General features: G+C 43.5%; 4 protein-coding genes across 7 annotated transcripts; 2 read left to right on the forward strand and 2 right to left on the reverse strand.

Moving 5' to 3' along the window:
- The first annotated feature begins 1,793 nt into the window (after window positions 1-1,793).
- LOC139408842 (tyrosine-protein kinase CSK-like) lies at window positions 1,794-25,353 on the forward strand. Its single transcript, XM_071153219.1, has 12 exons — window positions 1,794-2,328; window positions 12,381-12,464; window positions 12,607-12,723; window positions 16,905-17,017; window positions 18,464-18,683; window positions 19,470-19,629; window positions 19,815-19,914; window positions 21,941-22,031; window positions 22,145-22,218; window positions 22,380-22,575; window positions 23,154-23,240; window positions 24,024-25,353. Exons 2-12 carry the CDS (start codon window positions 12,450-12,452, stop codon window positions 24,204-24,206), a joined length of 1,356 nt encoding a protein of 451 aa, XP_071009320.1. The 5' UTR covers window positions 1,794-2,328; window positions 12,381-12,449; the 3' UTR covers window positions 24,207-25,353.
- A 963-nt stretch (window positions 25,354-26,316) lies between these two features.
- On the forward strand, window positions 26,317-43,725 carry LOC139408988 (N6-Methyl-AMP deaminase). Of its 3 annotated transcripts, none has more exons than XM_071153582.1 (10): window positions 26,317-26,516; window positions 29,625-29,755; window positions 40,925-40,985; window positions 41,133-41,220; window positions 41,299-41,380; window positions 41,730-41,856; window positions 41,993-42,073; window positions 42,161-42,299; window positions 42,533-42,633; window positions 42,731-43,725. In XM_071153582.1, exons 1-10 carry the CDS (start codon window positions 26,475-26,477, stop codon window positions 42,920-42,922), a joined length of 1,044 nt encoding a protein of 347 aa, XP_071009683.1. In that variant the 5' UTR covers window positions 26,317-26,474; the 3' UTR covers window positions 42,923-43,725. The 3 variants fall into 3 exon arrangements, with proteins under 3 accessions (XP_071009683.1, XP_071009672.1, XP_071009692.1); XM_071153571.1 differs by lacking the exon at window positions 26,317-26,516 and adding an exon at window positions 29,181-29,250; XM_071153591.1 differs by lacking the exon at window positions 26,317-26,516 and adding an exon at window positions 29,184-29,226.
- Window positions 43,072-79,928, reverse strand: LOC139408980 (N-acetyltransferase 10). Its single transcript, XM_071153532.1, has 27 exons — window positions 79,771-79,928; window positions 79,421-79,542; window positions 79,231-79,322; window positions 73,937-74,108; window positions 73,699-73,821; window positions 67,454-67,515; window positions 64,398-64,512; window positions 64,123-64,230; window positions 63,738-63,871; window positions 63,437-63,530; window positions 63,092-63,327; window positions 62,876-63,000; window positions 62,492-62,642; window positions 62,215-62,311; window positions 56,584-56,700; window positions 50,753-50,854; window positions 50,583-50,657; window positions 47,466-47,582; window positions 47,097-47,230; window positions 46,912-46,960; window positions 46,681-46,777; window positions 46,455-46,568; window positions 46,076-46,248; window positions 45,824-45,943; window positions 45,478-45,576; window positions 45,199-45,353; window positions 43,072-44,888 (listed from the first exon to the last, which is right to left on the reverse strand). Exons 2-27 carry the CDS (start codon window positions 79,532-79,534, stop codon window positions 44,753-44,755), a joined length of 3,111 nt encoding a protein of 1,036 aa, XP_071009633.1. The 5' UTR covers window positions 79,535-79,542; window positions 79,771-79,928; the 3' UTR covers window positions 43,072-44,752.
- A 1,699-nt stretch (window positions 79,929-81,627) lies between these two features.
- On the reverse strand, window positions 81,628-119,459 carry LOC139408982 (cell cycle associated protein 1b). Of its 2 annotated transcripts, none has more exons than XM_071153547.1 (17): window positions 119,316-119,459; window positions 113,820-113,993; window positions 111,850-111,912; window positions 110,497-110,583; window positions 109,894-110,141; window positions 104,775-104,857; window positions 93,820-93,975; window positions 93,441-93,493; window positions 93,129-93,212; window positions 85,795-85,956; window positions 85,249-85,422; window positions 84,911-85,021; window positions 84,544-84,660; window positions 83,738-83,897; window positions 83,221-83,508; window positions 82,792-82,904; window positions 81,628-82,365 (listed from the first exon to the last, which is right to left on the reverse strand). In XM_071153547.1, the coding sequence occupies exons 2-17, from the start codon at window positions 113,991-113,993 to the stop codon at window positions 82,276-82,278; spliced, it is 2,163 nt and encodes a 720-aa protein (XP_071009648.1). In that variant the 5' UTR covers window positions 119,316-119,459; the 3' UTR covers window positions 81,628-82,275. The 2 variants fall into 2 exon arrangements, with proteins under 2 accessions (XP_071009648.1, XP_071009659.1); XM_071153558.1 differs by having other exon boundaries at window positions 113,844-113,993; window positions 119,316-119,445.
- Between the last annotated feature and the right edge of the window lie 24,720 nt (window positions 119,460-144,179).

The raw sequence follows: 144,179 nt of genomic DNA on the forward strand, positions 1-144,179 counted from the left end.
ACTACTCACTGGACTCCTATGACCACTCGGCTATGCATGCCTCTCCCTAATGTCAATATGCATTGTCCATTGCTGTTCTGGTTAACCGCCATCGATAAGAGACATTACTGTGCAGCTGTATTCATCGACCTGGCCAAGGCTTTCGACTCTGTCAATCACCACATTCTTGCCACAGGGTTCAATTCTCGGGCCGACTCTCTTCTCTGTATACATCAATGATGTCGCTCTTGCTGCTGGTGATTCTCTGATCCACCTTTACGCAGACGACACCATTCTGTATATTTCTGGCCCTTCTTTGGACACTGTGTTAACTAACCTCCAGATAAGCTTCAATGCCATACAACTCTCCTTCCGTGGCCTCCAACTGCTCTTAAATGCAAGTAAAACTAAATGCATATATATTACTTCACCACCATGGCATATTTATTGCCTTACCTCCCTTACCTTACCTCATTTGCACACACTGTATATAGACTTTTTTCCTACTGTATTATGCTTGTTTATTCCATGTGTAATTCTGTGTTGTTGTATGTGTCGAACTGCTTTGCTTTATCTTGACCAGGTCGCAGTTGTAAATGAGAACTTGTTCTCAACTAGCCTACCTGGTTAAATAAAGGTGAAATAAAAATAAAATTGTTAACATATGAAGAGAGAGTGCAAACTCAGCATATGCTTTTCAAAACAGTCCCGTCTCCAATGAGCCTTTGACCCAGGACGAAATTGGCAAGGATGTTGCATTATTTTCAAAGTGGTGGTTTTTATATATTTTAATACCAGTGACATGAAATTGAGGGACAGCTATTGTTAGTTAGATTACTTGTTGGTTATTACTGCATTGTCGGAACTAGAAGCACAAGCATTTCGCTACACTCGCATTAACATCTGCTAACCATGTGTATGTGTCAAATAAAATTTGATTTGATTTGACTTTATTAATTATTTGTAATGTTTATTTGATATTTTAGTTTTTTTTAAAGTAGTCCACTAAATAACTATAATACTTTCCTTTGTATTATGACATTTAAAGAGGGAGAAAAATGTCACTAAACCATGACTCATGACCAGAGGGACAAGCCAATTTCATGGTACTGAACGTGCTCTACAATATATATATATATATATATATATATACATACAAATTGCAATATAACTGTCTTATATATGTTTTGTTAATAATAAAACACTTCAATCAAAGCAAAAAAACAAACAAAAAAGTATGAGTCATTATCTCACAATTTTTAGTGTTTTTCCTCGTGAATAAAGGCCGGGACAGGAAAGACACAATTTTCATAGAATGACCCTTAAGCAAAGTCAACATTAGAATGCAGTTTAAACCACCTACGAGCGAATTTCTCTAATGCGCCCAAGATCGTTTTCCAGTGCTTTGTTTCCATTATTTATTGATGTGCATATTAATATATTTGACGGAGAAAGGGTTGGAAACAAGTGTCTCCATTATGACGATCTACATTGACTACCTTCAACCGTAAAAAGTTATCAAAACGTGCGCGCATGCTGCTCCGTTTACGTGACTCAACAGCCAATAGCTGTTGTGCTCTCTACACTCACCCCTCCACACCACTCACTCAGCAAAAGCCTGCCTCACTGCCTGATAGTCAGCAGCAGGTCATAGTGAAATACATATATTTTTTAAATATAAATACCATGGCGGCCGCGGTGCACCTTAGAAATAGCACAAAAAAACGCGACATCGTTTTCAAAGTAGCCCAATTTGTACGAAAACTGCCAACATACCAACACTGCCTGGAGCGCTTGAAGAATATGCGCATGCGTACTGCAAGGGATAAAGGTAGGGGCAGTACTATAACGTATATGGGCGGAACGTGCAGAACGTTGCAGATAGAAATGTAACATCTAGAACAGTTACAGGCAACATGTTCCAATAATAAACGCGATACATTTCTATATTCAGCGGTCTGAATTTTGTGCACCACTGCTCCTCTTGGCTGACTATATGTATGTCATATTACAACAAGGCCGACCAGAGCAGAGGATAACCATTGAAGCTTGCGGATTATTTGTCTACTTTTCACATTCTGGAGAATTTAGATTAAATCTGTGTGTTGATATCACTAGTTTGTGACCGAGTTGAGTTAATTCAGCGGTTTATATTTCGATCTACGGTTGAGACGCCGTCGTGTTGTTTTCATCAAGATCAAGAACACTGACTGCATCATCATGTTGAAATCGTTTTAACTGACGCGAATGTAGATTACAGCTGTCTGGCATCTATTCCATCCACGCTCTGGCTGCCTCTGCGTTCTATCAATAGGGATGCATCTATTGATACTTACTTCCATTTGATAGGTAAGCTGTTGCACTACTGTTGTTTCCCTATGTTATTGACTGCTCTTAAAACAAACAAATTGACAGATCCAGAATCACGAGGGGATCTCGAATTTTAGTAATCTAGCTGCTTGCATCGTGTGTTCTAACACACTCGGCATCTTCCAAAATCACAGGTATTATGGCTGCTTCTTCTCATAGTTGTAGAGGGATGGGATGGTCAGACTATTTTGAGTTTTAGGACCAACAGGGATTCTGCTCAGAAGTAGTGCACTATGTAGGAAATGGGATGCCATTCGGGAAGCATCCACTGTCTTGTACAGTAGCTTGCCTAATGAGAGTCACATAAACTGACTGAGCTTCAGTTCCTTGAACTTTGTCAACAGTTAGGCTATTTCCTTCTTGTCATCTTGATCTATTTGCATGGTGTGACGTATTGGTGTGATTGCAATGCATAGGTGCACCCTTTGATTAGGCAAGCAGTGTTTGAAACCGTAGAGATTCAGTATCTGATTACGACCACTTGTTCTGACTGTAGCCAGCCAATTGGTGAGCATCATGCCATAACCACCAGGATAGCACACACACTCAGTATTGTTGCTCTGAGATTGTGCGCTTAGGAATGTAATGATGGAAAGAGTCGTGATCTCTATCTGCCTCTCTCTCTCTCTCTCTCTCTCTCTCTCTCTCTCTCTCTCTCTCTCTCTCTCTGCCACTTCCTCTGGCACTCTGGGTGCAGCTGTGTCAGAACCACCAAACAGCCTCCTCTGTCCTCCTCTCCTCTCCCTGGGCTCACAGAAAGGCAGCATTATGCCTGGTAGTTCAGGCGGGTACAAGGGGCAAAAATGGAGTGGCAGAGGGTATCGCTGAGCCCCCAGATGGTGACCTGGCTGCTTCTCAAGAGGGTGTTACTGAGCCTTTAGCATCGCCAAGCCAAAAACATGTTATATATGCTGGGATGGATGGATGGATGGGCAGCTTTGGAAGACTTGGCTGAAATAGGGCTTTGACTGCTTACATGTCTGTGTGGATGATGTGGTACTGCTCTTTGGCAACCTTAACATTTCAAGTTAATTATGCTGTAATAAATACATGCAAAATGTTACTCACTAGAGCTTGCATTAAAAAACAACACTCACAGGAATCTAATTCAAGTTCAGAGAATCCCCTTGGGCCAAGGCAGAAATTCTGTGGGTGAATGCGTGTATGTGTGTACATCTGTCAGAGAGACAGAATGCCCCCCTTGGGCCAGAGCAGTAGTTCTCTCAGCTCAGTAAGGCCACTGACCTCTGTCACTGACCCTCTCTATGGACAATAGCCAGCATGCATAGTCACAATTCTCACACACAGAGAGCTCCACTGTAGCCGGATGGAGCTCCACAACTCAGAGAACAGAGAATGGCAAACCGGGGAAATAAATAATAGAGCTGGATGAAACTGAGTAAAACTGTTACTCCGACTTGCTGGCTGGGCATGGCTGTGACGCAGCGCCTAGCTTCGTCAAGTGGTGTTAACCAAAAGTTATTAGCACTTTGGAGGTAGCAAGAATAGGCTTTCTCACACTGCCTATAGTGGCTAGCTTAGAAGCCAAACTGATAAGCTCCATTTCACCTTTGTTTCACTTCACAATATCAATGGGAGCATATCGGTTTGGGCTCCAGGCTATGTAGTGACTGTGATGGGAATGCCCAATGCTGCCCATGCTGATAGTGATAATGCTGCCTGTAGTGTAATGCCCTCCCTGCCAGTGGAATGTTTCTGGTGATTATGCAGTGTAATTATATCCACCTCTCAGCCAGGTCAAATAGTGAACTGTCCTAATGTGACTCACTTTGCTTTACCATTACATAGCCTAGGGCCCTAAGGGCCCTATTGTCCATTGGCACAGCTGTGTCTTCCCTACATCATCAGGCAGGCATATCCAGGTCAGATGGTGAACTTTCGTAATGACTTTGTTTTAGAACAGAGTAGTAATACTTCTAACACCCCATAGGGAAATTTGCTTTGCAACAGTACATGACATACAGATGACATATATATACTGTGGGGTCTGAAATTATTGACACCCTTGATAAAAATGACTATAAAATGAATAATTAAAACACTGAGCTATATTGTATGCTCTACAAAATTAGGAAATTATATTATTTTATACTAATACAATTGCTCAGAGTAATATATATTTTTTCGAAAAGGTAGGGGTCAAAATGATTGACACCCCTGTTTTAAATACCTTTCAATAGCCTTTTTCTAAAATGTTTTATGAGTTGGAGAACACATTGGGAGGGATCTTAGACCATTCCTCCATACAGAAACCTTCCAGATCATTGATATCCCTAGTCTGCGCTTATGGACTGCCCTCTTCAATTCAAACCACAGACTAGGCATTCTCATTTCTACTCCAACCCCACCACTAGTGTGCATGGCCAAAGAGTTCTATTTTCATGTCATCTGACCAAAGCACTGGTTCCACTTCAATTGCCAATGCCATTTCGCAAACTCCAGGCGTTTACATTTGTTGGATGAGGATGACATGAAAATACAGCTCTTTGACCACGTACACCAGTGGTGGGTTTGGCGTCGAAATGAGAACACATGAGCACAAAATAACCCTATACCTACTGTAAAAATATGATTGATGTTATCAATGATTTTTATGGGGCTATTTTGCTTTCACTGGTCCTGGGGCCATTATTAAAGTCAATGGCATCATGAACTTTACCCAGTACCTACCAGGACATTTTAACCAAAAAACTTGGTTCCTCTGCCAGGAGGCTGGAACTTGGCCGCAAGTGGATCTTCGAGCAAGACAATAACCCCAAGCAGTACACATCAAAATCCTGAAAGAGATTGTTAATTGTCAATTTTTTTTGAGCATACAAAATAGCTCAGTATTTTAAGGATTTATTTTATACAGTTATTTTTGCTCATCTTTAAGACAGACATGCATAAATACACACTATTACTACAGCTGTTTTTCCCCTTTATCATCTTCTACTGTAGGAAAATGACCATTTGATTTGTTTTACCAGCAAACTACACTATTTCCAGAAAGGTCCATTCTGTAATTCTCATTTTAAACAAATGTTCCTACTGTACCTCACAGCTACAGATTTAAAACTAGCCTCTTTTATGATGGTCTTCTCAAACTGAGAGATGTTCAATGCTTTAGAACAATATGTCGATCCGCTGGTTGTAGCCAGTGGGGTTAACAGGCTTTTGTCAACAATATCTTCTCCTGTGGTTGTGTTCATTGGGCACCAAACGGGACTGAAACAGGGAGGAACCAACTGAACTTTTTGTTTTCTGTTGAGAAATGTTTTCTGTTGTGCACTAAGTAGTGCGATCGTGTGGTTTGGCTGAGGTTAGGCCTAGCCGACTTGGCAGATTCAAAGCTGACTGAAACGGGTCGGGTCTAGTCTGGATGCAAAACCTTGTCATTTGCAGTGGGATTTTCCCCTGCTGCTCTGAAGGATGTACACACAGCTCTGAAATGATAGCCATGTTTCCCTTCCTGTTGATCTAAAAGGGAGACTGTTTGACTCCTCATCAACTTTACTTTTACGAGCCTCTCAAAACTTTATTGTAAAAACCAACAACAACATGCTTTTGTTGCTTGTGTATACTCATTTGTATGCTCATCTGAATTCATCCAACCAAAACTGTAAAACCGACAATAAAACCACTATTTCTGGGTGGTGTTCATTAGGCGCTAAACGGTAGAAAACGGGGAGGACCTGAAACTAGTGGTGTTGCTGACTGTAGCCGGATCTAGCTGTTGTCCCTGAGGCGGATGAGGTGGTGTCTATGTTGTTGACTTCCTGCTCTGTGGCTCTACATTAACATCTGCAGCCTGCCAGCCTGTCTGTCTGTCAGACCCAGCTGGATGGCCCTGTGGCACACTCTCACAACTATCTCCCTTACTGTAACAGGCACTGCTGCTTCCCTGCACCAGGCTAGCTGCTGCATGGGGGCATAGCTCTCACACTTAACACTATCTTCCTTACTCTTCCAGGCTATGGCTGCCTGGTTTCCCTCCCTCCATCTCTTACTCCTTGGCTCTGGCTTCTCCCCTGCTGCTGCTGTAAAGGCCTGATAGCAGGGCAGCAGCAGCTAACAGCAGCATCAAAGTATCGGGCTGTAATCAAACAGAGCATCCTCAACCAAACGGAGCCCCGGAAGGACAGAAACAGGAGGAGGGATACTGAGACCCTACATGGCTGAACACACACACACACACACACACACACACACACACACACACACACACACACACACACACACACACACAGACAGTATGAGGATGGCTACTGAGACCTACACAGCTGGAGGACGGAGGAAGGGAGAGAGAGATTGGGGCACACAGGGATAATTACTGAGGCATGGTCTGCGTTTCAAATGGCACCCTATTCCCTACATAGTGCATTACTTTTGGCATCTCAAATGGCACCCTATTCCCTACATAGTGCACTACTTTTGACTGGAGCCTTATGGGCCCTGGTCAAAAGTAGCACACTATTTATGGAATAGGATGCCATTTGGGATGCAAGCCATGGGGCAGGGCTGGTAGTGGGAGCATGGTGGTTATGGGGTATTATGCTTGTGCACATCTCTAGGTCTAGTGTGAGAGCTTGTAAGGTCCACAGTTAGCCATTATGTAGTCTTTCTGTTGCAGGGCTATTTTAGTGATTGATGCAATTAGGCCTAGATACTGTATGTAGGCTAATGATTGAGAATTCAGTATAATTTTACATGTGATACTAAATAAATAATCTGGACAGATCACTTCTCACTCACCCTGCCTAATATCATTATATAACTATAGTTGTTAATGCATTGTTGTTTTTTGTCTGTGAGTTCTGCAGTGTTTTCATGTAGCTTAGTGAGTTCAGTGAGGGTAGTGCACTCACTGCAACAAGGGTGTGGCAGACACGTTCCATGGTCCGAGGAAGGAATTCTCCATACCTTCATACCTGTCTACCTGTCTCGTCTTGCTGCTAGGTCTACTGGCTGCTGTTGAAGACAGCCTAGAACCAATTGTTCCTCTACATGCATACATTAGTTTAGACTAGAGTAGACACACCACTCGTCTTGCATAAGACATTTAGCAACTTGACGGAAAATGATGAAAAACCTGTTTGCTTTGAACCCAATTGGATGAGAATGTATAGCAGAAGGGATGGGTGTTTCCAAGGCTATTCTCCACTTGTTTACGTTTTTCAGTTGATAAAATAAGATCATGACTTTATTATCCCTCATGGGGTCATTTAAGGACAGTACCAGGCAAGATAAATACAATTAATAAGGAAAAAGAAACAGTGCAGTTGATGTGCGATGGTGTGGACTACATTTCCCCTCAGTGTCTCTGTGTCAGTATGCTTCATGGTGTATTTAGCTATGGCTCTAGTCTGTACCAGTATCACAGGGCACAGTATCTCTCCATGCTTAGGCTCCCAACTGGTTTGTGTTAACCACTGGTTTGTGATTTGGAGTGCATGGCCCTTTCTGTCTCTGGTTTATGTACAGTAGTGTTTGTTAGCTGTGCCTTTGTAGTCTGTAACAGTAGTATCACAGAGCACATCATGTATCCATGCTGAGACAGGTTCTCATTGAAGCTAACTTCCTGGTTCCTGATGTAGCCTCAGGCACATGTCACACACGGCTGGCCTTGTACTCTACTACCCTTCTGTACGGCTTGCACTGCAGCATGTAGGCTATAGACCAACACACTGTGTGAAACCTCATTGTGTGCTGGACTCTGGTGGTGTCTTTCAGCAAGGACATAACCTGGGTTCACTTCGCTGAATTGTCAGTCAGGAACCCAGGCTAGCAGAGATGTAGCCTGCAACAATCAGAGAATACCTTACATTACAGACCTCTGGAACTAAAGTGTGTCTTACCCACAGACTGTATCAGATCAGGGCTGATTGACTACAGTACTCAGAAAGACGGGTCACAGTAGAAACTGAACTGGAATAGCTCACAAAGACTGTGTTGTCTGCTTCCTGAAAATGGAAAGGCTGTGGTTCGATGAAGAGGGAGCCTTCTGGAAACGGCTATAGTCCTTATCTGTTAAATGTGACACCAAGACATGCTGAATTATGTTCCATTCACTCACACACGCTGGGCTGGTAGCCTGCTGCTATTTTGATGTTGGCCTATTCAAGGACTTTTATACACTTCACTGAGCTGTTGCTTAAAATAAAGGTTACATTTAAAAAAAAAATAAAAAAAAATAAAGGGGGAAATCAAAAGTGTCATCCCAGGCAGGCGTGGTCCTTGTTGTTGACCCATTCCATAGTTGGTGATGTCACTGTTCCACTGGGGTCTTTAACCAGACCCATCCTGTGGCTATCTATCAGTTAAAAAACCCAGTTCTATTATCATACAGATAAATCTAAATGTAAACATAGATAAATCAAATTTATATTTCTGTGTTTATCGACTTCAAAGCATCAGTTGATTGATGGGTTTCTTCTTATTGTAGTTCTGCACTGCAAAAGTCTGGTGATTGATGTTTCATCGTCATGAGATGTATTATCACAAACTTAAGCAGTTGTTTAGATCTTCTGCTCTGACAGTCTGTCTCTTACATCTACTTCTTTGCCATGTATGTAGAAATTGTGTGCAAGCGCCTCAAACGTTTTCCGCAGAATGTGGAACTGAACAGCTTGAGCCCATGTGTCATGTTAGTTCAGAGATCATAAGACTGGGAGGATCCCTTCAGATATGTTGCTTCTTCTGCTGCTCCAAAGATATTTATTGACCTTTTATTTTTAACTAGGCAAGCCAGTTAAGAACAAATTCTACAATGACGACCTACCCCGGCCAAACCCTAACCCGGACGACGCTGGGCCAATTGTGCGCCGCCCAATCACGGCCGGTTGTGATACAGCATGGAATCGAACCAGGGTCTGTAGTGACGCCTCTAGCACTGAGATGCAGTACCTTAGACAGCTGCGCCACTCGGGAGCCCTGTGCACGTTTGTTTTATTGTCTGTGTGGGGACCAAACAATTGATTCCCATTCAGAATTCCCATTCCCATTAAATTATCCCTAAACCTGACCCTTAAACTCTAAAATAGCATTTTTCCATGTGGGGACCGCCGAAATGTCCCCACTTGTCCGCATTTTCTTTATTTTACTATCCTTGTGATTCCCTCGAGAATAGTAAAACCAAAAACACATACTAACTGCCTTGACCTGATTTACGTCATTCTGTTAAAAATGTGTCTGTCTGTAACGTAGTAACAATGGTGGGAGCATGTGTGTTTTCAAAGGGAAGTGTGTTAGACCTTACTTTCTCTCTTACTATCAGTTGCTGTGGCCTAGCTGTAATACTAATGCCGTGCAGTCATTGTCTGTGCTCTCTTACTCTTTCTCTCTGTTTCTCTCTCGCTCTCTGTTTCTCTCTTGCTCTCTTTCTCAGCGACCCCACCCTACTGTAGGATTAATCACAGTCTGGGCTCTGTCAGGCAGGAAGTTCACCATCCACAGTCCGCTCAGCTCTGTAATGGGTTTTTTTCTGTGACATGTCCGTGGGAGGAAGTGACCTCATGTTGTGGCACAAGACGCTAGTTACTCAGTCATGTTCATTTGTGTGCGCAATGTAAAGCGTTTTAAAAACGCTTCACAACGGGAAATGAAAATTAGTGTTTCTTATTGGACCAGGACCCTGTTTGAGTGTTTTCTTTTGTTTGGTTCCCTAAGGAACATGGCCCAGAACTCATCCATGGGAACTGACCCTTGCTGAAAGGAAGTGGTTTGTCCTGGGATGATGGCATCACCCATGGGCTGTGCATTCACCACTCGTGCATAGAAATAGATTAACAAGAACAGGAAAAAGTCCCTCAGACTACCCGTTCTAGTGATTCTATTTCAATGGGTTCGGGGACGATGACACCATCCATGAGCCATGCATTCACCATTCATGTCATGTGGCTCTGCTACTTTTCATTTGTTAGGCCACATGGAAATACTTGCTGTATGTCAATACAACCATATGTCACTGACTGCATCAACTATAATGAAAGAAGTTGTAACTGACTGACCGCAGTAAATATAAATTAAATACTTTTTAATGTAAATGCTTCCCTTCTTATGGTCAATGTCTTCTAATCTAGAAGAGAAAATAAAGATTGAGGAGAATCCTGTAATGATCCTACCACTAGTTTACATTCTCAGTGTTTAGGAGAACTATATTAAGCTCTACAGTATACTCATTAGGACGGAAAGATTCAATTTGAGACTTTTTCAAATATACTCCATATACTGAGTGTACAAAACATTAAGAAACCTTTCATAATATTGAGTTGCACAATGAGGGTGGGCAATGAGCAGCCCAACCTATTGCTGCTGTGATGACATAATGGAAACTTGCTTCTCCACAGTTTTGAAAGTGAGATGGGAAAAAAATATATACAAAAACGGTTACTTCTGCTTTCTGGCACTGGCTGTAACCAAGTGTTATTTATATTCTCTCTCTCTCTCTCTCTGGACCTTGTCAAACCCATTCTTGTAATGATTCAATATTTGTACTCCATCTATAAATATATATAGATGAATAAATATATCTGATAAATACAGTGGGGCAAAAACGTATTTTGTCAGCCACCAATTGTGCAAGTTCTCCCACTTAAAAACATGAGAGAGGCCTGTAATTTTCATCATAGGTACACTTCAACTATGACAGACAAAATGAGAAAACAAAATCCAGAAAATCACATTGTAGGATTTTTAATGAATTTATTTGCAAATTATGGTGGAAAATAAGTATTTGGTCACCTACAAACAAGCAAGATTTCTGGCTCTCACAGACCTGTAAACTTCTTCTTTAAGAGGCTCCTCTGTCCTCCACCAGTTACCTGTATTAATGGCACCTGTTTGAACTTGTTATCAGTATAAAAGACACCTGTCCACAACCTCAAACAGTCACACTCCAAACTCCACTATGGCCAAGACCAAAGAGCTGTCAAAGGACACCAGAAACAAAATTGTAGACTTGCACCAGGCTGGGAAGACTGAATCTTCAATAGGTAAGCAGCTTGGTTTGAAGAAATCAACTGTGGGAGCAATTATTAGGAAATGGAAGACATACAAGACCACTGATAATCTCCCTCGATCTGGGGCTCCACGCAAGATCTCACCCCGTGGGGTCAAAATGATCACAAGAACGGTGAGCAAAAATCCCAGAACCACACGGGGGGACCTAGTGAATGAGCTGGGACCAAAGTAACAAAGCCTACCATCAGTAACACCCTACGCCGCTAGGGACTCAAATCCTGCAGTGCCAGACGTGTCCCCCTGCTTAAGCCAGTACATGTCCAGGCCCGTCTGAAGTTTGCTAGAGAGCATTTGGATGATCCAGAAGAAGATTGGGAGAATGTCATATGGTCAGATGAAACCAAAATATAACTTTTTGGTAAAAACTCAACTCGTCGTGTTTGGAGGACAAAGAATGCTGAGTTGCATCCAAAGAACACCATACCTACTGTGAAGCATGGGGGTGGAAACATCATGCTTTGGGGCTGTTTTTCTGCAAAGGGACCAGGACGACTGATCCGTGTAAAGGAAAGAATGAATGGGGCCATGTATCGTGAGATTTTGAGTGAAAACCTCCTTCCATCAGCAAGGGCATTGAAGATGAAATATGGCTGGGTCTCTCAGCATGACAATGATCCCAAACACACCGCCCAGGCAATGAAGGAGTGGCTTCATAAGAAGCAGTTCAAGGTCCTGGAGTATCCAGATCTCAACCCCATAGAAAATCTTTGGAGGGAGTTGAACGTCTGTGTTGCCCAGCAACAGCCCCAAAGCATCACTGCTCTAGAGGAGATCTGCATGGAGGAATGGGCCAAAATATCAGCAACAGTGTGTGAAAACCTTGTGAAGACTTACAGAAAACCTTTGACCTCTGTCATTGCCAACAAAGGGTATATAACAAAGTATTGAGATACTTTTGTTATTGACCAAATACTTATTTTCCACCATAATTTGCAAATACATTTTTAAATTCATTAAAAATAGGTTGTCTATTGTATTGCCTGTTATGGTCTCTTCCTCTCTCTCCACAGGTGTGTGTGATGGTAGTGTTCGGTGTGTGAGGCCTGTGAGAGGAGACCCACTGCCTCCTCCCCTTCAGGATGTCTGAACCCCAGGTGAGACCAGGATATGATAAACAGATATGGCTGCTTCATGTCGAATATAGAGATACACTATACCACCTATCATTAAGCTGGTTTATTGCTGAGCACCTATTCCTCATTGCTTTTCATCCTGATAACCACTCCTGTCCCTCAGACACCAACATGGCCACAGGGCACAGAGTGTGTGGCCAAATACAACTTTAAGGGCACCACAGAGCAGGACCTGCCCTTCAACAAAGGAGATGTCTTAACCATAATCGTGGTGACTAAGGTAAGGTACCTAACTCTCTCTCTGGCGAGGGAGACGAGAAAACAGGTCAAACGCTCCAATGATTTACAGTTTGTGTTTGGTGTAAAAAATAAAATATTTATAATTTCTGTCATATTTCTTGACATTTCTACACTTACATATAAAAAGAACATACAGTACCAGTCAAAAGTTTGGACACATCTACTCATTCAAGGGTTTTTCTTTATTTTGACTATTTTCTACATTGTAGAAAAATAGTGAAGACATCAAAACTATGAAATGACACATTAAATCATGTAGTAACCAAAGAATGTGTTAAACAAATCAAAATATATTTTAGATTCAAAGTAGCCACCCTTTGCCTTGATGACAGCTTTGCACACTCTTGGCATTCTCTCAACCAGCTTCACCTGGAATGCTTTTCCAACAGTTTTGAAGGAGTTCCCACATATGCTGAGCACTTGTTCAACCAGCTTCACCTGGAATGCTTTTCCAACAGTCTTGAAGGAGTTCCCACATATGCTGAGCACTTGTTGGCTGCTTTTGCTTCACTCTGTGGTCCAACTCATCCCAGACCATTTGGGTTGAGGTCAGGTGATTGTGGAGGCCAGGTCATCTGATGCAGCACTCCATCCCTCTCCTTCTTGGTCAAATAGCCCTTGCACAGCCTGGAGGTGTGTTGGGTCATTGTCCAGTTGAAAAACAAATGATAGTCCCACTAAAGGCAAACCAGATGGGATGGTATATTGCTGCAGAAGTTTGTGGTAGCCGTGCTGGTTAATTGTGCATTGAATTCTAAATAAATCACAGACAGTGTCACCAGCAAAGCACCCCCACCTCCATGCTTAACGGTGGGAACCACACATGTGGAGATCATCTGTTCACCTACTCTGCGTCTCAAAGACACGGCGGTTGGACTTATCAGACCAAAGGACAGATTTCCACCGGTTTAATGTCTATTGCTCGTGTTTCTTGGCCCAAGCAAGTCTCTTCTCATTATTGGTGTCCTTTAGTAGTGGTTTCTTTGCAGCAATTTGACCATGGCCTGATTCACGCAGTCTCCTCTGAACAGTTGATGTTGAGATGTGTCAGTTACTTGAACTCTGAAGTATTTATTTGGGCTGCAATTTCTGAGGTTGGTAACTCCAATGAACTTATCCTCTGCAGCAGAGGTAACTCTGGGTCTACCTTTCCTGTAGCGGACCTTCATGTCTTAAAGTGATGATGGACTGTCGTTTCTCTTATTATTATTTGAGCTGTTCTAGCCATAATATGGACTTGGTCTTTTAGCAAATAGGGCTATTTTCTGTGTACCACATCTTGTCACAACACAACTGATTGGCTCAAATGCATTAAGAAGGAAATAAATTCCACAAATTAACTTAACAAGGCCAACCTGTCAATTGAAATGTATTCCAGATGACTACCTCATGAAGCTGGTTGAGAGAATGCCAAAAGTTTGCAAAGCTGTCATCCAGGCAAAGGGTGGCCACTTAGAAGAATCTCAAATATAATATATTTTTTGAATTGTGTAACACTTTTTTTGGTTACTACATGATTCCATGTGTTATTTCATAGGTTTGATGTCTTCACTATTATTCTACAATGTATAAAATAGTCAAAGTAAAGAAAAACCCTTGAATGAGTATGTCACAATCGTCGTAGTGAGGAGACCAAAGCGCAGCATGATTAGAATACATACTTTTTAATGAATGACGAAGAACACTTAACAAACTATATAAAACAAACCGAACGTGAAGTTATATAATACTAGTGCAGACACAGGCAACTAGACAGACAATAACCCACGAAATACCCAAAGAAGATGGCTGCCTAAATATGGTTCCCAATCAGAGACAACGATAAACAGCTACCTCTAATTGAGAACCAATCTAGGCAACCATAGACATACATAAACACCTAGATGATGACCAACCCCATAAACCTACAAAACCCCTAGACAGTACAAAAACACATACATCACCCATGTCACACCCTGACCTAACCAAAATATATAAAGAAAACAAAGAATACTCCGGTCAGGATGTGACAGTACTCCCCCCCCCCCCCCCCCACAAAGGTGCGGACTCCGGCCGCAAAAACCTAATCAAAAGGAGAGGGTCCGGGTGGCCTTTTTCACGGCAGCGGCTCGGGTGCGGGACGTAGACCCCGCTCTACCTCAGTCTTGGCCCACTTAGGTGGCGCCTCTGGAGCGGGGACCCTCGCAGCGGGCCCCGGACTGAAGATCATCGTAAAGGGCGCCACTGGACGGAAAGGAGCCTCTGGACTGAGGAGCGGCTCTGGCAGCTCTGGACAGGAGGGAGATTCCAGCATCGCCGGCTGACTGGCGGCTCCTGGCTGACTGGTGGCTCCTGGCGGATCCGGACTGGAGGGAGACTCTGGCGGATCCGGACTGGAGGGAGACTCTGGCGGATTCGGACTGGAGGGAGACTCTGGCGGATCCGGACTGGAGGGAGACTCTGGCGGATCCGGACTGGAGGGAGACTCTGGCGGATCCGGACTGGAGGGAGACTCTGGCGGATCCGGACTGGAGGGAGACTCTGGCGGATCCGGACTGGAGGGAGACTCTGGCGGATCCGGACTGGTAGGTTCCGGACTGCGGCCCGTCGTGGGAGGTTCCGGTCTGTGGACAGTTGCCGGACGATCTGGACTGGGTACCGTTGCCGGACGCTCTGGACTGGGTACCGTAGCCGGACGCTCTGGACTGGGTACCGTAGCCGGACGCTCTGGACTGGGTACCGTAGCCGGATGCTCTGGACTGGCGAGGCGCACTGTAGGCCTTGTGCGTGGTGCCGGCACTGGTGGTACTGGGCCGAGGACACGCACCTCAGTGCGAGGAGGAGGAACAGGGCGTACTGGACTGCCGAGGCGCACTATAGGCCTGGTGCGTGGTGCCGGCACTGGTGGTACTGGGCTGGGGACACGCACCTCAGGGCAAGTGCGAGGAGCAGGAACAGGGAGTACTGGACCCTGGAGGCGCACTGGTAGCCTGGTGCGTGGTGCCGGCACTGGTGGTACCGGGCTGGAGACACACACCTCAGGGTGAGTGCGGGGAGGAGGAACAAGACACACCGGGTTGTGAAGGTGTACTGGAGACCTGGTGTGTATAGCCGGCATCAAATCTTCCGTAACTTTAACACAAGTTTCAGGCTGAGTACGAAGAACTGACACAGGTGGCATCGGACAGCTAACACGCTCCTCAGTTCGAATTCCGTGCATACTACGCCAAACCAACCATCTCCCTCTTCACTCTCCTCCAATTTCGTCAACTCCTCGAATGTCTCAGTCTCCCCTCTGTTCACTCTCCTCCAATCTGTCCAATAACTCCTCGACAATCTCACTCACCCCTCAACTTCGCCGACTGCGCCAAGTGACCCCCCCCAATACATTTTTGGGGCTGCCTCTCGGGCTTCCAGCAGTGCTGCCTCCTCATACCGGCGCCTCTCTGCTTTCGCTGCCTCCAGCTCTGCCTTGGAGTGGCGATATTCCCTTGGTTGTGCCCAGGGTCCTCCGCCGTCCAGAATTTCCTCCCAAGTCCATGAGTCCTGCGATCACTGCTGCTGCCTTTTACCATGCTGCTTGGTCCTTTTATGGTGGGTTATTCCCTCACGATCGTCGTAGTGAGGAGACCAAAGCGCAGCGTGATTAGAATACATACTTTTTAATTAATGATGAAGAACACTTAAACTATATAAAACAACAAACCGAACATGAAGCTATATAATACTAGTGCAGACACAGGCAACTAGACATAGACAATAACCCACAAAATACCCAAAGAAGATGGCTGCCTAAATATGGTTCCCAATCAGAGACAACGATAAACAGCTGCCTCTAATTGAGAACCAATCTAGGCAACCATAGACATACATAAACACCTAGATGATAAACAACCCTGATTAACCTACAAAACCCCTAGACAGTACAAAAACACATACATCACCCATGTCACACCCTGACCTAACCAAAATATATAAAGAAAACAAAGAATACTCAGGTCAGGGCGTGACAGAGTAGGTGTGTCCAAACTTTTGACTAGTACAGTAGTTCAAAAAATAGTTGCGTTTTTAAAGGATGAACTTTTGGGTTGTTGTTTCAGTAATTTGTTCTACCTCTGTACAGTATTTACTCAGTCAATCCTGATCTGATACACAGAGTTATCATGACATTTTCTGTTCCAGGACCCGAACTGGTACAAAGCCAAGAACACAGCAGGTCAAGAAGGCACCATCCCAGCTAACTATGTCCAGAAGAGGGAAGGGGTGAAGCAAGGGGGCAAGCTGAGTCTAATGCCGTCAGTACAGTACAGTCATCGTAGCCTGGTTAAAGCAGACTGAATCCTTCAAAACATTGCTCATCACTCCATGTTGTACTGAAATTACTTCCCATAAATGCACTGTCTGTGTTGTTACATTACTTACCAGTAGTGTAGTAACAAAATAAAGATATGGGAGTCAGGAGTACCTTTTTAGGTTTAATAGTCAGTTAACAGTGGGTTAACTGCCTTGTTCAGGAGCAGAACGACAGATTTTTACCTCGTCAGCTCAGGGATTCGATCTAGCAACCTTTCGGTTACTGGCCCAACGCTCTAACCAATAGGCTACCTGCCGCCCCGAAGTTACTAGGGTATAGTTCAGGGCTCGCCAACCTTGTTCCTGGAGAGCTATCCACCTGTAGGTTGCTCCAACCCCAGTAACTAACCTGATTCCGCTTATCAACCCGATAATTATTCGAATCAGGTGTGCTAGATTAGGGTTGAATAGCTTTCGAGGAACAGGGTTGGAGAGCCCTGGCTCTAGTTCAAGTTTATTATGCCATTTCTAGGTATTGAAATACACACATAGGAATGTGTTTTTGTAAGAGCTCTCAACAATTAAAGCATAAAAACAGTCTGAAGTACCTGTATAACATAAAGATGAAAGCACTCTATGAAACAAATAAGAAAGTGCTCAGGTTAGGTGACAGCATGAGTTGCAGTTTACAGTTCAGAGTATAGTGACTGTGATACTAAATCTGGATGAAAGTGTTTGTTTTTCAGGATGTTTCTGTGTGGTTGTAGAGTACAGATAGGCTATTTGTCGTGGCAGTGAAGCCACTGTTATGTGAATATAAACCACAGTTGGGCTGAGTCCTGGCTCTGTCTGACTGCAGCCCTGTAATTGTAGCTAGTGCTCTTCTGTGTCTGTTTCCAGCTCTCATGTGTGTGCACTGCCGGGGGGGGGGGGGGGGGTCAGTCGGGTTCTCAACTTCCTGTTAGTTAGGATAGTAGAATACACAAGGTGAAATTTCAAAATTGAAATTGAATAGCACTTTGAAAATGGCACAAGTCATGGCAAAAATACAGGAAATTGGCTTTAAATTTAGCTTAGAGCCCTCAAAAAGCTAGAAATGTGTGTGTGTTCAGTTCTGCAGTGCTGTGTGTGCACGGTTTCCTGCTGGATCTTGAAATCTCCCACATTCAGCCACATGCCTAAGTTCTAAGAAAGTGTGTGTTTGTGTGTCTGCACACGTATGTTTTTTTCACTAATTGGTATTTTTACCAATCAGATCAGCTGTTTTGCCAAGACTCTTTTTAGACTTATTATTAGTGTTAGTGATAGACGTATTATCTTTTTAGACATATTAGTGTTAGTGATTGCGGTGTGTGTGTGTGCTGTAAAAGCACTTAGTGACAACTGTTGATATAAAATCAAATATAAACAAATGTGATTGATTAATTAATCCCCATTCACCCCTCCAGATGGTTCCATGGTAAGATAACTAGGGAGCAGGCTGAGTGTCTCCTGATCCCCCCAGAGGTGGGTCTGTACCTTGTGAGGGAGAGCACCAACTACCCTGGGGACTATACTCTGTGTGTGAGTTGCGACGGCAAGGTGGAGCACTACCGCATTGTCTACAAGGAGGGAAAGCTCAGCATCGACGAGGAGGCGTTCTTCGAGAACCTCATGCAGCTTGTTGAGGTGTGGGGGGGGGGGGAGAAATAAAATGAAATAGTTATCTTCGGGCCAGTTTCCCAGTCACAGATTAAGTCTATTGCTGGGCTTCATTAAAGATTCTCTATTGCGCATGCTTTTTTAGTCAAGCAGTTCATTAATCTGGATCTGGGATTTGTCCCTTCTTGGTCAAATAAAGCTGTCTATTATTTTACAACCAGTGTGTGAGCCATACAAATGGTGTGACCAAGTGTATACAGAGTTGATTTTAGCTACTGTACGTGCTCTGGCCTCTGCAACTGTTCCCTCATCAGAGCCACACACACAGTTCCTGGAACAAATATACTGTACAGGAAGTGACAAAGAGGAAGTGATAGCGGCAGGCTCCAGATCATTTCACCTGAAGACACCCGGTAGTTGGGTTTTTACTTTCAAAACCATCCTCTCTCTTCCTTCATCCATCTGGCGGCACACTATACATTAACTCAGTTTTGGAGTCATTTTGTTGGTCTCAAAAAAGCATGTCAGTTATTATTTGAAAGCCTACGAGGTGTTGTTGACATGCATTTTTTTAAACTTGACCTCTGATTATATTTTTAACCATGCTGCCCTCTGTTGGTTACGGCTAGTATGCTGAATGAGTCCATTAAAAATATAATGTATCAATTGTACCTTTGAAACGAAGACCCATATGCATTTTGTTCCATTTTCATGTATTCAGTTATCCCAAATGTTGATGATGTCATCAATATTGGCAATCTTTCCCTTTCTTGGCCTATGTTATTGACCCACGTTCTCTCTCCCTGTCCTCAGCACTATACCAAAGATGCAGACGGTCTCTGCACCAAACTGATCAAGCCGAAGCTGGAGGAGGGTACTGTGGCAGCCCAGGATGAGTTCTCCAGGAGCGGCTGGGCTCTCAACAGGAAGGAAATCAATATCCACCAGTCCATTGGGAAAGGAGAGTTTGGAGGCAAGTGGCTTTGTGAAAACGAGTGACTGTAGCTGTGTATAAATAGGTTTTATCGATGACGACTCTGTAACCAGTTCTAGGCAGTCTTCTCCAGCTTAATCCAACTCATTCCGGTTCTCTTGGAGTGTGTGAATATGGCTTAGTAAATTCTCTCATTCTCACTCGCATGTTTCTCTTTCCATCAGATGTAAAGGTGGGAGACTACAGAGGGACCAAAGTAGCGGTGAAGTGTATCAAACACGATGCTACAGCACAGGCCTTCATCGCTGAAGCTTCAGTCATGACGTAAGTCAGAGCCCGAACCAAACTTCTGTTACATGTTCCCTTTCAGTACAACACACTATGGGTAGTCGCACCCTCGCGACTTCAATTGAAGAATGAAAATCACGCCTGACAAGGCTAATGAAATCTGCACCTCTTGGAAGCCCCGCCTTCCACAGGTGATAAGCGTGAGGCTCGAATGCTTTCAATTATTCCGCTTTTTACCTCGATGTAAGCAGGAATGATTCACACTACTAAAACTAACAATTGGAACAAGAGACTGTCTTACGTTGCGCCGACTAAACTGCCCCTTCATGGTAGAGCATGCTCACCTCCTGGAAATTGTGTGCTGAAGTTTGTATGGTTCTCATAGTTTCCTAATCACAAACAATTAGTTATTCTCCGGCTTGCTCGGCCTGGCTATAGCAATACGTTAGATGGCTAAGGAAACGATGAAGGCTAACAAGCCTTATTTGGGTTCGTGACAATGCCCAAATGAATAAAAAAGATACTCACTTTTGTTGTCTTGTATGTCTCGGCTCGGTGCATACTCTGGCTGCCCTCACACGATTCAGTTTGTGTGCGGGACTAGGGGACGGCTGAGACATACAAGTGCCCGTACATCGGCTGAGTCTGAGTTGCGGGACGCAGAGATGGATTGAGGCGTTGGTCAGGTCAAATGTCTCCCTGCTCCTGTGAACTCTGTCGCCGGTTATGGGAGGCGACTCGAAGAGAGAGGGCAGGCAGGTTCTGTGGGTATCCTCCCACCGCCTGTGTCTCCCATGGTTAAGCACTGTTTGCCTCTCTTCCCAGACTTATTGCTGAAGGATCTGGTCCTACGTAGACTTTCGAGACCAGGCTAGCTAACAAGCGATGCATAGCGTGCTAGCCAGGTTAACTAACTTGCAGAGTTAACTGTGGAGTTGCTGGGGTAGCTCTCTTGTTTAATATATGTAGCGTTAAGTCGCTTGGTTATTCTAAACGGACTGTGCTGCGGTCAAAGAGGCTAGCTAGCCTAGCTTAGATTAAAAAAAGCCTCATCATGGCTAATTAAGTTTACTAGCAACCCCTGTCCTATTTTAAATTCCTGGAGTTGGATGGAGTGGAGAAAGCAGGTTTGGCAAGCAACGCCAAAGATTTGGTTTCTGAGAGGGCCAATCTAATGGCTAGAGGGTTACCTCCGGACATTACTGCTACTGTTCAGTCCGCTAGGGCTCCCGCCACAAGGGGTCTGTATGCGTATAAGTGGCAAGCATTTGAGATCTGGTTCCAAGATCAAGGGCTGGTTCCTTTTCAGTGCTGTGTGAGGGACATTCCTTATGTTCCTACAGGAGCTTTTCGAGCAGGGGCGGGCATTCTCCATTTTAAAAGTGTACATAGCTGCTATTTCAGCGTGTTGTGGGAATTGACAACACCACCCCGGGGGACCAGCCTTTGGTCTTACAGTTCCTGAAAGGTGTGCGCCATCTCAGACCGGTCTCTAAACCTATTGCGCCCACATGGGACTTGGCTTTGGTTTTGGAGGCGCGGTGTGTGGCTCCTTTTGAGCCTCTTGAGTCGGTGGATCTGAAGATCCTCTCCTACAAGATCTAAACGTGTTGGGGACCTCCAAGCATTATCTGTACACCCTTTCGATACTCAGTTCGTCCCATCTAAATGCAGCTTTCACCCCCCCCCCCCCCAAAAAGCTGCATTTAAAGGTCTTTATTTTTTGCGCTATTTACCTTTTTTCGCCTCCTCCTCTTGCTTCTGAATAGCAACAGAGGTTACATGCCCTGTGTCCAGTACGAACTTACGCACATACATTGAGTGGACACGGAATATCCAGTTATGTGACCAGCTTTTTGCCTGTTTTGCTAATCCAGCTCGCTGCGGGGGGCTCACTCTCTCTAACAATAGATAGATATCTCTCTCTAAGCAGTGTCTCTCCCACTGGCGTACTGGACACCCCTGCAGCCCCCGCATTTGGGGGGCCCACGAGCCCTGTCCTCGATATCTATTTTTTTCAATTTGTTTGTCATTGTTTAATTGTTTTCCTTATTTACTGCAGGCAACTGAGACACAATAATCTGGTCCAGTTGCTAGGTGTCATCGTTGAGGAGAAGGGAAGCCTGTTTATCGTCACTGAGTACATGGCCAAGGTAGGTGGCTCCTATGATTAAGTTAAATAAAGGTAATGCATTAATAGATAGATATATAAATAAAGAACCAAAGAGCTTTGAAGACCTGCTTCTCTATTTTCCCTTCTCCTCAGGGCAGTCTAGTGGACTACCTACGCTCCAGAGGTCGGACAGTGCTGGGTGGGGATTCCCTACTCAAGTTCTCAGTGTGAGCATGATAATGATTTATCCCTACATCTTGAATAATGTTATCAGAAGTTTGCTGACAGGGGCTTATAGCGGCCAGTTGGAAATGTAACATTGTCCATTTTAATCAACATTGTCAATGCCTCTTTAAATATCAACCGTTCCCCTCCCTCTCCTCTGTAGTGACGTGTGTGAGGCCATGGAGTATCTGGAGGCCAATAACTTTGTCCACAGAGACCTGGCAGCCCGTAATGTTCTGGTGTCAGATGATAACATCGCCAAGGTCAGCGACTTCGGCCTGACCAAGGAGGCCTCCTCTAATCAGGACACAGCCAAACTGCCCATCAAGTGGACCTCACCAGAGGCCCTAAGGGAAAAGGTAGGCTAGTGTAACGGAGATAAAGTAAGCTCACTCCACAGCTAGCTTGAAATGTCGCCTTTGGTGCTACTGAGTTGGATCCTTTTCTATAGGTCAACTGGTTTGTACGTTGTCAAGGAGGGTGGTTATGTGTGTTAAAACCCCCAGGTTTGAGCTGTGGTAAAGACCGTTTACCCTGAGTTTTACTCAGAGAGGGATGAAGCTATACTGCTGAACTAGCACACTGACATCGGTTTCACGAGTCACTTTCCTTATTGTCTTTAGGAGCATACCCTGAATCTGAAATCAAACCTTAAGGAACTTGTTTAAATCGGAGAGGATTGGATAGTTGTAAGCAATATGGTAGCAATTCCACCTAGCCTATCAGATGGCAAGATGGAGCTACCACCATATTACATACACCTGTCCAATCCTCTGAGATCTACAGGGAGTAGGGGTTAGGGGTCGATTTGTGATTCAAGGTATAGAAATATTATTGTACTGCTGATTTCCACCATATCTATAATATACTGTATGTTTGACACATTGAAATAAGCTTTACGGAAAGGCTGTCTTTCCCGCTGTCTGTTGATAAACAGAAATTCTCCACCAAGTCAGATGTGTGGAGCTATGGGATCTTGCTGTGGGAGATCTACTCCTTTGGACGAGTGCCTTACCCCAGAATTGTAAGTATATTTTAAACTTTAGAAAGTAAGTCACTCGACTAACTGTTAGTTATAATACACAACGTGCAATTTTGACAGTTGGTAGTGCATCAGCGCTTTTCCTCTTATATGTCAGTCACCGACAGTCACTCAATTAGCTCATGTCAGCTAACATTTTATAGGTTGCTAGGTAAGTTAGTCTAGCCAGCTATCTAAGCCTTGTAGTAATCATGGTCAAATTACTGACCGGGCACGCAAGGCACATGCCCAGGGGCCCTGACATCTAGGGGGCCCCCATTGATTTTTGTTTGTCATTCTCACTCAGATATCATATGAACATGGCATAAGTCATGGTAAAATGTGTAGAACTGCAGGAAATTAGCTGTAAAATGGCAACATCTCCTCACCATCCCTTGGGAAAATATGTAGAACTGCAGTAAAATTTGCATTAAAACTACATTTTTCTCTCCGCCCCATGATGAAATGAGTAGAATCGCAAAAAGCTAGAAACGGCCAAGTGAATAAAACTGATTGGGCAGGTGTGTTAGAAACTGGGACAGCTGTAGAGTATATGAATTTGGCAGTTAAGAGTCAATGTAGTACATTTGAAATGTGGACAGTGCTATTATGGTCCAGTATAATACTATTCCTTTCAATGTTGTCAACATTCTGTAGTGATCATGACACCATATAAATGTAATGCAAAATAGATATAAAGTAATTCCTAATCAAAATCTATTATATTTCTGCAAATGATACTCCCCTGTCTCATCTTCTCTTCATCCCCCCCTTCTCCTGCCCCAGCCTCTAAAGGACGTGGTACCACGCGTGGAGAAGGGCTACAAGATGGATGCCCCAGACGGTTGTCCTGAGGTGGTGTATGAAGTCATGAAGCAGTGCTGGACCCTGGATCCCCTGGTGCGGCCATGCTTTAGAGTCCTCAGGGAGAAACTGCAGCATATCCTAGCCAAGGAGCTCTACCTGTGATGGAATAGGAAGAGGAGGTGAAAGGGGAAGTGGACAAGGATGGCTCTCCTTTCATTGAGGGAGAAATAGGACGGTCAAGGATTGCTCTTCTTTCATGATGGGACCGAAAGCCTGACATTATCAAGACCTCAGAGATCCTCCTTCCTCTCTTATAAAAAAGTTTTTGATTGACATTAGATTGTGTTAAAGTTGACTTGTTTTATAATTTCTCATTCTGTTGAAATGTTGTTGCCACGTGTTGGCATTTCCACTTTTTTTTACACCCCCCCCCCCCCCCCCCCGACACACCTCAGGGTTGCCTGTATGTCTGTTCTACAGTACATTAGTGGTTGTATCGGTCTGGCCGACTACAGTGTGTACTCCAGTGTCAAACAAACCCACCCGGGACTGTTGTGAGGTACTATACCCCTTTCACAAAATCGTACCGACCATAACCATACCGTGCTGGCTCTGATATTTTCTTTTCACATGGTCCTTTCCAGCACAGTTACAGGAAAGATGACGGATACGTAGCCTGGCCGGTGCAGTTCGGCTTGGCTCGGCTAGTGTGAATCAACCCCTAGTCAGGCAATACACTTCCCGTGTCCCTGCTCTCTACCCATACAGTGTAAGATTGTTACCCCAGTTAAATACGATCTGTGCCAAATGCCTCCAGAACACAGGGCTATCCCCACAGATACTTCACTCCTCCTCTACACGCTTGCCTTTTTATTTTTTATTTTTTTTGTTTCTTTTCTGTTTTATGCATTTGTTTGTTTTTGTTACACATCCTCCTCTATTATTGCCACAAGTGTTCATCTCACATTTATCAAACTGGAAAGCAGAATAAATCCTCCACTAAAAAGTTACTGAATTCAACATTTCAGGATGACGTGTAACATGACAGAGAGATTGAGATTGCATGGATACAGAGGGAAAAGAAGAAGCCATTCTGGAGAGAGAAACTAAGGGCAAGTGTAACAGATAAACTAAGGGCAAGTGTATAGAAATAATTAAAATGTAACATGTACATGTGAAAACAGTTCAGAAATGAAAGCTGAAGGGAACCATGCATGTGGAACGAGAAGCCTTTTTTGTACCTTTTAAAGTTGTTTTTACTTTGCTGCCGTTATGATTAAATCATTCCACTTGAAAAAGTTTTGAAAAAGTTGACTGCCTCAATGATTTTATTTATTTTGACTACTGACTATTTTGACTAATTCAATATGGTTGTGGAACTAATATTTACTTTTCAATGGAATGGGGGAATTGTTTCTGAACTTGTGTATGTGTATATGTCGAAGACTAACAAACTTGTCGATAGTAGCTGCGACCAGTGGGTGGAGGACGCTCAACCTGTCAGAATTATAGTATGCTCAGATTCTCTGTCTATATTTGAAGAGTTTATCATCTGGCAAATCTAATAGGAGTGACCTATATGAGGCATTAATGTTATTATGGAGAATCGAAAGACTGGGTGTAGTAGTGAGATTCTGCTGGGTCCCAGCCTACTCGGGAGTGAAATAGTAGACCAGGTAGCCAAAAGGGCTTTAAAACGAGATATAATTGATATTCGTACTCCATTGGGTAGAGGTGAGGCCAAATGTACGATTAAAGCCATTATGATAGATGTGTGGCAGAAGAGGTGGACTGCGAGCCCAAGGGCTGGCATTTATTTGCCCTCCAAATAAATGTTGGTAGACCAAGATGCAAGGTTCAGATTAGGAAGGAAGATGGGTGTTTGCTTGGTTGCATTATAGGACATTGTTAATTGAACTCGTGGTTGGCAAGCATGAAAATGTTTTTTTTTGCATGGATTGCATGTTGATGGAACAGTGAAGCATGTGTATTGTTGTAAGTACCGATATGTGGAAGAGATGGAAAGATTGTGTAGGGTTACAGAGGTTGGAAGGGATTGTTAAAGTTAGTAGGACTCTTTAAAATTAGTATTACAGGATTCGATAGTAGTACAGGATTCGATAGGTTTTAGTTTCTCTTAAATGTTTCTTTCTTTATTAATTTCGTCTGTGCACTGTGATTGACTACACACTCCAGTACAGTAGGTGGCGGCATGCACCCTTAACGTTTGTTTGCGGACCGCCATAATATTATACAAGAGGAAGAAGAATAGGAACGAGAAGGAAAAAGAGGGGATTGTTTCACTGTTGCAACTTAGTGGTGCGACGATTAAATAAGCACTGAAAACAAAGGAAGCAACCAGAAAGAAAGTGAGGATCGCACAGGTTCATAGATCATTGAGTAAATATATTTCTGAATAAAACAATTAGAATGGAGGAGGCTGATTTATTCTACCGACAGCTGCCAAAAGTGGTAAGTAACCGTGTACAATATTGTAACGACCTTTGGTTTATAAGCGCGGACTCTGCCGCACGAGCTTGCTTTTGCGACAGTCATTAGCGCGCCGGACCTCGGGCTCGAAGGTTCGAGACATGCTCCCTGCAGTTTCATTACAATATATTCGATTTTTTTTACCTGAAGACAATTAAGTTGATTTTTTTAGAAGTTTAAACGGTCATGTTAGCTAGCTGACGCTAGCCGGCTTGGAGAAGCTGAGTTAAACGTTCAGCCTCCTATCGGTGGATTCATTGCTAAATATACAAATAAACACATTTTTTCCCAGTCTCTAAAAGACTACCATTTGTGTTTTGGGCGGTGCTTCGTCAAAGAGTTTTATAACTAACCCGAGACTAGAGCCTGTCTTCCAATAGGAGCAAATCATAGTAGGCAGAGCAAGCAAGGTGGGCAGAGCCAAGCATGAGCTGGTGAGATCCTATCATGCATTCTAGCATTTATTTGCATATTTCCGTTAAGGAACGCCTACTTTGATGTGCGGGTGTGCAGTAACTCAAATCGCCTTTGCACTCTTTCTAAACAATTTAAAAAAAACTTTTATTCAAAGGGTAAAGTCTACAAAACACAGTCCACTTTTTTTGTTACAGATTCTAGTTTTAGAAACAGGAAACTGTATGAAGATGTTCCGTACAATGAGAAAATTTGCAGAATGTCGGCCAAAATCAATCTAATTTAATCTTCTCCCACTGCCAGGCTTCCCTCCATCACCATATTTGATAGTGAGTGAAGCGCCAACCGGATGCTTCACATTCATATTTGGCTCATTGTTCTGTCTGTGGCTTCTTACTCTGGCCACTGTCCCTTTTTTGAAAAGGAGGCGGACACTAACAACAATCCTTTGGGCAAAACTGAAAAAAATAATCAAATGTATTGGTCACATACACATGTTTAGCAGATGTTATTGCGGGTGTAGTGAAATGCTTGTGCTTCTAGCTCCGACAGTGCAGTAATATCTAACAGTTTCACAACATGTATCCAAAATACACGGAAATCTATGTAAGGAATGGATTAAGAATATATATACATATGTCAGAGCAGCATTGGACTAAAATACAGTGGCATAGTATAGAATACAGTATATACATATGAGATGGGTGATGCAATATTTACACACAATTAAAGTGACTAAGATACCTTAGAATAGTATAGAGTACAGTTTATACATATGAGTGAGATGAGTAATGCAAGATACGGAGACATTATTAAAGTGGCTAGTGTTTAATTTCCTTAAAATGGCCAGTGATTCCTAATCTATGTATATAGGCAGCAGCCTCTGATGTGCTGGAGATGGCTGTTTAACAGTCAGTAGAGTAGTATAGAATACAATACAGTATATACATATGAAATGGGTGATGCAATATGTAAAAGTGACTAAGATATCGTAGAATAGTGTGGAGTGCAGTTTATACATAGAGTTGAAGTCAGATGTTTACATACACGTTAGCCAAATACATTTAAACTCAGTTTTTCACAATTCCTGACACTTAATCCTAGTAAAAAGGTCCTGTCTTAGGCCAGTAAGGATCACCACTTTCTTTTAAGAATGTGAAATGTCAGAATAATAGTAGAGAGAATGATTTATTTCAGCTTTTATTTCTTTCATCACATTCCCAGTGGGTCAGAAGTTTACATACACTCAATTAGTATTTGGTAGCATTGCCTTTACATTGTTTAACTTGGGTCAAACGTTTCTGGTAGCCTTCCACAAGCTTCCCACAATACGTTGGGTGAATTTTGGCCCATTCCTCCTGACAGAGCTGGTATTACGGAGTCAGGTTTGTAGGCCTTCTTGCTCGCACATGCTTTTTCAGTTCTGCCCACAAATTTTCCATAGGATTGAGGTCAGGGCTTTGTGATGGCCACTCCAATACATTAACTTTGTTGTCCTTAAGCCATTTTGCCACAACTGTGGATGTCTGCTTGGGGTCATTGTCCATTTCGAAGACCCATTTGCAACCAAGCTTTAACTTTAAGACTGATGTCTTGAGATGTTACTTCAATATATTCACATAATTTTCTTGCCTCATGATGCCATCTATTTTGTGAAGTGCACCAGTCCCTCCTGCAGCAAAGCACCCCCACAACATGATGCTGCCACTCCTGTGCTTCATGGTTAGGATGGTGTTCTTCAGCTTGCAAGCTTCCCCCTTTTTCCTCCAAACATAACGATGGTCATTATGGCCAAACGGTTCTATTTTTGATTCATCAGACCAGAGGACGGGTCTCCAAAAAGTACAATCTTTGTCCCCATGTGCAGTTGCAAACCGTAGTCTGGCTTTTTCATGGCGGTTTTTGAGCAGTGGCTTCTTCCTTGCTGAGTGGCCTTTCAGGTTATGTCGATATAGGACTTGTTTTACTGTGGATATAGATACTTTTGTACCTGTTTCCTCCAGCATCTTCACATGGTCCTTTGCTGTGTTTCTGGGATTGATTTGCACTTTTCGCACCAAAGTACGTTCATCTCTAGGAGACAGAACACCTCTCCTTCCTGGTGGTCCCATGGTGTTTATACTTGCATACTATTGTTTTTGTACAAATGAACGTGGTACCTTCAGGCGTTTGGAAATTGCTCCCAAGGATGGACCAGACTTGTGCAGGTCTACAATTTAATTATACGATTTCTTTTGATTTTCCCATGATGTCAAGCAAAGAGGCACTGAGTTTGATGGTAGGCCTTGAAATACATCCACAGGTACACCTACAATTGACTCAAATTATGTCAATTAGCCTATCAGAAGCTTCTAAAGCCATGACATAATTTTCTGAAATTTTCCAAGCCGCACAGTCAACTTAGTGTATGTAAACTTCTGACCCACTGGAATTGTGATACAGTGAAATAATCTGTCTGTAAACAATTGTTGGAAAAATTACTTGTCATGCACAAAGTAGATGTCCTAACCGACTTGCCAAAATTATAGTTCGTTAACAACAAATTTGTGGAGTGGTTGAAAAACAAGTTTTAATGTCTCTAACCTAAGTGTATGTAAACTTCCGACTTCAACTGTATTTCAGTCCAACAGGTTTGTACTCTAACTTCTTGCGTGTCATCCTCTCTTCTCTACCCAGGAGCTTCATGCCCATCTCAATGGCTCTGTCAGCTTTTCAACCATCGAGAAACTCGTGGCTCGAAAGCCACATCTCAACATCGAACACGGCATGACTGCTATTCGCAGTGGTCAGCGGAGGACACTGGATGAGTACGTATGACAGAATGGATTGTTTGTTTCTTTTTCTGGGTCCATAGTGCATTGTATGGAACTTGTCATACAATATAATGTATGGCACTTGTCCAACTCATTCCACAGAGGGCAGAGTGTCTGCGGGTTTTCGCTCCTCCCTTGTACTTGATTTGAATTAAGGTTACTGATTAGTAAGGAACTCTGCTAACCTGGTTGTCTAGGTCTTAATTGAAAGGACAAAACAAAAACCAGTCTACACTAGCCCCAACATGAAATGAGTTTGACACCCCTGATGTATGTGCTCATGTGATCTCTCGGTCCCGTACCCCAGCACATGAATGACTAGTGGATGGATAGTTAATTTATTACCAAGCTACAATGATGGGACACAGTATAGATGAATGTTCAATCATTAAAGGGATATTAACAGCACTCCTAAAGATGTTGTAAAGAGGAAGCTTTGCTGGCATAAAACCCACATGGAAATGAGATTCTTAGATTTGGTCATTTAAAATGTATTTACATTTTTAAAATTATATATATTATGAATTTAAATGGATTTATGTCAAATATGCAGCTATCGAAAATATATGGGAATGTCTGCTCAATCCAATTGACCAAATCAAATTTTTATTGGTCACAAACACATGGTTAACAGATGTTATTGTACCTGTATACAAGATGGCCGCCGTTTTACGGTCTCCTAACCAATTGTGTTATTATGTGTTTCTTTTTGCGATATTTGTAAATCATTTTGTACATAATGTTTCTGCAACCGTATCTTACGTCAGAAAGGAGCTTCTGGATATAGGACAGCGATCACTCACCTCGGATTAGACAAAGCTTTTTTCAACAACAAGCAGGACTCACACGATATTCTCCAAACACCCCACAGGGCCAAAGGAAGCGACGCAGAGGACGAAGAGCCGGATGCCTCGTCCGGACCCGCAGAAGGCGAGTAGGAAAGCTGCCGTTACCGTCAATATTACTCGCGAACGTGCTATCATTGGAAAATAAACTAGACGAGGTACGATCACAAATATCCTACCAACGGGACATCATAAACTGTAATATCCTATGTTTCACGGAATCGTGGCTGAATGACGACATGGATATTCAGCTAGCGGGATATACACTGCACCGGCAGGATAGAACAACACACTCCGTAAGGGGGGGGGGGGGTTCTGTGCATATTTGTAAACAACAGCTGGTGCACGAAATCTAAGGAAGTCTCTAGAGTTCGTGGCTGTCCTATTTACCACCATAAACAGATGCTGGCACTAAGAATCAGTCACTGGCTTTATCAATAAGTGCATTGAGGACGTCATCCTCACAGTGACTACACGTACATACCCCAACCAGAAGCCATGGATTACAGGCAACATTCGCTTTGAACATTGGTCCCTTTGTTGGAGTGGATATGCTTTGGAAATCTAGGTATGTAGAAGAAGTCCTTCCACGGGTGACGATCAACTTGCTTTGCAGTCTGGTTCTTGCATGGGCCATTTTTGAGAAGTGGTTGGTTACAACTAAAGTGTCTATAGACTTGTTGTCACTGTTTTGTGGTCCTGAAATTCAATGCAAACTAATTCCACTGGTTCTGAAGTGTGGATGTTTTCAAGTGGCGCACGAGCATGGGGCTCAGGAGTCTTTCCAACAATGCATCGATGGCAGTTCTTCACATGATTCACAATGTCACGCTCCATCCCAGTCCAAAATAATTGTTGTCTTGCTAGGGATATTGTTTGAGAGTGCCCTTGGTGACCAGCTGTATCATGGAGGCCATTGAGAACTTGCTACTTCCGAGAATTAGGTATTGGAAGAGCATTTTGTTAATTTGATGGTCTCTGTTCTCCTTGTGCAGTATGCCGTCACGAATGCTGAGCTTGTTCAAGTGCTTCCGTAGTTTAATTCACGCTGCGGGGCTCAGATACACGCTCATGTCTGGTGGGTCTCTGATGTTTCTTAACGTAGTATTCGGTCTTGCTCTTGCAGGCTTAAAAGCTTACTCTGAGGTAGAACAGTGGTGTGGTCTTCCTGCTGTAGCTGAGGGATGGATGCCCCTGTTCCCAGTGCTTGACTCAGGCAATCAGTGCAGTGTGCATCCAAGACAGCAGAGAGTTCTTGACAGGTAAGGAAACCATGTGATGAAGGTGAGGTGCCCTCAACAGGGTCCTTTTGAATTGAGTCTTCATCTGGTGGGCTCAACACGGCTTGGCAGTTGTTGCTGACTCTGAAGGTGTCTTGTACAGTTCTATTTACTACTCCGTTGACTTGATCTAGGAGAGACCGAAGGCTCTGCCACAAGGCGATGGCTGATACATGAGTGGACGAAATGCTCTCTGCTCAATGGGTTGGATATTACATTCTTAGTATTAGGAACATACTTCATGTCAAAGCTTGGCCATCCAACGTTGTTCACATGCATAGAGTCTTTCATGACACCAGGCGAGACCCAGATGCAGACACCGGAGGCAGATGGTTGGAGTCTTACAATGTTTATTAATCCAAAAGGAGTAGGCAAGAGAATGGTCGTGGACAGGCGAAAGGACGAACTGGCACAGAGAGACAGGAGACACAGGGATAAATACACTGGGAAAAATAAGTGACACCTGGAGGGGGTGGAGACAATCACAGGGACAGGTGAAACAGATCAAGGCATGACACCCCCCCCCCCCCCCCCCGGACAGCAGTGGAACTCAGGACTTTGGAGATGGGAAAAGGATGGATGAACCGGGGAGACAGTTTACGGGACTCTACCCGCAGAGGCAAGTCCTGAGTGGAAAGCCATACCCTCTGCCCAATGCGGTAGCGGGGAGCTGGGGTTCGGCGACGGTCTGCTTGTCGAAGATACCTGGAGTTGGTCTTGAGGATAGCCGCCCTGACTCTTCTCCAGGTACGTTGACAGCAGCGGACAAACATCTGGGCCGAGGGTACGCTGACCTGCTCTTGTTCCAGGAAGAGTGGAGGCTGATACTCCATGGAGCACTCGAAAGGGGAGAGTCCCGTGGCAGAACAGGGAAGGGTGTGCATACTCCACCCAGACCAGTTGACAGCTCCAGGTAGTGGGGTTGGTTGAGACCAGGCATCTCAAAGTGGTTTCCAGGTCTTGGTTGGCTCGCTCCGACTGACCGTTGGTTTGGGGATGGAATCTGGATGACAGGCTAGCCGACGACCCAATAAGGGTGCAAAATGCCTTCCAGAACTGAGTACCCGATCGGAGACCGTGTCTACCGGGAGTCCATGGATCCGGAAGACATGCTGCACCATAAGCTGGGCCGTCTCCTTGGCAGAAGGTAGTTGGGGTTGGGCAGAGGGATGAAATGGGCGGCCTTGGAGAACCGATCGACTACCGTCAGAATGACAGTGTTGCTATCAGACGGAGGGAGCCCAGAGACCAGGGACGATGAGGAACTGGTAGTAGCTGAAGGAGGCCAGAAGGACCTTGCCATGTAGTCTTGTTCTGAGCACACACAGTGCATGCGGCGACGAAGGCAGAGACGTCAGGAACCATTGTAGGCCACCATAAACGTTGTCGGAGGAAGGCTAGTGTACAATGGGACCCTGGATGACAGGTCAGCCTGAAGGAATGAGCTCATTCCAGGACCCGGGACCAGACTGGGTTAGGGACAAACAGCCTGTTAGCTGGACCTCCTTCAGGTCCAAGCTGGGAGCGTTGCGCCTTGCAAACCAGGTTCTCAATACCTCAATCCACAGTGGCAGCGAGGCATGACGTAGGAAGAATGTTTTGGAGGTTGAGGGTGTGGCAGAGGAACTGTATAGGCGGGAGAGAGTGTCAGACTTCACTTTTTTTTTTTACCCTGGACGGTAGGAAATGGTGACGTTGAATCTATAAACAATACGGCCCACCTGGCGTTGAGGTACTTGGCTGTATTGGGATATTCCAAGTTTTTATGGTCGGTCCAGGCCAAGAATGGCTGTTCTGCTCCTTCCAGCCAGTGCCTCCACTCTTCCAATGCCATCTTAACCACCAGGAGTTCTGGGTTGCCTACATCGTAGTTCCTCACTGCAGGATTGAGACGATGAGACAGGACGGCATAGGGATGAAGCTTTTGGTCCTGGGCAGGTCGCTGGGACAGGATGGCCCCTCTCCAACATCCGAAGCATCAACTTCCATCACAAATTGACACGAGGGGTCCGGATGGATGAGGAACCGATGTGAACCGATGCTTCAGGTCCACAAAGACTTTGTCGACAGCTGGAGAACATTTGAACGGTACCTTGGGAGAGGTGCGTGCCGAGAGGCGGTCCGCCAGGATGCTGTAATCCCGAATGAAACGACGGTAGAAGTTAGCAAAACCAAGAAACCATTGCAACTGCACCTTGGACATTGGTTGAGGTCAATTCACCACTGCTTTCTTTCACCATTCCAGGATCCATCTGAACATTGCCCTCAGCAATGACATATCCCAGAAAGGTGATAGTAGAGCGGTGGAACTCACACTTCTCTGCTTTCACAAACAATTGGTTTTCCAGGAGGCACTGAATAACCTTTCTGACATGAAGTACATGTTCTTGGGCAGATCGGGAAAAAAACAGGATGTTGTCAAGATAAAAGAACACAAAACGGTTTAGCATGTCCCGGAGCACATTGTTGACCAAAGCCTGGAAAACAGCGCTGGCGTTTGTGAGTCCAAATGGCATGACCTGGTACTCATAATGTCCACTGGCTGTGTTGAAGGCTGTCTTCCACTCATCCGCCCCACGTATCAAAACCAGGTGGTAGACATTCCGAAGGTCTAACTTTGAAAACATGGTAGCCCCCTGGAGAGTTTCAAACGCCTAGGAGAGGAGAGGTGTAGGGGGTAACGATGTTTAACCATAATGTCGTTAAGTCTAGTGTAGTCAATGCACAGACGCAGGGTCTTGTCCTTCTTCTCCACAAAGAAAAACCCTGCGCCGGCAGGAGATGCAGATGGACGGACGGCCCCAGTGGCCAGAGACTCCTCTGTGTTCCTCCATAGCTTTGGTCTCTGGTCCGGACAGAGAATTACAACCGACCCTAAGGTCATGAAGTAACCAAAAAAGTGATAGAATCTCAAATATATTTTGATTTTCAAGTAGCCACACTTTGCCTTGATGACAACTATGCACACTCTTGGCGTACTTTCAACCAGCTTCATGAGGTTGTCACATGGAATGCATTTCAATTAACAGGTGTGCCTTGTTTAAAGTTAATTTGTGAATTTATTTCCTTCTTAATGCGTTTGAGCCAATCAGTTGTGTTGTGCCAAGGTAGGCGTGGTATACAGAAGATAGCCCTATTTGGTAAAAGACCAAATCCATTTTATGGCAAGAACAGCTCAAATAGAAATGACAGATGATCATTACTTTAAGACATGAAGGTCAGTCAATCTGGAAAATGTGTGCAGTCGCAAAAACCATCAAGCGCTGTGATAAAACTGTCTCTCATGAGGACCGCCACAGGAAAGGAAGACCCAGAGTTAACCCAGAAGATAAGTTAATTAGAGTTACAAGCCTCAGAAATTGCAGACCAAATGAATGCTTCACAGAGTTCAAGTAACAGACACATCTCCATATCAACTGTTCAGAGGAGACTGCGTGACTCAGGCCTTCATGGTCAAATTGCTGCAAAGAAACCACTACTAAAGTACACCAATAAGAAAAAGAGACTTGCTTGGGCCAAGAAACATGAGCAATGGACATTAAACCTGTGGGATTTTTGTGAGAAACAGAGTAGGTGAACGGATGATCCCCGCATGTGTGGTTCCCACGGTGAAGCATGCAGGAGGTGTGATTGTGTGGGGGTGCTTTGCTGGTAACACTGTCTGTGATGTTCTTAGAATTTAAGGCACAGACATTATGACTACCACAGCATTCTGCAGTGATACACTATATCCCATCTGGTTTGCGTTTAGTGGGACTATCATTTGTTTTTCAACAGGAAAATGACCCAAAACACACCTCCAGGCTGTGTAAGGGCTATTTGACCAAGAAGGAGAGTGATGGAGTGCTGCATCAGATGACCTGACCTCCACAGTCACCCGACCTCAACCCAATTGAGATGGTTTGGGATGAGTTGTACCGCAGAGTGAAGGAAAAGCAGCGAACAAGTGCTCCGCATATGTGGGAACTCTTTCAAGACTGTTGGATAATAATTCCTCATGAAGCTGGTTGAGAGAATGCCAAGAGTGTGCAAAGCTGTCATCAAGGCAAAGGGTGGCTACTTATAAAATAACACTTTGTTTGGTTACTACATGATTCCATGTGTTATTTCATAGTTGTTATATCTGCACTATTATTCTACAATGTCGAAAATAGTAAAAATAAAGAAAAACCCTTGAATGAGTAGGTGTGTCCAAACTTTTGACTGGTATTGTATGTTAGCTGGTTATTGTTAGCTCAGGCTGTGAAGTGTCCTCGCTTTAGCCAGTGGCTAAACTTGGATTTTCTTTTGAAAGTGTTATTCCATCATAGCAGGGCTCCAGACTTAACATTTTCCCCTGGTGGCACTGGTGCAACTGCAATGATATTATACACTGCTCAAAAAAATAAAGGGAACACTAAAATAACACATCCTAGATCTGAATGAATGAAATATTCTTATTAAATACTTTTTTCTTTACATAGTTGAATGTGCTGACAACAAAATCACACAAATTATCAATGGAAATCAAATTTATCAACCCATGGAGGTCTGGATTTGGAGTCACACTCATAATTAAAGTGGAAACCCACACTACAGGCTGATCCAACTTTGATGTAATGTCCTTAAAACAAGTCAAAATGAGGCTCAGTAGTGTGTGTGGCCTCCACGTGCCTGTATGACCTCCCTACCATGCCTGGGCATGCTCCTGATGAGGTGGCGGATGGTCTCCTGAGGGATCTCCTCCCAGACCTGGACTAAAGCATCCGCCAACTCCTGGACAGTCTGTGGCGTTGGTGGATGGAGCGAGACATGATGTCCCAGATGTGCTCAATTGGATTCAGGTCTGGGGAACGGACGGGCCAGTCCATAGCATCAATGCCTTCCTCTTGCAGGAACTGCTGACACACTCCAGCCACATGAGGTTGTCTTGCATTAGGAGGAACCCAGGGCCAACCGCACCAGCATATCGTCTCACAAGGGGTCTGAGGATCTCATCTCGGTACCTAATGGCAGTCAGGCTACCTCTGGCGAGCACATGGAGGGCTGTGCGGCCCCCCAAAGAAATGCCACCCCATGACTGGCCAAACCGGTCATGCTGGAGGATGTTACAGGCAGCAGAACGTTCTCCACGGCGTCTCCAGACTCTGGTGCACTCGCGATGGCATAGGCCATCGCGAGTGCACCAGGCCTCATTGCATACATATTATTTACACCTTTACATTCAGAAATGTATCAAGTTGGGTATATACCAGTGATCTAGCTAATGTGTTGAGTTTTTCACTTACACAGATGATGAATTAGCACGAATTGAATTAAGCCTATATACACTGCTCAAAAAAATAAAGGGAACACTTAAACAACACAATGTAACTCCAAGTCAATCACAGTTCTGTGAAATCAAACTGTCCACTTAGGAAGCAACACTGATTGACAATAAATTTCACATGCTGTTGTGCAAATGGAATAGACAACAGGTGGAAATTATAGGCAATTAGCAAGACACCCCCAATAAAGGAGTGGTTCTGCAGGTGGTGACCACAGACCACTTCTCAGTTCCTATGCTTCCTGGCTGATGTTTTGGTCACTTTTGAATGCTGGCGGTGCTTTCACTCTAGTGGTAGCATGAGACGGAGTCTACAACCCACACAAGTGGCTCAGGTAGTGCAGCTCATCCAGGATGGCACATCAATGCAGGCTGTGGCAAGAAGGTTTGCTGTGTCTGTCAGCATAGTGTCCAGAGCATGGAGGCGCTACCAGGAGACAGGCCAGTACTTCAGGAGACGTGGAGGAGGCTGTAGGAGGGCAACAACCCAGCAGCAGGACCGCTACCTCTGCCTTTGTGCAAGGAGGAGCAGGAGGAGCACTGCCAAAGCCTTGCAAAATGACCTCCAGCAGGCCACAAATGTGCATGTGTCTGCTCAAACGGTCAGAAATAGACTCCATGAGGGTGGTATGAGGGCCCGACGTCCACAGGTGGGGGTTGTGCTTACAGCCCAACACCGTGCAGGACGTTTGGCATTTGCCAGAGAACACCAAGATTGGCAAATTTGCCACTGGCGCCCTGTGCTCTTCACAGATGAAAATAGGTTCACACTGAGCACTCTTCCTATTTCAAAGCCATATCAGATATCTTGATTGTAAAACAGTGTGCTTTGAGATCTGTTTGCACACCATATTCACAGATATGACCATGAAACTTGACAGATCTTCTGAAGCTGACTCTTTTGAGAGTCAGCTTCAGGTTGTGTGTTGACTGAGGACACCATCTGGAGGCATTCAAGAGCAAGCTGCTCAGTAGGGGCAAAGACCATTGGGTCATCAAGGTAGCACAGTAGGCTTGTGAAGTTCTCATCACCGAATATGGACGTCATCATGCGCATAAACCTCGATGGACTGTTCAAAAGGTCCTAAGGGTACCTCGTCCAAAGGGTGATGAAAACCCTGTGTACCTTGTGTCTCCTTTGTGTAAAATAACCTTAATGAAGCCTGACATGAAATTGATTGTCGAGCAGAAAATATTTCCGCCGAGTGCAGCTAGGTGTGCATCTCTTCCTTTGTTCTTGATGGGGTGTCGTAGCTCTGTGCGCAGTGCACATTAGACTGGATACTGTCCTCTATTGTAATGCAAGGAGACACATCAGCGATTTTTGCATTTCTCCTCAGAACGATTGTCTCGTTTGTAAGATTGATTATTTTCAATTGGATAGAACCATCTCCCCATAATGGAGTGATAATCCTACCTATCAGTATGTGTTTTGGTCTGGTCTTGGATTGAGTGCGATCAACAATCACTGTACTACCTACTGATATGACTGCAGACGCAGGTAACTTGCCCCCAACAAGATGTTCACTCTGTGGCTGTAATGTCACCTTTGCTTGAGCTTGACTGTACCTACTCACATCTCAACCTCTCTGAATTGGAAAGAACTGACATAAACTGACATTGTTCATCACTTTAACTATTGTCAGGCAAGGACATGAGTCTCCCGTAACTGTCAGTTTCTTTATGGCGTTGCTCCCTAGTATCATCACGTCAAGGTCATACATTGCTTTAGGGGTGACTTGATGGCCACCACAGCCATCAATGACAACATCATCAGCCAAATATCTTTTCATGGAATGACTGGATTGTAACAGACTTGATCGGTTGATCTGTCACTCAGAGTGCATGCCATTGATCCACTTTAGGGTAGGGCCATTTTCGACAGAGACCTGTGTGTAGAATAAACTGTCAGTCCTCTGAATTCCCTGTGCCCCTTGAAAAACAATAGTTTTGTGGTCTGGGATACTGTTGCTGTCAAGCTGGTATAGTGACTCACAATCTTCCATATCATCAATGGTGGTGATGGGAGTCCCACTCTGATGATCTGCACTGTCCTCTCCTGAGTGTAGACCAGTTCATTGCCCTGCTCCAACGGAGTCGTGGTTCTCTTCATCTCCCGGGCAGTTGCGCCTTGAATGGTCAGCTGAATGACACCTGAAACATCGCCTGTTCTCACGGCAGAGTAGCATCATGGCACACAGAGCATGGTGTGGCATTCAGGCCTTCAATCTTGGGTAGTTTACTAGCAGTCCTTTTCCCTGAGTTAGACTGAGCTGGGCCAGGCAGCAAGACATTCTCTAGCATATCAATTACTCTCTAGAGTAACAGTGGGGTGTTCGAGGGGTAGTGCATCATCAGTTTACCTCATCATGTCAGTCATTGCATACGTTTAGAGAGCTATTTATAACTTGGCAGAAATGTCCAGATCAACTAGCCCATATCAGCTAATGTTTTTTAGCAACGTTTTTTAGCCCACTCAAATATACCATGGTAAAATGTGTAGAATTCTAGGAAATTGGTTTTTAAAACGGCAATAATTTACTCTGCACCCCATGACAAAATGTGTAGAATTGCAGGAAATACGCGTTAAACCTGCAAAGGGTCTTAACAGTTTGTGTGTGTCATGAACAGTTCTAGACATGGCATGCACGCACACAGAATGTTCCCCAATGCTAGAAAGGGGGCCTGAGTGAAGAAGATTGGGAACTCCTGCTCTAGAACAGAGTGATCTGAGCTCTTGTTGTGGCTGTGGCTGCGAATCGGACTGAAGTAAAAGTAACCTCGATTCTGTTCACTGAGATTCTCACTCTATTCTCTCACTTTTGCATTGGCTTTGAAGCTCATCTCAGCGTGGTAGTCATTTGGCACATCTTGTACTGTTCAAACCACTTGTCAATAGTCCTGGCTCTGAATGTGAAGGCTAGTTCTTTGCTCGGACAGTTCCTGATGAACATGTGAGTAATGTCTGTGTTCAAGATTATCCTTTGCCTTACCCTGCTCCTTCAGGCCGTCTGTAGCAGTGTCTGTTGCTCGATTCAGTCTCAACCAGTATTCATATGGATCCTCCTGTTCTTTGAGTAGAAATCTTCGAGTGGGATATATATGAGTATTGACTGCAGCTGAAATGCTTCCTTAGGAGACCATTAATGGCATCTGGGTTAGTATGAATGTCACTGTTTCTGATTCCGATTTAGACTACATCTTTTGTTCTGTGCCTGAGATGGGTGAGAATCTTTTCGGCCTGTTCCTCTTTTTTCATGTTTCATGGGCTGGTGCACCAACTGAAAAGGTTTGTGGCACAAGTGCCACCAGGGGAGAACGTTAGTCTGGAGCCCTGTAAAATGCCTAATTTGACACCAAATCAACAGTAGTTGATATGTTATCAGTATGATACAAATGTGAATTACGACAACTTAATGTCAGTTTTTATCCCAGGGCATTCAATTCTTAACTCGCCCACAACAATTTTCCATAGATCTGCTGTGGATTACCCAGAATTCCATACCCTTACCACTGAGTGCATTAGACAAATGTAAGCACACTAATGTGCCAGGAGTTGGCGTATTCCACATTTTATGCAGGAATTTAACAATTTATTTACACCTTTACATTCAGAAATGTATCAAGTTGGGTATATACCAGCTGACATTTTAATACAAATAAAAAGTAATTTTATGGACAATGATGCCCTGTAATTTTACTGTCACAACAACCAGTCATCTTGTCTCTCCAGGTGTTTCCAGGTCTTCAAAGTCATCCATCAGTTAGTAGATACAGAGGAGGACATTCTTATGGTAAATTGCACATTGTCTATGGTCACTTATTTGCAGCTTCACTAACTTAAACAATCTCACCCATAAACCTAACACTATTGCCTCGATGGAGCCTGGAGCCAATCTAGCATTGAACACCTTGGGAAAAAAATCTGTCCTTGTTTCTAGGTTGCCAAAGATGTCATCAGGGAGTTTGCAGCTGATGGAGTAAAATATTTAGAACTGAGAAGTACCCCACGAAAGGAGAAGACCACAGGCAAGGCCACAAGCTAGACACACTGGATTGGATCGCTTATATGCAGGGCTTCGCTTACATTTGTTTTGTATAACTTAGGAATGACAAAGAGAAGGTATGTGGAAACAGTCATCGAGGCCATCCGTCAATGTAAAAATGAGGGAGTTGACATTGAAGTCAGGTATGTTTTCAATCCATTTGTAATGCTTGCTTTACTTACGAATGGTATGTTTTCAATGCATTTGTAATGTTTGCTTTACTTATGAATGCTGAAGTTCTGTTTCCAAACAATCAAGGACAGAGCCTCGTGTGGCTGTTAAGAGCATGGCGCTTGCATTGCTAGGGTTGTGGGTTTGATTCCCACAGGGGACCAGTACAAAAAAGTATGAAAATGTATTCATTATCTGGATAAGAGCGAATGCTAAATGACTAAAATGTAAATATTGGTAGAAATTGGTATGGTAATAGCTATAGTAACTTACAATGAAAACATTGATACCTTAAGTAACATAACATTTTCCCCCATTAAGGTTCCTGGTAGCTGTTGACCGTAGGAATGGGGCTGAGGTTGCTATGGAGACCGTTAAACTGGCAGAGGACTTCATGCTGTCTACCGGTGGTCTGGTGGTGGGGCTGGACCTCAGTGGAGATCCTACGGTCAGTAGTGGATCAGTGCCTTGCTTGCTTATGGTTGACACGTTTCTCAAGATGTCATAAATGCACTGATTCTAAGTCACTCTGGATAGGAGCTTCTGCTAAATTACTGAAATGTAAAATGTTTCTTATTTCCAAGGTGGGCCATGGCAGAGATCTCCTTCCCGCCTTGCAAAAAGCCAAGAACTGTGGACTAAAACTCTCTCTACACCTGTCAGAGGTAGGTAGCATCAGAACTTAACTGATTCAAGCAATTCCAAATTATGTAATGTTTTATGGATAAGTTTTGACAAATGCAATGTTCCAGGTGCCATCTCAGGCAGACGAATCAGAGCTGCTGCTAAACATTCCACCTGACAGGATTGGTCATGGGACTTTCTTACACCCTGAAGTGGGCGGGTCACAAAGCCTGGTTGATAAAGTGCGGAAGCATAACACACCTCTGGGTAAGACTAGTATGTCCTTCCTGCCCTGAACAGTCTAGTGATTGCTCTAAAAGGGTTATTTATTGTCCATAGTCAACCTGTCTTCTGTAAAGCTAGATTTTTTTTGTTGATCTAAATTATATATATTTTAAACAATCAAGGCTAAAGGATATAGAAACTGTTTAGTGTTGATCTTGTTGTAGCTAATGTTGTCTCTATCCAAGCTCTCATATACTGTAAACCTTTCCTCACAGAACTATGCCTAACCTCTAATGTCAAAGGTCAGACAGTGTCATCCTATTCTCAACATCACTTCCTGTACTGGTACCAAATGGGACACCCTAGTGTGCTCTGTGTAAGTGTTTTCCCGAAATGTGTCTGACGCATAAACGCTTAACTATTAATTCAACACTTGTTTTACTTGCATGTCAGAGTTGCGCGCTTGTTTTCAGACAGACGACAAGGGGGTGTTCTGCACAGACCTGTCTCAGGAGTACCAGTTGGCCGCCTCTACCTTCAACCTCAGTCAGGAGGACATGTGGACCCTGTCCCAGAAGGCGATAGACTGCACCTTCGCCCCAGACCTACAGCAGCAGCTACACCAGAAGTGGCTGGAGCTACGGCCAACGCTGTTCCAGTTATGACAGACAGAACGCGCTGCTTGACATCTATGGGATCAGAATCACCAATCTTGACCATTTGAGTAGTAATGAGATGTAGATTAGTGATTCCGGCAGAGACTTTTTTTTGACGTGCTTCTCAGAATAGCTGAAGAATGAGGGACCATGAGTCATTTTGTATTAGTAAAGTAGTTAATCAATAAAACATACATCATGCTGCTTTATTAAGTTATTTGTACTTGTCTCCCAGTAAGTAGAAAGGTAGGCTACTTTACTTTCCATGTGAAACTCATTCTCCGCAAAAAAATACTAGAACAGACAGCAGGCACGTTTTCCATTCACTGAAGATCGAGGCTAGGTGACAATGGTCAAATTATACAAAAAGTCAAACGTATGCTCATCATTCAGTATGTTGACCCTTGCAGACTCCAACTCATCTGAATGTAAGCAACTCCATATATTGTTGGTACTGGATTAAATGAGCCGGTTACAGTAGGTACAGGAAAAGGCAGGTGGTGGAACCATAGCAAATAATTATTCTATTTATATGGGTGGAACTGTCACTACTGTATGCTGTCTCCTATCCTCAGGTGGTGGGTACATAAAGTCTAATAGATTCATTTTCACTATGGATGGTACTCTGTCCCATTCCATCTAACCCTTGGGTACAGGGCTAGGCACAGAGAAAGGTAACACTGCCATTGGTCAAAGTGTACAGCAGTAGGACTGTGCTAAGGTTGTTATAGTAAACTAAAATAAATGAAAAAACTATTTAAACTGAAATAATTAAACCAATTTGACAAACAAATAAAAACCATTATGAATTATGTTCCGTTTGTTTTTGGGGAAAATATCTAATGAGGTGTTAATGTTTTGTTCTTTTCTAAAGTGTCTGGATCTGGCAGATCATATTTAGACCGACTTTAAATTATAAAAGTAGATTCAGCGTGATCGAGCAGCACCGCAGATATGATGGGCGTGTTTACGTGGTGAGGCAGAAGCAACCGACAGTAGACGGGGGAGGTGCATCTGCGACAGCCTAAAGTCAGACACTAATGTGGTTTTTTAACAGCAAGGTTTGATCAACATTGCAGTGTTTATTAAAGGCTTTTTTATAATGTCGAGATGAACACATTTTGAACCCCCATATCACACACAGAGTATGTGTACACATTGTACAATCAATTAGTGAGAGCCTTAAATAAAACATTTTGGGGAATATAATGTATATATTTAATCTCTCTCTATTGGCAAATTGGTCAAACAAAAACACCCTAATGATTGGTTGACAATAGAACTTCCCACAATGCAGGCGGCGACTACAGGATCAAGTTAGAGAAACTGCAGAAACTTGCAGTCAAAACTCCATGCAATGAACAATTCGGTGCAAGTCGGACAACTTTAACCCTGAAATGCAAAGCGGCTGCTCGAACGCGCCCATTCAGATGAGCATGATGCAAGATTGCTCTCACAGTTGAACAGAGTATCTGCGGCATGCGCACGGGTAACTACGGGAACAATACAGCGGAGAAGCCTCACGCTTCAGCGCTCCTGGTTGTTGCGGAAATTGACCCATTACCATGGTTTACTTCGTGCATCTATGGGATCTCGCTGAATCTACCTTTAAACCCAAACTAAGACCTGACCCAGCAGTTTGTGCATTGCTGCCCCAGTGACATCCCAAAAAACACAAACACTATACAACCCGTCTCACAGCCTTCCATGCAAAGGATTATTTCTGTCCATAAGACAAACTAAATTAAATGTTATGAAACTTAGTAAAGTGGATCTGAAAAAAAAAACTACATTTCTAATAAAATCTTTAAGCGAATATAAAAACAACTATAATTTACACTATAACGGCCTCTTTTCAAACTTGTTCTTCTCCTTGCCTCCTCCCTTCTTCGTCTTCTTCTTCAGTTTGCCGTGTCGTGTATCTCCTCCCTCGTTTTTGTCTGGCCTCGGCTGCTCATACTTCCTCTTCTTGTCACTGTTGGAGAACAGACATTGTTACATGAGCCATAATAATAAATGCCATTTAGCAAATGCTTTTATAACAAAGCGATTCACAGTAGCGCATGCAAACATATTCATATGGGTAGCCCCACCATAAAAACAATGAAAGATCTTAGCCCTTCCCCATAGCCCTAACGCTTTTATGTTTGCAGATCTGTAAGGTGTAAGCAATATGATGTAACTCTACTAACTTACTGCTTATACCTATCCAGACCATTCGGGGCCGAGACGAAGGTAGCATATTACATTGTTATAGCAAGGATTCTAGATGTTTCTCCTCTTACCTCTTTATGCTGACAACAGCTGTCTGTCCTGCTTTCTTCAACACCTGGTCCCATTCCTCGTCATCTCCTCGGATCAGGTACTGTTGCAGGTCCATCTCCTTGACCTTCTCCATGTCCTGTTTGTGTTTCTCCTGGAACTCTTTGGCTGCCTCATCCTGGGGAGAAAAAAACAAATATTTAATTTATGTTGCATTCATATACTCACTGCACCATTGCATATTATGGTCTATCTATCCTTTCGTTGTCATGCCATTCATAAAACGGAGGAGAGTTCCGTACTAGATCATCATTGAGGGTTTTGACCGTGGGCTCCATGGAGATGTCTTTAGATACAACCATCTCTGCCTCAATGGCCTTCTCCTGGATTCTGTTGAAGAACTAAAACAGCACACAAACATGGTGAAAATAACTAAACAGGTAATAATGAATCAACTAGCTGTCATTGTCTGAGACACAGTAAGTACGAGACATTTACTCGTAGAAACTTTAGGACATTTTCTAGGAACTAAAGGTTTTTTGGTTTGCTACTTATAGCTAAGCAGGATGGATAGAATGTAAGAAATAAAACATTTAAAATCTTAATTAATTACATTTCCCCTCATGGGTACTAAATGTGTTCTCTCACCTGCACTACTTTCCTGATGAGGCGGTTGAACAGTCCCATGAGCTGAGAGCTGGGAAGGTCAATCTCCTTCTCCAGCTGGTCCACTGATTTATGCTGCAGCCCCACACCTAGCAACAGAGCCTGGAGATGAACAGACGAAGTTAGACTAGTAAAATAAAAAAAAAGAGGGAGATAGACAAGAGTTACACTACACTGAGAAAGAGGGAGAGTGTATGCGCATGTCTGTGTGTGCACACGTAACGTCCTACTCACACACTGTGCGGCGGACAGGGTCACGTCTCCCAGCTGTTTGAGGAAGAACATGCGTGCCACGGCAGGGATGAGGTCCATGATGAGGTGGTAGTCCACCATGTTCCTAGAGTACATCTCCAGACGCTTCAGATCATAGGGGCTGAACTGACCAGACAGCTCAGAACTGCTCAGGGCTGGGGAGAGAAAGCAGGTGAGACATTGAAAACCACTCGTCTGTAGCCCAAATCATTCAAAAGTACTGGCCCAAAACATTCAAAGGTTAGGGTAGACTGTCAACAGGTGGGGAGACCCATTTTGGTCTAGTTAGATTACCACAGGGACAGTGGTGGTCGGATTCTTGACTGGTGGGGAGGGAAGGAGGGAGTGAAGGGGAACTTACCGGAGCTGGCATCCGTCTTGGTGGTGCTCTTGTTCTGCAGGATGTTGAGGGCCATACTGGGAGAGAAGCTGCTGAACTGGTAGGAGAGCAGAGACAGGAAGCGCCGACGGAAATCTGGAAGAAACAAAGACAAGGTGAGTTGTAATGCAGAGGGAGAATAGAGTAGAACATCAGATTATACTTTATTTTCCACTAAGAGACAGAACACAGCACACACAAGCCTCACCTTTCCAGAAGGCAGACAGCCACTGGCCCTGTTCAGGAGCCTCCACTGTGTTGAGCTCCTTCAACATCACTAACGAGTGCTCCCCCGTCAGGTCGTTCTGGGAATGATAACACCACACCATGGGTCAAAAGACAAAACCAAGCATTACAATAAGCAATACTCCAACTGCATTCAATTTCAGCACAATGATGTAAAGTAGTAAATTGTGAATAGTAGACATTTTCTACTTACAGGGGTTTGCCGCAAATAGACAGGGACAAAACCAGCTTTCTTCCAAAACCTGTGCGGTAACAAAGAAAAAAGACAGATTAATACTTGGGAAAAAAACAGAGGTGATGAAGCCAAATGCAGAGTTTCCCAGTGTCAGTAAACACCAATCATGTATATAAAATCTATCTATGGTAAATAATACTTACTTGAGCAGCGGAGGTGTGAGGCCATAGGATACTCCCAGGTATTCTAGTCTCTCGGCCCTCCTCTCACTCAGCTTCAGAAGCAGAGGAGGGAGGTCCTTCCTAGGGTGCAACACCTCTTCTAGGAGGCTCACCGCCTATATATTAACAACACTGTTAGCAAAGCACCTCCAACAGAGTGAAAACAATCAACTCTGCTCAATGCTGCTCTTTGGAGTCAATGTGAGTGTCAACAAAAAAAAGACAGGAGTCTGGGTGACTTTTCTCCCTGTGGATGTGATTTATACTCATGGAATGTGTATGTTCAGGGGACGGTTTTTCTGTCGGTGAGTGTGCAAGTGTTCTCAGGCGTTTGTTTGAGTGAGGCATTACCTCGCTGGTGACAGAGGTGATCTGGCTGTTAGCTGTCTGTGCGTTCTCATCCATGTAGGGGAACTGACCCTCATAGTACAGCTGTAACTGTTGCAGTGCTCTGGAGCCATAACCCATCTCCAGGACAGACAGGGAAACAAACCAGTTAAAGGGATACTTCTGGATTTTGGCAATGAGGTCCTTTATCTACTTCCCCAGAGTCTGGGGTGCAGTTTGAAGGAAGTTGCTGACAAGCATCAGCGCAATGACTGGAAGTCTATGGGTATCTGCTAGCTAGCAGTCATTGCTAGAAGTAGTTTTGCAAACCAATGTTAACATCCTTCATACTGGATCTGAGGAAGTATATTACCAGTCAAAAGTTTAGACACCTACTAATTCAAGGGTTTTTCCTTATTTTCTACATTGTATAATAATAGTGAAGACATCAAAACTATGAAATAACCCATATGGAATCATGAAGTAACCAAGAAAGTGTTGAAAAAAATAAAAATATATTTTAAATTGTTCAAAGTAGCCACCCTTTGCCTTGATAACAGCTTTGCACTCTTGGCATTCTCTCAACCAGCTTCACCTGAAATGATTTTCCAACAGTCTTGAAGGAGTTACCACATATGCTGAGCACTTGTTGGCTGCTTTTCCTTCACTCTGCGGTCCAACTCATCCCAAACTACTTGTAACATCAAACAAACGAAATGGCAGTACAGGGACAAGGTGGAGGCGCAATTCAACAGCTCAGACACGAGACGTATGTGGCAGGGTCTACAGGAAAGCACAGACTACAAAAACAGCCACGTCACGGATACCGACATTATGCTTCCAGACAAACTAAACACCTTCTTTGCCCGCTTTGAGGATAATAGAGTGCCAACGTCACAGTTCGCTAACAAAGTTTGAGGAATGTTAATGAGATTTGATGTTTTGAAAATGGCGCCCTACACTTTGACTGGCTGTTGTCAAATTGCTCCCGTTAACGGGATTGCAGCCATAAGAAGTTAACCCTCGCAAGGCTGCTGGCCCAGACGGCATCCCTAGCTGCGTCCTCAGAGCATGCGCAGACCAGCTGGCTGGGGTGTTAACGGATATATTTAATCACTCCCTATCCCAGTCTGTTGTCCCCACATGCTTCAAGATGACTACCATTGTTCCTGTACCCAAGAAGGCAAAGGTACCTGAACTAAATGACTACCACCCCATAGCACTCACTGCTGTCATCATGAAGTGCTTTGAGAGACTAGTCAAGGAGCATATCACCGCCACCTTACCGGCCACTATCAACCCACTTTGCATACCGCCCAAACAGGTCCTGCCCTATCCCATCTGGACAAGAATAATACCTATGTAAGAATGCTGCTCATTGACTACAGCTCAGCATTCAACACCATAGTACCCTCCAAGCTCATCATCAAGCTGGAGGCCCTGGGTCTCAACCCCTCCCTGTGCAACTGGGTCCTGGACTTTGACGGCCCACCCCCAGATGGTGAAGGTAGGAAACATCTCCACTTCGCTGACCCTCAACACTGGGGATCCGCAAGGGTGTGCTCAACCCTCTCCTGTACTCCCTGTTCACCCACGACTGAGTGGCCATGCACGCCTCCAAATCAATCATCAAGTTAGCAGACGACACAGCAGTAGTGGGCTTGATTACCAACAACGACGAGCCAGCCTACAGGGAGGTGGTGAGGGCGCTCGAAGTGCCGTGTCAGGAAAACAACCTCCCACTCAACGTCAAAAAAAAAAAAAAAAAAAAAAAAAGAAAAAAAGAAAAAAAAGAAGAGATGATCGTGGACTTCAGGAAACAGCAGAGGGAGCACCCCCCCTATCCACGTCGAAGGGACAGCAGTGGAAAGTTAAGTTCCTGGGCATAATCATCACAGACAAACTGAAATGGTCCACCCACACAGACAGTGTGGGTAAGAAGGCGCAACAGCGCCTCTTGAACCTCAGGAGGCTGAAGAAATTTGGCTCGTCACCAAAAACCCTGAAACTTTTACAGATGCATCCTGTCGGGCTGCATCACAGCCTGGTACTACCTGCTCTCCATGACACCTACAGCACCCGATGTCACAGGAAGGCCAAAAAGATCATCAAGGACAACAACCATCCAAGCCACTGCCTGTTCAAGGCGAGGTCAGTACAAGTGCATCAAAGCTGAGACAGAGATTGGCCATCAGACTTCTGAACAGCAATCACTAAATCAGAGGCTGCTGCCTACATTGAGACCTAATCACTGGATACTTTAATAAATGGATCACTAGACACTTTAAACAATGACACTTTAATCATTTCTACATATCTTACATTACTCATATCACACGTCTATACTGTATTTTATATCATCTACTGCACCTTGCCTATGCCGCTCGGCCGTCCATATACTTATATGTACATATTCTCATTCACCACTTTAGATTTGGGTGTATTAGGTAGTTGTTTGGAAATTGTTAGATTACTTGTTATATATTACTGCACTGTCGGAACTTGAAGCACAAGCATTACGCTACACTCACTTTAACATCTGCTAATCATGTGTATGTGACCAATGGTTTCAATTTTTTTTAATAATCTGTAACAATCACAATTGGGATATCTTCTGTATACCACCCCTACCTTGTCACAACACAACTGATTGGCTCAAACGCATTAAAAAGGAAAGAAATTCCACAAAATAACTAACAAGGCACACCTGTAAATTGAAATGCATTCCAGGTGACTACTTCATGAAGCCGGTTGAGAGAATGCCAAGTGTGTGCAATGCTGTCATCAAGGCAAAGGGTAGCTACTTTGAAGAATCTCAAATATATTTTGATTTGTTTAACACTTTATTGCTTACTACATGATTCCATATGTGTTCAGTTGTGATGTCGCCACTATTATTCTACAATGTAGAAAATAGTTTTAAAAAAAACCCTTGAATGAGTAGGTGTGTCAATTTATGACAGGTACTGAAGATTAAGGGCCTGATTGGCAAAATCACACTGTAGCCCCACATAGTCAACACACCTACATACAACTCAATCGCTTTGGAAAGTCAGAACCAAAATATGTCTGTTTAGAGAGCTGCACTGCACAAGCACAACTGACAAAACATGAAATACAGGGGGAAAAAACAGAACTTACCCCCTGATAGTCAGGGTTGACAGCGATGCGCACCACCCTGCCTCCAGACAGACTGCCAAACTCGGGGTCTTGGAACTGCAGCGAGAGCACAACATTAGAACTGATCAATGCCAATAGTGTGAGATTATTCAGTGGGAAGCCATATGGCTCCAGGCCTGTATTCTCAATACCTGCTCTGACACGGTCCAGGGGATGAGGTCACCGGAAGCCTTCTTTCCTCTGGACAGACTGTTGAGGATGGACTGACGAGAGATCTCTCCTTCCAGACACACCTGAGAGGAACATTACGCACACACACAAACTTAAATCAATCATATCAGATGATGATGATTTCTACTACGGCTTGTGAGTTTGCTGACTGTAGAATCCGATGCTGCTTGCACACTGTCTGCCACAGACAGAGTACACAAAGGCCTGTCCCACTGAGGCCGGTGCAGGCACTGTCATAAGCCGGTTGCTTTGCCAGGCTACGTTCTGTCCTTTTTCCCTCAACCAACTGCACTCCTTGATGGCGGAATCCGCGCCAGGTTTATTTATTTTACCTTTATTTAACCAGGTAGACAAGTTGAGAACAAGTTCTCATTTACAATTGCGACCTGGCCAAGATAAAGCAAAGCAGTTCGACACATACAACGACACAGAGTTACACATGGAGTAAAACAAACATACAGTCAATAATACAGTAGAAAAATAAGTTTATATACAATGTGAGCAAATGAGGTGAGATAAGAGGTAAAGGCAAAATAATGCCATGGTGGCAAAGTAAATACAATATAGCAAGTAAAACACTGGAATGGTAGATTTGCAGTGGAAGAATGTGCAAAGTAGAGAGAAATAATGGGGTGCAAAGGAGCAAAATAAATAAATACAGTAGGGAAAGAGGTAGTAGTTGGGGCTAAATTATAGATGGGCTATGTACAGGTGCAGTAATCTGTGAGCTTAAAGCTAGTGAGGGAGATAAGTGTTTCCAGTTTCAGAGATTTTTGTAGTTCGTTCCAGTCATTGGCAGCAGAGAACTGGAAGGAGAGGCGGCCAAAGGAATAATTGGTTTTGGGGGTGACCAGAGAGATATACCTGCTGGAGTGTGTGCTACAGGTGGGTGGGTCTTGTAGATGACCTGGAGCCAGTGGGTTTGGCGACGAGTATGAAGCGAGGGCCAGCCAACGAGAGCGTACAGGTCGCAATGGTGGGTAGTATATGGGGCTTTGGTGACAAAACGGATTGCACTGTGATAGACTACATCCAATTTATTGAGTAGGGTATTGGAGGCTATTTTGTAAATGACATCGCCGAAGTCGAGGATTGGTAGGATGGTCAGTTTTACGAGGGTATGTTTGGCAGCATGAGTGAAGTATGCTTTGTTGCGAAATATGAAGCCAATTCTAGATTTAACTTTGGATTGGAGATGTTTGATGTGAGTCTGGAAGGAGAGTTTAGTCTAACCAGACACCTAGGTATTTGTAGTTGTCCACGTATTCTAAGTCAGAGCCGTCCAGAGTAGTGATGTTGGACAGGCAGGCAGGTAGCGATCGGTTGAGGAGCAGGCATTTTGTTTTACTTGTATTTAAGAGCAATTGGAGGCCATGGAAGGAGAGTTGTATGGCATTGAAGCTTGCCTGGAGGGTTGTTAACACAGTGTCCAAAGAAGGACCAGAAGTATACAGAATGGTGTCGTCTGCGTAGAGGTGGATCAGAGACTCACCAGCAGCAAGAGCGACATCATTGATGTATACAAAGAGAAGAGAGTCGGTCCAAGAATTGAACCCTGTGGCACCCCCATAGAGACTGCCAGAGGTCCGGACAGCAGACCCTCCGATTTGACACACTGAACTCTATCAGAGAAGTAGTTGGTGAACCAGGCGAGGCAATCATTTGAGAAACCAAGGCTGTCGAGTCTGCCAATGAGGATGTGGTGATTGACAGAGTCGAAAGCCTTGGCCAGATCAATGAATACGGCTGCACAGTAATGTTTCTTATCAATGGCGGTTAAGATGATGACCAGCTCTGAAACCAGATTGCATAGCAGAGAAGGTATGGTGAGATTCGAAATGGTCGGTAATCTGTTTGTTGACTTGGCTTTCGAAGACCTTAGAAAGGCAGGGTAGGATAGATATAGGTCTGTAGCAGTTTGGGTCAAGAGTGTCCCCCCTTTGAAGAGGGGGATGACCGCAGCTGCTTTACAATCTTAGGGAATCTCAGAAAGAGGTTGAACAGGCTAGTAATAGGGGTGGCAACAATTTCGGCAGATACTTTTAGAAAGGGTCCATATTGTCTAGCCTGGCTGATTTGTAGGGGTCCAGATTTTGCAGCTCTTTCAGAACATCAGCTGACTGGATTTGGGAGAAGGAGAAATGGGGAAGGCTTGGGCGAGTTGCTATGGGGGGTGCAGTGCTGTTGACCGGGGTAGGGGTAGCCAGGTGGAAAGCATGGCCAGCCGTAGAAAAATGCTTATTGAAATTCTCAATTATAGTGGATTTATTAGTGGTGACAGTGTTTCCTATCTTCAGTGCAGTGGGCAGCTGGGGAGGAGGTGTTCTTATTCTCCATGGACTTTACAGTGTCCCAGAACTTTTTTGAGATTGTGTCGCAGGAAGCAAATTTCTGCTTGAAAAAGCTAACCTTGGCTTTTTTAACTGCCTGTGTATAATGGTTTCTAGCTTCCTTGAACAGCTGCATATCACGGGGGCTGTTCGATGCTAATGCAGAACGCCATAGGATGTTTTTGTGTTGGTTAAGGGCAGTCAGGTCTGGGGAGAACCAAGGGCTATATCTGTTCCTGGTTCTACATTTATTGAATGGGGCATGCTTATTTAAGATGGTGAGGAAGGCATTTTTAAAGAATAACCAGGCATTCTCTACTGACGGGATGAGATCAATATCCTTCCAGGATACCCCAGCCAGGTCGATTAGAAAGGCCTGCTCGCTGAAGTGTTTCAGGGAGCGTTTGACCGCTGACCCATTTCGGATGCAGGCAATGAGGCAGTGATCGCTGAGATATTGGTTGAAGCCAGCAGAGCTGTATTTACAGGGCAAGTTAGTAAGGATGATATCTATGAGGGTGCCCGTGTTTAAGGCTTTGGGGGCGGCAGGGTAGCCTAGTGGTTAGAGCGTTGGACTAGTAACCGGAAGGTTGCGAGTTCAAACCCCCGAGCTGACAAGGTACAAATCTGTCGTTCTGCCCCTGAACAGGCAGTTAACCCACTGTTCCCAGGCCGTCATTGAAAATAAGAATTTGTTCTTAACTGACTTGCCTGGCTAAATAAAGGTAAAATAAAAAAAATAAAAATAAAAATTGGGGAGGTACATGGTAGGTTCATTGATAATTTGTGTGAGATTGAGGGCATCAAGCTTAGATTGTAGGATGGCTGGGATGTTAAGCATGTTCCAGTTTAGGTCGCCTAGCAGCACGAGCTCTGAAGATAGATGGGGGGCAATCAGTTCACATATGGTGTCCAGAGCACAGCTGGGGGCAGAGGGTGGTCTATAGCAGGCGACAATGGTGAGAGACTTGTTTTTAGAGAGGTGGATCTTTAAAAAGTAGAAGTTCAAATTGTTTGGGTACAGACCTGGATTGTAGGACAGAACTCTGCAGGCTATCTTTGCAGTAGATTGCAACACCGCCCCCTTTGGCAGTTCTATCTTGTCTGAAAATGTTGTAGTTTGGGATGAACATTTCAGAATTTTTGGTGGTCTTCCTAAGCCAGGATTCAGACACAGCTAGAACATCCGGGTTGGCAGAGTGTGCTAAAGCAGTGAATAAAATAAACTTAGGGGGAAGGCTTCTAATGTTAACATGCATGAAACCAAGGCTATTACGGTACAGAAGTCATCAAAAGAGAGCCCCTGGGGAATAGGAGTGGAGCTAGGCACTGCAGGGCCTGGATTCACCTCTACATCGCCAGAGGAACAGAGGAGGAGTAGGATAAGGGTACGGCTAAAAGCAATAAGAATTGGTTGTCTAGAACGTCTGGAACAGAGAGTAAAAGGAGGTTTCTGGGGAAGATAAAATAGCTTCAAGGTATAATGTACAGACAAAGGTATGGTAGGATGTGAATACAGTGGAGGTAAACCTAGGTATTGAGTGATGAAGAGAGAGATATTGTCTCTAGAAAAATAATTGAAACCAGGAGATGTCATCGCATGTGTGGGTGGTTGAACTAATAGGTTGGGTAAGGTATAGTGAGCAGGCTAGAGGCTCTACAGTGAAATAAAGCCAATAAACACTAACCAGAACAGCAATGGACAAGGCATATTGACATTAAGGAGAGGCATGCTTAGTCGAGTGATCAAAAGGGTCCAGTGAGTAGTGAGGTTGGTTGGGGTCACGGCGATTCAGACAGCTAGCTGGGCCATCGGTAGCAAGCTAGCATAGGATGGAGGTCTGTTTCTAGCCACCTCGTGCGTTTCCATCGGTAGGATTAGTGGGGTTCCGTGTGGTAGAGGGGATCAATCCAGTTCGCAAAAAAAAACAACAATAGATATAGTTAGAGGCCCAAGAAAAAAAAGAAAAAAAAATTGACAGCTAACGATTAGCGGACCACAGATGGGCGTTCAGGTAACGTCGCGACAGAGGAGCCAGCCGGATAACTCCCTCGGGCAGATAACGTCGGTAGTCCAGTTGTGAAAGCCCGGTGGGGCTCCGCGTTGGCAGTAAAACGGGTCCGGATAGGTGATTGTAGCCCAGGAGTGACTGATGGAACTCTTCAGCTGGCTAGCTCCGGAATAATTGATGTTTGCTCCGGAATCGACGTAAGCCGATAGTCACACGGATAGCAGCTAGCTAGCTGCGAGATCCAGGTATAAATGTCCAGAGTTAGTGGTTGAAATCCGGGGACATGGAGAGAAAAATAGGTCCGGTATGTTCCGGTCCGAGCCGCGCCGTACAAAATTGCCAATAGATTTTCAAGCTAAAGGATAGCTGATGACCACAAACCGTGGTTAGCTGAATACTAACGATTAGCCAGTAAAGAAGCTAACTAGCTTCTGTCTAGCTTCTGTCTAGCTTCTGTCTAGCTTCTGTCTAGCTTCTGTCTAGCTTCTGTCTAGCTTCTGTGGAGGATTACAGATTTGAGGTAAATAATACTTTCTTTTTTTTAAAAATATAAATTGGTGAGGCGGGTTGCAGGAGTTTTTTGAAGATGAGTTTATGGAAAATAAAAAACATAAAAAAGGTATGCGAAAGGTATGCGAAGAAAGTTGTAAATATATATATATATATATATACATACATATACATACACACACACACACACACACACATATATACACACACACGGGACAAGACAAGGACAAAAGACGTCTGACTGCTATGCCATCTTGGAGCAAGGTGCTCGGTCCGCAGCAACAGTCTGGAGGGAGGCGGGGTCTATCCCACACTTCTTTGGTGGTGTCTTCAGTTGGTCCTTTAGCTGCCTTTTCTGCCCACCTGCATAGCAACAGCCAAGTTGTAGCTGTCCATACAGCAGCTTCCGTGGCAGGCGATCCTCTGCTATCCGGATGGCATGTCCGAGCAATCTAAGCTGGCGGTGTGCGATGGACGCCTCAATGCTCTTGCAGTTGGTTCTCTGTAGGATCTCGTTTTATGCATTTGGGAACCATCATCCCACAACGGTCCCAGAGACTGTTTGGAATAGGCCATTTTTTCCCTTGACAAGCTGACCAATAGAATAGTTACATTTTCTACTGTGGGGACAGTAAATTGACACGGGCTAGTGATTTTGCTGTTCGTTACTCGTCTTGTTGGCTGAGGAAAAGCACATTCATTCTAACATCTTCAAAGTGTGCAATAGAATTTTGGTAAGAAGGACCGCACATCGTTGCATCCTCGACTTGCATGTTATGTTAACATGAATTACCATAATCTAAATGTGATTTGTCATTCTGAGCACTGTGGGTGGACACCGTAATCAGGTTATGAATGACAGAACAGCTATTGCCATGTTAAAATGTTATGGGATGCATTGCTCTCCATTGTTTTTGATGGTAGGCTGAGTTTATTCACCTGTATGACAGCCAGAACCTCTGGCAGTGAGTTCTGTGTGGGAGGAACAGGAGGCAGTAGGCAGAAGAGGTGATGTGCCGGGGCATCTGACAACATCTGCAGGTCGTTGGGAGAGTTCTGGAATCATCAAAGGCAAATCGGTAAGAAAACAGATATACACAGGAGGAAGGTTTGTCTATAGAGGAGCCACCAGGTTATTGGGACAAATCTAATAAGACCAACTGTAATCCACAGGCAACCAAGGCTCCAACATATATTATCTTATTACAACCTCATTGATGCCTGGTGAGTTCATAACGCTGAAACAAAACAATAGTACACTTTCTTCAACCAGACAAAACATTCTCCAGAATCGATTTCGTACTGATTTCGAAAACTGAAATTCTACATATGAGCCTATCTGATCATTATGCTTACTACTGACAGATACACATTTAAGAAGTTCCTAAAAGAGAGTCACAAGATGGTGCTTTAATTTTTACTTACCACAAAATCCTACTTTAGGCCAATTAGGCCCACTGTTCAAAGGTTCGTACAGCACTTATTTTGCTGTTTGTGTTCTCACCATCACCCCCTCCCTATCTTTGATAAATAGAGATATACTATTTTCAAAAAGTCTGCTATCCCGTCTCGAAACTAACTTAGCCAAATTGGTCCATCCAGACCAAAGTGGGTGTGTTATCCTCAGATAACAGCCGTCATCTATTACATATTTCACATGCTTCATCAAACCAACGCTCCTTGGGCAGTTCTTTTGTTGCAGAAAAAGCTTTTGATAGATTAGTACCAGTAAAAAGTTTAGACCCCTTCAAGGGTTTTTCTTAATTTTCGCTATTTTCTACATTGTAAAATAAGAGTGACGACATCAAAACTATGAAATAACACATATGGAATCGTGGTGTGACCAAAAAACGTTTAATATAAATATATTTTATATTTCAGATTGTTCAAAGTAGCCACCCTTAGTCTTGATGACAGCTTTGCACACTCTTGGCATTCTCTCAACCAGCACATTAAATGCTTTTCCAACAGTCTTGAAGGAGTTCCCACATATGCCGAGCACTTGTTGGCTGCTTTTCCTTTACTCTGCGGTCCAACTCATCCCAAACCATCTCAATTGGGTTGAGGTCGGGTGATTGTGGAGGTCAAGTCATCTGATGCAGCACTTCATCACTCTCCTTCTTGGTCAAATAGCCCTTACACAGCCTGGAGGTGTGTTTTGGGTCATTGCCAAGCGTCGGCTAGAGTTGTGTAAAGCTCGCTACCATTGGACTCAAGAGCAATGGAAACACGTTCTCTGGAGTGATGAATCATGCTTCACTCTCTGACAGTCCGACGGACAAATGCATTGTACCAACTGTAAAGTTTGGCGGAGGAGGAATAATGGCCTGGGGCTGTTTTTCATGGTTCGGGCTAGGCCCTTTAGTTCCAGTGAAAGGAAATCTTAACACTACAGCATTCAAAGGCATTATAGACGATTCTGTGCTTCCAACTTTGTGGCAACAGTTTAGGGAAGGCTTTCTCCCATTTCAGCATGATAACGCCCCCTCGCACAAAGCGAGGTCCATACAGAAATGGTTCGTCGAGATCGCTGTGGAAGAACTTGACTGGCCTGCACAGAGCCCTGACCTCAACCCCATCAAACACCATTAGGATGAATTGGAATGCTGAATGTGAGCCAGGCCTAATCACCCAACATCAGTGCCCAACCTCACTAATGAATGCTTGTGGCTGAAAGGAAGCCCAGCAGTAATGTTCCAACTTCAAGTGGAATGAGATGGTTGACGAGCAGGGGTCAACATACTTTTGGTCATGTAGTGTATCTTTGGTCGGTTTTGGAATATATGGGCTCGGCTCCAATTTCATTAATATGATTAAAATACTATGTCAACACCTCAGCCATAGTAATAAGAGGCCATACCTGTCTGTTCAGAATAACTAGAAGTAGCAGGCAAGGTGATCCATTTTATTGTCTATAGCGCACCTGGCCCAGGCGATTTGACAATCGAAAGATATTACAAGAATGTCTCGGATAATACTACGGATCATATCTTACTTTATCAAGACAATGCACATTGCCTTGCAAAAGTATTTATCCCCATTTTGTTGCACTACAACCTGTAATTTTAATGGATTTTTATTTAGATTTCATGAAGTGGAAATACACAAAATAGCTTAAAAAAATTTGAAGTGGAAAAAATTCAAAACAAATGACAAAACGGAAAAGTGGTACGTGCATATGTATTCACCCCCTTTGCTATGAAGATATGGTACATTACCTTCAGAAGTCACATAATTAGTTAACTGAAGTCCACCTGTGTGCAATCTAGGTGTCACATGATCTGCTCCTTGCTTGGGGTGCCTCTTGCTAAGTGGTGTTGCAGACTCTGGGGCCTTTCAGAACATTGTGTGTGTGTGTGTGTGTGTGTATGCATACATACATACACACATACACACAATGTTCTGAAAGGCCCCAGAGTCTGCAACCCCACTTAGCAAGGGGGCACCCCAAGCAAGCTGCTCCATGAAGACCAAGGAGCTCTCCCAACAGGTCAGGGACAAAGTTGTGAAGAAGTACAGGTCAGGGTTGGGTTATAATTTAAAAAAATCCAAAACGGAACATCCCACGGAGCACCATTATAATTTTTTTTGAAAGAATATGGCACCACAACAAACCTGCCAAGAGACGGCTGCCTACCAACACTCACAGACCAGGCAAGGAGGGCATTAATCAGAGGCAACAAAGAGACCAAAGATAACCCTGAAGAAGCTGCAAAGCTCCCCTGCGGAGATTGGAGTATATGTCCATAAAACCACTTAAATCTCCAGAGCTGGGCTTTATGGAAGAGCAGCCAGAAAAAAAGCCATTGGTTAAAAATAATAATAATAAGCAAACACGTTTGGTGTTTGCCAAAAGGCATGTGGGACACTACCCAAACATATGAAAAAAGGTACTCTGGTGAGATGGGACTAAAATTTAGCTTTTATTTGACATCAAGGAAAACGCTACATCTGGCGTAAACACAACACCTCTCATAACCCCAAGAATCTCATCCCCACAGTGAAGCATGGTGGTGGTAGCATCATGCTGTGGGGATGTTTTTAATTTGCAGGGACTGGTAAACTGGTCAGAATTGAAGGAATGATGGATGGTGCTAAATACTGGGAAATTCTTGAGGGAAACCTGTTTCAGTCTTCCAGAGATTTGAGACTGGGACGGGACTTCACCTTCCAGCAGGACAATGACCCTGCTAAAGCAGTAAAGCAACACACAAGTGGTTTAAGAGAAAACATTGAAATGTCTTGGAATGACAAAGTCAAAGCACAGACCTCAATCCAATTGAGAATCTGTGGTATGACTTAAAGATCGCTGTACACCAGCAGAAGCCATCCAACTTGAAGGAGCTGGAGCAGTTTTGCCTTGAAAAAAAATGGGCAAAACTCTTGCATCTTCAAAGTGGTAGGCATTTTGTGTAAATCAAGTGATAGAAACCTCCCCCAAAAATATATTTTAATTCCAGGCAACAAAATGCTATTTGGGTGAATACTTTCGCAAGCCACTGTACAAAGAGACATATGGTGTCTCCTATTTCCAGGAAGAGGTAGTCTTCACTGATATATCCCGTAAACTATGCTTTGAACCCATTATTGCACACACAATCTCTATTTGGTGCAATATAGCATGCCCACACACCATTATTTCACAATAACACCCTGCGGTCTGGAGGAAAGCCTTTTGCTCCGCCCCAATGGACAAATGTAGAATCTGTAACTTTGCTGATATCATAGAGAGAAATTGTATGAGAACATTCCAAGATTTTAAAGACAAACATTACCAGGCAACTCCTTTTTTGTAAATTTACAATTCAGGTCAGCTATAAATAACATTGGCCCCGGCCAATTGCCCAGGAGAAGAAAAAATCCCATTGCGAAATTGTGCTTTTTAGCCTATTCATTGATGGAAATACATTTGACTGGTCATGCTTATCAGTTTATAGGCCAACTTGTACAGTATCTTATTTATCACACGCGTACAGCATTCATAGACCTACAGAGTCTTGCGCTGTCAGAGAACAGTTAAACATGGAATAAACAAACATGCAGTCAATAACACAAAAAGAAAAATAGTGTACAGTACTATGTACGGTGTGTGCAAATGTAGAAGAGTACGCAGGTAGGCAATAAATAGGCCCCAGAGGAGAAAATAATTACAATTTAGCATTAATACTGGAGTGATAGATGTGCAGATGATGATGTGCAAGTAGAGATACTGGGGTGCAGTATCAACTTTCTTTAATTATCCAGTATGCAAAGGCACAATCCTAGTCATATTAGCAACCCATGCTAGTTGTTGCACATTAGATCTCCTCTAAATTTCTAACAGACATTTTCATCTCTGACAGATGAAACCACTCTCATGTGTGGTGCGCTTCTGCCAACAGTGTTTTCCCACTAATTGCATTATAGAACGCACATTCCAGCGAAGCATACTGCCTTAAAGAAAGTAAGTAATACTATGGGGATGGGTGTGCTATTTACAGATTGGCTGTGTACAGGTACAGTGATCGGTAAGCTGCTCTGACAGCTGATGCTTAAAGTTAGAGTGCGATATGAGATTTTTGCAATTCGCTCCAGTCATTGGCAGCAGAGAACTCGAAGGCAAGGCGGCAAAAGGAAGTGTTGGCTTTGGGGGATGAGCAGTGAAATATACCTGCTGGAGCGCGGGTGGGTGTTGCTATGGTGACCAGTGAGCTGAGATAAGGCGGGGCTTTACCTAGCAAAGACTTATAGATGACCTGGAGCCAGTGGGTTTGGCAACGAATATGTAGTGAGGGATAAGTGAGGGATGAGCTGCAGGCAGTATGCAGGCAGTATGCATTTTGAAAACGTATACTTATTTGTTTGACACCTGAACATTTTACTACATATTACGAGGCATGTCTTACCTTCAAAGTAGCCTAGCCAAAATCAGACCATACCCATGGAGGCAATTATTTAATATCAACTTTCTTTAATTATCCAGTATGCAAAGGCACAATCCTAGTCATATTAGCAACCCATGCTAGTTGTTGCATATTAGATCTCCTCTAAATCTCTAACAGACATTTTCATCTCTGACAGATGAAACCGCTCTCATGTGTGGTGCGCTTCTGCCAACAGTGTTTTCCCACTAATTGCATTATAGAACGCACATTCCAGCGAAGCATACTGCCTTGAAGAAATAGTAGTTTATCAACATGTTAAGCTAAACGCCCTGATCTGTTGCATCACTCACTGCTTTTTAGCGTCACACACACACACACACAACTGTCCCAGAGTCTGTTTGGAATAGGCTACTTCCAATAGAATAGGTCAACTTCTCTACTATGGGGGATAGTAGATTGACGTACAGCAAAATCGCTAGCCTATGTTACTCGTCTTGTTTGTAGAGGAAAAGTAACATTTGGACAGTTATCCTAATATCTTCAAAGTGCATCCTCGACTTGCATGTTCTTTTAATATGAATTACCATAATCTAAGATAGAGAGAGGGGGGGGGGGGGGGTTACTTTTTGGATCTGCGGTATGATCCTGATGATCAATGCTTTGAATTTGTGTACTTTTTACTAGTGTGTGCAATGCTCAGGCTCACCTTGTAGTGCGAAGCCACATAGAGAGCCATGAGTCTCTGTAGGAAGGCTTCAGATGCCTTGTGGTAGCAGAACAGTGTGTCTCTGTTCACATAGTATCTGTACAACACAGGTTAAGGATGACAACAGCAGCAACGACTAAGACAATCATATAGCGTGCCATTAAAGGCCAAAATACTGAATTTGTTTTAGGGCCAAACAGCAGCCCTGTAAAGCTGAGGAATGGAGCTTGAGAAATAACCACAGAACAGCATTATCTATTGCACCATGAAAGGATACAGGTCGCAGGTCTGTGGCAGGGGGCAGCCAGAGATGACTCTGGGGATGTTTAGACAGTCCAGACACAGCAGCTCGTTGAGCCACTTCTCTACAGGGTCTCCAATGGCATAACGGATGGACTCATGGAGGGACACCTCTTGGAGGGAGCGAGCTGGGAGAGGAGGAACAAAATAATTAAAACACATTACAGGTACAGATGCAATGGAATGTATTTTTTGATTGACTTTGCAGATAGTTATTTTGTAGAAAACTTGATTAGCAATGATTGTGATCGTTGGTTTTACCTACAGTAGTAGAATGCATTGAGTGCGAATCTGGATAAGACTAGGGTCTGCTACATGACTAAAAGATACATGTAAAATGTAGTAAGGGTGTGTTGGTCACCTGCATTTAGCCTGGCTGTATTGGTGCTCCTGTTCTCTGCTGACAGACTCTGCTGGCTCTCTGAACTCTGCTGCCTCAACTGTTGGATCAACTTCAGGGAGAGAGAACGACCTGTGCCCTCATACCTTTAGGGATAAAAAGGGGAAACCAGGAACAGACAGTTTGCACTATGGTACACCGGGGGGTTCCAGAATCACATACACACACGCAACTGACCCGTTGATGGTGGAGGCCATGAAGACCAGGTATGGTCCGAGCAGCTTCTTGACCAGAGGAAGGGGGATAGCTGCAGCTTCATCTATCACCAGCAGCTCAGCCTGACCCAGCTTCACTGAATCAGCCGGGTGGATGTACTGAATAGTCTGTCTATGCTCCTTAAAGATGTTGACTCTAACCACAGCCTTGCTGAACTCAGGGTTCAGAGACTGGATGATCTCATAGTCCAGGTGCTCCTGGGAATGAGAGAGGGACGTTTAAGTTAGGAATATATTTAATAAAGCTTCCATTGTCTGACATATAGTTCACTCACATCCAGAGACTATAGACAAAGAGAAGGGTCACCTGGTATTGAAGGGCATCGAAGCCTTTGAAGATGAATTCAAACAGAGTGTGCAGGTTGTCTGGGCTGGGGGAGGTGATGAAGATGTTGGAGTAGCTGTGGAGAAGGACAACAGGACACTATGAGCAGCAGTATGTCACAGTATGGAGTGTGTGATTTAAGGGACTCCACACAGATCACTGTTAGCGAGTGCGTCTCCTCCAACATAGCGACAAGCACACCTACGTAGATCAATCTAAAAGTGTAAAGACTCATGAGTGTGTGTGTGAGAGATGAGGTAGGTGACTCAGCAGTAAACCGCACCCAAATGCCACAGCCCCAGCCACAGCCAGTCCCAGTGCTGCAGACTTGCCCCTGCCTCTAGCTGCAGTCAGAGCCACAGTGCTCCGCAGGGTCTTCTCTGAGATGGCCTCGATGAACTTCAGCACCGCCTTGGCCTTGGAAGGAGAGACCGCAACAAACCATAAGCTAAGAAACACACACTGTGAATAACAGGATCTCCACTGAGAGGTGGAAAGCCTGGATATGAACTAGTCAATAAATGCTGTCCTACACCCCTTTACCCAATTGTCTTCTGACAGGTGGCGTTACACGTGATGCCAGTCTCAACCAGAGCATACGGATTCACGCTATCTGACGTAAGACAATATCCTATACCCTTGATTTATATATGAGAGTATGTCCTGACCTGGTCCATGGTCTTGCAGCTGTCCACCAGCACACCAACAGGCTGCGTGTCCTGTAGAGACTCCTTTAACTCATTCAGCTCCTGTTCCCGCGGCGAAAGACTGTCCTCCTGCAGGAAGGAGAAAAATGATTTGTCAGGTTAGAACCCAGAAGTCAATGAATGGAGTTTTTGACTTAAGTCATGTTCACTAGGCACGAAACTGAAGGAACCTTGCTCCAGTGTGCCCTAATCAACATAACCCAGGATTGCTGTGGAGCATGGGATTGTGTGTCTACCTGAGTCTTGGGAGGAACAGGCTTGATGTTGGCAATGTGGCTGGAGATGGGCAGGACGTTGAGCTGGTCGTCAATGACAACGCACGTCTTACAGGACGACAGAGATAGGATGAACCTGGAGGGGAGGGCAGTTAGTTACCATGGATATATATGGTATCAGTTAGGGTTATAAGGCCTGTCAAGTCATTTAAAAAGAACAAGGAAGCCCTTGTGAGAATAGTCCTCAAGAGCTGTAATTGGGCAGCCATATTTAAACCACACTGAACAAAAACAAACCGCAACATGTAAAGTGTTAGTCCCATGTTTCATGAGCTGAAATAAAATATCCCAGAAATGTTTCATACGCACAAAAAGCTTGTGTCTCTCAAATTTGTTGACACACCTGTTAGAGCATTTCTCCTTTACCAAGATAACCCATCCACCTGACAGGTGTGGCATACATAAAGAAGCTGATAAAACAGCATGACCATTACACAGGTGCATCTTGTGTTGGGGACAATGAATGGCCACTAAAATGCGCAGTTTTGTCACACAACACAATGCCACAGATGTCAAATTTTGAAGGACCGTGCAATTGGCATGCTGACGGCAGGAATGTCCACCAGAGCTGATGACAGAGAATTGACTGTTTATTTCTCTACTATAAGCCACCTCCAACGTCATTTTAGAGAATTTGGCAGTACGTCCAACCGACCTCACAACCGTAGACCATGTGTGACCACACCAGCCCAAGACCTCCACATCCGGCTTCTTCATCACAGACATCGTCTGAGACCAGACACCTGATTAAATTGTGTATTTGCACAACCTTAGAATTTCTGCACAAACTGTCAGAAACCATCTCAGGGAAGCTCATCTGCTTGCTCGTGGTCCTCAATAGGGTCTTGGCCCGACTACAGTTCGGCATTGTAGCCAACTACAGTGAGCAAATGCTTAACTTTGGTGGCCACTGGCACGCTGGAGAAGTGTGCTCTTCACAGATTCATCCCAGTTTCAACTGTACCAGGCAGATGTAAGACAGCGTGTATGGCGTCGTGTGGGCGAGCGGTTTGCTGATGTCAACGTTGTGAATAGAGTGCCCTATCAAATCAAATGTATGTCACATACGTAGTTAGCAGATGTTAATGAGAGTGTAGCAAAATGCTTGTGCTTCTAGTTCTGACAATGCAGTAATAACCAACGAGTAATCTAACCTAACAATTCCACAACTACTACCTTATACACACAAGTGTAAAGGGATAAAGAATATGAACATAAAGATATATGAATGAGTGATGGTACAGAACGGCAGAGGCAAGATGCAGTAGATGCTATAGAGTACAGTATATACATATGAGATGAGTAATGTAGGGTATGAGAACATTATATAAAGTGGCATTGTTTAAAGTGGCGAGTGATACATTTACTTACATCAAGATGGCAAGATGCAGTAGATGGTATAGCGTACAGGATATATACATATGAGGTGAGTAATGTAGAGTAAACATTATATAATATAAAGTGGCTTGTGATAAATTGATTACATCATTTTTTCCATTATTAAAGTGGCTGGAGATGAGTAAGTATGTTGGCAGCAGCCACTCAATGTTGGTGATGGCTGTTGAACAGTCTAATGGCCTTGAGATAGAAGCTGTTTATCAGTCTCTCGGTCTCTGCATTGATGCACCTGTACTGACCTCGCCTTCTGGATAATAGTGGGGTGAACAGGCAGTGGCTCGGGTGATTGTTGTCCTTGATGATCTTTTTGGCCTTCCTGTGAAATCGGGTGGTGTAGGTTTCCTGGAGGGCAGGTAGTTTTCCCCCGGTGATGCGTTGTGCAGACCTCACCACCCTCTGGAGAACCTTACGGTTGTGGGCGGAGCAGTTGCCGTACCAGGCGGTGATACAGCCCGACAGGATGCTCTCGATTGTGCATCTGTAGAAGTTTGTGAGTGCTTTTGGTGGCAAGCCGAATTTCTTCAGCATCCTGAGGTTGAGGCGGCGCTGCTGCGCCTTCTTCACCACACTGTCTGTGTGGGTGGACCATTTCAATTTGTCCGTGATGTATACGCCGAGGAACTTAAAACTCTCCACCCTCTCCACTACTATCCCGTCGATGTGGATAGATGGCTGCTCCCTATGCTGTTTCCTGAAGTCCACGATCATCTCCTTTGTTTTGTTGATGTTGAGTGTGAGGTTATTTTCCTGACACCACACTCCGAGGGCCCTCACCTCCTCCCTGTAGGCCGTCTTGTCGTTGTTGGTAATCAAGCCTACCACTGTAGTGTCGTCTGCAAACTTTATGATTGAGTTGGAGGCGTGCATGACCACGCAGTCGTGGGTGAATAGCGAGTACAGAAGAGGGCTGAGAACGCACCCTTGTGGGGACCCAGTGTTGAGGATCAGCGGGGTGGAGATGTTACCTGCCCGTCAGGAAGTCCAGGACCCAGTTGCACAGGGCGGGGTCGAGACCCAGGGTCTCGAGCTTAATGACGAGTTTGGAGGGTACTATGGTGTTAAATGCTGAGCTGTATGGTGGCGGTAGGGCTGTTATGGGCAGGCATCAGCTACAGACAACGAACACAATTGCATTTTTGAAAGCACAGAGATACCGTGACGAGATCTTGAGGCCCATTGTCATGCCATTCATCCACCGCCATCATTTAATGTTTCAGCATGAAAATGCACGGCCCCATGTGACAAGGATCTGTACACAATTCCTGGAAGCTGAAAAAGTTCATTCTTCCATGGCCTGCATACTCACCAGACATGCTCTGGTTCGGCGTGTACAACAGCGTCTTCCAGTTCCCACCAATATCCAGTAACTTCGCACAGCCATTGAAGAGGAGTGGCACAACATGTCACAGGACACAATCAACAGCCTGATTGCAATGCATGAGGGCCCTACTTTTTGGGGGGTATCTGTGACAGATGCATATCTGTATTTCCAGTTATGTGAAATCCATAGACTAGGGCCTAATGAATTTATTTAAATTGACTGACTTCCTTATATGAACTGTAACTCAGTAAGATTGTTGCGTTTATATTTTTGTTCAGTGTATTTGAAGACCACTGACCTCTCATTGAACCTTCCCACCACGTCCTGATGGGCCTCGGTCCTGTAGCGAGAATGAACATCCTGGGGAAGAAACATACAGTGCATTCAGATAAGGATAAAGACTAGGACTTGACTTTGACATTTTGTAGCGTTACAGCCTTATTCTAAAATGGATTCAATTATGTTCTGAATCTATACACAATACCCCATAATGACAAAGAGAACAGGTTTTTAGAAAAGTTTGCAAATGTATATAAAACATTTTTAAAAATGAAATACCTTACTGACATAAGTATTCATACCCTTTGCTATGAGACTCTAAATTGAGCTCAGGTGCATCCAGTTTCCATTGATCATCCTTGAGATGTTTCTACAACTTCATTGGAGTCCACCTGTTGTAAATTCAATTCATTGGACATGATTTGGAAACACACACACACACACACACACACTTGACAGTGCATATACAAGCAAAAACCAAGCCGTCGAAGGAACTGTCCGTAGAGCTCCAAGAAAGGATTGTGTCGAGGCACATCTGGGGATAGGTACAAAAACATTTCTGCAGCGTTGAACGTCCCTGCATCATTCTTAAATTTAAGATGTTTGGAAACACCAAGACTAAGCAATCGGGGGAGAAAGGCCTTGGTCAGAGAGGTGACCAAGAACCAGATGGTCACTCTGACAGAGCTCCAGAATTCCTCTGCAGCACTTCACCAATCAGGCCTTTATGGTAGAGTGGCCAGACGCAAGCCACTACTCAGTAAAAGGCAAATGACAGCCCGCTTGGAGTTTGCCAACAGGCACCTAAAGGGCTCCGACACTGAGAAACAAGATTCTTTGGTCTAATGAATCCAAGATTGTCACGCCCGGAGGAAACCTGGCATCCCTAAGGTGAAGCATGGTGGTGGTATGATCATGCTGCGGGGATCAGTGGCAGGGTCTGGGAGATTAGTCATAGTTGAGGGAAAGACGAACGGAGCAAAGTACAGGGAGATCCTTGATGAAAACCTGCTCCAGAACACAGACTGTGGCGAAGGTTCACCTTCATATAGAACAACGATCCTAAGCACATAGCCAAGACAACGCAGGAGTAGCTTGGGACAAGTCTGAATGTCATTGAGTGGCCCAGCCAAAGCATGGACTTGAACCCGATCGAACGTCTCTGGAGACCTGAAAACAGCAGTGCAGCGACGCTCCATCCAACCTGAAAGCTTGAGAGGATCTGCAAATAAGAATGGGAGACACTGCCCAAATACACGTGTGCCAAGCTTGTCGCGTCATACCCAACGAGTATGCGAGTCTGTAATCGCTGCCAAAGGTGCTTCAACAAAGTACTGAATAAAGGGTCTGAATACAGTGTATAAAGTCAGAACACCTGCTGTCTCAGCCACTTCGTCACCAAGGGAATACCCCAGGGCTCAATCCTAGGCCCCACCCTCTTTACAATTTACATCAACATAGCTCAGGCAGTAGGAAGCGCTCATCCATTGATATGTAGATAATGCAGTCTTATTACCCCTAATACTAGTCTGTTCAACCCATTTCGTATCGTCTAAGATTCCAAAAGATTGGAAAGCGGCCGCGGTCATCCCCCTCTTCAAAAGGGGGAGACACTCTTGACCAAAACTGTTACAGACCGATATTCATCATGCCCTGACTTTCTAAAATATTCGAAAGCCAAGTTAACAAACAGATCACCAAACATTTTGAATCCCACCGTACCTTCTTCGCTATGCAATCTGGTCATGGGTGCACCTCAGCCACAATATCATAACCGCCATCGATAAGACAACACCATTCAGTATACATCTGGCCCTTCTTTGGACACTGTCAACAAACCTCCAAACGAGCATCGATGCCATACAACTCCCCTTCTGTGACCTCCAACTGCTTTTAAAATAAAAAAAAAACTAAATACATGCTCTTCAACCGATCGCTACTCGCACCCGCCCGCCCGATTAGCATCACTACTCTGGACGGTTATGACTTAGAATATGTGGACGACTGCAAACACCTAGGTGTCTGGCTAGACTGGAAACTCTCCTTCCAAACTCATATTTAACATTTCCAATCCAAAATTAAATCTAAAACCGGCTTCCTATTTCACAACAAAGCCTCCTTCACTCATGCCGCCAAACATACCCTCGTAAAACTGACTATCCTTCCGATCCTTGACTTTGGCGATGTAATTTACAAAATAGCCCCCAACACTCTACTCATGAAACTGGATGCAGTCTATCAACGTGCCATCCGTTTTGTCAAAGCCCCATATACTACCCTCCACTGCGACCTATATGCGCTTGTTGGCTGGTCCTCGCTACATATCGGTCGCCAAACCCACTGGCTCCATGTCATCTATATGTCTTTGCTAGGTAAAGCCCCATCTTCTCAGCTCAATGGTCACCATAGCAACACCCACTCGTAGCACGTGCACCAGTAGGTATATTTCACTGGTCACCCTCAAAGCAAATTCCTCCTTTCCTTCCAGTTCTCTGCTGCCAATGACTGGAACGAATTGCAAAAAAAATAAAATAATAATAATAATATAAATCGCTGAAGTTGGAGACATATCTCCCTCACTAACTTCAAGCATTGGCTGTCAGAGCAGCTTACCAATCGCTGCAGCTGTACACAGCACATCTGTAAATAGCCCATCCTACTACATCCCCATATTTGTTTTTCTGCTCTTTTGCACACCATTATTTCTATTTGCACATTCTCATCTGTACATTTATCACTCCAGTGTAAATTGCGAAATTGTGATTACTTCGCCAGTATTGGCCTATTTATTGCCTTACCCCCGTAATTTGTACACACTGTATACAGATATTCTATTGTGTTATTGACTGTATGTTTGTTTATTCCATGTGTAACTGTGCTGTTGTTTTTGTCGCACTGCTTTGCTTCATCTTGACCAGGTCGCAGTTGAAAATGAGAACTTGTTCTCAACTGGCCTACCTGGTTAAATAAATAAAATATATACTTAGCTGCCTCTTCCCCGGATTGTGTGTTAAAGGCTCTACAACAAAGCTTTCTTAGTGTCCAACAAGCTTTTTCTGCCCCTAGCCTTGTTCTGAACACCTCTAAAACAAAGGGAATATGGTTTGGTAAGAAGAATACCTCCCACTGGTGTAATTACTACCTCTGCGGGTTTAGAGCTTGAGGTAGTCACCTAATACAAGTACTTGGAGTATGGCTAGACTCTCAGCACATATCTCAGCTGCAGGCTAAAGTTAAATCAAGACTTAGAGGAAACTATCATAATCACCCCTTTTACACCCCAGCTGCCAAACTAACCCTGATTCAGATGACCATTCTACCCATGCTAGAATACAGAGGTGAAATGTAACGATCGGCAGCTAAGGGTGCTCTCGAGCGGCTAGATGTTCTTTACCATTCAGCCATCAGCTTTGCCACCAATGCTCCTTATAGGACACATCACCGAACTCTATACTCCTCTGTAAAACTGGTCATCTCACAAAACCAACTGGTTGAAGCTTATTTATAAAAATCCTCTTAGGCCTCACTCCCCCCTATCTCAGATTAGAGGTCGACCAATTAATTAGGGCCGATTTCAAGTTTTCATAACAATCGGAAATCTTTTTTTTTTTTTTTACACCTTTATTTAACTAGGCAAGTCAGTTAAGAACACACTTATTTTCAATGACGGCCTAGGAACGTTCTGCAGAACAGATTTTTACCTTGTCAGCTCAGGGGATCCAATCTTGCAACCTTACAGTTAACTAGTCCAACGCTCTAACCACCTGATTACATTGCACTCCACAAGGAGCTTGTTACGCGAATGCAGTAAGCCAAGGTCAGTTGCTAGCTAGCATTAAACTTATCTTAGAAAAAACAATCGATCGACTGTCGTTGCTCCAATGTGTACTTAACCAAAAACATCAATGCCTTTCTGAAAATCAATACACAAGTATATATTTTTAAACCTGCATATTTAGCTACAAGAAATCCAGGTTAGCAGGCAATATTAACCAGGTGAAATTGTGTCACATCTCTTGCGTTCATTGCACGCAGTCAGGGTATATTTAACAGCTTGGGCCGCCTGGCTCTTTGCGAACTAATTTGCCAGAATTTTACGTAATTATGACATAACATTGAGGGTTGTGCAATGTAACAGGAATATTTAGACTCATGGATGCCATCCATTAGATAAAATACAGAACGGAATAAACGTTTTGTTTTCGAGGTGATAGTTTCCAGATTTGACCTAAGGCCCGTATTTCTGTGTGTTTATTATAGTTATGTCTATGATTTGATAGAGCAGTCTGACTGAGGGGTGGTAGGCAGCAGCAGGCTCGTAATAGTCAAAGGTATATGGTTTAGAGAGAAATAGTCGACGCGTTATAATGCCTGTAATAACTTGCGGCTGAACTTGAAAGGGGTTCCTTCGTTATTTTACCGTTCATGTCTTCCATAGAGAATGTCTTGATCTACTTCAAATAAGGTCTGTGTTTCGTGCTTAAACCGCCTCGGCGTTTTGATACCCGTGTAAATCTCACGAGGATAAGGTAACGTTTGTCAACATATTTTCATAAAGCCACTCTACAAAAAAAATGGTCTTCGCTTATATTTAGCCAATATTGATCAGAGTTACCTTGTCCTATGGATATCTACACCGTTATAAAATTGGCAAGGTGGTGTAAGCCTACACGAAACAGACTTTATTTTAAGTGAATCTAAAAATATCCTAATAAATGAATGAAGGAACCGCTTTTCAGATTTTGCTAGAAGGTGTCATGGGAATTATGACTCGCACTTTGGTAGTCAATTCTTACCATGTCCATTATTAAAACAGGATTTCCTGCATATAGAAATTACAGTTTTTGTTTTCAACATTCATCACAGGTAGCTTAAACTCTATTTTTATTCAAACAGTTGAGAGTATTTGTCTCCTAAGCAGACTCTTCAGTATCATTGTCACTTCAGAGCTGTGTGTGTGTTTTACAGATGGCAGAGAAAAGCAGAGCACCAGTGTGGGACTATTACATGGAATTGGCACCAGGGAAAGCAAGGTGTCTTATTTGTGATAAAGATGTAAGCATGGGGTCAGCAACGGCTAAATAAAAAAATACCACCAACCTGTGGAATCACCTTAAGAACACCCATCCAAAAGCCCATAATATGAATTATATTAAGTTAAAATAAGTGTTCATTCAGTATTGTTGCAATTGCCATTATTACAAAAATGTGTGCGTATATATATATAAATATATTTTTAAAATAATTTTTTAAAAGCTGATTAATCGGTATCTGCTTTTTTGTCCTCCAATAATCGGTATCGGTGCTGAAAAATCATAATCAGTCGACCTCTGAGATACCAACTACAGCAATGATCCTCCATATACATAACTCATTCTGCCAGTGACATTATGTTAATAGTCACCAAAGCGCACAGATCCCTGCTACAAACACTCAAACAGGACAGTTTTATCTCAATCTCTTCATTCAAAGACACTTACTGACAGTTGTGGCTGCTTCGCGTGATTTATTGTCGTCTCTTGCCCTTTGTGATGTTGTCTGTGCCCAATAATATTTGTACCATGTTTTGTGCTGCTACCATGCTGTGTTGTCATGCGTTGCTGCCATGCTATGTTGTCTTAGGTCTCTATGTAGTGTAGTTGTGTCTCTCGTCGTGGTGAGTTTAGTCCTATATTTTTATTTCATTTTTAATCCCATCCCCTGCTGGAGGCCTTTTGGTAGGCCATCATTGTAAACAAATACATTTAATTTTATTTAACTAGGCAAGTCATTTAAGAACAAATTCTTATTTACACCGGCCAAACCTGGACAACGCTGCCCGATGGGACTCACAATCATGGCCGGTTGTGATAGAGCGCAGACACCTCAAGCACTGAGATGCAGTGCCTTAGACCACTGCGCCATTTGGGAGCCTCAAGTCAGTTAACTGACTTGCCTAATTAAATAAAAAAACTAAAAACATTTAAATGTGATTTGTTTTTTCATTTTGTAATAAATTAGAAGAATGTCTACAAACCTGTTTTCGCTTTAACATTTATGGGGTATTGTGTGTAGATTGATGTAGGGGAAAATAACTATTTCATCCATTTTAGAATAATACTAACATAACAAAATGTGGAAAAAGTGAAGGGTTCTGAATACTTGCCAGATACACTATAAAAACAGCAATATTTAGACAACAGTAGTCTTAAACTGTCTCTAACCCAGCAAGGATTAAATAATACATGAGTACACAGTTCACTGAAACCATCTATGGGGCCTTACCATAGTCATTGTGTACAGCTGCTTGAGTGAGTTGACCGTCCTGAGAAGAATTACCACGATCCCTCCTCCTTCCACAGTCTCCACAGTTCGAGCCAGGAGATTGGGAGTGAGAGCCTCAAAGTCCTGTGTGAGAGAGAATGAGACAAAAGTTCAGTACAAATCTGGAGAGTTGAACACAAGGATTGTTAGATGTCAGGTGTTGACAGCCAGGACAACAAGAAGAACAAGCATGTCTCACCTGCAGGATGCACATGCCATAAGTGTTTCCAAGAATCTTGTGTGTCTCGTTGTAGTAGCAGTAGCGGATGTTAGTGGCAGCGACAAACAGCTCAAAGGGGTCGTCTTGCTTAATGTTCAGAGTGCCGGTCTTGATCTTCTTCTGGAGCTGACGCATGCGCTTCTTTCGGTTGCTGTTTAAAGACAAGAGCAAAATTAATTAACTCCCTTCAAAATATTCCTACTGCAAGACTTCCCTCTCTAGCCTGGTCCCAGATGTTTGTGCCATCTGGCCATGACAATTAGTGTTGCCAACTCTCACACATTGGGCGTAAGACACACGCATTTGACCTTCTCCTCAGAACCCCCCTCATGCATTGAAACAAGTACTGCTTTTATTTTCTCACAAATCTCTAAAATCGGTTTGAAATCAGAGCATATGGGCCTGCAATTCTACGTCTGAGGGATGGATGCGGGGAGAACAGTGGTCAGCGGTGGAGTTGCCGTACCAGGCTGTAATGCCCGAGAGTACGCTCTCGATGGTGCTCCTGTAGAACAGAATATTAACAGGTTATTAAGCTGGCCCTAAACCTCCTCCCGGTAGGCAGTCTCATCGTTGTTGATAAAATCAGGCCTACTACTGTTGTGTCGTCAGCGAACTTCACAGCATGTGATACTAGTGATTTAATCCACCACTTGCATGAGCCCAGATCCATAGGATACATTATTCGCCTCTTTTGGACATTGACAATTTAGCACTAGGTTTATTAGGCTGTAAGAGCGAAAAGGCCTCATTCAGCAGGAACTTTGGAAAGGTGAACTGGTTTGTCTAACTATGAACATTATTTTGCCCAAACTGATTGTGAACCCAGGTTTGGAACTGATTCTAGTCAGGGGACAATACTTTGAAAGACAATTTGGGTTGGTGTAGGGGCAGATTTAGGCTGTCATTTTGTCTTCAGGAGATTTTCTGTTTAATTTATTTGGACTTACACAATAGCTAATGTAAGTCATTAGAATCAACCCCATTCAACAATAAAATGACTATAAATATTTAACTTTCATGAAATCACAAGTGTAACACATCCAAATAAAGCTTATCTTGTTGTTAATCCAGCCGCCGTGTCAGATTTCAAAAAGGCTTTTCAGCGAAAGCACACCATGCGATTATCTGAGGACAGCGCTCAGCACACAAAACATTACATACAGTTGCCAGCCAAGTAGATGAGTCATGAAAGTCAGAAATAGCAATAAAATTAATCACTTACCTTTGATGATCTTTGTATGGTTGCACTCACAAGACTTCCAGTTACACAAAACATTTTCATTTTGATTGATAAAGTCCCTCTTTATGTCCAAAAACCTCAATTTAGTTGGCGCGTTTTGTTCAGTAATCCAATGGCTCAAATGTGAAAACGGGCAGGCGAAAATTTCTAAATAGTATCCGTACATTTTGTAGAAACATGTCAAACGATGTTGACAATCAATCCTCAGCTTGTTTTTAGCCTAAATAATCAACAATATTTTAACCGGACAATAGCGTTGTCAATATAAAAGAAGAACATGAAAGGCGCGCTCTCAGTCGCGCGCAGTAACCAGCTCTGGGGACAGCCCACTATCCACTGACTCAAAGTTGTCATTCTCCCTCATTTTTCAAAATAAAAGCCCGAAACAATGTCTAAAGACTGTTCACAACTAGTGGAAGCCATCGGGAACAGAATCTGTTAGGCTTAGGCTTTCAATGGGAAAAATAATGGCACTACATTTAAAAAATAATGGCACTTCCTGGATGGATGTTCCTCAGGTTTTGCCTGCCATATCAGTTCTGTTATACTCACAGACATTATCTTAACAGTTGGGAACTTGAGTGTTTTCTATCCAAATCTACCAATTATATGCATATCCTAGCTTCTGGGCCTGAGTAGAAGGTAGTTTACTTTGGGCATGCTTTACATCAAATTCCAAATGCTGCAACCTATCCGAAAAGAATTAAAGCCATTTTGCCACAAATGTGGAAGTATGCTTGGGGTCATTGTCCATTTGAAAGACCCATTTGCGATCAAGATTTAACTTCCTGACTGATGTCTTGAGATGTTGCTTCAATATATCCACATCATTTTCCTCCCTCATGATGCCATCTATTTTGTGAAGTGCACCAGTCCCTCCTGCAGCAAAGCACCCCCACAACATGATCAAATCAAAGTTCACTTGTCACGTGAGAAAAATACAACAGGTGTAGGTAGACCTTAGTGAAATGCTTACTTACAGGCTCTAATCAACTGTGCAAAAAGCACTAGGTGAACAATAGGTAAGAAATAAAACAGTAAAAGACAGTGAGGCTACATACAGACACCGGTTAGTCAGGCTGACTGAGGTAGTATGTACATGAATGTATAGTTAAAGTGACTACGCATATATCATAAACAGAGTAGCAGCAGCGTAAAAGAGGGGTTTGGGGGGCACACAAAGCAAATAGTCCGGGTAGCTATTTGTTTACCTGTTCAAGAGTCTTATGGCTTGGGGGTAAAAACTGTTGAGACGCTTTTTTATCCTAGACTTGGCACTCCAGTACCCCTTGCCATGAGGTAGTAGAGAGGACAGTCTATGACTGGGGTGGCTGGGGTCTTTGACAATATTTAGGGCCTTCCTCTGACACCGCCTGGTGTAGAGGTCCTAGATGGCAGGCAGCTTAACCCCAATGATGTAATGGGCCGTACGCACTACCATCTGAGGTGCCTTGCAGTCGGAGGCCGGGCAGGATGCTTTCAATGTTGCAGCTGTAGAACCTTTTGACGATCTCAGGACCCATGACAAATCTTTTCATTTCTCGATGGGGGAATAGGCTTTGTCGTGCCCTCTTCACGACTGTGTTGGTGTGTTTGGACCATTCTAGTTTGTAGGTGACGTGGACACCAAGGAACTTGAAGCTCTCAACCTGCTCCACTACAGCCCCGTCGATGAGAATGTGGGCGTGCTCGGTGCTCCTTTTCCTGTAGTCCACAATCATCTCCTTAGTCTTGGCTACGTTGAGGGATGCGTTGTTATTCTGTCACCACCCGGCCAGGTCTCTGACCTCCCTATAGGCTGTCTCGTCATTGTCGGTGATCAGGCCAAACACCGTTGGATCGTCCGCAAAAGTAATGGTGTTTGAGTCGTGCCTGGCCATGCAGTCGTGGGTGAATGGAGTACAGGAGGGGACTGAGCATGCACCCCTGGGGAGCTCCAGTGTTGAGGACCAGCACGGCAGATGTGTTGCTACCTACCCTCACCACCTGGGGGCAGCCCGTCAGGAAGTCCAGGATCCAGTTGCAGAGTGAGGTGTTTAGTCCCAGGATCCTTAGCTTGGTGATGAGCTTTGAGGGTACTATGGTGTTGAACGCTGAGCTGTAGTCAATGAACAGCATTCTCACATAGGTGTTCCTTTTGTCCATGTGGGAAAGGGCAGTGTGGAGTGCAATAGAGATTGCATCATCTGTGGATCTGTTTGGGCGGTATGGAAATTGGAGTGGGTCTAGAGTTTCTGGGATAATGGTGTTGATGTGAGCCATTACCAGCCTTTCAAAGCACTTCATGGCTACGGACGTGAGTGCTACGAGTCTGTAGTCATTTAGGCAGGTTGCCTTTGTGTTCTTGGGCACATGGACTATGGTGGTCTGCTTGAAGCATGTTGGTATTACAGACTCAATCAGGGACATGTTGAAAATGTCAGAGAAGACACCTGCCAGTTGGTCAGCACATGCCCGGAGAACACGTCCCGGTGATCCGTCTGGCCCCGCAGCCTTGTGTATGTTGACCTGTTAAAAGGTCTTACTCACGTCAGCTACAGAGAGCGTGATCACACAGTCGTCTGGAACAGCCGATGCTCTTATGCATGCCTCACTGTTGCTTGCCTCGAAGCGAGCATAGAAGTGATTTTGCTCATCTGGTAGGCTCGTGTCACTGGGCAGCTCGCGGCTGTGCTCCCCTTTGTAACTCTGAGGAGGATGTTGGGGAAAAATGTCTTGGGTATTGAGTAGACTGATACCCCCATTTCATTGATCCCCAATCCTTAGCTAAAGCTGTACAGTGCAATATGAATGTCAATACACACAATAGGCTGACTGGGGAGGTGATTTCACAGTCCCAGTCCCACGATAAGAGCTACAACGCTAATATTTGCATAAACTCTTCACAGTTGCGTTCTGTGGGTGTTCCCCAATTCATTGCTTTACATTCCAAGCTTGTTTAAAACATTATGTAGTCGAAATATGGCATGAATCCACCAATTGTAACCCTCTGAATCACTTTTAAAATGATGCAAATTCCACCATTGTGCCGAATCCTTATGTGTATTACAACAAATGTTTATTTATCCTCTATTTAACTAACTTAATTAACAAATTCTTATTTACAATGATGACCTACCGGGGAACAGTGGGTTAACTGCCTTGTTCAGGGGCAGAACCAAAAGATGTTTACCTTGTCAGCTCAAAGATTCGATGCAGCAACCTTTCTGTTACTGGCCGAACGCTCCAACCACTATCCTACCTGCCGCCCAAACCCAGTCCGGTCGAGCCTCACTAGCCAGATGAAGCTAGCTTATTGGGCAACAGGGTTAAGTAGCAGGCTAGCTATATATTTTCACGAACTCAAGTTCAATTTCAATAGGCGAACAACAAGTGGCTACCTAGCTAATACTTACAATACTTCCTAAATCATTGCCAAGAATAATGAAAATGACTGCAGTTTCTACTTGTCATTGCTTTCAGGCTGGTTGTATTGGTGCTGGCTAGGTGCCAAGCTAAAGCTAGCTACCCCAGAAGTTGTGGTCAAACAAATGACTTATTACCAAGGCGGGATTGTAAACACATAGTTCGTGGCCGGTGTTTGCAGACATTGTTCGTCGCTTGCACGTGCAAATTCAGAACACACAACATTACATAATAGGACTGTGTTAACGCGTCAAATTCAGAACACACATTATATATTAGAACTGTGTTAACGCTATGTGACGTGTCTTTTATTTATTGTTTTACATGCAAATAACCAAACGGCGTTCCATAGACACACAGGTTGAAAATGTATGTGATCAAACTAAGAAGCTTCGACGTACTTCTGATAATGTGATACAGGCATCGGCACACTGCTTCGAAGCTCGCAAAATGCCTCGAAGCTCGAGTATCAAAAGTAGCATCACTAATTAATGACACAGTGCCTTGTGTCTTATAGCCTAAATACAGCATGATCAGATCTGGGACCGGGCTAATAAGCCTTAAAAAGACAAGTAAACATACCTGAAGGGTATGAAGGGTACATATCGTGTAGGGTATTATTTACCTGCTGAAGCCCAGCTCTTTCTTATAGCACCAGAGGACAGATGGTCTGGCTCTGACTGCGGCTTTGGACAGCATGTGGTGCAGGATGACAACCTGGATGAAGTTAAATTGAACATGGATTAGAGATGACAAACACTTCTGGGTTGATACCAATGTCTTAACCATGTACATGTTAAAGTAGACATTTTTACCTGGTCTCTGCCATGGTCCCCGACCACCACGAACATGGTGCGGTGTTGCTCGGAAACGCCATTATCTATCTGGACACGGATCCTGTTATCTATCTTTTTCCGAAATGTTGCCATGGTGGTCCCTGAGGGCGAAAAGGTGTAAGGCTGCTCCAGTAAGGGTGTTATGCAAGGGGATTATTTCTGATGTAAAGCTAGACAGTTTTGCCAATGGGCATATGGGTACAACACGGCAGCGGCACAACAGTAGTTCATCAATTAGCTCATCACATTCCTTAAATCCTACAAATTATTTATGTTATGATTTATCTAGCTAGCAGGTATACAACTCTGGTTTAAGATATCGTTCTTACCTGACGTAGTTAGTAAACCCACTGGTGTGTAATCCGGATTAAACGAATAAATGTAGATGAAAACACGACAAATCTCTGGAAGCAGTTAGTTTAGTTTACATGCTGCAATCATGCCGATAAACTCACGTGGGGACGGCGGTTCTGAAAGACCCTGCTATGACGTCAGAACTATGCGACAAAAGTACATGCGCTGTCTAACCAAATGCCTGAAGGTAAAATGTTAGCAAACCTGAAATAAACAAAAATACTCACAAGCAATGAGGTGAAGAAACACGTGAACAATATATATATATATATATATTCAACATATTTTGAAATATCAGTCATATTTTTATATATATATAAAAATATGACTGATATTTCAAAATATGTTAATGATAGTACAAAGGTTAATGCATTTCATTATTGCAATCAATTGTTTAATTATACACAATTATCAACTTACATGTCTAACAGTAGGCCGTCATTGTAAATAAGAATTTGTTCTTAAATGACTTGCCTCGTAATTTTTTTAATTTGTTTAAGTATAACCAAGAAAATACAAAATACATTTAAAAAATATATATACTTTTTTTAAATTACAACTCTAATGCAATCGTATTCACTCATTAATGATTCAGGAAGATGTTATTTTTGTTATTCACTATGGATAATGTCTAATTTTGGGAATAGAATTCTGGAAATTTTTGCAATCTACTTTGAATTTTCAATGAGGGTTGTTGACGTCAACCAACGGTTTTCAATGGAGAGATGCTATGCTACTAGCTTCATGGCATGAATATTCACAGCCATCTCGAGGTATTGGAGTGGCCATCACAAAGGCCTGACCTCAATCCTATAGAAAATTTGTGGGCAGAACTGAAAAAGCGTGTTTGAGCAAGGAGGCCTACAAACCTGAGTAGTGATAGCCGTTATATATTGGCCATATATCACAAACCCCCAAGGTGCCTTACTGCTATTATAAACTGGTTGCCAACACAATTAGAGCAGTGAAAATAAATGTTTTGTCTTACCCATGGCATACGGTCTGACATACCTCATATACCATCAGGATTCGGGGCTCAAACCACCCAGTTTAAAATATAGGTTATAACCAGACTGCCTCATCTCTACACTACACCAGAGAGGAAAATAAAGAGGCTCAATTCGGCAGAAAATCTGTCTCCCTCCAGCAGGTGGCGTTTTGTTGTTTCTCCCACCAAGCAATTCGTTTTCTGATGGAGGTTAATGATCGTATCGAATTTGGTCCACAAACAAATTAATGGCTTATTTGCTACGTGATGTTTATTTGATCAAATAAAATTTGTTATGTGACATCCCAGCAACTTTGAGAAAAAAATGTATATGCATCTTCATGGCATGAGGCTAGTAGCATAGCATCTGTCTCCTTTGAAGAGGCGGTTGATGTCAACAACCCTCATTGAATATTCATAAGAGGATTGCAATAATGAGATGTATCCAACAATCCAAAGAAAGAATAGGTGGGAGCTAGACAGTAGCGCCGCTTTGTGTACAAAGATTCCCATGGTACATGTCTTTCTGCCCTGACAATGTCAGTATATCTATAATCTTTGACTACACTTAATAAAATCACCACTTCAAGGTCTTCCTCAACAAGTAACCCACCATAGTAAAAGCAGTTTAATTTAGCCTCTGAGCTAATAAGAAGCGTAGATAGGAAATGTAGTCTTGATTCATCCGTGTTCCCTACCCAGCTCTCAGATTGTGTAGTTTTCTACAGGGAATGCAATACACAACTCTTTCCATCATAAGTCAAAACCCATCTTGTCTAGCCCTGGCAACACTTTCACCACCCAACAATAAAGGACACTGGACACAATCACCACAAATCATGGGTAATGCAACATCTTTATTGAAACTCTTGAAGCAACATCAATTTACAAACTGAGGAATTGGGAGCTTCTTTTAAAAACATAACAAAAATGCTTTTTAGAACAAAGATGATATGTGAACAAAACAAAAAAGGGGGGACTGGGGAAGAGAAATAAACACTCCCGGGGGCTCGGACCAGCAGTGGCATGTTTTATTTTATAAAAAAAAATCAATGAAATCTTTCAAGTTTACAGGCTTGCTTAACACCATTGTAACACTAAGGATTTACAGATTGGCTTGTGTATTCAGTCTCATTTTAAAACATTAATATTTTTTCAATATCAAAGCAGGCATTACTTTGATCCAAAAGCCAGGAAAAATACCACTGATGAGAAACAAAAAGGACAAATAAAAGTGATGGGGCAAAATGCATTCTGGATATCTCGAATGTTTAGTGTGGTGTGGAAAGTTGTCAGTCAAAATCTGTTCCAGTCGTTCCTTACCCCACCCCCCACCTTGGCCCTGACCCTTCAACTTGCCCCACCCAGGAAAAATATAACCAAGTAAATAAGTCCACCACTACACTGTTATACGTACCAGACGTTTCTGCAAACATTGAAATGTTAGGGCCAAGGGGAAGGGGTGAATTGGGACAGTCAAACACAGGCCCGATCAGGACCTCATGGCCTGGGCATTGCCTCCTCGAGACATCCCTCTGGATCCCTGGCCTGCTCCACGCTTGTAGTTCTGATTATAACCTTCCTGAAGCAGGGAAAAAGACAAAGCATTACTACTAACTGTTCTCAAAGAATACTCCTACATAGATTTCTAACAAATAAAAGGAGTCGATCCAGTGACTAGTGACCAGTGACCAGGCAAAGAGAGGCCAAACTTAGGCCCACATAATATTACTAACATGTAACACAACAACTCCTATAGATGCCAAACAGATATGAGACAATCCAAGATCCCTTATGGTAAGGGCGAGTCAACTTCCCAGACCTAAATTAAGCCTACTCTTGAATTCGAAAAATAAATGCTCAACGGACAAACTCCCCCAATTGAAAGTACTTTTAATTCCGCGGCTTAAATCTGTGTCCGGGAAACCGGCCCTGAGCATGTTAGCTCAACATCCATCCCAAGGCCTCCTCCAACCCTGTGAGAGTGATAAGGTCAAAGGTTATTTACCCCCCGCTGGTAGTTGCCACCATTGGAGTAATCCCGAGGAGTGTTGAATTGAGCCTGTTGATATCCAGAGTTTGGAGAGTTGGCGAAGGGAGGTCGGTAACCGTCATATCCACCTGGAATGAATTATTACTCTCCAATTAAACGCAGACATTCAGTAAAAAGCATAGATTGTTGCTTTCGCTTATTAAACAGCATCAAGACCATGATGACACCAACATGTGCAACAAGCATGTGATATCAAATGTCAAACAAGTTGAGATCAAATCCAACAGATGTAGGTTTCTTTCTCCCATACACAACACTCAGCTCAATCCGTCTATTTAACTAACTACTCTACAGACAAGAGAAAGCTCTAGTGTATCTTGAGGCTGATGTGTGGCCCTGCACAATTTAGTTTGTGACAGTAAAGGACAGGTCAGGCTACCGTACCTCTGAATCCATTGGAGGGCCCTCTGTATCCGTTGACCATGCCGCGGGCGTTACGGGGGCCTCCGCGGGTCATGCCTCTGCTGTTGTAGAAGGACTGGGCCTGGCGACCAGCCGCGGGGATGAACCCTGGACCCTGCTGACCCTGGGGCAGGGCCTGGCTGGGTAGAGCCTGGCTGGGCAGGGCCTGGCTGGGCAGGGCCTGGCTGGGCAGGGCCTGGCTGGGCAGGGCCTGGCTGGGCAGGGCCTGGCTGGGCAGGGATGGGTCCTGGGAGTGGAAGGCACCAACCACTACAGACAGGGAAACATAGATTGAGTAAAATGGCCTTGAGACAGTCATAATAAAGTTAGTGAAGTATCCTTTCCACACCATCTAGCGCTGTTCAACCATTGCCTTTTTCAGGACAGCTCCAGTAGCACGATGGTAAACGCATAACCAGGCCAGTGTGGTACGGCTCGACTTGGTTTTGCTCTGTAGTATGACAAGGGAAAAAAACCTGCTCCAGCCCTGCTAGCTCACCAGACTGCAGCTGGTCAGTCTGCATTTCTGTCTGCTCCACAGGGAGCTGCTGTGATTGGCTGCTGAACCCCTGCTGGCTGTAGCTGTTCTGGTATTGGCTGGCCTGGGTCAAGGCTTCCGCCTCATTGGCCGGCGGGACAGGGGCATTGAGGTTGAACACCTGAGGGGGGGAGCAAGGTAGCCTGGTTAAAACAATGGTGTGCCGAGTGTTCAGCCTAGTTTAACAACGCTAGGAACAATTGTCACTCACAGGCTTATCAAGAGTTAAAGCTACAATCTGAGATTTGTGTTTCAGCCCCAAACTATCCCTGCCACCATCACAGAATGGTTTGGAGTGCTGTAAGAATCCCAGTTAAATGCTTCCAGTTCTGAGAGTAGGTTGCATGTGAGCGCCGGCAGTAGTAGTAAACAGAGATTCTGCACTATAAGCATTGTCATGAAAGGGCCAATCCGAAGTTGAAAAAATGGTACGAATTTTGGTGAGAATTACCTCAACGAACCTGTACACTGACTCTGTACCGGTACCCCCTGTATATACAGTTGCGCGACCGTGCCTGCCTGCCTGCCGGCGCGACCGTGCCTGCCTGCCTGCCGGCGCGACCGTGCCTGCCTGCCTGCCGGCGCGACCGTGCCTGCCGGCGCGACCGTGCCTGCCGGCGCGACCGTGCCTGCCGGCGCGACCGTGCCTGCCGGCGCGACCGTGCCTGCCTGCCTGCCGGCGCGACCCTGCCTGCCTGCCTGCCGGCGTGACCGTGCCTGCCTGCCAACCAAAAGAGAGACTGTTTGCGTTTTGACTAAGGCCTTACTGTCTGCATGGACTGGAATGGTGCTGCATTGACATTGATGCCGGAGATGTGTGGGGGTTTGGAGACGTTGACAGACTGGAAGACCTGCTGCTGCTCTGATGACAGGGACATGGACTCCTGGGAAGAACAGTACCATCAGATACAGTGATCCTGTACTCAGGTTGGTAAGAGTGTGGCGCTAGTAACGCAAAAGTTGGGGGTTCAATTCCCACAGTGAGTCCATCATTTATTTTTTGTATGTGTACATGATCACTGTGGAAATGTAACCCGCAACTTAAAAGTTGCTCACAAGTCAACTGCAAGTTGCTGGATAATGGATGAACGTGTTTGCTAAGTGGCATGCATTATCCTTTTATAATTTTTTTACCTGGATGGTGTCGATGGAGTCCGCATGTGGGCGTGTTTCTGGCGTGTGTGATGACTGGTACATGGGGCACGGGGTGGTGTACGACTCAGGCGTAGGGGACACCAAGGGAACCTGGGGATGAAGGAGCAGATCAAATGCATCTTCCAGCCTCACTGGAATTATCACTCATCTAAAATACCTTTGACCAATCCAAACAAGTCATATCAGTGATTACTTAACTTCTTTGGGACAAAATTGGGGAGGAAAAAAGGGGTAAAATAATATATATAAAAAAATTTTAAATTGCATTTTCAAAGTATTTGAACATGTTATGTATCATCATCAACACCCGTACTCACCTGCATGGGCTCAGGCTGTACCGGGACGATGTTGTGTGGTGAGAGGCGTGATTTTAGATGGACTGGGGGACAGCCCAACTGAGGAAGGTCTATGTTCTGAGCTGCAGGCTTCATGGGCTGGGCTGACACGATGGCTGGGTCAATGAGCTGGCCATCAAACTCCAGCATAGAGTCCTGAGGGAGGAAGTAGAAAATATGGCTGAATAACAAAACTCTTTCCTTTATTCCTCACATCTTTGATTCCTTGATCTTCTGACTTCACAACTCCACAAAATGCATTGGTCCTGAGGGAAGCAAACAATGTTATTATGGCACTATGCTGAATATGTGACTGAGGTTCAAAGCTATAATTGCCTATTAGCCACTAGATCGTGTTCACCTGCTGAGCTAAAGCCCAGGCATTAGCTTGGACCAAATGCCTAATATTCAGGTCCAAACCGCCTCATTGTACAAGCCTGAACCACAGTCCCAGCAACCACAGCTAATTGCTAGACTTTAGCTCAGTGGGCTAACAGTCTTGAAGAGGGTGGTGGTTCGAATCCTCACCTGCATGAAGTTGTAAGGCCCCTGCATCTGTGACAAGAGGTCCTGGACTGCCTGCTTCCTGACCACCGGGGGTGTGACTGTGGATACGTTCAGGGAGTGGGTCTCCAAGTCATTGGGGGGAAGGGCTGACTGTACAGGCTGTTGCTGGATGACACTCTCCACCTGAGGGGGAAGAACAAGAGGCAAGGCCAGAGGCTGTATACCCTATGAAAGTACCCTTCCGTATCCAGTCCCATAATCTCGACTAGACAATGACATAAAATGGTCATTTAAGATATAGTCCAAATGAGACTTTTTTAATTTAGGTGACGTCTTAATAATTAAACGTAACATATCTTGATAAAAGGCATTGGGTATGACTAAATCAATACATGAATACAAAATGTAATTTTATATACATCTCCTGCTGCTTTGATCACATGCCGGAGGACTTACAGGACGGTAAAAACCCGTTAGTTACAGGCCGTTTCACAAGATTTAAATTAGATAACACCATTTTATTTTTTACTGAATGTTGACAGCCAATGAAAAAAAAAATGAAAAAAAAATTGTTTGTCTCTGAACAGTTGATGTTGAGATGTATCTGTTACTTGAACTCTGAAGCATTTATTTGAGCTGCAATCTGAGGTGCAGTTAACTCTAATGAACTTATCCTCTGCAGCAGAGGCAACTCTGGGTCTTCCTTTCCTGTGGCGGTCCTCATGAGAGCCAGTTTTATCATTGCGCTTGATAATTTTTGCAACTGCACTTGAAGAAACGTTCAAAGTTCTTGACATTTTCCAGATTCAGACATGAAGGTCAGTCAAAGTAATGGACTGTCGTTTCTCTATGCTTATTTGAGCTGTTCTTGCCATAATATGGACTTGGTCTTTTTCCAAATAGGGCTATCTTCTGTATACCACCCCTACCATGTCACAACACAACTGATTGGCTCAAATGCATTAAGGAAAGAAATTCCACAAATGAACTTAACAAGGCACATCTGTTTATTGAAATGCATTCCAGGTGACTACCTCATGAAGCTGGTTGAGAGAATGCCAAGAGTGTGCAAAGCTGTCAAGGCAAAGGGTGGCTACTTTGAAGAATCCCCAATATAAAATGTATTTTGATTTGTTTACAATATGTTTCCATGTGTTCTTTCATAGTTTAGATATCTTCACTATTATTCCACAATGTAGAAAAATGAAGACATATCCTTAAGTGAGTAGGTGTGTCAAAACTTTTGACTGGTACTGTATAACTACATAATTAAAATAGATCCTGCTTCTGTTGCATGTGAGCGTTTTGTTTAATAGTCTACTGCCTCTACGAGCACCAAACATCACGCATGTCGGATAAACAACTTCACCATTTCGTCTGTTTTTAATCTTTGTTAATCTGTAAAAGGCTTAACACTTTTTTTTGTTTTAACAGCCTCTGGTATTATTGAAAATTTATATAGTGTTGCTTACAATGTTTCAAATTGTCAGAAAAATAATATTCATAATAATAACCCTTATTTTTCTTGATCTCCTAATTGTTATTATGATGATGGTCATTTTAATAATAAGTAATGGCATTATTTTTTTATTTCACCTTTATTTAACCAGGTAGGCAAGTTGAGAACAAGTTCTCATTTACAAGTGCGACCTGGCCAAGATAAAGCAAAGCAGTTTGACACGTACAATGACAGAGTTACACATGGAGTAAAACAAACATACAGTCAATAATATAGTAGAAAAATAAGTCTAAACAATGTGAGCAAATGAGGTGAGATAAGGGAGGTAAAGGCAAAAAAGGCCACGGTGGTGAAGTAAATACAATATAGCAAGTAAAACACTGGAATGGTAGATTTGCAGTGGAAGAATGTGCAAAGTAGAGAGAAATAATGGGGTGCAAAGGAGCAAAATAAATAAATACAGTAGGGAAAGAGGTAGTAGTTGGGGCTAAATTATAGATGGGCTATGTACAGGTGCAGTAATCTGTGAGCTTAAAGCTAGTGAGGGAGATAAGTGTTTCCAGTTTCAGAGATTTTTGTAGTTCGTTCCAGTCATTGGCAGCAGAGAACTGGAAGGAGAGGCGGCCAAAGGAATAATTGGTTTTGGGGGTGACCAGAGAGATATACCTGCTGGAGTGTGTGCTACAGGTGGGTGCTGCTATAGTGACCAGTGAGCTGAGATAAGGGAGGACTTTACCTAGCAGGGTCTTGTAGATGACCTGGAGACAGTGGGTTTGGCGACGAGTATGAAGCGAGGGCCAGCCAACGAGAGCATACAGGTCGCAGTGGTGAGTGGTATATGGGGCTTTGGTGACAAAACGGATGGCACTGTGATAGACTGCATCCAATTTATTGAGTAGGGTATTGGAGGCTATTTTGTAAATGACATTGCCGAAGTCGAGGATTGGTAGGATGGTCAGTTTTACAAGGGTATGTTTGGCAGCATGAGTGAAGGAGGCTTTGTTGCGAAATAGGAAGCCAATTCTAGATTTAACTTTGGATTGGAGATGTTTGATGTGAGTCTGGAAGGACAGTTTACAGTATACAGAATGGTGTCGTCTGCGTAGAGGTGGATCAGAGACTCACCAGCAGCAAGAGCAACATCATTGATGTATACAGAGAAGAGAGTCGGTTCAAGAATTGAACCCTGTGGCACCCCCATAGAGACTGCCAGAGGCCCGGACAACAGACCCTCTGATTTGACACACTGAACTCTATCAGAGAAGTAGTTGGTGAACCAGGCGAGGCAATTATTTGAGAAACCAAGGCTGTCGAGTCTGCCGATGAGGATGTGGTGATTGACAGTCTCGAAAGCCTTGGCCAGGTCAATGAATACGGCTGCACAGTATTGTTTCTTATCGATGGCGTTTAAGATATCGTTTAGGACCTTGAGCGTGGCTGAGGTGCACCCATGACCAGCTCTGAAACCAGATTGCATAGCGGAGAAGGTACGGTGGGATTCGAAATGGTCGGTAATCTGTTTGTTGCCTTGGCTTTCGAAGATTTTTAGAAAGGTAGGATAGATATAGGTCTGTAGCAGTTTGGGTCAAGAGTGTCCCTCTTTTGAAGAGGGGGATGACCACAGCTGCTTTCCAATCTTTGGGAATCTTAGACGACACAAATGAGAGGTTGAACAGGCTAGTAATAGGGGTGGCAACAATTTTGGCAGATAATTTTAAAAAGAAAGGGTCCAGATTGTCTAGCCCGGCTGATTTGTAGGGGTCCAGATTTCGCAGCTCTTTCAGAACCACAGCTGACTGGATTTGGAAGAAGGAGAAATGGGGAAGGCTTGGGCGAGTTGCTGTGGGGCGTGCAGTGCTGTTGACCGGGGTAGGGGTAGCCAGGTGGAAAGCATGGCCAGCCGCAGAAAAATGCTTATTAAAATTCTCAATTATAGTGGATTTATCGGTGGTGATGTTTCCCATCTTCAGTGCAGTGGGCAGCTGGAAGGAGGTGATCTTATGGACTTTAGTGTCCCAGAACTTTTTTGAGTTTGTGTTGCAGGAAGGAAATATCTGCTTGAAAAAGCTAGCCGTGGCTTTTCAAACTGCCTTGAGTACATTGGTTTCTAGCTTCCCTGAAAAGTTGCATATCACGGGGGATGTTCGATGCTAATGCAGAACGCCATAGGATGTTTTGTGTTGGTTAAGGGCAGTCAGGTCTGGAGAGAACCAATGGCTATATCTGTTCCTGGTTCTAAATTTCTTGAATGGGGCATGCTTATTTAAGATGAGGAAGGCATTCCAAAAAAATAACCAGGCATCCTATACTGACGGGATGAGATCAATATCCTTCCAGGATACCCGGCCAGGTCGATTAGAAAGGCCTGCTCGCTGAAGTGTTTCACTGTAGAGCCTACAGTGAATGTAGGCTCTGGGGCGATAAAATAGCTTCAAGGTGACCCATTTCGGATGCAGGCAATGAGGCAGTGATCGCTGAGATCTTGGTTGAAAACAGCAGAGGTGTATTTAGAGGGCAAGTTGGTTAGGATGATATCTATGAGGGTGCCTGTGTTTACGGCTTTGGGGTGGTACATGGTAGGTTCATTGATAATTTGTGTGAGATTGAGGGCATCAAGCTTAGATTGTAGGATGGCTGGGGTGTTAAGCATGTTCCAGTTTAGGTCGACTAGCAGCACGAGCTCTGAAGATAGATGGGGGGCAATCAGTTCACATATGGTGTCCAGAGCACAGCTGGGGGCAGAGGGTGGTCTATAGCAGGCGGCAACGGTGAGAGACTTGTTTTTAGAGAGGTGGATTTTTAAAAGTAGAAGTTCAAATTGTTTGGGTACAGACCTGGATTGTAGGACAGAACTCTGCAGGCTATCTTTGCAGTAGATTGCAACACCGCCCCCTTTGGCCGTTATATCTTGTCTGAAAATGTTGTAGTTAGGGATGAAGATTTCAGAATTTTTGGTGGTCTTCCTAAGCCAGGATTCAGACAAGGCTAGAACATCCGGTTTGGCAGAGTGAAATTTAGGGAGGAGGCTTCTAATGTTAACATGCATGAAACCAAGACAATTTTATTTATCTGTTATTTTACCAGGTAAGTTGACTGAGAACACGTTCTCATTTGCAGCAGCGACCTGGGGAATAGTTACAGGGGAGAGGAGGGGGATTAATGAGCCAATTGTAAACTGGGGATTATTAGGTGACCGTGATGGTTTGAGGGCCAGATTGGGAATTTAGCCAGGACACCGGGATTAACACCCCTATTCTTACGATAAGTAAGAATAAGTGATAAGTGATCTTTAATGACCAGAGAGTCATGACACCCGTTTAACGTCCCATCCGAAAGACAGCACCCTACACAGGGCAGTGTCCCCAATCCCTGCCCTGGGGCATTGGGATATTTTTTAGACCAGAGGAAAGAGTGCCTCCTACTGGCCCTCCAACACCACTTCCAGCAGCATCTGGTCTCCCATCCAGGAACTGACCAGGACCAACCCTGCTTAGCTTCAGAAGCAAGCCAGCAGTGGAATGCAGGGTGGTATGCTGCTGTTACGGTTACAGAAGTCATCAAAAGAGAGCGCCTGGGGAATAGGAGTGGAGCTAGGCACTGCAGGGCCTGGATTCACCTCTACATCACCAGAGGAGGAGTAGGATAAGGGTACGGCTAAAAGCTATGAGAATTGATCATCTAGAACGTCTGGAACAGAGAGTAAAAGGAGGTTTCTGGGGGCGATAAAATAGCTTCAAGGTATAATGTACAGACAAAGGTATGGTAGGATGTGAATACAGTGGAGGTAAACCTAGGTATTGAGTGATGATGAGAGAGATATCGTCTCTAGAAACATCATTGAAACCAGGTGATGTCATCACGTGTGGGTGGTGGAACTGAAAGGTTGGATAAGGTATAGTGAGCAGGGCTAGAGGCTCTACAGTGAAATAAGCAAATAAACACTAACCAGAACAGCAATGGAGAAGGCATATTGACATTAAGGAGAGGCATGCTTAGTCGAGTGATCATAAGGGTCCAGTGAGTAGTGAGGTTGGTTGGAGTCACGGCGATTCAGACAGCTAGCCGGGCCATGGGTATCAATCTAGCATAGGATGAGGTCTGTTTCCGTCGGTCCGCGTTTCCGTCGGTAGATTAGTGGGGTTCCATGTGGTAGAGAGGATCAATCCAATTGGCAAAATAGCTATAGTTATAGTGACCCAAGAAAAATTGTCCGATATACCTATTCAGATAGCAGCCGATAAGACAGCTAACGATTAGCGGGCCGCAGATGGGCGTTCAGGTAACATCACTACGGAGGGGCCAGCTGGATAACTCCCTCGGGCAGATAACGTCGGTAGTCCAGTTGTGAAGGCACCGGTGGGGCTCCGCATCGGCAGTAAAACAGGTCCGGATAGGGGATTGTAGCCCAGGAGTGGCTGATGGAACTCTTAAGCTAGCTAGCTCCGGAATAATTGATGTTTGCTCCAGGATCGATGTAAGCCAATAGTCACACGGATAGCAGCTAGCTAGCTGTAAGATCCTGGTGTAAATGTCCAGAGCTTGCGATTGAAATCCGGGGATATGGAGAGAAAAATAGGTCCGGTATGTTCTGGTCTGAGTCGCGGTGTACAAAACTGCCGATAGATTTGAGCTAAAGGATAGCTGATGACCACAAACCGTGGTTAGCTGAATGCTAACGTTAGCCAGTAAACTGGCGAGCTTCTGGCTAGCTTCTGTTATAACTAGTAGGCTTAGTATTGAGTATTGAGTATAACCACCATGGAGCTGTAGGCCTAAGAACGCATGCTCTATAGTTTTAATACCGTAAACTTAGTTAGGCCTATATTTCAATAGTAATACAATAGTCAATCATAAAACCTTTCATGTCATCACACAGCGTATGAGTTGTTCACGATTTGAAATGCAATCAATAATTTAAAGTTAAAATAAAGCGTCCATTTAATAAATAAGCATAAACAATAAATAAACAGATCCATTTTGTAAAATTGCATTCAGGAATGAATGCAACTTTAGTATTTTCTGTAATAAAGTCTTTACAAAACTTTATAAAAACACTCTCCGGTACACTTATAATTTATTTAGTTTCGTTAACATTGTTCCAAACGGTCAGAAAGATTACAATATAATTTAACAGCACCTGCTGGGCACACATAATATGCATGCAGCGCTTGCTCCTTACCTTCTTTTTCTTGATCGGCAGTATTTTCCACGACTAGTCACATTTATTCCACACATCTGACTTCCCCTTTACCTCCTGAGCAACCAGTAAACATTCGCCCGTTTCCAGTTGATTTGTCACATCCTCTGCATCCATTTTGCTGTGTGTTACGGTGTTCCGAGTTTGTTATAACCAATTTATTGATGTGAGTATGATAGACTATAGGTCAGGCAATATTGACGCATGCATGTCACGTAAAGAGAGCAAGGGCAGAGGGAATAGGGAATGTTTTTCCTAAACAAATGAGGGATTTTGGTAACTTTTCAGTCAGAAATGGCTAATTATGCTGCAGCAACACAGACAGCACGATAAACACTGTTCTGTGGTGGTCACTGCAGCAGAGAGGAGAGAGAGACAACAGGTGCTCGTCCCACAGTCACTCGCTGTAATTTTTATATTTACACACCGCGCAGCGAGCCCGGCCCAATTAAATCAACTGCGTTTGGACTCTAGTCATTTGCATGTCTTAATTATATCTAACAGTGCACTTAAAGCATCAGATAAGCTTAGTGCAAATACTTGATTTGATTAAAACACATAGGATGTGTCTATGAAAAAATAAACATTTAAACATTTTGACTGGTTGAATGACAGAGATGACTGTAGACCAATATTGTTTTTTTGTCTGGGACAGCCCTACCATGATTTGTGGAATGTGTAAAACACTGAGCATCATACCTCTGTTTCTGTCGTCCACTTGTCTCCTTGCTCCTTGTCATTGCTGCTGTACATGGTGTCTGGAATGAACTGTCTGTTTACGAACTGAAAACATAAACAAGATGGCCACCGTCACAAAGCAGCCGAGACATGATAATAACTGAATTAACAGGGTAGTGTTAAGTCGGTAGGAAATCAAAGAAAACTGCCCAAAACAGGTATGTATACATTATCTGAATTTGTCCAATTGGAAGCACTTGTTTTCATTTCCATTGTGAAATGTAGTAAAACAATGCCTTAACGAACACGACCCAGGATAGTAAGTCCTCTCACCTCTGTAGCCTCCACCTTAATGGGCTCTATGTACTCTTCAACTATTTCACCCTCTGAAGAGAAAAATAATTTTCAGAATGCAGGACGAAAGATGTTTAATTAAACAACATCTTTATTGTCATAATTGGAAAACTAAACAATACAGCAAGAAACGTAACTTAAGGAGCGAACAGTTAACATTTAATATTGCCTACAACTTGCTTACAAATTCCCAAACTTACATGTACTTTTGCTAACTACATTGGTTCGCCATTTAAAAAAAAACTCACATTTCTAAGGAAGGCAAAGGAACGTGATCAGTTGAGCTATCAAAATATGTATAACTTTGTCAATTTATAACTCAAAAGTGCAAATTAACGTCAATGTCAAAAATGTTGACCTTGGTCGACAGTCTGCTCCTCTGCCAACTCCACTACTGCTTCCAACTGCTGCTCCTCATCCTCCTCCTCCTCACACACTCCATTCTGGTGGGACTGGGCTTTGTCAAAGTACCCGCTTAGCAGCACCCGGTCCAGGCTGTCCTTCAGAGCTTTGTCTGGGGAGGGGAAGGGTAGAGAACCATCAGCATCACCATATCCCAAAAAACACCACGGTATTATGATGCATCAATCTACAATAAAATATGGTGGACACATCTGGCCAAAGTATGTCTCATCGCATTCTCCAGTCTTGCGGTCTGAGCACTGAACCCCCCCCCCCCCATTGAAGTGCTCAATTGAACATGACCCAGTTCTCCAAGAGGTGGTGGTGCTGGTGACTGGAGAGAGGCGACTGGCTTTTCTAGACCCATAATGCTGAGACTAAGGGGTCGACCAATTAATCGGAATGGCCGATTAATTAGGGCCGATTTCCAGTTTTCATAACAATCGGTAATCTGTATTTTTGGGCGCCGATTTGCCAATTTTTTTTATACCCTTATTTAACTAGGCAAGTCAGTTAAGAACACATTCTTATTTTCAATGACGGCCTAGGAACGGTGGGTTAACTGCCTTGTTCAGGGGCAGAACGACAGATTTTCACCTTGTCAGCTCGGGGGATCCAATCTTGCAACCTTACAGTTAACTAGTCCAACGCAATAACGACCTGCCTCTCTCTCGTTGCACTCCACAAGGAGACTGCCTGTTACGCGAATGCAGTAAGCCAAGGTAAGTTGCTAGCTAGCATTAAACTTATCTTATAAAAAACAATCATAATCACTAGTTAACTACACATGGTTGATGATATTACTAGATATTATCTAGCGTGTCCTGCGTTGCATATAATCTGACTGAGCATACAAGTATCTGACTGAGAAGTGGTAGGCAGAAGCAGGCGCGTAAACATTCATTCAAACAGCACTTTCGTGCGTTTTGCCAGCAGCTCTTCGTGGTGCGTCAAGCATTGCGCTGTTTATGACTTAAAGCCTATCAACTTCCGAGATGAGGCTGGTGTAACCGAAGTGAAATGGCTAGCTAGTTAGCGCGCGCTAACTAGAGGGACGAAAGCTATACTGTTACACTGGCAATACTAAAGTGCCTATAAGAACATCCAATAGTCAAAGGTTAATGAAATACAAATGGTATAGAGGGAAATAGTCCTATAATTCCTATAAGAACTACAACCTAAAACTTCTTACCTGGGAATATTGAAGACTCATGTTAAAAGGAACCACCAGCTTTAATATGTTCTCATGTTCTGAGCAAGGAAATGAAACGTTAGCTTTCTTACATAGCACATATTGCACTTTTACGTTCTTCTCCAACACTTTGTTTTTGCATTATTTAAACCAAATTGAACATGTTTCATTAATTACTTGAGGCTAAATAGATTTTATTGATGTATTATATTAAGTTAAAATAAGTGTTCATTCAGTATTGTTGTAATTGTCATTCTTCTTTCTTTTTTTTTTTTTTTTTTTTTTTTAAATCGGCATCGGCTTTTTTGGCCCTCCAATAATCGGTATCGGTGTTGAAAAATCATAATCGGTCGACCTCTAGCTGAGACAGCCAGTTCTCTGTCTCTCTGTGTGTGAGAATGGGTCCTGTGAGTGGGAGCAGAGGGCAGGCTATAGGTCCACTGGCCCCATGCCCCAGACCATGGCAACCTGCCCCAATGCCACGCTGAATCAGGAGAAGCCCTCAACATTCAGTCCTCTGTCCTGGCAGACTGCATTGTGTGTGTGTGTCTGTCTCAAGATCACATCAATCAGAATGCACCACTCCTATAGCTTGTACCCCTAGGCCCAGATGATTCATATTACAGAACTGTACATTTACAAGACTTCAGCATTCAAAATGCACAATTCCATCCATCTGCAACACCTCAGTTAGTTCTATGGTAATTGTGCCAGCCAACAGTTATGGATGTCATGCATAAATTACACAATTACTCTCTACTGCAGCAGTCGCGTTCGGATATGTACGGGTCCTTTCAGGCAAGTCAGTTAAAAATTACTCACCAGAGACTCAAGGGATGCAAACTAGTGAGGGTCCAAAAGTTTGATGTTCATTAAATTTGCATATTTTCAGAGAATAACAACTACATATTTGAACAAATCTCAATTCTCAGGAAACATGTTTATGGTAGGCTAGCATTGCTTAATTGATTACGTGGGTTGAATTTAATCCAGAGAAGTGTATTGTGCCATATCAAAATGTGTTGCTGAGCTCATGAGTGGCATGGTATGGTTTTCCATGTCTGAAGCAGGCCTATAGGCCTATTTGTTTGGCAAGACAGCTGTGCATGGCTGCATCACTGTAGTAGGTTGTTTTGGTTATTTGAATAGCCATTCACCTTTTGTTTACTGCGTTTGTTTACTATACAGCCTAAATATAGATTGTGTCATGCCTTTATCAATGTGATATTTTGTATACTAGGCTTAACTTGGTACTGCCGTTTTGTTTGCATTTGCAGTTATCCAAACTGCTAATTCAGTATTTTTGTTTGCATGCATAACTATGCTTCTACTTTCAGCATTTAGTTTGCACTATTTTGGTAAGACAGCTGTATTCACAAAGGGTAATTCACCTATTGCAAACAGCCTATCCATCTTGTAGCCTATATTCATTACCAAATACAGCTTTGCTTTAGTGTGGAGGGCTCTGTCCATTTTGCTGATAAAGCGCAGCGGAGGTGGGCTACAGATTTTGGCAGCAACATGTCACTTCAAAATCACTCAATGGCCTCAGTCTCAGAATTTGAACTTTGTTTATTGTGGTATAGCGTGATAAGCAGAATTGAATATAGATGGATATTGGAGGAAACTGGAACATTGGTGGAAACTGTCGTACACGTCGATCCAGAGGATCCCAAACATGGCCAATGCGTGACATGTCTGGTGAGTATGCAGTCCATGGAAGAAATGGAACATTTTCAGCTTCCAGGAATTGTGTACAGATCCTTGTGACATGCTGAAGCATTAAATGATGGCGGCGGATGAACGGTATGACAATGGGCCAGAAGATCTCTTCACGGTATATCTGTGCATTCAAATTGCCATCTACAAAATACAATTGTGTACACCTATGTAGATATTCCATTAAAAATCAACCGTTTCCAGCGACAATAGTCATTTACAATATTAACAATGTCTACACTGTATTTCTGATCAATTTGATGTTATTTTAATGGAAAAAAAAGTGCTTTTCTTTCAAAAACAAGGACATTTCTCTAAGTGACCCCAAACTTTTGAACGGTAGTGTATGTGTAAGGGTAAAGTCACTAGGCAACAGGATAAATAATAAACAGCGGCCTATGTGACGAGTCAAAAGGTTAACAAGCAGTCTTATTCAGAGACTTGTCCCGAAGCCATACCTGCGTTCTCTTGGCTGTGTGCTTAAGGTCGTTGTCCTGTTGGAAGGTGAACCTTCGACTGAGGTCCTGAGCTCTCTGGAGTAGGTTTTCATCAAGGATCTCTCTGTGTTTTGCGCCGTTCATCTTTGCATCGATCCTGACTAGTCTCCCAGTCCCTGCCACTGAAGAACATCCCCACAGCATGATGCTGCCACCACCATGACACACCTCCAGACGTGACTCTTGGCATTCAGGTCAAAGAGTTCAATCTTGGTTTCATCAGAACAGAGAATCTTCTTTCGCATAGTATGAGAGTCTTTAAGTGCCTTCTACTAAACTCCAAAGCATGCTGTCATGTGCCTTTTACGGAGGAGTGGCTTCAGTCTGGCCACTCTACCATAAAGACCTGATTGGTTAGAGTGCTGCAGAGATGGGATAACCTTCCAGAAGGACAACCATAACCACAGAGGAACTCTAGAGCTCTGTCAGAGTAACCATCAGGTTCTTGGTCACCTCCCTAACCAAGGCCCTTCTCTCCCGATCGCTCAGTTTGGCCGGTCGGCCAGCTCTAGGAAGAGCCTGTGTTCTTGGGGACCTTCAATGCTGTGGAAATGTTTTGGTACCCTTCCCCAGATCTGTGCTTCGACACAATCCTTTCTACCGCATGGATTGGTTTTTGCTCTGACATGTACTGTCAACTGTGGGACCTTATATAGACAGGTATGTGCCTTTCTAAATCATGTCCAATCAATTGAATTTACCACAGGTGGACTCCAATCAATTTGTCGAAACTTCTCAAGGATGATCAATGGGGGGGCGCTAGAGAGCGTGCTATGGTGTAGATGTGCTTTGCTAGAGCTCTGCTCTATTTTGAAACAAATTAGTATTTATCTTAACCTCTCACGACCTATAACTTCAAACAAATATGACAAAGGGAAAAGGCACCAAAAAAGGGGGCGCTAAACAAGATAATTTGAATGAGATAGACAACGAACCAATTTCAACGTTGCCGACCCACGAGGAGTTAGCTGAAGAGGCTAGCTTCCAAGAGTTCCCGACAGAGCCTACTCAAAGTGGCATACTGGCTGCCATAAACTCACTAAGCAAGAAGGTGGCCACAAGGTTGGCTGATATCTCAAAGAGTATTGGGACTTTGGCCGAAACTGTGAAGGCAACTAAGGGAAGGGTGCATGAGGTTGAGACGACAGTCGATCACGGGGCCAGGCTACAGGACATAGAGAAACAGTGTGCAACTTTCAAAAATCACAACAAAACCCTGAAAGCCCGACTGGAAATGCTCGAGTCGCATTCAAGACGCCAGAACATCCGAATATGTGGGATCCAGGAGGACACTGAGAAAGGGAAACCGAATTTGTCTCGGAGCTGATACAGGCATTGCTGGGGAGTGAACACTTCAAAACGCCCATCCTGATCGACCGCGCACACAGATCTCAGGCAACGAAGCCGGCCAAGGGCGCGCCACCAAGGCCATTCATTGTACGGCTGCACTATCCCCAGACCAGGAATCTCATCCTCAAGCTGGCTAGTTAAAAGTTCCCCCTTAACTTCAACGGAGCCAATGGGTGTCTTTCTACCCAGATCTTACCTTGGAGGTGAGGAACCAACGGAAATGATGAGGTACGCAACAAATGCAGGGCGGCCAACATCAGATATGGATTCCTCTTCCCAGCCCGGTTTAAGGTGACAGTCGAAGGATCAACACGTACGTTTGACAACCCAAAAGAGGCCGATCTGTTCTTGACAAGCAAGCTCCCTGGCTGAGGATACAGAACGGCTGTGTCAGCCGGCTAAATGACCAAATACAGGCCAGGAATGTGTTTGAATTTCCAGCCTATGTCTTTTCGATTAGAAGATCAGAAATTGGGACTTATATGATAGGTGAGATGTTGTGGCTAATATAGCATTGTTTAGCATATCATGTTTTAGCGCCACCCACCCCCTAACGTGAGAGTTAAGTGTTAAGTGTTATTTAATATTAGTTTATATGCGGAGCATCTATAGACCGTATAGGCTGTATGTCTAGACACCCTAAGGTTTGTGTGTTAGCCAAGGAGTGCTTCGTTTGGGGAAGTCACTCAGTAAAGGGATGGGAGGGGGGGATGGGGTCTGTGTTTTATGTTCACGTTTATTATTAATACAGGTGGCATGACAAGCTCCCGCACGGCGGGACGTTTTTCTTCTGGGTTTCGTATGACAGCAACAATTTGCTCTAAAATAAGAAATGCCACATAGTGACAGAGCACAGAGTAGACCAGGTGGAATAAAGATAGTCAGCAGGAACTGTAATGGCTTAGGGCATGTGGTGAAACGAGCTAAGGTTTTTTTCTCATCTTAAATCACTGGGTGCTGACATAGTGCTTCTTCAAGAAACTCATAGTAAACGCTCCGCTCAGGCCAAGCTACGAGTCGGCTGGATCGGTCAGATATACCAGTCTAACTTTGATGCAAAAGTGAGACGCCTTTTCAACATAATGTATTACGATCATAAGGTTGAGGCAGTGGTAATAGCTCGATGCAGAGAAGGCGTTTGATCAGAATGAGTGGAAGTATATGTCGGTTCTGGAGCACTTGGGGTTTGGAAAGGAATTTATTAATTGGATAAGAATTATTTATGCACACCCAATGGCGTCCGTGGTAACCAATCAAGAAATGTTGCAGTCATTCCGCTTGTTCAAGGGGTGCCGACAGGGGTGCCCTATTTTGCCTGCTCTCTTCGCTATAGCCATGGAACCCCTTGCTACTCGCATTCGGGCATGTGCCGATATAGCTTCTGTTAAAATAAAGGACACACAGCACAAAATGTCCCTATATGCAGACGATGTTCTTTTGTTTTTGTCCAAGCCTAAAACTTCTACTCCACCATTACTTAACTTGATAAACACATTTGGCTCCTTCTCTGGCTACAAGATAAACTGGCAAAAAGTGAGTTGATGCCAATATCACGGCCTGTGGATATGCAATTTCTGCAATCTACCCCGTTTAGAACAGTGATAGACAAGTTCACAAGCCTTGGCATTGTAGTGACAAGAGACCCTGATCAGCTATTGAAAGCGAATTGGGACATGAAAATATCAGCTTAAACAAAATATAGATTTTTGGAAAACTCTGCCTATCTCCTTGGTTGGTCGTATAAACGCTATTAAAATGGTTGTCCTACCCAGGTTTCTTTACCTCTTCCAATGTATACCCAATTTCATACCACAAAGCTATTTTAACCTGTTGGATCTCTAGGGGCGCTATTTCATTTTTGGATAAAAAACGTTCCTGTTTTAAGCGCGATATTTTGTCACGAAAAGATGCTCGACTATGCATATTCTTGACAGTTTTTGAAAGAAAACACTCTGAAGTTTCAGAATCTGCAAAGATATTGTCTGTAAGTGCCCCAGAACTCATTCTACAGGCGAAACCAAGATGATACGTCAACCAGGAAATTAGCAGAATCTCTGAAGCTCTGTTTTCCATTGTCTCCTTATATGGCTGTGATTGCGCAAGGAATGAGCCTACACTTTCTGTCGTTTTCCCAAGGTGTTTACAGCATTGTGACGTATTTGTAGGCATATCATTGGAAGATTGACCATAAGAGACTACATTTTCCAAGTGTCCGCCTGGTGTCCTGCGTGGAATTCGGTGCGCAAACGCCAGCTGCTTGTACTTTTCCATTTGATTGAGGGGAGAAACCATGCTTCCACGAACGATATATCATTTGAAGAGATTTGTGAAAAACACCTTGAGGATTGATTCTAAACAACGTTTGCCATGTTTTCAGTCGATATTATGGAGTTAATTTGGAAAAAAGTTCGCGTTTTGAGGACTGAATTTTCGTTTTTTTTTTGGTAAATGTGATGTGCAAAACGGAGCTATTTCTAATACACAAAGAATATTTTTGGGAAAAACTGAGCATCTGCTATCTAACTGAGAGTCTCCTCATTGAAAACATCCGAAGTTCTTCAAAGGTAAATGATTTTATTTGAAGGCTTTTATGTTTTTGTTGAAATCTTGCGTGCTGGATGCTAACGCTAATGCTAACGCTAAATGCTACGCTAGCTAGCCACTTTTACACAAATGATTGTTTTCCTATGGTTGAGAAGCATATTTTGAAAATCTGAGATGACAGTGTTGTTTACAAAAGGCTAAGCTTGAGAGATGGCATATTTATTTCATTTCATTTGCGATTTTCATGAATAGTTAACGTTGCGTTATGGTAATGAGTTTAGGTCTGTAAATAGAATCCCGGATCCGGGTTTGGTCGACGCAACAGGTTAAGAAATTAGATTCAATAGTAACTCCATTTTTATGGGATAACAAGGCAGCCAGAATTTCAAAGAAGAATTTCAAAGAAGCATTTATGCAAGTACAAGATAGAGGGGGGCTTTGGCCTTCCTCACTTTAAACTGTATTATTGGGCTGCTAATCTGAACATTTTGTCTTTCTGGAGGGAAAGTTCACCTGCGATGAAACAGAAGGATATGCCTTCATGGCTTTTGATTGAGCAGGCCTCCTGTCAAGGTTCCTCACTCCCTGCACTTGTTAATAGCCCATCATATGTGAAAAAATCCTTTGAGAGACTAGTCAAGGACCATATCACCTCCACCCTACCTGACACCCTAGACCCACTCCAATTTGCTTACCGCCCAAATAGGTCCACAGACGATGCAATCTCAACCACACTGCACACTGCCCTAACCCATCTGGACAAGAGGAATACCTATGTGAGAATGCTGTTCATCGACTACAGCTCGGCATTCAACACCATAGTACCCTCCAAGCTCGTCATCAAGCTCGAGACCCTGGGTCTCGACCCCGCCCTGTGCAACTGGGTACTGGACTTCCTGACGGGCCGCCCCCAGGTGGTGAGGGTAGGCAACAACATCTCCTCCCCGCTGATCCTCAACACTGGGGCCCCACAAGGTTGCGTTCTGAGCCCTCTCCTGTACTCCCTGTTCACCCACGACTGCGTGGCCACGCACGCCTCCAACTCAATCATCAAGTTTGCGGACGACACAACAGTGGTAGGCTTGATTACCAACAACGATGAGACGGCCTACAGGGAGGAGGTGAGGGCCCTCGGAGTGTGGTGTCAGGAAAACAACCTCACCCTTATGACTCTAACCCAGTCATTTGTCATACGCTTAGGATCTGGAAACAGATTAGGTATTTTCTTAACATAGCCACTGTATACATTGACAGCCCGATTTGCCTGAATCATGCTTTCCACCCTGCATTGGATGATATGGTGTTTTCACAGTGGAGGGAGAAGGGGCTCACAACAATTGGTAATCTATACATTGATGGTCAGTTAGCTTCATTCCAACAATTACAGGGAAAGTTCAACACGCCAACAACACATTTTTTCAGATACTGGTAGGGGAAGAGAAGCAGGTGAGCCAGGGCTGGTAAGGGGGGGGTGCTGAGAGAAGCAGGTGAGTGAGGGCAAGTAGGTGGGGATGCTGAGAGAAGCAGGTGAGAGGGCTGGTAGGGGGGATGCTGAGAGAAGCAGGTGAGTGGGCTGGTAGGGGGACGCTGAGAGAAGCAGATGAGTGAGGGCGGGTAGAGGGGGGGGGGTGCTGAGAGAAGCAGGTGAGTGAGGGCTGGTAGGGGGATGCTGAGAGAAGCAGGTGAGTGAGGGCGGGTAGGGGGTTGCCGAGAGAAGCAGGTGAGTGAGGGCTGTTAGGGGGATGCTGAGAGAAGCAGGTGAGTGAGGGCGGGTAGGGGGGGGGGGGGGGGTGCTGAGAGAAGCAGGTGAGTGAGGGCGGGTAGGGGGGGGTGCTGAGAGAAGCAGGTGAGTGAGGGCTGGTAGGGGGATGCTGAGAGAAGCAGGTGAGAGGGCTGGTAGGGGATGCTGAGAGAAGCAGGTGAGTGAGGGCGGGTAGGGGGGGGGGGGGGTGCTGAGAGAAGCAGGTGGGTGAGGGCGGGTAGGGGGGGTGCTGAGAGAAGCAGGTGAGTTTTTACTACTTTTTACAATGTAGAATAGTGAAGACATCAAAACTATGAAATAACATATGGAATCATGTAGTAACCAAACAAGTGTTACATCAAAATATATTTTAGATTCTTGAAAGTAGCCACCCTTTGCCTTGACAGCTTTACACTCTTGGCATTCTCAACCAGCTTCACCTGGAATACTTTTCCAACAGTCTTGAAGGAGTTCCCACATATGATGAGCACTTGTTGGCTGCTTTTCCTTCAATCTGCGGTCCAACATCTCAATTGGGTTGAGGTCAGGTGATTGGGGAGGCTAGGTAAACTGATGCAGCACTCCATCACTCTGCTTCTTGGTCAAATGGCCCTTACACAGCCTGAAGATGTGTTGGGTCATTGTCCTGTTGAAAAACAAATGATAGTGGGACTAAGCGCAAACCAGATGGGATGGTGTATCACTGCAGAATGCTGTGGTAGCCATGCTGGTTAAGTGTGCCTTGAATTCTATATAGATCACTGACAGTGCCACCAGCAAAGCACCCCCACACAATCACACCTCCTCCATGCGTCACGGTGGGAGCCACATGCAGAGATCATTCATTCACCTACTGTCTCACAAAGACACGGCGGTTGGAACCAAAAATGTCAAATTTGGACTCAGACCAAAGGACAGATTTCCACCGGTCTAATGTCCATTGCTCAGGTTTCTTGGCCCAAGCAAGTCTCTTCTTATTGGTGTCCTTTAGTAGTGGTTTCTTTGATGCAATTCAACCATGAAGGCCTGATTCACACAGTCTCCTCTGAACAGTTGATGTTGAGATGTGCCTGTTACTTGAACTCTGTAAAGCATTTATGTGGGATGCAATCTGAGGTGCCGTTAACTCTAATGAATTTATCCCCTGCAGCAGAGGTAACTCTGGGTCTTCCTTTCCTGTAGCGGTCTTCATGAGCGCCAGTTGCAACTGCACTTGAAGAAACTTTCAAAGTTCTTGACATTTTCCAGATTAACTGACCTTCATGTCTTAAAGTAATGATGGACTGTCATTTCTCTTTGCTTATTTGAGCTGTTCTTGCCATAATATGGACTTGGTCTTTTACCAAATAGGGCTATCTTCTGAATTACCGTCCCTACCTTGTCACAACTCAACTGATTGGCTCAAAAGCTTTAAGGAAAGAAATTCCACAAATTAACTTTTAAGAAGGTACACCTGTTAATTGAAATGCATTCCAGGTGATTACATTTTGAAGCTGGTTGAGAGAATACCAAGAGTGTGCAAAGCTGTCATCAAGGCAAAGGGGGGCTAATTTGAAGAACCTAAAATATATTTTGATTTGTTTAACACTTTTTTGGTTACTGCATGATTCCATATGTGTTATTTCATAGTTGTGATGTCTTCACTATTATTCTACAATGTAGAATAATAGTAAAAATAAAGAAAAACCCTAAAATGAGTAGGTGTGTCCAAATTTTTGACTGGTAATGTACTGTATAATTGTCTGTCAGACTAGAGATTGGGAACCGTGTCAGCTCTATTCGTTCCATTTCTATCAGTTTCTTGAATGTTCAGAACGTTTCAGACCACTGAATAGTGAATTCACCTAGTTGTAGTTGGTTAAACTTACATGTTGTTCCTGCTACAGCCTTGTCCTTCCCCTCCAACAGATCCATGAAGTGTTGAGAAGCCTCTTCGTACTGGTCAGACAACCTGCAACAGGAGAGGTACAGTTGTAACTTGGGAAATAAAGATACCTGTACACTGTTGAATGCTCCTGCAGTTTTATTGAGTGCAATATTTAGACCCAGAAGTCTTCGTCACGCTCGAGTTATAACTCCCATTTCAAGCTCTCTTGTCCATCAAGTCAATGCGAAACAGTGAAACCCCCACTTCTAAACATCCCAGTTGAACATCATGTTTATGCATGTATTTGACAAATGGTGTCATGTTCAAGTTCTCACCTGAGACCAAGTATGGCCGTGGCGGTCATGAAATTTTGAGGCTGGTGATTGGCACGCGAATAACTGCCGGTCTCACGGTAAATGACCGTTAATTAACAAACTCATTTAGCATCTCCTTGTTTCCAAGCATAGCCTACAAGCCACTGATGACAACCTTTGGAACATCTACAAGTCTAATAAATCCATGTAATGTAGCCTACAGCTTCACAATAAATCCATAATTTATTTTAGACAGGTCAAAAGAAACATGTAGTCTATTTCAGAAGAACAGAATAGCATACTCCTGATCTGGCTATGCCATATGGCTGTGGACAACACTAGTTCATTTAGCAGACAAGATTTGCTTAATTCTGTGGCATTATTTTATAGTATGAAGAATACAAGTGAATATAGCTGAATAAAATTGAAAGGATATTTTCTCCAATTGATTTAAGTGTGCACATGCGTCTATTCTGTGTTGAGCGGTTAAAAAAGAAACAGGTCCTCCTACAGTATATGCTTCATTTAGAGTTATTTACGTAACATTAGTTGTGATACAAACCTTGGGCTATATGTTTTGATTTTTAATACATTCTAAGGCTCCACAATGCAAAAAAAGAAGTTGCATGAAAAAGGCATGACAAGCACTTAATAATGGCTCAAATTTCCCAGCGGCATTCCATTTGTGTGGCCATAATCCCCCCTAAAAAATCCATGCCTTTTGCAGCCAGTGTGCCATTGTGTTGAGTATAATAATTATAATTCCATTCTCCCGGCTGTGCTCCCTGAAGCACCTCTCACTCACATGGCTCTCTAAGATATCTCAATTCTTATTAGCCAATGATCGGGTCCTTCTCACAGGCTACAAGTGAAGACACATCGGGGACGCAACTGCGTGCATCCTTTTCAAATTCCGAGGTGCATATTGAAGATGCTGGAAGAACTGTCCACATTTACTTTTCGTCAGCCAACAAGATGAGTAGGCCTAACAAACAATAGCCTATGCCAAAGCAAAAAAAACTAATGGTCACTGAAAGAGCTCTAGAGTTCCTCTGTGGAGATGGGAGAACCTTCCAGAAGGACAACCATCTCTGCAGCACTCAATCAAACCATTATAGTAGAGCAGCCAGACGGAATACACTCATCAGTAAAAGGCACATGACAGCCCACTTTAGGCCATGAGAAACAAGATTCTCTGGGCTGATGAAACCAAGATTGAACTCTTTGGCCTGAATGCCAAGCGTCAAGTCTAGAGGAAACCTGGCACCATCCCTACAGTGAAGCATGGTGGTGGCAGCGTCATGCTGTGGGGATGTTTATCATTGGCAGGGACTGGGAGACTAGCCAGGAACGAGGGAAAGATGAACAGATCAAAGTACAGAGAGATCATTGATGAAAACCTGCTCCAGAGCACTCAGGACCTCAGACTGCGGCAGGACAACGGCACTAAGCACACAGCCACGGAGTGGAGTGGATTCGGGAAAAGTCGCTGAATGTCATTGAGTGGCCCAGCAATAGCCCGGACTTGAACCTGATCGAACATCTCTGGAGAGACCTGAAATTAGCTGTGCACCGACGCTCCCCATCCAACCTGACTGAGCTTGAGAGAATCTGCAGAGAAGAATGGGAGAAACTCCCCAAATACAGGTGTGCCAAGCTTGTAGCGTCATACCCAAGAAGACTCCAGGCTGTAATTGCTGCCAAAGGTGCTTCAACAAAGTACTGAGTAAAGGCTCTGAATACATATGTACATTTGCTAACAGTTTTTGCTTTGTCATAATGGGGTATTGTGTGTAGATTGTATTTTATTCAATCACCCATTTTAGAAATTATTTCACCTTTATTTAACCAGGTAGGCCAGCTGAGAACAAGTTCTCATCTACAACTGCGACCTGACCAAGATAAAGCAAAGCAGTACGACAAAAACAACAGAGTTACACATGAGACGAACAAATGTACACTCAATAACACAAAAGAAAAATCTATATACAGTCTGTGAAAATGCAGTAAGACTAGGGAGGTAAGGCAATAAATAGGCCATAGTGTGAAATAATTACAATTTAGCATTAACACAGGAGTTATAGATATGCAGATGATGATGTGCAAGTAGAGATACTGGGGTGCAAAAGAGCAAAAAAAGAACAATATGGGGATGAGGTAGTTGTGTGGGCTATTTACAGGTGCAGTGATCGGTAAGCTGCTCTGACAGCTGATGAATAAAGTTAAAGAGGGAGATATAAAACATATAAGATATAAGGCCAAAGGAGCTTTGTTGGTTTTGGGGATGACCAGTGAAATATACCTGCTGAAGCGCATGCTACGGGTGGGTGTTGCTATGGTGACCAGTAAGCTGAGATAAGGTGGGGCTTTACCAAGCAAAGACTTATAGATGACCTGGAGTCAGTGGGTTTGGCAACGAATACAGCGATCGGTTGAAGAGCCTGCATTTAGTTTTACTTGCATTTAAGAGCAGTTGGAGGCCACGGAATGAGTGTTGTATGGCATTGAAGCTCGTTTGGAGGTTTGTTAACAGTGTCCAAAGACGGGCCAAATGTATACAGAATGGTGTCTCTGCGTAGAGGTGGATCAGAGACTCACCAGCAGCAAGAGCGACATCATTGATGTATACAGAGAAGAGAGTCGGCCCGAGAATTGAACCCTGTGGCACCCCCATAGAGACTGCCAGAGGTCCAGACAACAGGCCCTCCAACTTAACACCCTGAACTCCGTCTGAGAAGTAGTTGGTGAACCAGGCGAGGCATTCATTTGAGAAACCAAGGCTATTGAGTTTGCCGATCAGAATGTGGTGATTGACAGAGTTGAAAGCCTTGGCCAGGTCAATGAAGACGGCTGCACAGTACAGTATTTAATCGATGGCGGTTATGAAATCGTTTAGATCCTTGAGTGTGGCCGAGGTGCACCCATGACCAACTCGGAAATCAGATTGCATAGTGGAGAAGGAACGGTGGGATTCGAAAATGGTCAGTGATCTGTTTGTTAATTTGTCTTTCGAAGACTTTAGAAATAGATATAGATTTAACAGTTTGGGTCTAGTGTCTCCCCCTTTGAAGAGGGGGATGACCGCGGCAGCTTTCCAATCTTTGGGATCTCAGACGATACGAAAGAGAGGTTGAACAGGCTAGTAATAGGGGTTACAACAAATGCGGCGGATAATTTTAGAAAGGGAGGGTCCAGATTGTCTAGCCCAGCTGATTTGTAGGGGTCCAGATTTTGCAGCTCTTTCAGAACATTGGCTGTCTGGATTTGGGTGAAGGAGAAGCAGGAGGGAGGCTTGGGCGAGTTGCTGCGGAGGGTGCAGAGCTGTTGGCCGGGGTAGGGGTAGCCAGGTGGAAAGCATGGCCGGACGTAGAAAAATGCTTATTGAAATTCTCGATTATCGTGGATTTATCGGTGGTGACGGTGTTTCCTAGCCTCAGTGCAGTGGGGAGGAGGTGCTCTAATTCTCCATGGACTTTACAGTGTCCCAAAACCTTTTGGAATTGGTGCTACAGGATGCAAATTTCTGCTTGAAAAAGCTAGCATTAGCTTTCCTAACTGCCTGCCTATGTATATTGGTTCCTGACTTCCCTGAAAAGATGCATATCGTGGGGGCTGTTCGATGCTAATGCAGTACGCCACAGGATGTTTTTGTGCTGGTCAAGGGCAGTCAAGTCAGGAGTGAACCAGGGGCTAGATCTGTTCTTAGTTCAACATTTCTTGAACGGGGCATGCTTATTTAAGATGGTGAGGAAAGCACTTTTAAAAGAACAACCAGGCATCCTCTACTGACGGGATGAGGTCAATATCCATCCACGATACCCGGGCTAGGTCGATTAGAAAGGCTGGCTCACAGAAGTGTTTTAGGGAGCGTTTGACTGTGATAAGGGGTGGTCGTTTGACCACGGACCCATAACGCACGCAGGCAATGAGGCAGTGATCGCTGAGATCTTGATTGAAGACAGCAGAGGTGTCCATGTTTACGGATTTAAGGTTGTACCTGGTAGCTTCCTTGATAATTTGTGTGAGATTGAGGGCATCTATCTTAGATTGTAGGATGGCCGAGGTGTTTAGCATATCCCAGTTTAGGTCACTGAAATGTAAGAACTCTGAAGATAGATGGGGGGCAATCAATATGGTGTCCAGGGCACAGCTGGGGGCTGAGGGGGATCTATAACAAGCGGCAACAGTGAGATATTTATTTCTGGAAAGGTGGATTTTTAAAAGTAGAAGCTAAAACAGTTTGGGCATAGACCTGGATAGTAAGACAGAACTCTGTAGGCTCTCTCTGCAGTAGATTGCAACTCAGCCCCCTTTGGCAGTTCTATCTTGACGGAAAATGTTGTAGTTGGGGATAAGAATAAGGCTGTAACATAACAAAATGTGAAAAAGTCGAGGGGTCTGAATACTTTCGGAACGCACTGTAAATAGCGAGGACGCTGAGCAGACTCAGTCTCATGCTACCACTAGAGTGAAAGCACCGCCAGCATTCAAAAGTGACAAAAACATCAGCCAGGAAGCATAGGAACTGAGAAGTGATCTGTGGTCACCACCTGCAGAACCACTCCTTTATTGGGGATGTCTTGCTAATTGCCTATAATTTCCACCTGTTGTCTATTCCATTTGCACAACAGCATGTGAAATTTATTGTCAATCAGTGTTGCTTCCTAAGCGGACAGCTTGATTTCACAGAAGTGTGATTGACTTGGAATTACATTGTGTTGTTTAAGTGGTCCCTTTATTTTTTTGAGCAGTGTATATACCTTTAGCTAAAAATCTGAACATTGTGTGTGCATGCGCTTTACTAACCTGGCGTTTTGGTCTCGTTCTGGCCCCACTAGTTTGTAAAGCTCATCCAGGTTGGTGAGCTCTGAGTCTGTGAGGAGTGAGGGTGTGCCTCCCCCGGCAGCCCCCTGTCTCAACTCCTGCCTTACACTATCCTCTCCCAGCCTGTCCAGGAGGAACTGGAGCTCCAGCACAGTCTTCAGTCTTTTCTGCTCAGCCTCCTCTCTCTGGAGCTGCTCCCGCCGCACTGCCTTCTTCACTGCCTTCTGGATCTACAGAGACAGAAGAGACGAGACCAGGGAGTCAGAATCAAACAATGCAGGACCTCTCGGTTGCGTTTCATGCCAGGTCACTAGGAAGCCGTTTCCTCCCATCCGCCTTTGTTCACCCACATTCACAGATTTGATAGGACTAGTTACGTGAAAGCAATATGGGAGAAACTAGGTGGAGCTATACTGCTTACACCTAGTTGTTTCACATCCATGAAGGAGGAGAGAGCATCCTCCCGGAACGAAACGCAACCCGGGCGTTGGCCATTTTAATGCAAACAGGGATGACACCAGAGAGGGGGACCCAAATCAGTCACATTCCTACAGACACAGGACACATTGCATTAGATACTCTTACATCTTGCCCCAGTGCGAGGAAGCTCTTCTGTAGCTCTCTGGCAAACTCCAGATTATTAGTCACTTCCTGATACTTGGTCAGGGCATCCTGCAGAGATAACAGAGCAAGAGGAAACTGGTTTACATTAGCAGAATCTTATCCAGAGCGACTAACAGTCAGTGCATTCATCTTAAGATATCTAGGTGGGACAAACATATCAGTCATAGTAAGTACATTTTTCCTCAATAGTAGCTATCAGCAAAGTCAGAGCTAGTAAGGGGGAAACAAGTATTAGTTCACAAAAGCTTTTTTGGGGGGGTGGAGGGAGTGTATGAGGGGCTGCTGTGGGATTATATTAGATACACGTTGAAGAAGTACACTACCGTTCAAAAGTTTGGGGTCACTTAGAAATTCCCTTGTTTTTGAAAGAAAAGCACATTTATTACCCATGAAATAGAGAGTAGACATTGTTAATGTTGTAAATGACTATTGTTGCTGGAAACTACAGATTTGTTATGGAATATCTACATAGGTGTACAGAGGCCCATTATCAGCAACCATCCCTCCTGTGTTCCAATGGCACGTTGTGTTAGCTAATCCAAAATGATAATTTTGAAAGGCTAATTGATCATTAGAAAACCATTTTGCAATTACGTTAGCACAGCTGAAAACTGTTGTCATGATTAAAGAAGCAATAAAACTGGCCTTCTTTAGACTAGTTGAGTATCTGGAGCATCAGCATTTGTGGGTTCGATCACAGGCTTAAAATGTCAAGAAACAAAGACCTTTCTTCTAAAACTCAAGTCTATTCTTGTTGAGAAATTGCCAAGAAACTGAAGATCTCGTACAACGCTGTGTAGTACTCCCTTCACAGAACAGCGCAAACTGGCTCTAACCAAAATAGAAAGAGGAGTGGGAGGCCCCAGTGCACAACTGAGCAAGAAGACAAGTACATTAGAGTGTCTAGTTTGAGAAACAGAAACCTCACAAGTCGTCAACTGGCAGCTTCATTAAATAGTACCCGCAAACCACCAGTCTCAACAGTGAAGAGGCGACTCCGGGATGCTGGCCTTCTGGCCTTCTAGGTTGCTGATAATGCTGATAATGGGCCTATACATTTTTTTTGTTTGTTTTTTTTTTAAATCAGACGTTTCCAGCTATAATAGTAATTTACAACACGAACAATGTCCACACTGTATTTCTGATCAATTTGATGTTATTTTAAAATGGACAAAAAAATTTGCTTTTCTGATGAGCGCAATGTAATGGAAAGCTTGCTTCCACAAACCAAAAATGACAGATCAGTGACTACTTCAAGGAAGTAGTCAGATCAGACTATATAGGACTCATGTACAGTGTACGTTGTTGACCCACCAGCTGGTCCTGGTTGAGACGCTCCCCTTTATTTTTCTTGGCTTGATAATCATCCAGCTTGCCCTGTGACACAGAGGTCAGGATTTACATACATTCATTAGAGGTGATGATCCAAATAGAGGATGATAGCATAATAACAATTAACACATTCTCTATAGTAAAATCTCTCATCCAGAGTGAAGCAGATGCCGTCACCTGACCAGTGAGATTTTTGTCATTGAAAATGTTTATGTCCAAAATACAAAAAGCTGCAACAGATATTCTACGGTAACCTTGTGCCTAGGCTAAAATGACAAATTTTTAGGAACTCTCTACACTAACAAAAATGACAGAGGATTACTGCAAGTACTGACCACATATCAACGTGGTTGTTGATACCTCTGAGCAATGGCAATACATCTCAACATACACAAGTGTGCCTGGCTTTTTGGGCAACCCAACCAAATTCACATAGAAATTTCTCCATCTCATTGAAAGGAAGTCTAAGAAGCGATCATAAAAGGAGACTTCCTTTTTTAAAGTCTTTTACTTTCAGTTTTGCACACCACATCAAACAGCTGAAAATGCTATATTTTTAATTTGCAATTGCTTGTTTTGTCACACAAACTGAAATTAGGCAAACTTAGTGACCATGAAATGGCTGCGCGATTACTGCAAAGTGGAACTAATGGGCAGTTCCTTCAGAGAAGCTTTGGCAAACATCACAAGTGTAACACTAACTAATTGCTTGGCAATTTGAGTAAACACCATACTTTTTTTACCTTTATTTTACTAGGCAAGTCAGTTAAGAACAAATTCTTATTTTCAATGACGGCCTAGGAACAGTGGGTTAACTGCATTGTTCAGGGGCATAATGACAGATTTGTACCTTGTCAGCTCGGGGACTTGATCTTGCAACCTTTCGGTTATTAGTCCCAACGCTCTGACCACTAGGCTATGCTGCCGCTACGCTGCCGCCCCACTTATATGGTGAACACTTGCTAGCTATAAGGAAAGCAAAGTGCACCTTTCCAAATCATGTCCAGTCAATTGAATTTACCACAGGTGGACTCCAACCAAGTCGTAGAACCATCTCAAGGATGATCAATGGAAACAGGATGCACCTAAGACCAATTTGCAAAGGGTCTGAATACTTATGTAAATGAGGATTTTTTTTTTTTTATGTAAAAAAAATATATACATTTGCACACATTTCTAAAAAACAGTTTTCACTTTGTCTTTATTGTGTGTAGATTGATGAGGGAAAAAATACATTTTAGAATAAGGCTGTAACGTAACAAAAATGTGGAAAAAGGTTAGGGGTATGTATACTTTCCCAATGCACTGTATGTTTGTATGGGTCTACAAACTCATCCAAATAAGGCATTTTATTAATTGACCATCTGCCTAATGTGCTTTCTAGCTCATTTTGAGGAAGATGAGCTGATGGTGCAACTAAGCAGTGAAAGCAAAAGCAAGATGCAGTGTCCGCAGTTCTGGTTGACTTGAGACAGCAGTGTGTCCATTTTAGAGCCATCTCCCCCCTCTCCAAGTATCCTCTCCTCTTTCCTCCTCCATACAAAGTTTGAAAAAATTGCATTGATTGATCTTCTAAGTCTGAGAGGAGACATATCTGTCATTATCCTGACCAGCACAATGACGTTGGCACTGAAAACAGTGCAGCACTAGCACACACTATTGATCAATTGAATAGAGTACAATATAAAATTGTAATTGTTTTTGCGGTCTGTTCTGCCCTTCTAACTTCTGAGTTCCCCCGACACAAGGGGTGATAAAAGCAACAGGGTTAGTAGTCGCAGCACTCCTGAAGTAGGTTAGGTGCGTTGTTCAAAGGCAAAATGGCAGTAAGAGGCACCCGAGTTTGAGGTATCAATAGAAGCAAACTAACTATTACGCCAACACCCCCAGGAGTCACATTCACGCCACACATTTGTGAAGGTTTCATTCCACAAAAAAAAAAAAGGAGACACCTTTTTCTTCTCCATGTTGCGGACCTTCTTATCGATGACGCCAAGGACCTGCTTCATGGCCTCGGTCTGGGCCCCAGAGGACTGCCCTCCACCCAGGGTGATCTGTCCAGGAATGGGTCCCACGTCCGGGCTGGCCGACTGCACTGTCCTGTTGCCATTCATTGCTGCGGGCATCTGAATGAAAAGAGAGATGAATATCATAAAGTTAGTTATGGAGGTAACGACAAGGAACAATTTCTGGTTATATCACCAAGGGGAAGTTTCCTGGATACTCCATGGAGCTTGCTTTTAGGTCCTGGACGTCATCCCCAAGTGCATCATCTCATCTAACTAAATAATTGCTGGTGTAGCTAGCCAACTTTCAATTGTGGTTGAGCGAAAGGAAGCCCATCTGTGTGACATAAACGGTAACATGACTGGTGACGCAACGCAACGCACTTCCACGTCGTCTCTGTACTGCTGTACAGTTTGTTGCTACTTAGCTACCTGCCAACTTTTTTGCTTTTTACTCTTAACTATTTAAATTATATTTAACAAGTCGACCAGGGTCTTAGTTTTGTCCATGTACTACCTTTTTGTATTACATTTTCTCACCCCCAACACTGTATCTGGACATAGATCTGCAAGACCTCCTCCTCCACCTGAAAAAAAGAAAGCTAAGTAACATAATGAACTCTTAATATACAGGAGAACTATGGTCTTATGGTGAGGGTAGCCGGGTTGCAAGCTCAGCTTCAGACGCAATCGCAATTTAAGTATAGGAAAGGATGATACAGCGTCTGTGTCACCAGTGAATACAGGTAGTATTGTTAAACCCCTGCACAGTCCCTGCAGCCAAACAATTTTCTCATGGCTTCTGGAAAGAAAGGCTTTTGGCATGCTCAACTGGTGTTCATTCAGCCGACAGAAACGTTCAACCGGTTTTCCGCACTAAGCATTAGCTCTGACAAATTGAAAACCCTATTCATTGGCGACTCCATTACCTGCAATATTAGATTAAAAATAACCACCCAGCGATCCATTGTTTACTGATGTAAAGGCTCATCTGAAGATGGTGCTGGCTGAGGCTAGAACTGTTGAGTGTAGATACTATATAGGGAAATTGTTATCCACGTCAGCACCAACGATGATGGGAAAATAGTCAGAAGTTTCCAAGCAACTTACAGCAGACTCGCACAACTCAATCACTGGTTGAAAACTGTTTTCTACCCCTCCCAAGTTTGAATTTGTAAGTAACTGGCCCTCTTTCTGGGACTCCCCCACAAACAGGACCAAGCCTGGCCTGTTGAGGAGTGAAGGACTCCATCCTAGCTGGAGGGGTGCTCTCATCTTATGAACATAGACCGGGCTCTAACTCCTCTAGCTCCACAATGCAGCCTGCCTGGTTAGTGGAGTCTGCCAATAGCATAGACAGTGTAGTCCGCTAGCTTTCCCATCGAGAACGTATCTGTGCCTCTATCTTGGTCGGGCAAATCTAAACATGGTAGTGTTCGCCTTAGCAATATCACTGAAATAAATACCTACTCTATTTCTGTCATTATTGAAAGAGATTGTGATAATATCTCACATCTCAAAATAGGACTACTTAATGTTAGATCCCTCACTTCTAAGGCAATCATAGTGAATAAACTAAATAACCAATGATAACCTCGACGTGATTTGGCCTGACTGAAACATGGCTCAAGCCTGATGAAATTACTGTGTTAAATGAGGCTTCTCCTCCTGGTTACACTAGTGACCAGATCCCCCGCGCATCCCGCAAAGCCTAACATTTTTGTATTTTGTCATGAATACTATGTAGCCTACTCAATCACTTTTTATAGCTACTGTTTACAGGCCTCCTGGGCCGTATACAGCATTCCTCACTGAGTTCCTATGGTACCTTGTAGTCATGGCAGATAATTCACATTTTCCGCTTTCGGAGCCATTGTTGACTTGGCGGGTTTTGTCAAACACGTCCCTGAACCTAAGCAAAGCCACAGTCATACCCTGTATCTAGTTTTGACCCGTAGTGACCAGATCGTAGAATCTGTAGAATAAATATTGTGGATCTAAATGTTTTTCTTTATAATCCTGGACTAAATCGTACCATCATCTTATTACATTTGCAATCTCAACAAATAAACTGCTCAGACCCCAACTAAAGACACGCTATAGATTTTCAGGCAACCCAAAGAGTCCTAGATGCCCGTCCAGACTTCCTGCACCTACCCAAGGACTTCGGAGTACAAAAATCAGTTAACCACCTGAGGATCTTAATTTAACCTTGAAGAAATTAGCTCCCTGGTACATAAAAAATAACTGAGCCCTGAAGCAAGCTTCCAGAAAATTGGACCGGAAATGGCATTCAACCAAACTGGAAGTCTTACGACTAGCTTGAAAAGACAGTACCGTGCAATATCAAAGAGCCCTCACTGCTGCTCAATCAGCCTACTTTTCCAACCTAATTGAGAATAAACTGTCCAAAAATTTGTTTTTGATACGGTCACAAAGCTAACTAAAAAGCAGCATTCTCCAAGAGAGGATGGCCTTCTTAAATCCTGTATTTCGACACATTCATGAAAATAGTCATGGCCTCTAAACCTTGCAGCTGCTTACTGGACCATATTCCAACTAAACTACTGAAAGAGTTACTTCCGGTTCTTGGCCCTCCTATATTGAACATAAATAAAAATGTCTCCATATCCTCCGGATGTCTACTAAAAGCACTAAAAATGGCAGTAATAAAACCTCTCCTAAAAAATAAATAAATACAATCGGCATCTCTCGAATCTCCAATTCCTCTCAAACATTTTAGAAAAAGCAATTAGGCAGCAACTCAATGCTTTCCTGAAGACAAATAATATATACGAAATGCAGCAGTCTGGTTTTAGACCCCATCATTGTACTGAGACGACACTCATGCAGGTGGTAAATTACCATTGAAAAACATCAGACCCAGATCTGTCCTCGTGCTCCTAGACCTTAGCGCCGCTTTGACAACATCAATCACCACATTCTTTTGGAGAGATAGGAAACCCTAATTGGTCTACATGGACAAGTCCTTGCCTGGTTTAGATCTTATCTTTCAGAAAGATATCGGTTTGTCTCTGTGGAGGGTTTGTCCCCTGACAAATCAATGGTAAGTCCGGTGTTCCTCAAGGTCCCATTTTAGGACCACTATTGTTTTCCCTACATATTCTACCTCTTGGTGATGTCATTCAGAAACACAATGTCAACTTCCACTGCTATGCGGACGACACACAAGCTATACATTGATGAAACATGGTGAAGCCCCAAAATTGCCTACCCTGGAAGCCTGTGTTTCAGACATAAGGAAGTGGATGGCATAAATGTTTTTACTTTTAAACTCGGACAAAACAGAGATGCTTCTTCTAGATCCCAAGAAACAGCGAGATCTGCTGTTTGATCTGACAATTCATCTTGCCGGTTGCACAGTCATCTCAAATAAACCTTGACCTCAGCGTTACTCTGGACACTGATTTCTCTTGACGAACATCTCAAGAATATTTCAAGGGCAGCTTTATTTCATCTTTGTAACATTGCAAAAATCAGACACTGTTTGTCCAAATATGATGCAGAAAAGCTAATCCATGCTTTTGTCACTTCTAGATTAGACAGCTACAATGCTCTACTCTCAAGCTACCCGGAAAAAGCACTAAATCAACTTCAATTAGTGCTAAATCTTGACTAGAACCTCGCTACACTGTCTTCCATTTAACACTAAGACTGATTAAGGTTTTTCTACTACCCTACAAAGCCTTACATGGACTTGCTCCTACCGCTCTCCAATTTGGTCCTGCCGTACAAACCTACACGTACGTACGCTACGATCACAAGACGTAGGCCTCTTTATTGTCCCTAGAATTTCTAAGCAAACCGCTGGGGGCAGGGCTTTCCTATAGAGTAGAATCATTTTTATGGACTGTACTGCCTATCCATGTGAGAGACGCACATTCGGTCTCGACTTTCAATTCTTTACTGAAGACTCATCTCTTCAGTAGGTCCTATGATTGTGTGTAGCCTGGCCCAGGGGTGCAAAGGTGAACAGCAAGGCACTGGAGTGATGAACCACCCTTGCTGTCTCTGCCTGGCCGGCTCCCCTCTCGCCACTGGGATTCTCTGCCTCTGACGGGGGCTGAGTCACTGGCTTACTAGTGCTCTTCCATGCTGTGCCAGGCTTTTTTCCGCTATAATCAACTTGAGTGGGTTGAGTCACTGACGTAATCTTCCTGTTCGGTCTTGCATCCCCTCTGGCTTTTTCAGTGGAGATCTTTGAGGGCTATACTCAGCTTTGTCTAAGGGTAATAAATTGGTGATCTGTTGATATCGAACTAGTGGTGTGGGAGCTTTGCTTTGTTAAAGTGAGTGGGATTATATCCTGCCTGGTTGGCCCTGTCCGGGGGTATCGTCAGCCAGGGCCACAGTGTGAACTTAAGTAGGCTCCCTCTAATTCTCCCATCTCTCCCTCTCTGAGGACCTGAGCCCTAGGACCATGCATCAGGACTACCTGGCCTGATGACTCCTGGCTGACCCCAGTCCACCTGGCCATGTTGCTGCTCCAGTTTCAACTGTTCTGTCTGCGGCTATGGAACCCTGACCAGTTCACAGGACGTGCTACCTTGTCCAGGACATGCTGTTTTCCGACCCTCTCTCGCACCTGCGGTCTGAACGTTTAAAACATCTTGAAGAACAGTCTGGCCTTAATGGCAATATAGTATTATCTCCACCCAACACAGCCAGAAGAGCACTGGCCACCCCTCAAAGCCTGTTCCTCTCTAGGTTCCTGCCATTCTAGAGAGTTTTTCCTAGCCACCGTGCTTCTACATCTGCATTGCTTGTTGTTTGGTGTTTTTAGGCTGAGTTTCTGTATAGACACTTTATGACATCTGCTGATGTAAAAGGGGCTTTATAAATATATTTTTATTTAATGTGGTGCACATTTTATATAGCCTGAGTATAATGGGCAACGTGGTGGAATATTAGTCTGAGGGCCTACGAAGGTACCAAGTGAAGTGCGCAATGTTTTGGGTCAGGCTCGGTTGTTAGCTAGCTAGCTAGCTTCATCAACACACCATGAATAATCGAACCGAGTTAGTTAGTTACATGGTCCACACTTGATTCAACAGATTAAGTGTTGCCAGCCGCGCCCACCTAACTATTTAAATAGCTCATGAATTTGCTAACCAGGTTCAAAAACATAAGTTAACAAACTAACGTTAAGTAACACGGGCAGCTGAATCTTACCGAGATGCCAGATAACATTCGTCTAACCAGGCAGCACACCGCGGATGCAGATGGCCCAGATAGCTAACTAACATTTGCTAAATCAAATTACCAAATATAATAAATTATTTAGATTATTCAATGGAGATATAGCAAGCTGCCAGAGAGGGTAACTCTGACACTGGCCAATGATAACTCACTTAGCTTAGCATAGTTGTGCCCCCTTGTCTAGCTAATGTATTCATTTAGCTAGCTATACAATTTGCATACCTTTATGCTCTATGTATCCACAAGAAAGCTTGTTCACCAGAGAAATTGAATATCCAAGGTGTTTTTATCGTGTTGCTTTATTTTCTCTTTCAATACCGTGGGATCCGCCCAGCCGGTCTCACCGACAACTGAGACGGTTTGATCAAATATTTTTTGAACTAACCCAAGATAGACCAGCCTGTCGTTTCCAATGGAGCAAATGAATCATAGTAGGCAGAACAAGCAAGGAGGTGGGAAGAGCCAGGCACGGGCTAGTGAGATCTTATTGGTGCGTTCTATCATGTATTTGCATATTTCGTTTAGCGAACGTCTACTTTGTTAAGTGTGCGTGTGCAGTAACTCAATTCACCCTTGCACCCCTTCTAAACAGCGCATTTTTTAGAAACTTTTGCAAAGGGTAAATTCTACAAAACGCAGTCCACTCTGTTTATTAAAGATTTTAGTTTTGTAAAAAATAAACTGCTTGGAGATCAAATGTTTAATCGATGAGAAAATTAGCAGAATGTCGTTCAAGATCCATCTCGCTCCATCTTCTCCCGACTGCCGGCCACTGGGCTTCCTCTCATCACCATATTTGGTAGTGAGTGGAAACGCCACCGGATGCTTCACTTTCATATGTCCGATAAAATATCTGGCTCATTATGGTTTGATTGGTGAAGGAACTCTTTATAAAGAAGCTCCTTTTTCGGCTGTCCAAAATATGCCAGACTGATCAAACCAAACAAACACACACGGGATGAAAAACAATTTTGTTTCGCCTTTTCTAAGAGTTCATGGTAAAATACAAACTGTAGACTCGTATGTTGATGAAATATTAACATTTACAAAACAGATTATATATTTCTTGGATGGGCATAAATACGCATAGCCAATCTTTGCAAAATCACTTGTATTGATTTGTTCAAGGCGTGGGCGTTGTAGATTTCTTGCTTTCTTGCACTGATTTTTGTGTTTAATCAATGCATTGATTTAGGTTCAAATTTTGCAGTGATGAGGAGCTCTATCAATGTATTTACTGTACATCAGTAGGGGGCAGTAAAGTGCCATGTAAATTAACGGTACTGTATGCATAATTACTAGGTTTATTTGACTAACAGATTTTTATTTTAACCTTTATTTAACTAGGCAAGTTAAGAACAAATTCTTATTTACAATGATGGCCTACCCCAGCTGAACCCTCCACTAACACAGATGATGCTGAGCCAATTGTGTGCCGCCCTATCACGGCCGGTTGTGATACAGCCCAGAATCGATCCCGGATCTGACTCTAGCACTGTGATGCAGTGTCTTAGGCCGCTTTGACACTCTGTCTAAGCACTCAACATCAATTCTTTACCAGTTGACATGATCCTTTTTCATTGTGCACTTTGATGGCAGACTTAAGGAACCTCAGGCTCATATATACACCACCTGCATAAATAGCCAGCCTATTTACTTGTCCACCTGACAAGAAATCAAATTAGGGATGATAATATATAGGCCTACTACAAGAGCTTGCCTACTTTTCTAATAATCAACCAGATATGAAATGTTACATTTGTTCATATTTGGCTATTCCTTTGATTACCAGGCCTTTCCTCCATTGGTTTGTTGATTCAACATCAGAGGATGGATGATTTGGATATAATTCCTCACCTTTTTCATGTTTCCAATGTAGGCCTACCAGAGAACCTTCTTTAAATCTATACATCAACCACTTGAGTAAGTACACTATTCCTCTCTATTCTGTCTCTTCTCCATTATTCCTATGAGAATCACCTCTCCCCATAAATCCACCCTGACTTGATTGTTGTTATTTTAGATTACAGAGTAAACTATCAGAGCAAACTAACTAGGTTTCTTTAAAAAATTGAAATCAGTCTGTTTGGCATCCTGAATGCAAGTAAAACTAAGTGCATTCTCTTCAACCGATCGCTGCCCTCACCTGCCCGCCCGTCTAGCATCACTACTCTGGACGGTTCTGACTTAGAATACTATACAACTATACATACCTAGGTGTCTCGTTAGACTGTAAACTCTCCTTCCAGACTCACATGGGGCGGCAGGGTAGCCTAGTGGTTAGAGCGTTGGACTAGTAACCGGAAGGTTGCGAGTTCAAACCCCCGAGCTGACAAGGTACAAATCTGTCGTTCTGCCCCTGAACAGGCAGTTAACCCACTGTTCCCAGGCCGTCATTGAAAATAAGAATTTGTTCTTAACTGACTTGCCTGGCTAAATAAAGGTAAAATAAAAAATAAAAAAATAAAACATTAAGCATCTCCAATCCAAAATTAAATCTAGAATCGGCTTCCTATTTCACAACAAAGCATTCTTCACTCATGCTGCCAAACACCCTCGTAAAACTGACTATCCTACCGATCCTTGACTTCGGCGATGTCATTTACAAAATAGCAAATAGGATGCAGTCTATCACAGTGCCATCCGTTTTGTCACCAAAGCCCCATATACTACCCACCACTGCGACCTGTATGCTCTCGTTGGCTGGTCACCGCTACATATTCGTCGCCAAACCCACGGGCTCCAGGTAATCTTTAAGTCTTTGCTAGGTAAAGCCCCGCCTTATCTCAGCTCACTGGTCACCATAGCAACACCCACCCGTAGCACGTGCTCCAGCAGGTATATTGCACTGGTCATCCCCAATGCCAATTTCTCCTTTGGCCGCCTTTTCTTCCAGTTCTCTGCTGCCAATGACTAGAACGAATTGCAAAAATCACTGAAGTTGGAGACTCATATCCCCCTCACTAACTTTAAGCATTAGCTGTCAGAGCATGTCACAGTTCACTGCACCTGTACACAGCCCATCTGTAAATAGCCCATCCAACTTCCTCATCCTCATATTTTTTAATTTATTTTTTAAATGCTCTTTTGCACCCCAGTATCTCTACTTGCACATTCATCTTCTGCACATTTATCACTCCAGTGTTTAATTGCTCAATTGTAATTACTTCACCATTACGGCCTATTTATTGCCTTACCTCCCTAATCTTACCTAATTTGCACACACTGTATATAGACTTTTCTATTGTGTTATTGACGGTACGTTTGTTTATTCCATGTGTAACTCTGTGTTGTTGTTTATCTCTTACTGCTTTGCTGATCTTGGCCAGGTTGCAGTTGTAAATGAGAATTTGTTCTCAACTGGCCTACCTGGTTAAATAAAGGTAAAATAAAAAATATATACAGGAAGCAGTTAACATTGCCGCCATGCTCTTTGATTGCACTGGCCAATTGAAAGGCTGTTTTCTTTTAGGGATAATACTGATTATGGGAGGATGCCTAAGGGAAGAAAAACTCCCTTTGAATGAGTGACTTATTTCCTTTCTGCACCCTGCTGTGTTTCAGTTAGACAGCAGGGCTGTCTTGTTTTCAAAATTACTTTAGAAAGGCCTGGGTAATGCCCATTAAGGCAAGCAATAAGGACAATGTGTTTTTTATTGTACAAGTTCAGGTAGTCCCTTCCTGTTTCATACCGATTTCTTCCTTTTGATGCCTAATGAGCACGACCCTTGCTAAAGCTCTGACCTTTGTGGCATTTGTGAAGCCATCAACTCGATTCTTCTCTCCAGTCTCTTCTCTAAAACTTCACCATAGTAGCCTAATAATGCATTATGAATCATATTGGTGTTTTAAGAGAGGTGAACTGAACTTCAGAAGGGGTTCAGGCTTTGAATATGGAGCCAATAATGATTTTGCATCAGATTATAGACAGAAAGCAGTAGCCTGGCTATTGCTGTTCCAGAGTTTGCAGTTATCACAGAGTCAATAGTGAACAGAGCACTACCTTGTTACAGGAAATAGGCCTTTCTGTGTGTGTGTGTGTGTGTGTGTGTGTTTAGACAATCTGTGATCACCACTTTGTCTTGCCAGTAGAATATTTTTTTTAATTCGTAGAAAACCACGGCATACTGGGCAACAAACATCTCTAGGGGTGTTACAAAGTGCTGTATAAACATATTGTTACCAGAGACGAGTGCTGACAAAGTCAACTTTAACCTAATTCTCAATATTAAGGATCTTCTTTTCACCAGTTTCTTATAGCATGAGTGGATTATAATTAAATGGACATTTTTGTACGGGTTGATAGATTTTTAGTTTAAGGCCAGTCTGACATTTGAAAGTGAATACACTACAAGTTTGCATTTCCTTCTGTCTTTGGACCAGCTAAGTGTCTTGTATACAGAAATGTGTGTTCTTCTGACAAAGGGTTGACAATGTGACAGTAAAGCACCATATGAGAGAGCACAGCATGCCAGTGATGTCGTTATACTATCTGACATGACAGTCGCTAGAGTGCAGTGTGAGTGTGACACAGCTGTGGTGTACCCACTATGGCAGACAATAATCCAGGATTCTGTCTGATTTCCCCCGTAGCTCTGGAGCAGGGCAGGGGTCCATATGACAGAGCACACCATGACGACGGTAGCTTTACCCTGTCTGACATGACAGAGGTGTGGTATGTCATTGGCGTGCCCACTGTGACATTAGTAGGTCTCTAGTGATTTCACAGCCAGCTCTGCAGCAGAACAAGAGGGCAGGGGTTACAGATTTTCTACAGGAGGATTAGGACAGGATTCTCGCTGGGTTACGGGAGCCAGGAGCCAAGATTCCTGCTGCATCTGGACCATTTCCTTCAGCCTCCAGGGGTCTCCAGAGTTCCACATGGGCCTCCACACTGGGACTACCTCGTGCCAAATAACCCTCCTAAATCAGCCCTTGTCTCCCCCTGTCCACCTCTTCTGCACAATCTACTTCAGTCTTTGGGGAGACAAGGTAACCAAGTCTGACACACTCATAACTCTAGAGCAGACGTTCAAGCTTTTTTGATCTAATCATGTTGCTATTCTTGAAATACCCCCTCTTTTGCAAACCCCTCTTTTGAAACCATATATCATTAGCTGGGCCGGCTGCAGGAATAAGTGGTCCCTGGGGTCTCAACTTACTGTTGAAAGTTAGAATAGTAGAATACACAAGGTGCAAGTTTGAAATTTCATTGTGCATCAGCAGTTTCTCTTGTTTTGTCAGTCACTGACAGTTACTCAATTAGCCATGTCAGCCAACAATTTTTAGAGTGGTAAATTAGTCTAGCCAGTTATCTAAACTTGGGGCACATTTTGTTAGTCATTTTCACTCAGATATCATTATCATGTCATAAGTCATTGAAAAATTCCCGAAAATTTGCTTTAAAATTGAAATAATTTATTTTCACCCCATGGCAAAATGGGTAGAATTGCAGGAAATTAGTTTTAAAACTGAAAAAAGTTCTGTCTGTCAAATGGCAAAATTAGTAGTATTGCATGAAATGTGTTATAATTTTTTTTTTTTTAAGTTTCGCTTTTAAGGGAGTGGCTCCCAATCTATAACCGGATCTTTTATTTCAAAGGATCGGTATCCGTGAGGGTGCAAATTCTCTATGGAATTTGGGATTTAGGATCGGATTACATACATACATACCAGTAGTTAAATCAGAGTTAATGCCAAAAATATGATATTCACAATGTCAAATAGTTTTATGTAAAACCACACTTTCTACACTGTTATTCAAATAATTCATTTTATTTAGAGAGCGGTCAACATATACACAATTGTTACCGAATAAAAGTGGGTGAGGCCATGCTTTTTAATTTTCAGTCAGGAGGAGGGTTTAAAGTTGTTTAATTTACTCCAGCCCTTACAAAAAAATATTTCCGTTTTGAAACTGCAGTAAAAGTGCAGTAACTGCAGTCGACTGTGATATGTTGGACGCAGTAACGGCAGAATAACTACAGTTATTCTGCACTCTAACCACAGTTATACTACAGTGTACTGCACTTTGACTGCAATCTTTTTTCGTAAGGGAGGGTCATGTAATTTGTAACTCGATTAAATGACATATTGCTCACTATTTGAGAAATAGTTATTATATCTCAATGTGTGCCTGATGCTGCCCCTCATCCTTAATTCTCTGCTAGGCACACCTCAAGTGGTCTTAATCAAATGATCCACAGGCTATAGGCCTAGGCTATATTAAGAATGCTCGGAGAAGTACAGGGCAAAGTTATATTTTTAAGAAACTGTTCTTCCTTACTGAGTTTGAGCTTCTGGGATGGTGTATATAAAATAAGGCTACACTATATTACACACCACAATGGATTGGCTATCCCAATCATGAGCCCCGGCCTGCCCTGCTCTTGCTGATGTAAACTATTTTGTGCTGCCAAACCAATGGCTGTGCTGTGTAAGGTGGCATTTCAGGAGGCAAGTCAAAGGCTTCTTCCGAAAATATATATTTTTATTTGTAAAAAAAAAAAAAAAGACACCAAATCTGTGTGTGTGTGGACTAGGCCTACTGATGTCCTGTTCAGTTTGACAGGGAGTGTGGAGATGAGGAGGACCAGAGGTAAGCTTGCTACTGCTATAATTGATTTTAATAAAAAACAATATGTTTTTTAATATGGGTAGATTGCAGACGGTCTGTCTTGCAAGGTCTTTGCAATGCTTGCTTGTTCTTTTTCCTTGCAGAGTGGTCTGAGGGACATCACTGGGGGAAAGTGGTGTTCAGTGAGGCATAGAGGATTGTCCGAGGCAGGCCGGCCCCCAGTAGACAGATGATGAGGTGTGTGGTGGTCCTCAAGGAGCTGCAGCATCAGGTTGATCCTGTACTGCTGGTAGGAGATCACCTGTCCTTTGACCTGCCGATGGACAATGTGATCGTTGAGGAGAACTATATCTATGAGGTAGAAAAATAGCTTGTACCATTTAAGTGACTTTGTGGCACACTCAACAAAACTGTTCTGCGTGTCCACTTTGTCAACCCCTCCCATCTTCTTGCTGTACTCCAAGACACAGTCTGGCTTCATTTTCTTCTCTCCGGTGACATAGTCCAGTTTTTCTGTGTCCAACATTTTGGAGATGTGCACAGTGGACAGAACATGGACATCATGTTTGTCGTGCCATTTCACTACCGTTATCGCCCTGTTTGTTTGGGACTCCACCTCCCCTTGCTCATTTTCTTTTTAAATATTGGCATCCCCTTCCTGTTGGATCTCACTGAGCCACAGGCCCCTGTGTTCTCCCTCAAAAGAGGGAGCCTTGTGAGGAACAAACACTCTTCCAAATGCCCTGGTGAAGCTGCCCAGGACATTCCTACATTTTGTGAAGGGGGTCGGCGAGGTTGGTATTGACGTTGTTCACAAAGTGGAGCGCTCTGAGCAAGTCAAGGAAGCGGTCCTGGGAGAAAAGGGTATGCATCATGGGGTCAGGGGTCCAGTAGTACCTCACAGAGCCCTTCTTCACTAGCCCCATCAGCAGCACCGTGACCAGTAAGGTATACATTTCACTGATGGTAGTGTTCACCCATTTTGAGAGCTTCACTTTTACGCCAGGGGCATTCTTCTCTTTCAGTTCATGAGAATACCTGTAAACAAATATGTATACGTAGTAGGCTAAAGGCATTCTGATTTTGATACATTTGAAGAGAGCCTTGGGTTTTTCTGTAATATGATAATGGGCATACCTGCTGGTTTCCTGCACCACACTCTCCACTAATTCCTCAACGAACAGTTTAAAACATTCTGACTCTGAAGGGGTAGGCAGGGTGCTTTTTACGCCAGACAGGGCGTCATTGCAGTCTATCTCTGATGGTGTGAAGTGACAGAATCTTCAGCAGCAGGGACCATCCTCCTTGACTTCAACTTCTTCTCCCTCACATCCTACAAGATTGACAGCAGCACCAGTATCTTGGGGAAGTGAGGGATGTTGCCTTCAAGGTTGGGGTGGGCACCATTTTCCTCACGCTCACAGTCCAGAAGGTTTGGGGGCAGATATTCTTTGTCACTATCAGATTGATCCGACTCACTTCATACACAGATTCTTCATCAGAATGACTAAATAGTTACCCTATCTCCTCATCAGTGAGGCGTTTCCTTTTGAAATCAGACATCATCTCTATACTCAATGGCTATCAGTGTGTGTCAAGTGTTCCGTTTTTCTGTCAGGACTGACTTTGATTGTAACTATGGTTACTCTGGGTTGCTAGCTCAGACACCCTTTCCAGGAGTTTTATTTTTTAATCAGTTTATAAACTTTCATGTGTTTTTCCCCCATTTATTGATAAATCCCCCATCATAATAATATTTCCTCCATCATACCACCCCACGATACCTTCTCCCATTTTCACCCCCCATGCACCTGAAAACCCATCATCATGTCCATTTGGCGATGTGTTTTCACTGTTGAATCATATTGCAAATGCACAGTGCATTTTCAATGGGCATTTACCATCACGAATTTGTCATGCTCAAAAATTCTGAAGAAATGCAAAATTGACTGGCCTGATGAACTCGGGATGGCTGGGCAGTGATAGTGGTTCCTCTCCATCGCTTGTTGGTGTTGATTTCAGAATGTCATTTTGGTGATGGGACCTCACTCTTTAAACATATTGCAAATGGACAAAAGTCAGCCAGCAAGTCACCGTCCATCAGTCAATTAGATGTCATTCTGACACCAAACTGATACAAACTGACACCACACCCACTTTTTCCAACTCGTTTAGAAGCCAGCTATCACATATTTCAGAGCAGGCCCAAAATTCACAGTGCCTTCTATTCAAACCATAATAAAAACACGTAGTTACGTTCTAGCTGCGGGTCCAGTTCTGACATTATGTGTAGGCCTGGCTGAGGCGACCCCTAATCCCAAGTTTCGGCTCGATAGGTCATTCGGTGCCCGAGCAAGACCTTAATTGGTGCTGAAAATCCACTTTTTTCCATGCCTTGCTACGGGGACCTTAAATTAGCTATTGGACAGAAACGTTGGGGTCCGTCTCTATGGGCCGAGCCGGTTTCAATGGACCTAGTCTTGCGACTCTGGGACTTTTCTAAATGTCGTCATTTTCGTAATGGTCAAAATTAATTGAGGTCATTGCAAATGTACGAGGCTGTTTCTCGGTCAAGGAACCTTCTAGAGCCATATAACTCATCACGCACTATCGACCTGAGCTGTAGAACAGGTTTCTAAAGTTTCAGAACTCTCGGTCTGACGGTTCTTTAATAGTTTGAACAAAGGTAACTATTGCAGGCTCTGTCTGTCTCTACACACCCCACTGTGTCCCTCCGTCCAAGCTGTGTGTGTTTGTGAGTTTTTCTTGGAAATTTTATGGGAGACATGACTGATTTACAGTTCGAGGGTTGCCTAATAACACATATGAAGTTTTGAAAAGATCAGACCTTTTTAACCATTCGAAACAGCACCTATGACACCATTTTAAGGCATTTCCGGTTTACACAGGAAAGCCGACATAAGATCTGATTTACTGCCCTACAGTCCTGCTAACGATGCTAATGATGATTAACACCAGCTTAGGATTGGCTAACGATGGCCCCTTAACGAGCATCCACTTGTTAATGGAGCAGTTTGATTGACAGGTTGGGTGAACGAAAAACGAAACCAGTCAGCCATTGAGATTAGAAAATTGATCTGTCCCCTCTCTGGTCTACAGGACCCTACCAACAGGCCACTAATGTAGTGGAGTGAACTTTGAAGTGGCCCTAATGGTCGTCATGGTCCCTTAACTGTGCAGGCCAGGGCTTTATTAAAGTTAGTCTGGGATTCATTTTTCAGCAAAAGGACAGCCCTGCCACTTGAAGCCCATATTAAGAATGGAAATGACTATTGACCAGAACTCCAGGTCACATTGTACCTTTAACTGTGCAGGGACTGGTCTCTATTAGGGGTGTCAGTGGAGTGGAGCCTGGCTAGATGCTGGGGTCTCGACTCTGGAGGCTGTGAGGAGACGGTGGTCTGGGAGCTGGGTTATGAACCAGCGTGACCTCTTATGTTTAATGAGGGCGCAATGGGTCCCTCTTCCTCCCCTCTGGTTGTGTTTATCTCATAAAAGACCCACGGCCAACAACAAAGAGGAGGATTTTTCTGTATCTTGATCCACTTCTTGTATATTGTGTTGGATCTTTCATCTTCTCTGCCGATACATGCTTTCCCTCAACTTTTACTCAGTTTGTGACTTCTTCTTTTCATTGTAAAACAGGCTCCTTCCCCTGACATATTCCTGTGGATGGTCTCCAGCTTCTCACTCAGTGTTGTCAGGTCCCAGTGGAGGCTTTATTGGATGACAGGCATTTCTCCCAGGCCATCTCCTCCTTTTATCTGCGCCTCTGGACCGCTCCAGAAGTTCTTACACAGCTGTGGAAAAGACAGTGATTGTTCTTGCAAGCAAGAAGTAATGGGTTAGCTGGTCCAACATTCCTAGCAGGGAAAAGTCAAGCAGATCATGTTATGGTCTGGTTGGGGCCAGGCTGGGAGGTTTGATTTTTTTCCTGGCCGTGTCAATCCTTTCTCTACGAATGAGTGGTCATGTTTGTAAATATAAACTAGGTCATCCTTTTTTGCAGTTCTCTTGTTGGCACAGTGCAGTGTAGTTTGATTCCCAACCTCAGTCAGAGGTTTATTTACTGGTTACTTGTTAAGACTCATTTCTGTCAGTGTGAGGTCACTTCCTGTGACAAATATGGTAGTGGGCACAACAGTGTCCGTCACTGAGCCAGGCTGGATTGCCATGAGGGCTCTGAGGGCTTGTGGGACACAGTTACTCAGCTGTGGGAGAACTTTAACCATTGTCGCACAGCAACAGGGAAAAATGCAAGGTTCAAATTGAGCCCCCATTACAGACTAGTTATGGGGGATCCCACTCCCAGCATAAATCAGGGGCCCGCACAAGAATTGATCAACGTCAAAGATTTTCAAAGAGTCAACAATTTTGAAATCAGGCACACCCAAGAGTCAATGTGTAATGTGAATTATGTCTTCCCAAAAGAAGCAAACTCTACACTTTAACCTCTTTGATAATCTAAATTTACATTAAAACATGTAGTAGACTAAATCAGTCATGACACATGAATGACATTATGACGAGGACAACCTAAGGATCAATTAAATGATTTACACAGCAGCTCTTTTCTTCATGGTCAAATAAAATTTGAGACTAAAAACCTACAACTTCTACTAGGTAGATTCCACTCACAGGTATGGTATTAAGGAGTACACAAAGACTGCTAACCATTGCTATGACAGGTTTGACTTAATTTATTGGGGGAAAATGTACCTACTATGACACCTTTTGAACTTATAGTGTATGTGGACACCCCTTCAAATTATTGGATTAGGCTATTTCAGCCACACCTGGTGCTGACAGGCATATACAGTATATAGAATTAAAAAATAATAATAATCAAGCACACAGCCATGCAATCTCTATAGACAAACATTGGCAGTAGAATGGCATTATTGAAGAGCTCAGTGACTTTCAATGTGGCACAAGTCAGTTTGTCAAATTTCTGCCCTGCTATGGTTGCCCTGGTCAACTATAAGTGCTGTTATTGTGAAGTGGAAACGTCTAAGAGCAACAAAGACTCAAGCACGAAGTGGTAGGCCTCACAAGCTCACAGAACGGGACAGCAGAGTACTGAAGCGCACAGCGCATAAAAATGGTTTGTCCTCGGTTGCAACACTCACTACCAAGTCAAACTGCCCCTGGAAGCAACGTCAGCACAAGATCTGTTCGTTGGGAGCTTCATGAAATGGGTTTCCATGGACGAGCAGCCGCACACAAGCCTAAGATCACAATGCGAAATGTCAAGCATCGGCTGGAGTGGTGTAAATTGGACTCTGGAGCAGAAGGAAACGAGTTCTTTGGAGTGATGAATCACGCTTCACCATCGGCAGTCCGACGGACGAATCTGGGTTTGGTGGAAGCCAGGAGAACGCTAAATGCCTGAATGTATAGTTCCAACTGTAAAGTTTGGCGGAGAAGGAATAATGGTCTGGGGCTGTATTTCATGGTTCGGGCTCCTTAGTTCAAGTGAAGGGAAATCTTAATGCTACAGCATACAATGACATTCTAGACGATTCTGTGCTTCCAACTTTGTGGCAAAAGTTTGGCAAGACCCTTTCCTGTTTGCGCATGACAATTCCCCCGTGCACAAAGCGAGCTCCATACAGAAGTAGTTTGTCGAGATCGGTGTGGAAGAACTTGACTGGCCTGCAGAGCCCTAACCCCAACTACATTGAACACCTTTGGGATGAATTGGAACGCCGACTGCGAGCCAGGCCTAATCGCCCAACATCAGTGCCTTACCTCAATAATGCTCATGGCAGAATGGAAGCAAGTCCCTGCAGCAATGTTCCAGCATCTAGTGGAAAGCCTTCCCAGAAGAGTGGAGGCTGTTATAGCAGCAAAGGGGGGACCAACTCCATATTAATGCCCTTGACTTTGGAATGAAATGTTTGACGAAAAGGTGTCCACATACTTTGTCATGTAGTGTATGTGGATGTCTCACCTAGCTACCTTAAATGAATGCTGACTGTAAGTCGCTCTAGATACGAGCCACTGCTAAATTACTAAAATGTCAAATGTAATTGAATTCCGGCCTTAGCATTTACTCAAATGCATTCCCTGGCGACATAGGCCAGTACCACCTAGCAGCTGTTACACACACGGCAAGCTACTGGCCTAAATCAAATCAGGACTGTGTGTGTGTGAGACACACTGACTGCTACGGGTGCTTTACATTCTGATCATAGGGTCAAATGTTTAATGTTTCTGAATCGTCTAGAGTTCAGACACACTGTTTTAATTTAGGATCAGGCCCCTTACGGTCACGTCAAATGTTCACCTCTGTGTTCATCTGTAGTTACAATACTTTTTCAGTCTACAGAGTATAGATGGTAGTGAATGCATCAGAGTTGGGTAATGGAAAGTCCTTGGAAACTTATCGAAAGTAGGACAGAGCATTTGTATGTATAGATTAGAGCATATAATAATGGTCCATTCATATGTACAGATTACAGAGCCCATAATAACTGGTCCAGTCGTATGTACAGATTACAGAGCCTATAATAATGGTCAGTCAGGTTCCCGCAATGTACACACTTCATAATTTCAAATTTGAGGCAAATTCCAACATGAGCAAAATGCTTCTCAAACTAAGGTGAGTTACTCACAATTTTACAAACTATATCTAGTAATGAGGTGAGACTAAAAATGAATGCACCCTATGACCGCAGGTAAAACTTCTCACCCAGGCAGGTAACCACCACTGGATAAAATTATTTCCCAATCAATGGCTCACATTCACCAGTTTATAAAACAAGCAAGAAAATCAAGAGGTATTGCCAGTCTATGTACAGGTGTGCTGCTTCCCCTTTGTGGTAGATTAGTGTAGCACAGCTCTATCGGCTCAATTATTGATGACAAAATCAATGACTTATTGATGTCTCGTCCCCAGGATAATTGACGCATGGGCGAGTGTCTAGTGAAGAACGAGATTCAAATTTGAGCGTCATCTTCGAGAATCGATTGATTTTGTCCAAATTCACAAGTCATGAACTAGTCTAAGCCAGTGGCTTTTAAGATGAGTATTACTGTTACGTTGAAATGGGTGAATGGAATATGAATGACAGTCATCCAATATGTTGTAATATAAATAAGCTATTATTTTATTCATTTTCCCTAAACCCATCATGAGGTTGCTACAACCTAGCCTATGAATGAAAGTTTACAACGTAGGTGCACACAGGTCAGTACCACTTTGCACACATATGCCTGCATATAGCTGATAGAGTGTGATCATTAGTCCAACAGTTAGTTGCAAACGAGAGTAACTATTGGACGAATTCAGGTATGTTTATCCCGGTTTTGTTCCATTTAAGAAACGTTTTTCAACATAATCGGCGGAATGAATACACCCCTGATCACACGTAAACACAGTTCAGTTTCATAACGTTGTCAGTGTTGCCAATTTAGCGACTTTCAGACCTTTCTAGCGACACATTTTCAAAAAAGCAACCAACGACAAATCTAGAGACTTTTTCTGGTGTAAAAGACTTTTGGAGACTGACGTGAAAGCACATCGTTCTTACTCTTCTCAATGAGCAGCGGGTGCTGCTGTGAGTCCCACTCCCGTCCCAAAGCACTCACAGGCGGCAGTCCCTCCCAGCTGCAGTCAGATGTTCACCCCTCCGCGTCCAGACTGCAGATGAATCATGCATGCGGGAAGCCGCCACTGGCTGATCCCGCCCTGTTTTACATTTAAAAAATCAATTAACCTGAATTAGGGCCAGACTCGACCATAATTTTTTCACATTACCATTTACAGTTTTTTCTATTGTCTCTTTTTGGTCCATTTAGATTGTTAATGTAGATTGTTTACAATTTTTTATTTTTTTATGTTATGGTTAAAAATGTTCATGTTTTACTGTGACTTGTTGTAGGCTCCTAAGTGGACCGACCATAAGGTTAAAAACCAAACCAATTTAAAGAAAACTAAACAAAAAAATTAAAAACACTCCGCCAGAGTGTCTCTTTTGGGTTCCAAGCCCGGATAAAGGAGGAGGGTTGGTATTGTGACATAAAAAAAATGAATCGACAGAAGAAAGTTCATTTGTAGTTCTAAACATATTTAGGGTGTTTTTTACTCACTTTGTCTCTCCCACGACTTTATTCCTCTCTCCTACAGCGTCCATCACAATTACATACACATGGCCAAATATGCAAATTAGGTGATGGCGTCATTTAGAGACATTCAGGACAGCCAATAGCTACTTTCCTTACTGAGGAGTTGGCAACACTGAACGTTGTATTCCTTCTCGCATCTATGCACTCCCCTTATCTTTTCCCTTCAGTCGCTTGTGGACGTCAATGCAAAACATACCAGCTGTATGTGACCAGGCGAAAAAGCTTCCAAGCCAAACCATATCTACACACAGCCTACATCATTGTCACCATATTAGCTAAAGTAACGTCATAGTCAACATAGCTAATATAACTAACGCATTAGTAAACCTGCTACAATCATGCAGTAACATTACTGTGTACAGTCAGTAAGCAGTTTAGCACTTACACAGGCGGGCCCCGGTGGCAATACATTTGTAAAGCCAAAAATGTACCTTGACTTGGAAGAGTTCCAGTGTTGTGTTGGATAGTCATAGCCAGCTAGCTAACATAGCATCCATCTGTTTGAGCAGGGTGGTTGAGTAGGCTAAAGTAGCTAGCTGCATTTGCTAGCTAAGTAAGTGAAACTGAAAGAAAATCGCTCTCTTTCTTTCTTGTTTCTCCTTCATTTTGGAAGAAATGAATTTGTTCAACTATTGTCTTTCTTTCTCTCTCTTTGAGTCAGTTAGTCACCACATTTTATATACTGCAGTGCTAGCTAACTGTATCTTATGCTTTCAGTACTAGATTCATTCTCTGATCCTTCTGATCTGTTTTACCTGTCCTTGTGCTTGTCTCCACCCCCTCCAGGTGTCACCCATCTTCCTCACTTATCCCCTGGGTATTTATACCTGTGTTGTCTGTCTGTCTGTGCCAGTTAACCAGTGGTTTATCTCAGCGCCTATTTTTTCCCCAGTATATATTTTTCTCTGCCTCCTGGTTTTGACTTTTGCCTGTCCTGACCCCATACCCGCCCGCCTGACCACCCCGCCTGTCCCTGACCCTGCCTGCTGTCCTGTACCTTTGCTCCACCTCTGGATTACCGGCCTCTGCCTGCCTGCCGTCTTGTACCTTGGCCACACTACTCTGGATATTCGACCTCTGCCTGCCTTGACTTGTCGTTTGCCTGCCCCTGTTGATACAATAAACATTGCTACTTCAACACAGTCTGCACTTGGGTCTTACCTTGATTCCTTGACATGTCAGTTCATGCTGCAAGAGATCTGATTGGTTGGAGGACGTCCTCCAGAAGTTGTCATAATTACTGTGTAAGTCTATGGAAGGGTGTGAGAACCATGAGCCTACTAGGTTTTGTATTGAAGTCAATGTACCCAGAGGAGGATGGAAGCTAGCTGTCCTCTGGCTACACCATGATGCTACCCTACAGAGTGCTGTTGAGGCTACTGTAGACCTTCATTGCAAAGTAATATGTTTTAATCAATTATCTGGTGACGTGAATATATTTAGTATAGTTTTATCTTTTTCAACGTGATGAAATTTTTATTTTTCTGAAAATCACTGAGGATGGTCCTTCCTTTCCTCTGAGGAGCCTCATAGCAGTAATATCGACGAAGTCATATCTAACAATTTCACAACATATACCTAATACACACAAATCTAAGTTATAGAATGGAATTAAAAATATATACATGTATGGACAAGCAATGTCAGAGCAGCATAGACTAAGATACAGTGAATACAGTATATACATATGAGATGAGTAATGCAAGATATGTAAACATTAAAAGGACTGGAGTTCCATTTATTAAAGAGGCCAGTTATTTCAAGTCTATGTACAGTAGGGCACAAAAGTATTTAGTCAGCCGCCAATTGTGCAAGTTCTCCCACTTAAAAAGATGAGAGAGGCCTGTAATTTTCATCATATGTACACTATGACAGACAAAGTGAGGGAAAAAAATCCAGAAAATCACATTGTAGGATTTTTTATGAATTTATTTGCAAATTATGGTGGAAAATAAGTATTTGGTCAATAACAAAAGTATCTCAATACTTTGTTATATACCCTTTGTTGGCAATGACAGAGGTCAAACGTTTTCTGTAAGTCTTCACAAGGTTTTCACACACTGTTGCTGGTATTTTGGCCCATTCCTCCATGCAGATCTCCTCTAGAGCAGTGATGTTTTGGGGCTGTTGCTGGGCAACATGGACTTTCAACTCCCTCCAAAGATTTTCTATGGGGTTGAGATCTGGAGACTGGCTAGGCCACTCCAGGACCTTGAAATGCTTCTTTACGAAGCCACTCCTTCGTTGCCCGGGCGGTGTGTTTGGGATCATTGTCATGCTGAAAGACCCAGCCACGTTTCATCTTCAATGCCCTTCCTGATGGAAGCTGATGGTTTTCACTCAAAATCTCACTATACATGGACCCATTCATTCTTTCCTTTACACGGATCAGTCGTCCTGGTCCCTTTGCGGAAAAACAGCCCCAAAGCATGATGTTTCCACCCCCATGCTTCACAGTAGGTATAGTGTTCTTTGGATGCAACTCAGCATTCTTTGTCCTCCAAACACGACGAGTTGAGTTTTTACCAAAAAGTTATATTTTGGTTTCATCTGACCATATGACATTCTCCCAATCTTCTTCTGGATCATCCAAATGCTCTCTAGCAAACTTCAGACAGGCCTGGACATGTACTGGCTTAAGCAGGGGGACACGTCTGGCATTGCAGGATTTGAGTCCCTGGCGGCGTAGTGTGTTACTGATGAAAGGCTTTGTTACTTTGGTCCCAGCTCTCTGCAGGTCATTCACTAGGTCCCCCGTGTGGTTCTGGGATTTTTGCTCACCGTTCTTGTGATAATTTTGACCCCACGGGGTGAGATCTTGCGTGGAGCCCCAGATCGAGGGAGATTATCAGTGGTCTTGTATGTCTTCCATTTCCTAATAATTCCCCCACAGTTGATTTCTTCAAACCAAGCTGCTTACCTATTGCAGATTCAGTCTTCCCAGCCTGGTGCAGGTCTACTATTTTGTTTCTGGTGTCCTTTGACAGCTCTTTGGTCTTGGCCATAGTGGAGTTTGGAGTGTGACTGTTTGAGGTTGTGGACAGGTGTCTTTTATACTGATAACAAATTCAAACAGGTCCCATTAATACAGGTAACGAGTGGAGGACAGAGGAGCCTCTTAAAGAAGAAGTTACAGGTCTGTGAGAGTCAGAAATCTTGATTGTTTGTAGGTGACCAAATACTTATTTTCCACCATAATTTGCAAATAAATTCATTAAAAATCCTACAATGTGATTTTCTGGATTTTTTCCCTCATTTTGTCTGTCATAGTTGAAGTGTACCTATGATGAAAATTACAGGCCTCTCATCTTTTTAAGTGGGAGAACTTGCACAATTGGTGGCTGACTAAATACTTGTTTGCCCCATCATATATAGGCACCAGCCTCTAATGTGCTAGTGATGGCTATTTAACATTCTGATGGCCTTGAGATAGAAGCTGTTTTTCAGTCTCTCGGTCCCAGCTTTGATGAACCTGCACTGACCTCGCCATCAAATTTTATTGGTCACATACACATGGTTAGCAGATGTTAATGTGAGTGTAGTGAAATGCTTGTGCTTCTAGTTCCAACCATGCAGTAATATCTAACAAGTAATCTAACAATTTCACAACAACTACTTTATACACACAAGTGTAAAGGAATGACTAAGAATATGTACATACAAATATATATGGATGAGTGATGGCAGAACGGCATAGGCAAGATGCAGTAGATGGTATAGAGTACAGTATATACATATGAGATGAGTAATGTAGGGTTTGTAAACATTATATAAAGTGCATTGTTTAAAGTGACTAGTGATTTATTTACATTTATTACATCCAATTTTTAATTATTAAAGTGGCTAGAGATTTGAGTCAGTATGTTGGCAGCAGCCACTCAATGTTAGTGATGGCTCTTTAACAGTCTGATGGCCTTGAGATAGAAGTTGTTTTTCAGTCTCTCGATCCCAGCTTTGATGCACCTGTACTGACCTCGCCTTCTGGATGATTGTGGGGTGAACAGGCAGTGGCTTGGGTGTTTGTTGTCCTTGATGATCCTTTTGGCCTTCCTGTGACATCGGGTGCTGTAGGTGTCTTGTAGGGCAGGTAGTTTGCCCCCAGTGATTCTTTGTGCAGACCTCACTACCCTCTGGAGAGCCTTGCGGTTATGGGAGGAGCCTCCTGAGGTTGAAGAGGCGCTGTTGCGTCTTATTCCCCACGTTGTCTGTATGGTTGGACCATTTCAGTTTGTCCGTGATGTGTACGCCAAGGAACTTAAAACTTTCCACCTTCTCGACTACTGTCTCGTCGATGTGGATAGGGGGGTGCTCCCTCTGCTGTTTTCTGAAGTCCACGGTCATCTCCTTTGTTTTGTTGACATTGAGTGTGAGATTATTTTCCTGACACCACACTCCGAGGGCCCTCACCTACTCCCTGTACGCCGTCTTGTCGTTGTTGGTAATGAAGCCTACCACTGTAGTGTCGTCTGCAAACTTGATGATTGAGTTGGAGGTGTGCAAGGCCACACAGTCATGGGTGAACAGGGAGTACAGGAGAGGGCTGAGAATGCAACCTTGTGGGGCCCCAGTGTTGAGGATCAGCAGGGTGGAGATTATGTTTCCTACCCTCACCACCTGGGGGCGGCCTGTCAGAAAGTCCAGGACCCAGTTGCACAGGGTGGGGTCAAGACCCAGGGTCTCAAGCTAAATGACGAGTTTCGAGGGTACTTTGGTGTTAAATGCTGAGCTGTAGTCGATGAACAGCATTCTTACATAGGTATTCCTTTTGTCCAGATGGGTTAGGGCAGTGTGCAGTGTGATTGTGATTGTGTCGTCTGTGGACCTATTGGGGCGGTAAGCAAATTGGAGTGGGTCTAGGGTGTCAGGTAGGGTGGAGGTGATATAATCCTTGACAGGTCTCTCAAAGCACTTCATGATGACGGAAGTGAGTGCTACGGGGCGATAGTCATTTAGCTCAGTTACCTTAGCTTTCTTGGGAACAGGAACAATGGTGGCCCTCTTGAAGCATGTGGGGACAGCAGACAGGGATAGGGATTTATTGAATATGTCTGTAAACACACCAGCCAGCTGGTTTGCGCATGCTCTGACGACGCGGCTAGGGATGCCGTCTGGGCCGGCAGCCTTGCGAGGGTTAACACGTGTAAATGTTTTACTCACATTGGCTGCGGTGAAGGAGAGTCCTCAGGTTTTGGTAGCGGGCCGTGTCGGTGGCACTGTATTGTCCTCAAAGCGAGCAAATAAGTTGTTAATTTATCTGGAAGCAAGACATCGGGGTCCGCGACAGGGCTGGTTTTCTTTTTATACTCCATGGTTGACTGTAGACCATGCCACATTCCTCTCGTGTCTGCACCGTTGAATTGTGACTATACTTTGTCTCTATACTTGAGGCTTAGCTTGTTTGATTGCCTTTTTAGAGGGAGGATCAGCTTAATATTGCAGAAAGAATGTTGCTTCCAATGTAATTGTCTGCATCATATCCAATCCCCCATATTTTTTGGGTAAATATATATACCCATACACGCATGCATACATATACACATATATACATACACATACCTATATAGGCATACATACTTTTTTAAAGACTATACCTTTATTATTATTCCCCGCAAACCCTACCGCCAATCCCCCAATTGGAGTAAACTAATAAACACTTCTGCTTTAACCTTCAATTTATACATCTTATACACATTTTACAGACACAGTCTTCTTTACAATAGTTCTCTCTTGTTTGTTCTTAGTCCTTCCTCTATTTCTGATGTCCATCCAGTTCTATTTGTAACTATGCTATTTCACAGAAGTTCCGAACCTAAAAACATTTTACAGATCCCGTATGCTTTACATTGTTTATCTTGTTATTAGTCCCACCCTTCAGCTCCATTCAACCCCTCCCATCTATATCTCAATATCATCCATTTCGGATTTCTATTTGCCATATATTTTTCAACTGTGCTGTGATGCTTCACAAAATAATTGAACCTTCCTATTCTCATAGATTCTACAGATTGTAAATTAAAAATAAACATTTTTGCTAAAATAATTATTATATTATTGATTGATTGACTATGGCTTTTCAAATCACCCAGTATTGCTATCTGTAGCGTTAGTTCTAGGCAAATGTTGCAATTCTTCAGCCATTCCTGGACCTGTGACAAAAAACGATCTACATATGGACAATACCAAAATAAATGATCTAATGACTCTGCCTCCTCACAGCAGAATCTGCAGAGCTGGGAAGATTGTATCCCCCATATATATAACATTCTATTAGTTGCAAGAATTTTGTATAGTAATTTATATTGAAAAATTCAAAGTTTTGAATCCGGCGTTGTTTTGCGTATCAATTCATAAACCATGTGCCATGGAATGGGTACATCGAAAATCTCTTCCCAACTATTTAGCAATGTATATGGCACAGCTGTCAATTTTTTGGTCCTTCAATGAAATTGGTATATGTTTTTATTTATCACACTTTTCTTTAACCATTTATGTTCTTTAATACACTGCTCAAAAAAATAAAGGTGTGACGACCCTCCCACTCTGTCTGCCGTATTCTCTCTTTGTTGTTTCCTTATTAGGATGCTGGTGGGCGGAGTTGGGAGGGTCGTCAGCTACATGGGAAACACCTGGGCCCGGTGTCTCCCAGGATAAATACACCACTTCCCCATTCATGGATGAGACTCTCTCCATGCAGACACCTTTATAGATTTTGTTGTGTTTCTTGGTGGTTTTTTGGTTGTTTGCTTTAGCATCTTTCAACACCCTGCATTATCACATTCATACATGCATAACACTCACACTACTGATTACTGATTACACACACAATTGTATATTATACTTAGTTACTTATTTAATAAATATATATTTTGTTACTCCTTATCTCCACGTTGTCTCCCTTTTTGTTACGGGCTTTGAGGGAACACTTAAACAACACAATGTAACTCCAAGTCAATCACACTTCTGTGAAATCACTCTAGTGGTAGCATGAGACGGAGTCTACAACCCACACAAGTGGATCAGGTAGTGCAGCTCATCCAGGATGGTACATCAATGCGAGCTGTGGCAAGAAGGTTTGCTGTGTCTGTCAGCGTAGTGTCCAGAGCATGGGGGCGCTACCAGGAGACAGGCCAGTACATCAGGAGACGTGGAGGAGGCCGTAGGAGGGCAACAACCCAGCAGCAGGACCGCTACCTCCACCTTTGTGCAAGGAGGAGCAGGAGGAGCACTGCCAGAGCCCTGCAAAATTACCTCCAGCAGGCCACAAATGTGCATGTGTCTGCTCAAATGGTCAGAAACAGACTCCATGAGGGCCCGACGTCCACAGGTGGGGGTTGTGCTTACAGCCCAACACCGTGCAGGACGTTTTCCATTTGCCAGAGAACACCAAGATTGGCAAATTCGCCACTGGTGCCCTGTGCTCTTCACAGATGAAAGCAGGTTCACACTGAGCACATGTGACAGATTTGACAGTCTGGAGATGCCGTGGAGAACGTTCTGCTGCCTGCAACATCCTCCAGCATGACCGGTTTGGCGGTGGGTCAGTCATGGTGTGGGGTGGCATTTCTTTGGGGGGCCGCACAGCCCTCCATGTGCTCGCCAGAGGTAGCCTGACTGCCTTTAGGTACCGAGATGAGATCCTCAGACCCCCTGTGAGACCATATGCTGGTGCGGTTGACCCTGGGTTCCTCCTAATGCAAGACAATGCTAGATCTCATGTGGCTGGAGTGCGTCAGCAGTTCCTGCAAGAGGAAGGCATTGATGCTATGGACTGGCCCGCCCGTTCCCCAGACCTGAATCCAATTGAGCACATCTGGGACATCATGTCTCGCTCCATCCGTCTGTTGCACCACAGACTCCAGGAGTTGGCGGATGCTTTAGTTGCACCACAGACTCCAGGAGTTGGCGGATGCTTTAGTCCAGGTCTGGGAGGAGATCCCTCAGGAGACCATCCGCCACCTCATCAGGAGCATGCCCAGGCGTTGTAGGGAGGTCATACAGGCACGTGGAGGCCACACACACTACTGAGCCTCATTTTGACTTATTTTAAGGACATTATATCAAAGTTGGATCAGCCTGTAGTGTGGTTTTCCACTTTAATTTTGAGTGTGACTCCAAATCCAGACCTCCATGGGTTGATAAATTTGATTTCGATTGATCATTTTTGTGTGATTTTGTTGTCAGCACATTCAACTATGTAAAGAAAAAAGTATTTAATAAGAATATTTCATTAATTCAGATCTAGGATGTGTTATTTTAGTGTCCCCTTTATTTTTTTGAGCAGTGAACATGGCCGACATACAAGTTCCTTACTTTTTTCCCCTTCCACTTGCCTCTTCCATTTTTGTGGTAATGCTGCAATTAATTGGTTGTAATTTTGGGTAGAGCAGACATTTCCATGTGTCTGTGTTAGCTGCATGTGTGACATAACTCCACCAGTCCTATTTATGATATCATTCACTAACATTATACCTTTTTCAAACATTTCTTTGATAAATACAGTTTTTTTAATCAATTAGTATATTTGAATTTAAACCACACCTTTCAGGTGGATTAAACTGAAATTGCAACCAACTTTCTAAGGCTTGTTTAAAAAATAACGATATTTTGGAGATTATTTCCTTTTCAAACAACCGAAAGTGAGCAGGTGTAATCTGAATAAAGGGGAAAAGGCCCTTCCTGAATATAGGATGAGACATTCGTACCAATTGACTAGAGAACCAGTTTGGATTTAAGTATAACTTTTGTATGACTGATGCCTTTAGTGAGAGGTCTAATGCTTTAATATTTAATCATTTCTGCCCACCAAATTCATATTCGTTATATAAATTAAATAGCAACACTGTTTGTATTCGGTCATGTTTCCCTGATTAAAAGCAGTGGTTTGAGCTTTCAGTTTTGTGCGAATGCTGCCATCAATCCATGGTTTCTGGTTGTGGAAGGTTTCAATAGTCGCTGTTGGTACAACATCACCGATGCACTTGCTAATTAACTCACTCACCGAATCAGTGTATACATCAATGTTGTTGTTCGACGCTATCCGGTACATATCCCAGTCCACGTGAACGAAGCAATCTTGAAGCGTTGAATCAGATTGGTCGGACCAGCGTTGAACAGACCTGAGCACGGGCATTTCCTGTTTTAGTTTCTGTCTATATATAGACTGGGAGCAACAAAATGGAGTCGTGGTCAGATTTGCCGAAAGGAGGGTGAGGGATGGCGTGGAATCAGATTGCATCGCGGAAGTTAGAGTAACAATGATCCAGAATTTTGCATTCGATATGCTGATAAAATTTAGGGAGCCTTGTTTTCAGATTAGCCTTGTTAAAATCACCAGATACAATAAATGCATTCTCAGGATATGTGGTTTCCAGTTTACATAGAGTCCAATGAAGTTCTTTCAGGGCATAGAGATAATTTCATAGAGATGTATAGAGATCATTAAATTGGAAATAACCTGTTTTTGCATGGACATTGCCATTGAGGGCTTCCACCATTTTAAAGTGGTCAACTGGGTGGTGATTCCTATGGGTCAGCCAATGATCAGAGCATTGTCTTCTTCAAATTGGTTTGCCTTGTTGGAAATGGCTTTTAAGCTATATGACTGCCATCTAGTGGCCACAATAAATTAATGACAAGACTTGGTTTTAGGCTCCAACACTGCATGTGGCAGTAAGTCAACAATATTAGCTTTGTACTTTTTTCAAACATCAAAAGACTACTTTACTTTAAAATGGAGATAGCATCGTGTCAATCATGCTGCCCATGCTGTCACAGACACCACAATGGCACAGATATCCCTATGGTTATGATACCAAATGGTTTATACTTTTGTCTACAACTCACAAGGTTTGTTAATCTTACTACCTTTCCGATTATTTTTGTATCTCAAATATGAGGGTGAGAAGTTTGTTCAAAATCCAAACAGTCTCTTTCACCAGAAACTTCCACTCATGCCCAATACGCCTGGGGATTGGGGGATACACATGTTTCTATGTTTAAAATATATATAAAATAGGTTTAAACATCCATTTTGTAATCTTTGTATGCTAATCTATAACTAATTTCCTATTATTTTCAGATTGATTCACACTATGACAGATGAGTCTATGAACTCTATGGCCTTGGAGAAGCACTTCTCACCATCTTACCTGTTGGTGTGTGGTCTCTCTCTCTCTCCCTCTCCCTCTCTGCCTGTCTGTCTGTTCATGGCTGTCACTCTCCTGCCATGATCATGATAGCACCAAACAAAGTCTATACATTCATGACCCATAATCACTGTAATGAAGTTAAAGACATCTAAGCTGAAAACAATCAAATTTGCCAGCTATTTTGCTAGGGTTGGTGTGAGGGCTGTTGCC

This window comes from Oncorhynchus clarkii, chromosome 1 (genome assembly GCF_045791955.1).
Source record: "Oncorhynchus clarkii lewisi isolate Uvic-CL-2024 chromosome 1, UVic_Ocla_1.0, whole genome shotgun sequence".
NCBI lineage: Eukaryota > Metazoa > Chordata > Actinopteri > Salmoniformes > Salmonidae > Oncorhynchus > Oncorhynchus clarkii.

What these genes read in the sequence shown, in the direction of transcription:
- LOC139408842 (XM_071153219.1), top strand. An exon ending in GCTGAAGCTTCAGTCATGAC is followed by an intron (nt 19,915 to 21,940) that starts GTAAGTCAGAGC and finishes TATTTACTGCAG; the next exon opens with GCAACTGAGACACAATAATC. An exon ending in TCACTGAGTACATGGCCAAG is followed by an intron (nt 22,032 to 22,144) that starts GTAGGTGGCTCC and finishes CCTTCTCCTCAG; the next exon opens with GGCAGTCTAGTGGACTACCT.
- LOC139408988 (XM_071153571.1), top strand. Translation starts at nt 29,194, where the DNA reads ATGATGTCAAGCAAAGAGGCACTGAGTTTGATGGTAGGCCTTGAAATA. An exon ending in GCCTTGAAATACATCCACAG is followed by an intron (nt 29,251 to 29,624) that starts GTACACCTACAA and finishes TTCTCTACCCAG; the next exon opens with GAGCTTCATGCCCATCTCAA. An exon ending in CAGAGGAGGACATTCTTATG is followed by an intron (nt 40,986 to 41,132) that starts GTAAATTGCACA and finishes CCTTGTTTCTAG; the next exon opens with GTTGCCAAAGATGTCATCAG.
- LOC139408980 (XM_071153532.1), bottom strand. Translation starts at nt 79,534, where the DNA reads ATGGCAACATTTCGGAAAAAGATAGATAACAGGATCCGTGTCCAGATA. An exon ending in ATGGCCTCCACCATCAACGG is followed by an intron (nt 63,001 to 63,091) that starts GTCAGTTGCGTG and finishes TTATCCCTAAAG; the next exon opens with GTATGAGGGCACAGGTCGTT. An exon ending in CCTGGACCGTGTCAGAGCAG is followed by an intron (nt 50,658 to 50,752) that starts GTATTGAGAATA and finishes CTCTCGCTGCAG; the next exon opens with TTCCAAGACCCCGAGTTTGG.
- LOC139408982 (XM_071153547.1), bottom strand. Translation starts at nt 113,993, where the DNA reads ATGCCCGCAGCAATGAATGGCAACAGGACAGTGCAGTCGGCCAGCCCG. An exon ending in AGTGGACGACAGAAACAGAG is followed by an intron (nt 85,957 to 93,128) that starts GTATGATGCTCA and finishes CTTCCCCCTCAG; the next exon opens with GTGGAGAGTGTCATCCAGCA. An exon ending in GACTGACCAGCTGCAGTCTG is followed by an intron (nt 83,509 to 83,737) that starts GTGAGCTAGCAG and finishes CCCTGTCTGTAG; the next exon opens with TGGTTGGTGCCTTCCACTCC.